General features: G+C 37.3%; 12 protein-coding genes, 2 long non-coding RNA genes and 2 pseudogenes across 20 annotated transcripts; 8 read left to right on the top strand and 8 right to left on the bottom strand.

Moving 5' to 3' along the window:
- Window positions 1-960: 960 nt before the first annotated feature.
- Window positions 961-13,505, bottom strand: LOC125268967 (interleukin-21 receptor-like). Of its 2 annotated transcripts, none has more exons than XM_048191631.1 (7): window positions 13,368-13,505; window positions 3,593-3,735; window positions 3,370-3,493; window positions 3,085-3,278; window positions 2,842-2,999; window positions 2,488-2,674; window positions 961-1,723 (listed from the first exon to the last, which is right to left on the bottom strand). In XM_048191631.1, the coding sequence occupies exons 2-7, from the start codon at window positions 3,660-3,662 to the stop codon at window positions 1,719-1,721; spliced, it is 738 nt and encodes a 245-aa protein (XP_048047588.1). In that variant the 5' UTR covers window positions 3,663-3,735; window positions 13,368-13,505; the 3' UTR covers window positions 961-1,718. The 2 variants fall into 2 exon arrangements, with proteins under 2 accessions (XP_048047588.1, XP_048047580.1); XM_048191623.1 differs by lacking the exon at window positions 13,368-13,505 and adding an exon at window positions 12,414-12,566.
- On the top strand, window positions 12,978-19,007 carry mpg (N-methylpurine DNA glycosylase). The gene is made up of 3 exons (XM_048191612.1): window positions 12,978-13,555; window positions 17,904-18,108; window positions 18,396-19,007. Exons 1-3 carry the CDS (start codon window positions 13,334-13,336, stop codon window positions 18,806-18,808), a joined length of 840 nt encoding a protein of 279 aa, XP_048047569.1. The 5' UTR covers window positions 12,978-13,333; the 3' UTR covers window positions 18,809-19,007.
- A 1,316-nt stretch (window positions 19,008-20,323) lies between these two features.
- nprl3 (NPR3-like, GATOR1 complex subunit) lies at window positions 20,324-36,551 on the bottom strand. 5 transcript variants are annotated; one of them, XM_048191356.1, is made up of 14 exons: window positions 35,877-36,551; window positions 35,597-35,666; window positions 31,243-31,281; window positions 30,255-30,387; window positions 29,220-29,294; window positions 27,278-27,431; window positions 27,094-27,175; window positions 26,407-26,544; window positions 25,842-25,998; window positions 24,365-24,471; window positions 24,068-24,197; window positions 22,602-22,803; window positions 22,314-22,506; window positions 20,324-20,741 (listed from the first exon to the last, which is right to left on the bottom strand). In XM_048191356.1, the coding sequence occupies exons 1-14, from the start codon at window positions 36,070-36,072 to the stop codon at window positions 20,576-20,578; spliced, it is 1,842 nt and encodes a 613-aa protein (XP_048047313.1). In that variant the 5' UTR covers window positions 36,073-36,551; the 3' UTR covers window positions 20,324-20,575. The 5 variants fall into 5 exon arrangements, with proteins under 5 accessions (XP_048047313.1, XP_048047322.1, XP_048047329.1 ...); XM_048191365.1 differs by having other exon boundaries at window positions 27,094-27,172; XM_048191372.1 differs by having other exon boundaries at window positions 22,614-22,803; window positions 35,877-36,550.
- A 6,306-nt stretch (window positions 36,552-42,857) lies between these two features.
- hbba2 (hemoglobin, beta adult 2) lies at window positions 42,858-43,669 on the bottom strand. Of its 2 annotated transcripts, none has more exons than XM_048191720.1 (3): window positions 43,511-43,669; window positions 43,178-43,400; window positions 42,858-43,088 (listed from the first exon to the last, which is right to left on the bottom strand). In XM_048191720.1, exons 1-3 carry the CDS (start codon window positions 43,600-43,602, stop codon window positions 42,960-42,962), a joined length of 444 nt encoding a protein of 147 aa, XP_048047677.1. In that variant the 5' UTR covers window positions 43,603-43,669; the 3' UTR covers window positions 42,858-42,959. The 2 variants fall into 2 exon arrangements, with proteins under 2 accessions (XP_048047677.1, XP_048047686.1); XM_048191729.1 differs by having other exon boundaries at window positions 43,178-43,425; window positions 43,511-43,646.
- Window positions 43,670-44,765: 1,096 nt separating this feature from the next.
- Window positions 44,766-45,691, top strand: hbaa2 (hemoglobin, alpha adult 2). The gene is made up of 3 exons (XM_048191800.1): window positions 44,766-44,926; window positions 45,031-45,238; window positions 45,461-45,691. The coding sequence occupies exons 1-3, from the start codon at window positions 44,832-44,834 to the stop codon at window positions 45,587-45,589; spliced, it is 432 nt and encodes a 143-aa protein (XP_048047757.1). The 5' UTR covers window positions 44,766-44,831; the 3' UTR covers window positions 45,590-45,691.
- Window positions 45,692-59,025: 13,334 nt separating this feature from the next.
- Window positions 59,026-59,844, bottom strand: ba1l (ba1 globin, like). Its single transcript, XM_048191707.1, has 3 exons — window positions 59,681-59,844; window positions 59,346-59,568; window positions 59,026-59,272 (listed from the first exon to the last, which is right to left on the bottom strand). Exons 1-3 carry the CDS (start codon window positions 59,770-59,772, stop codon window positions 59,141-59,143), a joined length of 447 nt encoding a protein of 148 aa, XP_048047664.1. The 5' UTR covers window positions 59,773-59,844; the 3' UTR covers window positions 59,026-59,140.
- A 1,156-nt stretch (window positions 59,845-61,000) lies between these two features.
- Window positions 61,001-61,897, top strand: LOC125269059 (hemoglobin subunit alpha). Its single transcript, XM_048191788.1, has 3 exons — window positions 61,001-61,160; window positions 61,343-61,550; window positions 61,662-61,897. The coding sequence occupies exons 1-3, from the start codon at window positions 61,066-61,068 to the stop codon at window positions 61,788-61,790; spliced, it is 432 nt and encodes a 143-aa protein (XP_048047745.1). The 5' UTR covers window positions 61,001-61,065; the 3' UTR covers window positions 61,791-61,897.
- Window positions 61,898-66,200: 4,303 nt separating this feature from the next.
- On the bottom strand, window positions 66,201-70,880 carry LOC125269117. Its single transcript, XR_007185035.1, has 2 exons — window positions 70,290-70,880; window positions 66,201-66,435 (listed from the first exon to the last, which is right to left on the bottom strand). It is a non-coding gene; the product is annotated as an uncharacterized LOC125269117 (long non-coding RNA).
- Window positions 70,881-73,870: 2,990 nt separating this feature from the next.
- Window positions 73,871-74,681, top strand: LOC125269029 (hemoglobin subunit beta-2). Its single transcript, XM_048191741.1, has 3 exons — window positions 73,871-74,031; window positions 74,127-74,349; window positions 74,459-74,681. The coding sequence occupies exons 1-3, from the start codon at window positions 73,940-73,942 to the stop codon at window positions 74,585-74,587; spliced, it is 444 nt and encodes a 147-aa protein (XP_048047698.1). The 5' UTR covers window positions 73,871-73,939; the 3' UTR covers window positions 74,588-74,681.
- A 4,859-nt stretch (window positions 74,682-79,540) lies between these two features.
- LOC125269097 lies at window positions 79,541-80,271 on the bottom strand (annotated as a pseudogene).
- A 1,715-nt stretch (window positions 80,272-81,986) lies between these two features.
- LOC125269038 (hemoglobin subunit beta-2-like) lies at window positions 81,987-82,796 on the top strand. Its single transcript, XM_048191754.1, has 3 exons — window positions 81,987-82,146; window positions 82,242-82,464; window positions 82,574-82,796. Exons 1-3 carry the CDS (start codon window positions 82,055-82,057, stop codon window positions 82,700-82,702), a joined length of 444 nt encoding a protein of 147 aa, XP_048047711.1. The 5' UTR covers window positions 81,987-82,054; the 3' UTR covers window positions 82,703-82,796.
- A 2,077-nt stretch (window positions 82,797-84,873) lies between these two features.
- On the bottom strand, window positions 84,874-85,680 carry LOC125269082 (hemoglobin embryonic subunit alpha-like). The gene is made up of 3 exons (XM_048191823.1): window positions 85,482-85,680; window positions 85,177-85,384; window positions 84,874-85,092 (listed from the first exon to the last, which is right to left on the bottom strand). Exons 1-3 carry the CDS (start codon window positions 85,574-85,576, stop codon window positions 84,964-84,966), a joined length of 432 nt encoding a protein of 143 aa, XP_048047780.1. The 5' UTR covers window positions 85,577-85,680; the 3' UTR covers window positions 84,874-84,963.
- Window positions 85,681-86,263: 583 nt separating this feature from the next.
- LOC125268996 lies at window positions 86,264-88,222 on the top strand (annotated as a pseudogene).
- A 1,163-nt stretch (window positions 88,223-89,385) lies between these two features.
- LOC125269124 lies at window positions 89,386-91,078 on the top strand. Its single transcript, XR_007185037.1, has 2 exons — window positions 89,386-89,459; window positions 90,573-91,078. It is a non-coding gene; the product is annotated as an uncharacterized LOC125269124 (long non-coding RNA).
- Window positions 91,079-98,005: 6,927 nt separating this feature from the next.
- Window positions 98,006-98,742, bottom strand: LOC125269088 (hemoglobin subunit alpha-2-like). Its single transcript, XM_048191834.1, has 3 exons — window positions 98,597-98,742; window positions 98,292-98,499; window positions 98,006-98,208 (listed from the first exon to the last, which is right to left on the bottom strand). Exons 1-3 carry the CDS (start codon window positions 98,689-98,691, stop codon window positions 98,080-98,082), a joined length of 432 nt encoding a protein of 143 aa, XP_048047791.1. The 5' UTR covers window positions 98,692-98,742; the 3' UTR covers window positions 98,006-98,079.
- A 2,635-nt stretch (window positions 98,743-101,377) lies between these two features.
- On the top strand, window positions 101,378-102,188 carry LOC125269050 (hemoglobin subunit beta-2-like). The gene is made up of 3 exons (XM_048191776.1): window positions 101,378-101,538; window positions 101,634-101,856; window positions 101,966-102,188. Exons 1-3 carry the CDS (start codon window positions 101,447-101,449, stop codon window positions 102,092-102,094), a joined length of 444 nt encoding a protein of 147 aa, XP_048047733.1. The 5' UTR covers window positions 101,378-101,446; the 3' UTR covers window positions 102,095-102,188.
- The last annotated feature ends 1,165 nt before the right edge of the window (window positions 102,189-103,353 follow it).

Here is a 103,353-nt window from a genome sequence, read left to right as displayed (position 1 = left end):
TCTTGTCGATTGTTGAAAAGTCTAATATGAAATATGAAAGTCTTGTAAAGGACTTTTTGCCAAAACTCAACACTGAACAAAACTCAACAAAAAAAGAGGATACATATTAATCTGATATGAATATGCGAATCTTACACAATTATATATATATATATATATATATATATATATATATATATATATATATATATATATAACAATCATTAATGTATATTATATTTCAGAGGTTCTGAATGTTTTTGTATGGGTTTTTTTTCCACTTTTAATTTTACACATTGTTTATGTTAATTTGCGATTTTTTTTTCTTGCAGATGACAACATTGTCAAAATCATCCTCCTTCACATGGACCAACGAAAATGACTAAAAACACTGTATTGTTCTGCCAGTAGTTGGCGTTGTCACTTTGTAAAGAAACACTATGTGTTTAACTTAATTATTAAGTTAAATTATAAATTAGATAGATTTTACAGTATACTTATATAAAGTTTATTTATATTGTAAATATACTGTATATTTATACGGTAAATATATATATATATATATATATATATATATATATATATATATATATATATAGCCTACTGTTTTTATACTGTTATCTATCTATCTATCTATCTATCTATTGATATATTTTAGTGGTTTTCAACATTTTCAACATTTATTTTTTAAAGTAATATTTTTTCAAATGATTTATTTATGGTTATTTTTGCAGTTTTGCTCACAAGACCCTTGTAGTCATTTCATGAACCATGCACAGAAGGGTTCAAAACCCTCTGTTGGGAAACCCTCATCTATTTGAAGTCTGAAATTGCCCTGGTAATTTTGATAAAGGGGCTGGAATTATGTTGCTGTTGTCGGCACCCATGAAATTTTTTTCATCTTTCTTTCAGCCCCCAATTTAAGTTACGACCGTCTAGGGCCAGCCGCAACATAAATTAATGTGTGCTCACTCACAAAGATACATTTTCAACAAAAGGTAAATTTATTAACAAAATATAGTGGAAACCATAAACAAAGGGATTAAATTCAGGAGTGAACCAGGCCAAAATAACAAACAAAAATAACTAATTTTAGTACCCTCTAAATTCCCTAAAAAACCACACACACATTAAAAGAAAAATACAACGCAACTTCCCTAGCTCCCTTAACCCAAAACATAGAATAAACGATATATGCAAAAGAAATGGCGTTGCATTCCCTACTTCCCTTAAACTATTTACAAATAATATTTACACAATAACTGAAGACAAAAGCAAGTTTTACAAAACTGAGAATTGTACATTGAACTGAACAACAGCAAGTTTTACAAATCACACACAATCAAAGAAGAGAGCAAAACAAATGGCACAAAGTCGGGCTCGATAATGCGTTTGGGGCGTTCCTTATCAACAACGGGAATCGCCCAAACAGGATCTCTGCTGGCTTGAGTGCAGGCCACACCTTCTCCTGCACAGACACACTCAAAAACAACATGTAAATACTTCTAAAAAGACATCAGATGTAACAATCTGTAATGCATAAATATCACAATTTATATATATAATATAACAGTTAACTTTGTCACCTGTTGGTGTTGGTGCATCATTTTGCAGTAAAAATATATGGCAATAGCAGGTGTATGATAAACAATTACCTTGCAGCAGGAACAAATATGAGCACAATTAAAAGTCCAACCGTTAAAAACGTTCCAATGACAATCTTGCCAACTTGATTGGGCTCATCCTGTACAAAACAAAAAAATAAAAAAAATAATAATAAATAAATAAAAAATAAATGAATGAATAAATAAAAATACACTGTCCATATTTGAAATCAACTCAAACAAACACACCCCTCCCTTCATTGCTCCACCCTCAAAATGCACTAACATGCAATGCAAGAGTGGATGTCTCTTTATCATAGTTGAAGCTAAATAATAATAAAAACGACACTCAGAACTGTCACATTACATTTATATTTAGTCATTTAGCAGATGCTTTTCTCCAAAGCGACTTACAAATGAGAGTAGTAGAAGAAATTAAATCAACATGAGTACAACAGTATGTAAGTGCCGTGTCAAGTCATATTACTGGGTCAAGTGTTGATGAAAAAGTTATGTCTTTAGCAGTTTTTTGAAAATGGTAGGTCATTCCACCAGCCGGGAACAGACCAGGAGAAGGTCCGTGAGAGTGATTTTGTGCCCCTTTGGGATGGCACCACAAGGTGCTGTTCATTTGCAGAACGCAAGCTTCTGGAGGGCACATAAGTCTGAAGTAGTGAGTTTAGGTGTAATTGGCAGCCAATGCAAACTGATGAAGAGAGGTGTGATATGTGCTCTCTTCTCTCCCTACACTCCCCCTACTGCTGATTGGCTACAAGTGTGTTGTGCTGCTCGGTCTGACCAACTTTTAACAACACTTCTCAGAAATAGCTTACTGCACCTTTAATCTCACAGCAACAGATAGATTCGTAATCAAGTACATGAGAGTGTAAATGTAAATCAGTACCACGGTATTCATCTCTGTATGTCGTTTTCCATTTTACTGCGCTGCTCCACTCGCTCCACGTTCCTCTGTAATTCATATTCGTATTTTCATATATCCCAGACCTCACCACAGCAGTGTATGTAGTGACCGGATCAAGATTCATTTCATCGATCTGAATCATTTTATTGTCTGGATGAACAATGACCTCCTTTAAAAAGTAAAAATGTAAAACCATTATAGAAAACATTAATTTTCAAAGCTAGAACACACATATAGATGGCGTTTTGATGTGGGTGAAACAGAGGATGTGCTCTGAGAACATGCACTATGAATGGTGGACATTTACAGATGAATCATCACTGTAATTACTCTTACGCTCTCTTTATCTCCATCTTTGTAGTAAAGGAAGTTGTACTTGATGGGTAGATTACTTCCATAACTTCCATGTTCATCTTCATATCCATAAGTCCAAGAGAAATTATACATCCCATTTGTATAGTGTAATGTCAGATTAAATGGGGTTTTTGGCTTAACTGGGAAAAGAGAGAAGCTTCATGTACTTTAAATATACTACTACTAATAAAAAGTATTTCTTTGATTACATAAAGATCTACTCACTGTTTTCTGCTGGCACCCAACGATCGTTCAACAGAGACGAATTCTTATTGCCGTTTTCCAAATAATGAAGAATCACAGCAACTATATCAAAATCAGTCATTGTTCCATTTACAGTGAAAGTGCAGGTGTGATCTTCACGTGCTCTCTGGAGTGGGCATCTATACGGCCCGTGTTTGATGCCATATTCATCTGGACTGTTAATGCACACTTACATTGGCATACAAATTCAACTGAAAAATAGTGTATGAATTTCTAAACAGACAATGGTAATGAATAACGGCTTACATTTCATTGTTCCATTGAAATTCCAGCCAGTGCGAAATGTTTCTAGTGGATGTGACTGGTAGCTTTAAAGAGCAGCTGACAGTTTTGCAGTAATCTGTCACACAGATGAGCCCTTCTTTCACAGCTGAAACATGCAACAGGAAAATGGTCACATATTTTTGGAAGTGCTGTACATGTAAAATCCACTGTGACTGAAAGTGCAGATTTGAGAAGCATGTTTTACCCTGTGAACTGGCCTTAAGTTCCACTGAAAAAGCCAAGAAAATGCAGATCATTCCAGTGCGGTTCATCATTCTTGTACAGGACTGTATGTACACACACTTCCAGATTTTAATGCATAATTCAGCTCATGCAACTTAAAAGACCCTGAAAAGATAGCCATAAATGGAACAATTATTTAACTGATAAAGAAATAGGCCTACTTTAAATAAAAGTGAACATGTATTTAATAAAAAATAAACATTAAAAGTCAAAACATGATGCTTAAAAATCACCAAATACACATGTATCACACATTCCTGTATTTACGCTCAAATTTGAAAGAAGACAATAGAACAGACACAATTATCTCAACTCACCAAATTCATTCTGAAGCATTAGAGAAATATTAGTTTAGTCTGTGGCAGTGAAGGGCATCAAGATGGTTTTATATACAGAGAAGTTCCTGTTTATGTAGGAGGTCTTAACCTCAAAGTTATCTGAAATCTCTGATTAGTCGTTTCAGATGGCATCACAAGGTTCTCATTTCATGCGTAACAAAACTAGCCCAATATGGCCAATTAAAAATAGCCCAAAAGTAGCCCAATGACCATATTTCAAATATCAGAACTCAAAATATGCAATTCCTATACCTAATAAATATTTTACAGTCACTGTTATGCAAATTGAAAACCACAAACATCACAAACACAGCTTCTTACCAGTGGTCGTCCTTCACAAAACATCTTGCACAGTTTTATCATTGGTAAAATATAAAATATTTCAATACAATAATTTTACTCAAATATATTTCATGCAATATGTCAAATCTTTAACCCGCGGGGCGAAAAATAAACCCATGGCAACTGTTTAAAACGTAGCCCAATTCCGCGGGATAACCCTGCAGCCAATCAAAATCCATCCTGGTTTAAGTTCGTGCATTTAAAGAGGCAGACGAAAACTGCAGCGCGCACGTGCAACGTTATCGTCCAACGCTAATATAGTTCCCATTCAGTCGGTCACTTCGACGTACGTCGGATGACCGACGAATAGGAATCTCGCTAGAGAGGCCAATCTACTTCGAGTGTAACTAAACGAGCCAATGCACATTGGCATGCAATCATATGCATCAGCTGCTCGCCTCGCAGCGCGGGTATATAATGAGCAGCAGGTGCGTTGCATCTTCAGCTTTTCGCTTCGGAGCCGAACTACACATGGTAGTATCTACGAGCGAGTGTGAAAGGAACGAGCCAGCTCTCTCTACTGCTCTCTCGTCTGGTGCAGGTGGAACAGCACAGCAGCGGGGCCGATTCTCTCCTTTTGTTTATTTTCTTTTTTTGCCCACTGAGCAAAGAAAGCTGTGTGTCAGCTGTGAAAGCCGTTCTTACGGCTGGTACGGTGCGCTTTAAAGAGCGCTGAAAAGCTGTTTTCACGGCTGGTAAGAGCGGCATCTCCAAAGAGAGTGCACACGACAGGCTGCACATTCCCTGTCTGTGCTGCAGCGGCTTTCCCCTGCGTGCTTCGGCACTTGAAAGAGCAGTTCCTGAAAGAGCTTACACGAGTAGTTCGCGTCTTTTTAAAGATGTCGTTCTACTTGTGTGTTTCTGGATGCGGTCGTTACCTGGCGCCTCGGGATGGTCACCAGCGCTGTATCACGTGCTTGGGCTTAAGGCACGCTGAGGCGGCGTTTGTGGACGAGTCATGCACCCATTGTGGGATGATGACCGTCGCGGAGTTGCGGTCGAGACTCCACTTCCTGCAAAGGGGTGGAGTCCCGGTCCCGGCGCCTCGTTCCAATCCTCCTCAGAGGGTTGCTTCGGGCGCTGGGACTGGTGACTTGAGGATCATGGTGAGCGCGCTTCCTTCGGGGAACCAACCCCCTAGGAACCCTCATCCCTCGTGCACTCCGCAGCCAGTAGAGCTGCCGGGGGAACGCGGTGGACCACCCCAGAGGTGTGTACCATCCGTATCCTTCGGAGCTCCCCATGACGACCAGATGTCGATCGCTGCATCGGAGGGTGAGCCTGATACTTTCGGGGATGACGATTCGGCGCAGCTGCCTCCTTCGGGAGTGACATCTGTGCCCGATTCAGACCCGGAAATGATGGCTATGCTTTCCCGGGCCGCCAACAGGGTCGGGCTCGTGTGGAATCCTCCACCGTGTCCCGAGCCCTCGCGGTTGGACGATTGGTTTCTCGGGGTGGCAAGGGCTGGTTCTCAGTCCCCCACCCCAGTGCCTTTCTTCCCGGAGGTGCATGAAGAACTCACTGGCACATGGACGGCACCTTTTACTGCCCGAAACCGTGTCGGTGGGTCCTCCTCCCTCACCACCCTTGATGGCGGAGCGGCGAAGGGTTATGCGCGCATACCCCCTGTGGAACGGGCCGTTGCTATGCAACTGTGCCCTAACTCCACCTGGCGGGGGGAGCCGTCTCTCCCTTCCCGGGCCTGTAAGCACTCGTCGGATCTTACCGGCAAGGCTTATCAGGCCTGTGGGGAAGCCGCTTCTGCCTTACACGCTATGGCGTTGTTGCAGGTCCATCAGGCCAAGGCACTGAAGGACCTACACGAGGGTGGTCATGATCCGCAAGTTCTACAAGAACTTCGTACCGCGACGGACCTCGCGCTTCGTGCGACGAAGGTTACGGCGCGGTCAGTGGGTCGTGCGATGTCCACCATGGTGGTCCAGGAACGCCATCTCTGGCTGTGTCTCGCGGACATGAGGGAAACCGACAAGGTCAGGTTTCTTAATTCCCCCGTGTCCCAGACCGGCCTCTTCGGCGACGCGGTCGAGAACTTTGCCCAACAGTTCTCGGCTGTACAAAAGCAGTCTGAGGCCATTAGTCACATCCTGCCGAGGCGGTCAGCTGCTGCACCCCCACCGCCGGCGGCACCTCAGTCTGCCCGTCGCCGAGGGCGCCCCCCTGCGGCCGCCCCCGCTCCCACGCCGCAGCAGCAGCCTCCATCCAAGCGGCGTCGTGGAGCCGGTCGCGGGCGGGGTGCCCAGCCCGTCCCGCCACCCCCTAAAAAGAAGGGTGGCAAGGCCAAGTCCAAGCGGCCCTAGGACGGGCGACCCGGAGATGGATGGGACTGCTCTTCAGGAGGTGGTGACCGCACCGCTCCTTCCCCCGGAGGAGGGCCGGGTGGAGAATCTTTTGTTTCCCCTTTTTGTTCCGCCGCTGGCCCAACGACCAGCGGTACCCAAATTTTCAATAAAAGAGCAGTTTCCTCTATCTCCGGGTCCGAAGAGGGCTCGGAGGGCAGTGGGAGGGCAAGAACCTCACCACTCTCATCCACCTCTTCTGTCGCCAGCGGACAGCAGCGAGCAGCAGGCAGACAAAACCTCGACTGCTCCCTCTGTCCACCTGTGGAAGCAGGTAAGTGTTGCACAGCACACTGTGACCCCGCTTCGGGCCGCCTCATACAGAGAGCCCCCCGGGCCGCGTCCCTGCGTTCCACCTCGCTGCCCCGCGGCGGGTACGCCGGTGGTCCCCTTGGTGCCGCTTGCTCGGTCTCTGGGAGCCTGGCTAGCGCTCCCCAGTCCGTCTCGCTGGCTCCTTCGGACCATCAGGCTCGGCTATGCGATTCAGTTCGCCCGGCGCCCCCCAAGTTCAGGGGCATCCTCTTCACTACAGTGAAAGCTGCCGATGCCCCTGTCCTGCGTGCGGAGATCGCAGTCCTACTGGCGAAGGACGCGATCGAGCCGGTCCCTCCAGCCGATATGAGGTCAGGGTTCTACAGTCCCTACTTCATTGTACCCAAGAAAAGCGGCGGGTTACGACCGATCTTGGACCTGCGTCTTTTGAATCGGAGCCTCCACAAGCTACCGTTCAAAATGCTCACGCAGAAACGCATTTTCGAATGCATCCGTCCCCGAGATTGGTTTGCAGCGATCGACCTGAAGGACGCGTACTTCCATGTTTCGATTCTTCCGCGACACAGGCCATTCCTGAGGTTCGCGTTCGAAGGTCGAGCATACCAGTACAGGGTCCTACCCTTCGGGCTCGCCCTGTCTCCCCGCGTCTTCACGAAAGTCGTGGAGGGAGCCCTTGTTCCCATGAGAGAACAGGGTGTTCGCATCCTCAACTATCTAGACGACTGGCTTATCCTGGCACAGTCTCGGGATCAGTTGTGCGAACACAGGGACTTGGTGCTCAGTCACCTCAGCCAGTTGGGGCTTCAGGTCAACTGGGAAAAGAGCAAACTCGCCCCAGTGCAGAGGATCTCTTTTCTCGGTATGGAGTTGGATTCGGTCGAACAGATAGCACGCCTCACAGAGGAACGTGCTCGGTCGGTGTTGAACTGCCTGAATACTTTCAACGGCAGGACAGCGGTCCCACTGAAATTTTTTCAGAGGCTCCTGGGGCATATGGCGGCCGCAGCGGCTGTAACACCGCTCGGTCTGCTTCATATGAGACCGCTTCAGCACTGGCTTCACGGCCGAGTCCCGAGATGGGCGTGGCTACACGGCACGTTCCGGGTGCCAATCACTCAGGAGTGCCGCCAAGCCTTCAGCCCGTGGTCGGACCCTTTGTTTCTTCGGGCAGGAGTGCCCCTAGAACAAGTGTCCCGGCATGCTGTGGTATTCACAGATGCTTCGGCCACCGGCTGGGGTGCCACGTACAACGGGCATGCAGTGTCAGGGGTTTGGACGGGACCCCATCTGCATTGGCACATCAATTGCCTCGAGTTGCTGGCAGTACGCCTTGCTCTGAGCCGCCTCAAAGGGCCGTTACGGGGCAAGCATGTACTGGTCCGTACGGACAACACTGCGACCGTTGCGTACATCAACCGTCAAGGTGGTCTACGCTCCCGTCGCATGTCGCAACTCGCCCGCCATCTCCTCCTCTGGAGTCAGAAGCATCTGAGGTCGCTTCGCGCCATTCATGTTCCCGGTGTGCTCAACCGTGTGGCCGACGAGCTGTCACGAGCTGCGCTGCCAGGAGAGTGGCGACTCCACCCCCAGGTGGTTCAGCTGATCTGGAAAGAGTTCGGAGAGGCTCAGGTAGACCTGTATGCCTCTCTAGAGACCTCCCACTGCCAGTTGTTTTACTCTCTGACCGAGGGAACACTCGGGACAGACGCACTGGCACACAGCTGGCCCCGGGGCCTGCGCAAATATGCGTTCCCCCAGTGAGCCTACTTGCACAGACACTGTGCAAAGTCAGGGAGGACGAGGAGCAGGTCTTGCTAGTTGCGCCCTACTGGCCCAACCGGACCTGGTTCCCAGAACTCTCTCTCCTCGCGACAGCCCCTCCCTGGCCCATCCCTCTGAGGAAGGACCTTCTTTCTCAGAGACGGGGCACTCTCTGGCACCCGCGTCCAGACCTCTGGAAACTCCATGTCTGGCCCCTGGACGGGACGCGGAGGTTCTAGGTGACTTACCCCCTGAGGTACTTAACACCATCACTTCGGCACGTGCACCGTCTACAAGACGTGCTTACGCCTCGAAGTGGAACCTGTTCGTCGAGTGGTGCTCTTCTCGCCGAGAAGACCCCCGAAGATGCTCGATCGGAGTCGTGCTTTCCTTCTTGCAGCAAGGGTTGGAGCGTAGGCTGTCCCCCTCCACCCTCAAAGTCCAGACTGCTGCTATCTCCGCTTACCACGACCACATAGATGGCAAATCTGTTGGTCAGCACGACCTGGTCATCAGGTTCCTTAGGGGGGCGAGACGGTTAAATCCTCCTCGACCTCCCTCCATACCCTCTTGGGACCTCGCTCTGGTGCTAAGAGCACTCCAGATTGCTCCCTTTGAGCCTTTGCAATCAGCAGACTTAAAGATTCTGTCTATGAAGACTTTGCTGCTGGTTGCATTGGCCTCCATCAAGAGGGTAGGGGACCTGCAGTCATTTTCGGTCGACGAATCGTGCCTGGAGTTCGGGCCGGGCGACAGCCACGTGGTACTGAGACCCCGGCCTGGCTACGTGCCCAAGGTTCCCACTACTCCCTTCAGGGACCAGGTGGTGAGCCTGCAAGCGCTGCCCTCGGAGGAGGCAGACCCAGCCCTGGCTTTGCTCTGTCCAGTCCGCGCTTTGCGACGGTACATAGACAGAACTCGAAGCTTCAGGACCTCAGACCAGCTCTTTGTCTGTTACGGAGGCCAGCAGAAGGGAAAGGCTGTCTCCAAGCAGAGGATGGCCCACTGGATAGTGGATGCCATCGCCCTGGCTTATCAAGCTCAGGGCGTGCCCTGCCCGCTCAGGTTGCATGCTCACTCCACGAGAGGTGTAGCATCCTCCTGGGCGCTGGCTCGTGGCGCCTCGCTGACAGACATTTGTAGAGCTGCGGGCTGGGCGACACCTAACACGTTCGCTAGGTACTATAGCCTTCGTGTGGAGCCGGTCTCCTCCCGTGTTCTCGCCTCAGGTCAGAGGCACGGAGAGGCCCCGGCTTAGTGTCCGCTTGCTGCGCGACATGCGCTTCTTTTCTCCAGAGAGTCCCTACAAGGCAGACCCTGTCGAGTCCTCCGACATCCCTTCGGCAGCCGACGTGGCGGAGCGTCGGTCGCCAGGCCTTACTCCGTTGAATCCTTGAGAACCGGATTTAGGCTGGGTTCCATATGTGTGACCCTACGGGGATCCCATATGCGGCTTTCCACGGTTGCTCCTAATCGAAGCCCGTGTCTTTCCCTCTGGGAGAACCCACCAAGTTGGAGTCACCCCAGTTCTTCCATATGTTGTACAACCTACAAGGTTAGTCCATATGTACTTATCCATATAACTCCTTCGGGGAAGGATATGGCTTCCGCAGCGTTCCTTATCTGACGTAAGGTTACGCTCCCAGTGGTATCTATAGTCTCACTGAGTGGGTTTTGGGAACAACAGTGATCGACCCTCTCTGTGTGAGCCCGGTCCCACCGTCCTTAGGCAAGGGGGTTCAGGTGGCTCACAACAGAGCACTGGAAGAGGGCACCTCCTGTGGCGCTTTGGTAGGGATTCCTATTCGTCGGTCATCCGACGTACGTCGAAGTGACCGACTGAATGGGAACGTCTCGGTTACAAAGGTAACCCTCGTTCCCTGAAGGAGGGAACGGAGACGTACGTCCCGTCGCCACAGGCGCTGTCCTGCTGATGCTGCCACCTGCTGGGTTCGGCTCCTCAGCGAAAACCTGAAGATGCAACGCACCTGCTGCTCATTATATACCCGCGCTGCGAGGCGAGCAGCTGATGCATATGATTGCATGCCAATGTGCATTGGCTCGTTTAGTTACACTCGAAGTAGATTGGCCTCTCTAGCGAGATTCCTATTCGTCGGTCATCCGACGTACGTCTCCGTTCCCTCCTTCAGGGAACGAGGGTTACCTTTGTAACCGAGACGTTATCTTTATAGTTATAGTTCTTGGTGTGAATGGGCCTTAACCCAACAATATAATCAGGCAATCCTAGTGCATACACTCAAACACATACATTACCCTTAAAATGAGTTGAGTTTGGGTACCATGTCAAAAATAAAAATATAATATATATTATAATATATTACATATTATATTATATATAATATAATTACGTTTTCTAAAGAATCAAAATTGGTGACTATAGGCAATACCACAACGAGTTACATGCAGAAGCTTAGTAGGATAAAGGCTTTGAAAAATCCCTAGGCCCAGTTTTGAACTTTCCTAAGCACAGTAACATATTGCAAGCACTTCAAAGACTTTGGAGGGGCTTCAGAGGAGTCAGATGGGAGGCCTGGGACAGGCTTTTGTCCATCCTGTCGTCTGTTCTTCAGTCTCACTGAACTTAACAGCTAGTGGTTGTGTCCTTTGGGAGCGTCCGCAGGCAATCGGCCAGGTGTTCAGGAGTCAGCCTGCTGCTACTGATGACAGACATGCTGGGACCGTAGAGAGTGGCTCAGTTAAAGCCTGAATCTGTAAGTCCCATTAAAGCCACTGCGCGTCACGCTGTCCCTTTAAAGTCATGCCAACTCTGAACATTTGCTGTGTAATGTTTTAGAAAAATTACTTATAAGTATACATCTGACATCTTAGCCATAAAAAGCCACAGCAATAATGCATTCTGCACTATATGTGACTAAAACGTTCCTCATGGCTGGAACATTCCTATCAAAATTAAAATAAGTCATGGTTTCCCTAAAACCAGAGGGAAAAGATTGGTTGATATAAATAATGTTGTTCAAGCTATGAAGCCTACATCTAACCTTAAACTGAACCCTAAAATGTGTGTGGTGGTTCGTCAGTATTTCCTTACCACAGAAACTCACTCCCTCTGAGCGCTGACAAAACACAAGCATTCTTTAGGAATGGAGAGTATGAAAGGTATGAATATAATATACCACAACTATTTTACACTAAAATTTCAGTTATACAATCAGTTTATTGCTATTTCTTTGTTGAGTCACCATTAATAGACGACTTACAAACCATTATACACTCTACTGACAATATCTCGTATGAGGACTGCTCTTATTTTTCTAGTAGTATCTATTGTGTAATATTGTGATTGTGTAATATCTCTACATGTGGAAATGTTTCAGATTCGTAAAGGGGTATACGGAGTCATCCCATATTTTTCTTTCTAAACAACCGATCCGAGAGCATCATCCTCTGCCGTTCCCACTTCTCTGGAAAATGAGTTTGTTGTTGTCTACATTTAAGACACGGCTGGTTATGTTTATCTCAACATGGCATCCCTGTTAGCCCTATCTGTAAAGAAAATCTTCTTTCATTGATGATCAATCAGAAAATATCTGTGTATTCTGACTATTTATTTATTTATTTTTTGCAAGCAACATTATTTTATTGTATTATAGTAGGTGTTTACCAGTGCCCAATTCTTTTTGATGGTCTCTTAAAGAGATAGTTCAACCAAAAATGAAATTTCACTCACCAATTGTCTCTTCGCAAAGACCCGCCCTTAGTTACTGTTGCTTTGCAGTCAGTGCTGTCCAAACTGGTCAAGGAAAACGTAACTGGTAACTTATGAGGTGGCGATTTCATATGAATTTGTACAATGTGTACAAAAACGTATGGTTACTAGTAAGCATGAAGGTCCACCCATAACCCCACCCCTAAACATACCCGTCACTGGGGCGCAAGCAGATAGTACGAAAACGAACGAATGAGATTGTATTAATTAATAAAAATTACGTAAAATAGTGAATTGCCATGAGATTGTTTTGGTGCTGTCATGACATAATTTTCATGCACATAAACAGATCTCGGTGGCATGTCTCATGTGACTGTACATCATTTGAATCATTACCAAAACTTCTACTCAGTTATTTGGGTGAAAAACTTTTGTGAGAGAAGTGGGAAAAATACTTGCACCTTATTTCATCCGAAGATCAATCAAAACAACTAAAAACCAACAACTCAGTTGTCCTACAATCAAATGTCACACAAACGCCACTGGCCCTTTAAGTATCCCAGAATGCTTTGTCACAGAGTGCTAAAAGTAAACAAACCCGGGCTGCTGAAAATGAACTGAATGAATCTATTAAAGCTGCTGTAACTCCGTATTCAACTTACATCCTCTCAACACAAAAGCGACAGTATGTCTTAAGTATTTGTTTTTCTTCAAGACCGCAGTTATACTTATTAAAAACAATCTGCACAAATAGAAACATGTAGCAGTTATTGAACTATAAAAGCGACATGAAACATACATGAACGTTACACGACGTTAATCTTGCGTGCTTTTTGGTCTCAGTTTATTTAGCATTTTAGAAGAAAAAAAAGATAGAAAGTTCGTAACAAACTTATGGTTTGGGTTAAATATTTATAGCTTAATATGTTGTAATATTTATAATGTCAACACGAAAGAGAAAGAATTCATCATTACCTCAGTCAGAATCAGCCGGCGATCAGGCTGATGGTGAACCTCTCAAGAGACTCACTGAGTGTCAGTCTGACACGAACACCCTGGATCATCATCTCAGCCCCTATTTCTCGAGGAAAGCCCCTGTCAGACTGAGTGACAGCTTCTTCCACCAGCCCTGCGTTGATCTGGCCAAGGCCTTTCTCGGCAAGGTAAGCTGAGGTAACGTTAAGGGTCCAGGAATCTCAGGAATCATCTCATAAGAAAAGATTACTGCTGAACTTTCCTAAAGTGACAGGGTTTTTTTTTTGTTATTGATAACTTAATCTATCAAAATCGTTTTCTCTCATTAAAAGAAAGCTGAATTAGAATAATAAAAAATAAAAAAATATGTAATGACCTGATGGATCATTTTTTTTTATGTCCAAAGGCCTTAATAATAATAAAAAACAAAGATATGACATCCAAAGGATGTATAGCTAAATCTCTTTTATTGAAACCAAAAGGTTTAAATTATATTTTGCTACATATAAAGGTATTTTAAAGATTTTGAAGTGTCAAAAGTTCATTTGATTTAACTGTCCAAAGGCCAAAACAGCCATTTCATTTGTGATTAAAATATCTTAAAATGTAACAAATGTATACATTTTTTTATTATGGCATGATTTTATAACATCATATATTAACATCTGCAAGATGGTATTAAAATTATGCGTATAAGTCGTTGCTTTGTTATGAGAAAGAATGAATTTCATTGATGTCGTTTGGAGTAACCAATATAAAGGGACTATTTTGGATCAAGTTATGCGGTCAATATCATGTGACAGGATGTGACATCATTCAGACACCTGCACAGGATCACATGGTCGTGAAGCAAAGTAACTAACTCTCTCTTAACTATTCAAAAATTCATGTTTTCACTTGCTCATAGGCATGTCCCGAAACATCAGGTCATTCAGTACAACCGTTATAAAACTAAATATACCAAATATAAAATGCCTGATTGTCCTGTTGCTAGCTAGATATGTTAACAGCCTGTTAACATTGTTTGAAAATATCGTCATTCAGTAAAACCTGTTTTTTTACACTTTTAAAAACCTTATTCGTCACTGACCCAAATATAACAATAAAACGCTCTATTAAATGTCATTTGCATTACTAAACAGCCTCCAAAAATGTAGTATTTGGGACTTTTTTTTTAGCGTTAATTATATCAACAGTATATCATGGGGATGCAGATTGTAATATACATAAATGGCACCTTTCCTGGGAATGATTCCTGAGATTCCTGCATTATATGTTTAACTTAAAGGTGCAGTATGTAAGATTTCTGTCCACTAGAGGTCGCCTATTCAAAACAGGCGTAGCTTGATGATGCCAAGTTTTAGAGTGGAATCTTGGGACATGTCGTCTCCAACACAACAGCCTATGTAATAGAATAGGGATTGGAGTCGGGCAGAAATCATGTTCATGGATGCGATTATTAACGTTACTGTAGTTTGAAGCAGAGCAGGACTGAGTGTTGTGGAGCTGAATGAGGCCACTGGAGCGCTTGCACAACACACTCCTCACGAGCAGCAGGACTTTTATTATGACACAGTCGCCGGCGCTGCTTCCTCTTTTCCGGTCATGAGTATGAGGTAACACAGCTCTGTTTATCATATTAGATACATTTGACTGTGTTGAAAATTATGTTATAACGTTACTCTGTGCATTTGCTCAGCGCCTGCTGTGAGACACTTGTTACACAGTAAGATAGATCGATTTTAGAAAATCATATTAAACGCTGGATGGCTTGAGTTGATAAAAGGCATGTAATTAATTTTAAAACGTATTGTATGATGGAGAAAATGCTGTATTACTAAAATAAAGCTGCATCTGATTATGCTATGTTAGCTACTTGACAAAATAGTGTTTTTCTCGGAGGCATGGTAAATTATGGTACTTGCAAAAAATCAAAATTAGATTTAAACAATAAGAATAAATGTTTTGAGCTACATAACAATAATTTGTTTTCTGTCTATAAATATATCAAAACAGTTGTTCCCTTGCCTATTAAAACATGTAATATATTAAAGCGTCTTTGGTGTTTCCATGGTTTCTACAAAATAAAACCGGAAAAGGGTAACGCGGGAATGACGCAATTGACAGGCGACTCCTCACACGTCCCGGAGCCTTCGATAAAATTGCAATTTTCTCGCGATTTGCAAATAGTTGGGATATTGTAAGTACTCAAGTGAACAAAATATATAACACTGGCCTAGTGGTTTTTGGATATTTTACTGCAAAATTCTTACATATTGCACCTTTAATATTGGTTCATTTACATTCAAATGGCATCACCATATTCATCATATATTTTATTACTATCATACAGTATGAAGGAAAGGGTTAAGAGTGTAATCCTGTGCCCTCTCATTTCAGAAGACAGAAAAATTACCCCAAGCCTGTAAAATATTATTCACAGAAGAAACTGTGATGAAATCATGAAGTGACACCCAGAAATGAGCAACACCCCAAACGCACACTCATTCCTTGGCAGGAGATTCAGGGTTCAGAAGCCCAATTCTGACTTTATGGAAGAAAATGTTTTGCAATGCCACAAAATTGTGTTGGAGCTAGTAAATTAATGCTTATAAAATGTGTTAAAATATCTGAGTGAAGCGGCTTCTCAATCAAGAGAAAATAGGGCGGGACTTAATTTTGTCCATTGAGAATTGATTGGATTGTTGTGGTTTGCTATTGGTGAATCTCATGTGAGTGACAGGTTGCTCCGCCCTCACGCCAGTAAACACATCATCAAAGAAGAGAAGAGATGTTGCCGCAAGAGGGAGAAGTTATTTTGATTAAAGATTATGAGGGCACATGAATAATAAAAAAAAAAAAGATAATGATGTACATGGATAAATAATAAACACTGCTATATTCCATTAAGAATTGTCCATTATGTTTTAATGGTGACTTTAATGTGGTGCTTTTTAGATAAAAAGTTAAGAATCACTTTGGCTTCTAGAACTGAGTTTTTTAATGACTCCCTGACTAGAATGTAAACAGCATATCAATTGTGCCACGCTGATTCACTCAGTAGTGTGTGAACACTTGAAGTACAGCTTAACCTCATGGAACCATTTGAGTTAAATACAGGAAGCTTTTGAATCCAGAGCACAGAATAGACTCGAACGGACACAGAGAGGCCTAATTTGCATTTTAATGAGGTTTAAAATGGAAAGAAGGCTGCTGAAATACCAGAAAATTAGCCACGTCGCTGCATGACAGTGCAGAGTTTCAGGTTCAGTTAACCAGCACAAAATATGCCCTTGTTTGTTTTCAGTTTACCAGTGTCTAAATTGAAAGGGTGTAATGAGAAGCATGAAAAGTCATTATCATGTTGAAGGGTATCCGGTCTGACCCATAATGGGTTTCTCAGTGTGACCAAGCACTTGTCCAGCGTGACAGCCTGCAGCCAGTATAGAGAAGGTGACACTTGTGGCTTTCACACTCTGTTGCGCTCACTGCATAAACATCATTCACAGTGGCTTTGTATTTGCTCTACTTCCCTGCATGACTGCCTGCAGCATCTTTTTTAGCACCTTTTAAGCAACCTTTCAAAAGATAAGTGAACCAAATGAACTCATTTTGATTGAACACAGATTTTAGAAGCTACTGCATGTTGTTCAGTTGCTTTTTTAAACATTAAATAAAAGTTAAAAGAAAAAACAACAACAAAAAACAACTTTTTTTTAATGAATATCAAGTCATAAAATGTCTCATGACATTTTATAACCTTAACTAACCTTGTTTTGTCATAAAAAATGTAAAAGAGAAAAGATATATTAATAAATATGTTAAATGTTAATAAACACAAACTATTTTAAGTATATTTTAAGAAATAGTAATTATGCCAAATTATTTAATAATGTACATCGTTTAAAAGTTTGAGATTTTATAATGTTATTTCAAATAAATGCTGTTTTTTAAACATTCCGAATGTTGAAAAAAATGATCGCTTTCACAAAAATGATGAAGCAGCACGACTGTTTTTTACATTGACAATCAGAAATGTTTTTTTCGGCATCAAATCATCCTATGAGAATGATTTCTGAAGGATCATGTGACACTGAAGAATGGAGTAATGATGCTGAAAATTCAGCTTTGATCACAGGAATAAATTACATTGAAATAGGAAACTGTTTTTTAAATTGCAATAATATTTCACAATATTACTATTTTTACTGTATTTTTGATCAAATAAATGGAAGCCTTGGTGAGCAAAAGAAACTTTTAAAAAAACATGCAAAAAACCTTACAGACCCCAAATGTTTTGCCCGTTTTATCAAATATTAAAAAGAATCATAGATCCAGTCGTTTAGAAAAATAATAGCTCACCTTTGCTCAAAAAGCAACAAGATTTTAGGTATCATCAGCCAGCACCAGCTACTAACTTGATCTAGTCTAATGCGTCTCAGTCGAATTTATTGGCACATTTGCACCACCTGCTGGACATAAGATGACTGTGTTTTTGCAGGAAAGAGTGTGATATCTGGTTTCTGTGTGTATAAGGTGTTGGTGAGGAAGCGAACTGATGGCACTGAGCTCAGAGGAAGGGTTGTGGAAACCGAAGCATATTTGGGTGGGGAGGACAAGGCATCCCACTCAGCGGGGGGAAAACGCACAGAGAGGAACACTGCCATGTTCATGAAGCCTGGGACCATCTATGTCTATCCCATCTACGGCATCTACCTCTGCATGAACGTATCCAGCCAAGGTGAGGCTCCAAAATCCACTCTAATTGACCACATGCACATAGGAATAAGGCTTTACAGGAGATGGAGCCGGAAGGCTGTAACCACAGATCCCTAACCGCTAGTTATGCAAGAAACAAGTGTTTTGTTTTGCTGCTGTTTTGCTTCTCTCCAACTGTTTCTCATTATAGGTCAAGTTGGCACATTATATAAACCTAGAGAAAGGTTGGAGCATATGCACACAGACACATGCCAACAGGAAGGAGACAGCAAGGAGCCTTGCTAACTACTCTACTATGTGTGTGTGCAGGGGAGGGGGCGGCCGTGCTTTTGCGTTCTCTGGAGCCTCTGAGCGGTCAGGACGTCATGAGGGGCCTGCGAGCAGCCAAACGCAAAGCTGGAGCCAAAAACCTTAAGGACAAAGAGCTCTGCAATGGCCCGTCCAAGTTGTGCCAAGCGCTAGATATACAGCGCTGCTTCGACCGCAGGGATCTGGCCACTGATACCGAGGTGTGGCTCGAGAGGGACCTGGAGCGAGAGACTGTTCCTGCTGGAGAGGTGGTGTCGGCCCATCGGATCGGAGTTGAGTCTCATGGGGAATGGGCGACCAAACCACTTCGGTTCTACCTGAGAGGACACCCATGTGTGAGCGTGCTGAACAGAGACGCAGAGCGTCAGATGCGCTCACAGTCCTACAATGAGACGGAAAAGACAGTCTCTTGAAAGGTCTTCATGTTGTTCAGTGATTAAATTGCTTTATAAATGGATATTCAATCGAAAATTTTAATTCTGTCATCATTCATGTCATTCCAAACTTGTATAGATTTTTTTTGTTTTGTTTTTCTGTAGAACACAAAAGGAGAAGTTTAGCAGAATGTCCAAGCTGCTCTTTTCCATATAATTAAAGTGAATGGTGAACAAAGCGTGTCAAGCTTGAAAAAAAAAAAAAGAGACAAAAAGCACCATAAAAGCATCATAAAGTGGTTCATGGCTTGAACTTTATATTCTCTATATATTGTCTAGAAGACTTACAGTATATCGATAATGGTATATAAAGCCATATGATAATGTGACCAAAACACTGAAGCTTAAGCCATTCACCAGTAATTCACCAATAATTTTCTTAAAGGGTTAGTTCACCCAAAAATTCTCATAATTTACTCGTCCTTATGTCGTCCCAAATCAGTAAGACCTTCATTCACACATATTAAGATATTTTGATAAAATCCGACAGGTTTCTGACCTACCTATACACAGCAATGTCATTGCAAAAATCAAGGTCCAGAAAGGTAGTAAAGACATTGTTAAAATTGTCGACATGACTGCAGTGGTTCAATTTTAACTTTATGAAGCAATGAGAAAAACACTTTGTGGGCAGAAAACAAAAAAATAATGACTTTATTCAAAAATTTCGTCTCCCATGTCAGTCTCTTATGCTGTTTACATCGTATAGACAGTGCAACCTCGTCGCTTCCGGGTTCTATGTCAGAACGCCGACTCCTGCGCCACTATCACACACATGCGTCGTGCTGCTCACGTCTACAGCTTCAGCCAATACTGAGTCAGCTTTCTGATGTAGAACCCGGAAGTGCTGCATTGTCTATACATGTATCGACAGCATGGGAGAGAATACATTTTTGAATAAAGTTATTTTTGTTTTGTTTTCGCGCACAAAAAGTATTCTTGTCGCTTCATAAACCACTGTAGTCACGTGGACTATTTTAACGATGTCTTGACTACCTTTCTGGAACTTGAAATTTGGAATGACATTTGTGTGTATAGGTTTCTGACAACCTCTTGGATTTCAGCAAAAATATCTTAATTTGTGTTCCGAAGATGAACGAAGGTCTTACAGGTTTGGGACGACATGAGGGCGAGTAATTAATGAGAACTGTCACTTTTGAGTGAACCATTTTTTGGAGTTCTGAACATGTCTGTTTTTGTAACAGCATGTTTCTTTAATAAATAGTCTTGTTATTCCTGGTGCTTATTGATTTTACAGATGTTTGGAAAAACCATGTTGCACTTTTTGTTGTAATTACAATTCTCTGTTTCTCCGCACTGGAGTCTTCAGGGCCTGCAGACTTATGGTCTGGAATTACAATCATGGCATGTGTTTTTGGTCTTGTTTGCTTGAGGAGATGATATATCACATCAGGGAACGATATCAAAATAGGGGATGCTTGGGTGGAATACTTAAACGATCCATTTAATGGCTGCCCAAGGATGAACCGCACATCACGACCCCTGAATCATTTATTAAAATCAACCACATATGAGGTAAAATCATGACAACATAAAAATCTTTGGTCAATGCAGTTATATACAGTAGATTATGTAAGGCTCACTCCATAAGCCTCTTCTGAAACTCAGCAGGTCATTATTTAGTTGCAGCTGAAAGCATTTTCTCCTGATTTAGGTTATTTAAGCCACTGATGATGAGCAAACACGTCACGGCGTTCTCAGACTCACGGCGAGCTGAATGATCCATTACTCTGGTGGCGACTGAAACAGAGAGATGATGGGGTCCTCATGGTTGGTTATCACTAAAACACTGCGAAACTTGTCAAATAAAGTTTTCAGCTGTGAACGACGCATGTTCTCATTGTACATGATCTCTTCCAGGTGATGATGGCCTCGGAAGTAATGCAGCAGCCTAAAGAAAGACAACAAGACAATGTCTACATTTATATGCATGCAAATAATCCATTCATAATGTAATCACCTCATTCAATCCGAATAGAAATCTTGATTGAATTGGAAGGGGTGATGTAAACTTTAAATAATCCACTAAACAGGAAAAATGTAAGTATGTAAACACCTGAATCCGACTATTTTCTCAATTGGATTTAAAAATACCATGTGCATAAATGCAGTGTCGTGATATACATATATTTACATTTTACATCTTATAAATGTGCATATGTTTATTTACGTCTCGCATCTTATGAACTGGGTTTCTCAATCATCAACTGAAGCACAAGCTGTTAAAGCTCCGCCCTCTTCTGGAAAGTGGCCAGGAGTAGCAGCTCATTTGCATTTAAAGGGACACAAAAATTGTGTGTTTTTGCTTAGACCCAAATAGGGGCAAATTTGACAAGCTGTTATGATCTGTGGGGTATTTTGAGCTGAAACTTCACAGACACATTCTGGGGACACCAGAGACTTACATTACATCTTGTAAAAGGGGCATTATAGGTCCCCTTTAATCATAGAGACCAATGACCACTATCTTTTGATGTGTCAGCTTTCACGTTAAAGGGTTAGTTCACCCAAAAATAAAAATTCTGTCATTTATTACTCACCCTCATGCTGTTCCACACCCGTAAGACCTTCGTTCATCTTCAGAACACAAACTAAGATATTTTAGTTGAAATCCGATGGCTCAGTGAGGCCTCCATAGGGAGCAATGACATTTCCTCTCTCAAGATCCATTAATGTACTAAAAACATATTTAAATCAGTTCATGTGAGTACAGTGGTTCAATATTAATATTATAAAGCGATGAGAATATTTTTGGTGTGCCAAAAAAAACCAAAATAATGACTTATTTATTGATGGCCGATTTCAAAACACTGCTTCAGGAAGCATCGGAGCATAATGAATCAGTCACGTGATTTCAGCAGTTTGCTGGTTTGACACGCGATCCGAATCATGATTTGACACCGAAGAATCATGACACTCCGAATCTTCCTGAAGCAGTGTTTTGAAATCGGTCATCACTAAATAAGTCATTATTTTGTTTTTTTGGCGCACCAAAAATATTCTTGTCGCTTTATAATATTAATATTGAACCACTGTACTCACATGAACTGATTTAAATATGTTTTTAGTACCTTTATGGATCTTGAGAGAGGAAATGTCATTGCTCCCTATGGAGGCCTCACTGAGCCATCGGATTTCATCTAAAATATCTTAATTTGTGTTCCGAAGATTAATGAAGGTCTTACGGGTGTGAAACGGCATGAGGGTGAGTAATAAATTACATTATTTTCATTTTGGGGTGAACTAACACTTTAAATATGTCACCAAGGCAAAAACTACATTTATACTGGTGGTACTGTAGCAGTGTTTAGGGTTCATATAAATGCAACATTCAGAATCTGAAATTAGACTGGATTCATTCCAATTAATGAAAATGAGAGCATGAAAACTTACCTACTGTTCAGAACAAAGTCAGGTTTGAGAGTTTAAAAAAAAAAAGCTATTAAAAAAAATGCTCTGTCACCTGGCAAACAAGCGCAGATCCTCTGGGTTCTGTGCTGCTGGGACACGGAGGATGGCCTGCCGCTCATGTTCGGTCAGGCTGGCCAGAAGAGTTTCCGTCATTCTTTTATTGAGAGGAGATTCTCCTCCGGTCTGCAGCTCAGCGCTGGAGTTATCCATACTGGGACTCGTCAGGGTCATGTCATCGCTACTTGCTGCAGAGAGAAAATGAGAGAAACTGCTGAGACTTTATTTGATTATAAGGGCGTCTCTACTCTCAAGTGTGTGTCTGTGTGGTGTTGTAGTTAACTGGGTTGCATACTGGGAGAGCCGAAGCTCAGGGCACTGGGCGTGCTCAGACTTCGTCCTGTAACGCGTGTTACTAGGGATGGCTCCTCCTCCCGCAGACCAGGCTCCTCCTCGATGGGCGGGACCATCAGATAAACATACGTATGGATCTGAAACAGCAGCCGGTGCTGGAGCATCCATACCACCATCTGAATGAGCTGGGCCTGTTCAGATACACACATAATGGTTGCAATAGTTACTGCATCTTCAAGTAGGGGATAACTGCCTTAAAAGGGTACTTCACCACTGGCAAACAGGGCTTCCAATAAAACTTGGCTGTTTATGCAGGAGAAAGGTGAAAAAATTGAAATCGGTGATACTTGACTTCAGAGAAAACTTCCCATAATGCACTGGGCGTTCAAGGCTACTCCCACTAGTCTGTTATGTATACGCTTACCAGAGTCAAATACCATCTTGCTTTAGTAGGAAATACTTCTTAGCAAACTTATAGTCATAATGGTGTCGACTTGTATTGTTCCTGGTTCGAGAATTCAAAAAGTAAATGTTTAGCGCGAGTAAGTTCCTTTCGGTTTCCAGTGAAGGATCCAGCGTGTTGAAGGCAATGGCTAAAGGCTGCAAAGAATGGTAAATACAGAGAGAACGCCATGACGAAGAATCTGAAAAACCTCCGTAACAATACAAAACGAGATAAAAATTGGCAAAGTTACACTTTAACCACCCAAACCTTGACCCTTACTGACCATTGTTGAGACTAAATCAGATGAATAATGAATGAATATGTCCACAAAAAACAATTGGCCACCAACAGTCCTTTGTCAGGGTAGTTCCATATTTAATTTTTGACAGGAATGAAAACGAGGCTGAGGAATAGAAGTACAGTGTGATAATGGACTGTAATTATTCGATAGCCGAGTGTTCAGCTGACGAAACATCTTTCCAAAACACTTTCAGCAGACAAGAACTCTATAAAACAGTTTTGAAAGTTGTGAGATTTGAAAGTTACATGTGATGTAGGTCTTTTATATAGCGCATGCCATTGGAAAGACCTTCACAGCCTCATTAATTCAATGTGACGTCTACCCTGACTAAAGTTTATACATCTGAAACAAAAACATGGCTTTTAAAGGACTAAATCAACCTAAAAAATTAATTACAAAATAATTATTTCTGACATAATAATTCATAACATTTTTACAGAAATTTAAAGTTTAAAGAATAATGTTTAAGTGAATTTATTAACTAATTTAAAATTTTTTATTTGAGTACATCACAATCTGTCAGGCGGACACATGCGGTCTAGCAGCAAAAGTTCAAATTTCAAAGCATTTGAAGCTCAAATTGGATCCGAAAATTCAGCATTTGCCTATGTACGGAACTCCACAATGCTTCTGTACTGCTCTCCATTGAAATTGAATGATTTCCTGTCTGTTGTTTGTCTGAGATAGTGAAAAGACGGCTTACACTAACCTCATGCACAGGGGCATCCAGTGGATTCCTGAACTCAGACAGAGATACAGGAAGTGAGAACTTGGCTAACATGGAGGGCAGGTCATGACCCGGAAATTGGAGGGCGAACTGCTCAGCCAGAGGAGAGTAGCTGGGGGGGGGGGGGGGGGAGGAAGAAATAAATCATGATTAATGTCTGCAGTGGATATTAATCATGAAGGAATTAGATTTTTTTTGTTTAACTTTGTACAGTGTGTACATTAGAACACAGACAATGCAAAAGAGCTTTGAGTGATTTTCTAGAGATCACATACTCACATGCAGATGTTTGCATGGGGGGAGAGCATATACACGTTGTTCTCACAGAGAGGGTAGATAATGATAGCTTTACCCCAGTACACCAAATGCGCAGCTATCTGGAAGACCTGTGAAAGGCAGTGTAACATTTCAGAGCAGGGTTTCTCCAATGCATTAAAAAACTGTATATACCTGTTGCATTCCCGGCTCGTAAGCTTATAAAACAGCCATAATATTTTTCAACTAAAACCATATTGTATCTGATCAGTAACATCTCATTAATGAGTGAATATGCACATTTTTTTTTTTTTTTTTAATGTTTTGAATGTTACCATGTTTTTTTTTTTACAAAAAGTTACAAAAACTACAGCAAAAACCAGCATGATGCAAGAAAAAAAAAGTTTTCAATATTTATGAGAAATCTTATTTGAGTATATCATTATATGAAATCAATAAGTACATATATGGTAATTGCCAATGTGAACTCCATTAAATTAAATGGATTTAATTCAATTCCTTTGAACTTAAAAATGCATGACTGCTCAAAATAGTGAAAATTAATGAAAACTACACATTCTTTTTCTGACAAGTCAAAACAACATCAGTAATAAGGAAAATACGATAAGCAGCCAGAATCTCCTTTTCATGCTGCAGTGGTTCATCAATAGGTAGCAGCAGAGTGAAGTGTGGACTTCTTTTACGATCCATCTTTCGTTTTTCAGATTTTGACTATTTGTTCTAATAAATTTCTGATCTACAAACAGACGTTAATTTAATTTGGGTAAATTGTGTGCGTATGCGCAAGCATCTGGTAAGAAAAAAATGTGTGTTTAGTGTATGAAAGAGGCTGAATGTAGTTTACAGAAGAAGACAAATGTCTATTTGAGACAAATTTCACAACTAATTAAAAAAAAAACTGTAGGGAGGTATCCGGTTTGTAAAAGTGGGATTTCTGGACCTGGACTTCAAGTCATGTAAATAAATCTTAAAAATCACTAAGTAATATATATATATATATATATATATATATATATATATATATATATATATATATATATATATATATATATATATATATATATTTTTTTTTTTTTATCCTTTATCCTTATCCAGTAAACCATGAATTAAGAGTCTAAGGCCTTTGAATATTGTCGTGGACAATATATATTGCAGTGAAAAAGATCAAAAAACAGTTTTAGACTATATACAGTCTATCCAAAACGTTTCTTCCATAATGTTATTACAACAGAATATTTTTCTGTCCACAAGGTGGCAGCATAAGGCTAACTATATCAAAAACAAATGCTGCATAACTTGATGAACATACCTCTTAATTTTATTCCCTTAACCTGCAGGTGTCAGTACACCATCATATTTTTGCCAGAACCTTCAAGACTAAAACCACAGCTTGTCTTTGTCAAACCAATAAACCGTTTCCAAACAAACATGAAAAAAGGACATGGCTGATAAAAGTGCACGGTGGCGTATAGTCTTTGACCTGCAGGAGAGCCAGGTCAGCGTCTTGAGCCAGCTGCTGCAGGTTCTTCACGGCCGAGCAGGTCTTGATGAGCCGCACCAGAGCAGGAGAGCAGTCCAGAGGGAGCTGAGCCAGCAAGGCCTTCTCATTGTCCAGCAGCAGCAGTGCGTGATACGGCCTGCAGGGGGCACACCATGACAACACTACTTGCTGTTCAAATTACACTCTGGTCTAAATAGCAAGTGCACTTGATCATGCATAAAAAGCAGGCAAGACTATGTTTAGATTATCAGATTACCATACTATTGCTAAAGTAAACAGTATACACACTGTGCACAAATAATAGATAGATGAATTACTGTATTTGCCAAAAATTGCACTATATAACAAAGCGCACTGAGGAATACTATATCCCATTATTCAACGTGATAAAGACTCTTAATTGCACATAATTGCATTAAGAAAGCAAATTATGTGATTTTATTTTCAAGAAAATAACTGGAGCAACTTTTTGAATTATATGCAACATGATGAGGGCATGTGACTGAAATGGTGCTAAATATCCTGTATATATGCTGTAACTCACCGAATGGCCTTTAGGCTATGCTCAAGAGCCTCTGGTGGGATGTGTTTCCCTCCAACACGGTGGATTTTGTGTGGCAGGCAGAAACTGACCTCAAGCCAGTTATTAATGTGAAGCCGAACAACTCCAGTTGTGCAGAGACTGAAAACAATACACAGTGTATAAGGTTGTTCACCTTATTTTGCAAAGCAGAAGTAAACTATTTTCTGTGAATATGCGATACTTTTGATTCATTAGATGCTATAGGGAAATAACTAAATAATAACAAAGTGCAGTAAATGCTGTTTACAAACCAGTGTGTTTATGACTACGATAATAAATTAAAATGATACCACTTTGCAATATCAAGCAGCATAACATTTAAGTTACAAATGGATGCACCCATAAGGTGGTTACAACTGTATGCAACATTAATTCATATATGAAAATTATGGATTTCATGTTTTCATGCGTAAGAATTTAAGTTAAAGCATCAATTACAGTTGTGAAACACAACTTGTAGCATTATATGCAGCATGATTTAGCCCAGCAGGACATTTGCTTTTAAACAATTATAGCCCTAACTAACCACTTCCCTACTCCTAACCATAACCTACCCCTAAAATCACAGGTAAATTTGTTGATAAGAATGTTATCAACCCCAGATGACAGAGTGCTTGGGTAAATGATGGTTAACGTAACACCACTCACCTGTCATAGGCCTCTTTTAGGTCTCTAGCTAATTTACACTTGGGAAGGATCTGGCGAAACGGCGACTGTGGGGTGCCGTCTGCTGTAATAACAGGTAAACGGCATTGTGAAAGTCATGTAACACCTTCAGTGATTATATCTGCAGGACAAACATTGCAGATCTCGAGGGAATGAGATGTCTCACTCTCAGTCATGGTGGTGACCTCGTCCTGCACTGCTAGCATGAGCTTGGCCTCTCTGGTGAGGTACTGACATCTGCGCTCCTCGTGCTGCAGGGCTATGGCAATGCGACGAGACAGGTTATGCATACAGTTGATGACTGAGGCGTCGGCATTGGCCTGTAGAAAGCGGAAACAGATGAAAAAGAGTAAAAAATGTTAGTACTTTTTGCTTGGTTACACAAAAAAGTTTCTCTAAACCATATGAAACCAACATGAATACAAATAGTACATTTCTGAAAAAAAAAAAATAATAATTAAAAAATTTTTCCCTGGACTTTTCATTGACAAATATCTCTAATGCAAACTATAAAATTAAGTTACAGTACAGCACAGTCTTTGTTTTGCCTGTCTATTCTATCCTTCTATTCAGATATTTTTCTCCAAGATTTAATGCCCTAATATTTACAATGTACTGTTAGTTACATGATTATTGAGGACAAGAAACATCTCAAAGAACTATTATAATGTGAAGTGTATATAATCTTATCTAAAATGTTTGCACACATTACATTATTTCACAAAAATACATGACGTATATATATGAAAACAGTCATTGTTCATTTGATTCATGCAATAATTCATGCACGCAATGACTTGAATGTTTCAAATGTGCACATATGTTAAATTTGCAGACTAATGGTGGGCAGTGGGACAGAGGGAGGATGCCGAGAAAGGGAGTGGGCATTGCTTGAGAACTGATAGGAGCGTGACTCTGCGTTTTCTGCAGCTGGAGCTTTGACTCAGCACTCTGCTATGTTAAGTCATGGTGGCAGAGGGGAGGGTCTGATCATGTGCAGTCTGATTGTGCAGGGAACAGAGTCCCGCCTCCCCGTCAGTCTGTCTGATAGACAGCACACTGGAGGCTTATCACAATCCGCACCCTTTCTGAGAAACTCTTGACCTCAGATATCCTCACAAACAGCTGATTCACTATACAGGGGCTCCAAAATGATTCAGTATTAAAAAATATATAATTTTTTATACATATTAAACAACGATCAAACCAAATTATGATGCCCTGTCCTTCATCAAGCATACAAAAGTGTCCAGACACTGGACATTTAATATCTTAATTTAGAACAAATGTATGTTTTGCTGGAAAAAAGTGCTTACACTGTCTTTCTTTAAAATAAATGGCACTTGGTTTGATATTTTTTAATCTAATGCCAGGATAGTCACACATATTAAGTGTATCTTAATATTTATGGGGGCCAACATATAAAATAGTGGTGTGCTAAATAAATAAATAAATATATATATATATATATATATATATATATATATATATATATATATATATATATATATATATATATATATATATATATATATATATATATATATATACAGTCAAACCAAAAATTATTCAGACACTAGATTTGTTTTTTTTGTTTGTTTTTTTACTAGTGGGTGCAGGACACTATAGTTCATTTATGTAAGTGAGGATAGCAAAATAAAGTAAACTGTGACATATTATACCCCAAAAATTGTTCATACAGTGGACTACCAGTAAAACTGATGCAAAATTTGGAACCAAAAATTATTCAGACACTTTGACCTGACCATGTTTTGCTTAAGTGTTATCTGACATAATTAAGATTATTTTTTTCTGACACAGTTTAACTGAGTTTTATTACCATTTTTTTTTAAACTATAGTGAATAAACTGTATTAATGAATGAAATGTTCAAGGAGTCTGAATACATTTTGGTTTGACTGTACATAACGTAATGCATATATCAGAAGATAATGCCGAAAGAGCCATTCTGTACTGTAATGTCAATGTGTCATGCAAAGAAGAGGGATTAATTATAATATATATATATATAGTGTGTGTGTGTGTTGTGTTTGTACATATATTACATTGTTTTCATTAAGGGTTTATTTAAATATACTTTTTTCTTACCCTTAATGCAAAAACCACACTGAACAGGATCATGGTGGGCAGCTCTCTTTTGGGGGAGGGGTCAGTTTTGGAGACCTGGGGAAAGGAAAATCATTAATAAGTATATTTAGATTAAGTTCATTTTATTATTAAGTATATATTTCAAGAAGGAGACACATGCTGATACTTTTAGAGCAACGATAAATAATGTTTTGAAGTTACTTATCTTACATTAAATTTATTGAATGTTGCATAAAGCGTATTGCAGTTCAAGTTCTAAAAAAGTACAATCTTGAAAGAAACTATTTCTTATATTTGAGAAATAAATGTGAACTATTAAGTATGTGTATGTAGAATATACTTGTATTGTGCAGGTTAGTATTGTGTTGATAACATATATGCAGCATACATAACAGAAAAAGTGATCATTTATTAATATGATTCAATGCTGAATTTACCTGCAGCTTGACTTTGTTTATTATGAATCTTTGTTCTAAATCAGGTTAAATTCTCATTCAACAAATGCAAAGTATTTCTTGGCATAGTGGTCTTCTAACATATTTTCTCTCTAACAGAAGGTGGAGCTGTTAGCCTGTGATCATGGATGTTGAGGCAATATCACCAGCAGCTCATCATACATACAGATTCCTCAAACATTTCAGATGTTTATGAAAAAAATAAATGGCCAAATTACACAGTTCGAAATCCTTCACTTTCATACTATAACCTATACGATTTTTAAGAAATGAATTCTTTCATTCATCAAGGATGCATTAAATTAATCAAAAGTGACTGTAAAGATATTTATGTTACAAAATATTTCTATTTCAAATAAACATTGATCAGATTAAGTATTTAGCAGCACAACTGTTTTCAACATTGTTAATAATCTTGATCATCAAATCACTATATTAGAATGATTTCTGAAGGATCATGTGACACTGAAGGCTGGAGTGATGGTGCTTTGACATCACAGGAATAAACTACATGTCAAAATATATTAAACACAGAAATTAGATGTTTTAAATTGCAATAAAAGATATTAGCACGTCTCACCTGAATACTATGTGGAGGCTGCAGTAAGGTTGGATGTCCGACGAAGCGCACATTGTCTATTTTTAGTTCAAACTTCTTGCCGCACATATCAGACTTGGTGGCCAAGATGGTGGCGAGAATAATATCAGAAAACCTTTGAAGGTAAAGGAATAAAAAAGGAATAAAGAAAACACATCACAGGAGGGGTAAAACTAAAATTAGTGGATGTAATTACAGTGGAGAGTCTGATTGGGTTTCAAGTGCTAATCTAGTCAGCACTGACAATTATACACTCACATACTGTATATATTTCTAGGGGATTCACAAGGGATGGGTGATTGGGCAAATGATTTGGTGAAGCCTCTGGACTTTGTCCCTCATTTAAACCTTTAAAAGGCACTTATAAGTGAGAATGCGGGTGATTGTATCCCTCTGGCAGAGTGATGAATCTGGTGGTTTATACTGTATTTCACCCACTCAGACAAGGTCCTTTAGAGTGAGGTACAAAAGTTAGTGATCTGATTCAAACATTTAATTATGTGAGGAAAAAAAAAAAAAGGAAATGTGTTGTGCTCATGAGCATTTCATTAATGCAGGCCCCATCACCTGTACCATACTTGATTGAATGGCATTTCTTGAAGTATCTCAGGCGATTCTCCCGCAATATTGTATTTCAATTAATTTAAATTAGCAAAATTACAACTTATTCAAATCCGTGACCCAAGATTTAAGCTGATACTATGATCTTAGACATAAATTACACAACCTATCACAATTACTCACAATTTCTCAGATTACACTTGCCGTTTGAATGCATATATATATATATATATATATATATATATATATATATATATATATATATATATATATATATATATATATATATATATATATATATATACTGTGAACAAAACAGAATTTAAATGTCAGACAAATAATCAGGGAGAAAAGATGGGGTGCTCTGGAAAAAGGAGAGGTGGTTTAGAGAATGGTGGTTTAATCTTACCCTGCTACCAACTGTTCATCAGTTAGTGGAGTTTGTTCTCTGAAATGGGAATAGGGCCATAAAGAAAGAAAAAAAGCAAAAACAAAAACAAAAATATGCAGCAGACAAGTTGGCAGGATGCATGACAAGGGTGACAAAAACAAACCAAATTTTAAGATTGAAGATTGATCAACCAGGACAGTAAGTTTGTTTTCTTTTTATTTTTTTAAATCTGAATTTTTATGTATTAATTGCTTTTTTATTGCCTATGTGTGAACAGCTTGTAACGAAACTTAAAATAAAAAACAAGACCTTCCCCGACTTCCTAGGTTGTCTATGAAAGCTGATTTTTAGGCTGATGAAGGTCTCGGGATGTTTTTGCCGGGAAAATCAACAGGATGTGACATTTATGCGCGCTCATGAAAGCCTTTCTTCCACATTTAAAGGAATGCTTATACAATGTTCTGGATAATGCCGAAAGAGCCATTCTGTACTGTAATGTCAATGTGTCATGCAAAAAAAATCGATTAATTCAACATATAGTCTCACATAACCAGATCTATATAGTCTCAAATATACTTTATAATCAAACTATCATAACAGTGCAATTTTAATGACCTCATCTGTCGACATGATGCCGGTGAATTGCAGAGCTGGTGCGAATATATCCACATCTCTATGATCGGATGCTTTCTTAACTGCTGCTTTCTCACTGCTGTCGTTTTAGTTGTATGTTTATTTGTTATTGAAAGGAAAGCACATTTACAAATTTATTTTATTTATTAAAGCACATTTATTTTCTAATCTTCACTCTCAGCAGCGTGGATGGCATCGGGATGATCATTAACAGTATAAACTCCTTTTTACTACCAAGTGAAGAATGAAAAAGAACTTAGTTGTGAGAATTACCGATCTTGTCTCTTGTATGTTACATGTGCGAGCATGAGTATTAAAGGTGCTAAAGAGGATCTTTTCGTCGACTGAGAAACCAAAGACTGTTAGTGAGTTTTTGAAATGAGCGCATGCGTAAGAACAACCCCCCTCCTTCACAGCTCATTTCGAGGGAACGCCTCCCAAAACTCGTGCACGAGTATTGGAACACGAGTGTTTACCGCCAGCATTCGCTGTGTCGTGTTAGTGGATTCATTATGTCGGACTCACCGCAGGTAACTCATAATCTACAGTTGTTACTCCTGACAAAAACATTGCATGCGGCGCCTGTAGAGTGTGGAAAGTTACTGGAGCGCGCAGCTGCGCACGTCTCGCACAAGGAATGTCACGGCAGTGATTGACAAGCCAGAGGGCCAATGTTTGGCTGATGTTTTTAAGGCCCTACCTCGTGCACAGATGATGTATATTAATATTATTCCTTTCAGTGCACCTAATAAATAGTCTTTTATCAGTTAGTAAAGACAGTTTCAAGTAATATTGCAAAAATGTATAAAACAAAACATCCTCTTTAGCACCTTTAAGTTGCTGGCTGCAGTTCACTTAATGGCCACCGGTGTCGCTAATAACAAGGGTTTCTGAATTCTACATAGCCCCTTTAAATAGCCATAAGCTACGCAATATCGCGTTCATTATCGCAGATGAATCGCCTTCGATAATGAACGCAATATTGCGTAGCTTATCAGTGAACTACGGCTCTGTCTATTAAATGGCGCTCTATTTGAAAGCAGGTGATGGCGATTTAGCGGTAATCAGGGAACCGGCTTTACTGACTAAATGCGCGTGACAATCGCATGCGATATATCGCCCAGCTAGTTGTATGGCATTGTTTTTGTGCATTTATAGAGGTGAAGTTTTAGGCTTATAACTATAATTTTGCCTATGATAATAATAATAATAATAATAATAATAATGTAGCCCACTATATATCATTATATCACGCAATAATGATGTTAAACAGATTTCAGAGTGATACAGTGACACAATCATATTATGTATTATTATTTACATAATATATGTAAATATTAGGGGTGTGACGAGATTAAAATGTGATGAGATTTCTTGTTGAGGCGAAAAGCAGTCTTGCAATATTGCCATGAGGAGTGTGAGGGTGAAATTAGGATAGAGTATGTCACTGTTACGTTCACATTACGCCTCCACAGCTGTTTTTGCTTTTTATAGAAATAAAATCCATTTAATTCAGTTGAATAACGGTCGCCGCCGCTCTCTATTCACAGAGTACGCATGTGAAAGTGAAAGTAAAACGCAAGCGTGAATTCAAATGCGATTTCAATACCCAGCATTTTGAAAGCGGCTCCCTGATGCATGCAAATATCAGGCTGGGCAGTGTAGTTGTTGTAAGCATCTCTCAGCTCTGTATCATGATTGAAGAAAAATTTGGTCTCTATTTGCACTTTGAGTATTGAGAGAGGACTTTGATTATGGTTGCACTTATTGTTTGCACTTGATAAGACTAAGAGAAAACTGTGTTTATTCATTTAATGGCAACACTTTATAATATGGTTTAATTAGTTTAACTACTTTAGTTACATGAACAAAGAAAATAATACTTTGGCATCATTGTTTAACATTTACACATTATTAAAATCAAAAGTTGTATTTGTTAACATTAGTTAATGCACTGTAAACTAACATGAACAAACAATGAACGACTGTATTTTTATTCACTAACATTAAAGAATAATAAATAAACACTATAGCAAATATATTCCTCATTGTTAGTTCATGATAGTTAACACATTAACTAATGTTAACAAATGAAACCTTAATGTAAAGTTTTACCATTTTTAATTATACTTTTTATTTCTATGATCAATTAGTGGAAAGGAGTTCAGTTAGGAGGTCTAAAGTTGTAGAAGCTCATAAATCATGTACAGTAAGGTCTGAAGAGACTCATATGAAATCAAACAGGAAAGAAGTCAGTCAGTTGAGTTTGTGTCAAAACCTTTTACAGTGCTTGATTATTGTTGTCTTTTACTGCATATGATAATTCATACTCAGAAAGTAGAACTGAAATGACATTCATTACAAGATGATTAGTTAAAGGGTTAGTTCACCCAAAAATGAAAATTCTGTCATTAATTACTCACCCTCATGCCGTTCCACACCCGTAAGACCTTCATTAATCTTCGGAACACAAATTAAGATATTTCTGATGAAATCCAATGGCTCAGTGAGGCCTTCATAGCCAGCAATGACATTTCCTCTCTCAAGATCCATTAATGTACTAAAAACATATTTAAATCAGTTCATGTGAGTACAGTGGTTCAATATTAATATTATAAAGCGACGAGAATATTTTGGTGCGGCAAAAAAAACATAATGACTTATTTAGTGATGGCCGATTTCAAAACACTGCTTCAGGAAGCTTAGGAGCATTATGAATCAGCGTGTCGAATCATGATTCAGATCGCGTGTTAAACCGCCAAACTGCTGAAATCACGTGACTTTGGTGCTCCGAACAGCAGATTTGACACAAAAGATTCATAACACTCCGAAGCTTCCTGAAGCAGTGTTTTGAAATCGGTCATCACTGAATAAGTCGTTATTTAGTTTTTTTTTGGCGCACCAAAAATATTCTCGCCACTTTATAATATTAATATTGAACCACTGTACTCACATGAACTGATTTAAATATGTTTTTAGTACCTTTATGGATCTTGAGAGAGAAAATGTCATTGCTCCCTATGCAGGCCTCACGGAGCCATCGGATTTCAACTAAAATATCTTAATTTGTGTTCTGAAGCTCTGAAGAAGGTCTTGCGGGTGTGGAATGACATGAGGGTGAGTAATAAATGACAGAATTTTCATTTTTGGGTGAACTAACCCTTTAAAACATTTCTAATGCATCTGCAGACTATTTTTCCAGTCATGTACTGGATTTCTTTGAGGATTTCTTAAAAATACTGTAAAAAAATCTCGCCCTGTCTCTGTGAACTCAATTTCGTGTCTCATCACACCCCTTGTAAATATATTATGCATTATTATCTCAATGATATTATGTTTCTGCTACTTAAAACTTATATATATATATATATATATATATATATAATCATGTTCCCAAAACTATTACATATAACATTAATATTAATTTGTAATCAAGTTTCAATTAAGTTTCTGGTTCAGTCAGTATATTGTGGTTTTTAAGCACTCAATAATGACCCTTCATAATATCCAAATAACAACCTAATCATCCAATATAAAAACATACAGCACAATAGACATAATGAACTCTCGTGACGATGGTGATCTCTTAACATGCCACTAGAGTTTATCCCATGCAGAAAAAAGCTGACAAGCACAGAATAATTTAGGTCATATGTTTGGTGTATTAGCAGAAAGCACATTTACATCCACAACATGAACAGTTCTAGTCAAAAAGGAATTAATAAACCCTTGATAGTACCTTGAATCACCATCCTGGTCCTCCGTAGAGTCACCTGATGTATTCAACACATATGGACTCCGCTGTTTTGCTTTAATGACATAAAAATACACACCATGAAAAGCACAATTCTTGCATGTCTAAAGTAATGTGATTGACAGTGGAAATATGTCAAAATGTATCAGTATCAATCACAGGTGTGGCAGTGTCAGGTTGATACTCATCACATGCAGACATAAATATTACAGTCTCCAGCAGAAACGCCAGGATGACATACAGAAGAGGAGGCAGGAGCACTTACACGCTGCTGATGAGGTGTTTTCAGATATCTTCTGGAACGGGTATCGGAAGAGCAGTTTATTTCCTCTGCTGCCAGAGCTAACTAGTATAACGCTTATAGGACTTGTTTTTTCTCCATTTGGCTGCAGGCTGGATTCTGACTGTTTCCACATCAGCTTCGCATCTGAATTTAAATCTGCAGACCACTGCTTGTACATCCTGACGCGTTTTCTAAAGTATATTTAATCTCAAGGGAATTAAGGTTGCAGCTGAAGCTGAAAACGTGCAATGTATCGTTTACAATACAGGTTTGGACGGCTAAAGGGTTGCACTGCGTGAGAATTTAACTGAATGAGTGCAAGAAATCCAGTGTTTTTGATGAGCTGCATCTCTGATAACCTGAAAAAAGAACTGACCTAAACGAATATGGGAGATAATGGCAGTATAACACGTTCTGTTAGCCTGCTAGTTAGCCAAAAGATAATGCTAAAAACACTGATGCAAACCAGTTAATGGTATCATTAAGTAGAGAGTAAACCAAACTGTTTTGTCCATCAGTCACCAGCTGGCGTCATTGAATGTCACCTAATCTGACAGTGAAGTTTAGGACTGAGAGCTGCATAAATAAACGTCATTCCTTACTGAAACATACAACATTGTTTGGTGTTACACTACGTGCGCCGAAGAAATACAAATGACAGGATGCAATGGTTCCGCATGCATAAGACTTCAGATCGCTTCAGATGCAAAAGCCTCTAAGTGCCATCTGAAATTTTCTTCTGAAATGAGTTTTTTTTTATCAAGCTTGTATGTTTATGTTCAGTTATGTCACTTTAATGGTAATGAAAATGACCTATTAATTGCCATTAAATTACTGAACCCAAACGTACGAGCTTGATAAAAATGCTCATTTACGAAGAAAATTTCAGATGGCGCTTAGACGCTTTTGCATCTGTGTGTGTGTGTGTGTGTGTGTGTGTGTGTGTGTGTGTGTGTGTGTGTGTAAAACACATAAGGCAATAAGTTTAAGTTTATATTTATTGTTTTATATTTTAAATTATGAAAACCCATAATGAAATATTAATTATTAAAATTTTAAAATTATGATAATCCATATGCATGTGTCCATATGACATAATAGGCCTACTTCATTGTTTGAGCGATTCATATCGATTACTTAAAGGGTTAATTCACCCAAAAATGTAAATTCTGTCATTTATTACTCATCCTCATGCCGTTCCACACCCGTAAGACCTTCATTAATCTTCAGAACTCAAATTAAGATATTTTAGTTGAAATCCGATGGCTCCGTGAGGCCTGCATAGCCAGCAATGACATTTCCTCTCTCAAGATCCATTAATGTACTAAAAACATATTTAAATCGGTTCATGTGCGTACAGTGGTTCAATATAAATATTATAAAGTGACATATTTTTGGTGCGCCAAAAAAACCAAAATAACGACTTATTTAGTGATGGTCGATTTCAAAACACTGCTTCAGGAAGATTCGGAGCACAAATGAATCAGCGTATGGAATCATGATTCAGATCGCGTGTCAAACTGCCAACGGCTGAAATCACGTGACTTTGGCGCTCTGAACAGCAGATTCGATACACTGATTCATTATGCTCCGATGCTTCCTGAAGCAGTGTTTTGAAATCGGCCATCACTAAATAAGTCGTTTTTTTTTTTTTTTTTTTTTTTTTGGCGCTCCAAAAATATTCTCGTCGCTTTATAATATTAATATTGAACCAATGTACTCACGTGAACTCATTTAAATATGTTTTTAGTAGCTTTATGGATCTTGACAGAGGAAATGTCATTGCTCCCTATGGAGGCCTCACTGAGCCATCGGATTTCAACAAAAATATCTTAATTTGTGTTACGAAGATTAACCAAGGTCTTACGGGTGTGGAACGGCATGAGGGTGAGTAATTAATGACATTATTTTCATTTTTGGGTGAACTAACCCTTTAAAATGTAGTCTCAATAGCTAACTTTTGTTTACTGAAGTTGACTGCGTCCCATTCACATGGTCCACACTGGACCACAAAAAAAAATATATATATTTTTTTTTTAAATGTCCCACTTGTGCTTGTCTTTATAATGGCAGTGAATACCGACCAGCATCAAGCTTTTAAAAAAAAAAAAAAAAACGAAATGGTATCACAGAATGGTGCATTTGACACGTCGTATATTCCAAGTGTTCTGGGTGTATATGATAAAGTGTGGTAAAAAAAAAAAAGTATTCTTTCACGAAAATCCGTTGGTCTTCTGTGCATGCCTACACTGAATAGAATGATGACAATATTCCAGTGGTCCTTAACCCTGTTCCTGGAGCCCAATTCAACAGCAGATATCACAGTTATGTTTTGTTTCTCTGTCTTGTTTTACGGTACATTTACACAGTACAAGGATCTGTGAAAATGACTAAAAACGCTGTATTGTTCATGCCAGGCCAGTAGTTGGTGATGATGTCACTTTGTAAAGAAACCCTATGCTCCTATAGATGCATGCGCATGACGTCACAGTTTTCACAAATTCGTGTTTTTGTTTACATGGAGACAATAATGGTATAGTTTTCAAAAACTTGCACTTTGAAACCCGTTTTTAAAGGTTTGTGGATAACACATAAAGTTTTTTGCTGAAAAACTAATAAACAAAAATTTATTTACTACAGTAGTAATTTCTTGCTGGAAATGACATCAGAAGTGGAAAACATTGGTCAAAAAAGTACATTTACACACAAACTGACCAGAAACAACAACTTTCAGACAGCATTTTTTTCTAGCTCAACTGTGGGAACGCACAGGATTCTGGGATATCAAAGGCAGTGAAGGATACATCTATGCTGACTTCAGAAATCGATCAGGTGAAGGTATCTCAGGAGACAGGAAGTGAAGCTAACATGGGATTCGGACGTGCCTTGATGCCTTCCTATTTTGGAATGCTTCCTCCGAAAGCAGCATTTTAAAATTTTCGGATTTAGCCACTGTCTCTGTTTTGCCTTAGTTTTAGTCATTCATCAATTGTCATGGTTTCTCATTAGTTATCACCTGTCTCCTATTTCATTGATTACCTTCCTTGTGTATTTAAGCCCTCAGTTCTCCTTTGTTCATTCTCTGTTCTTAAAGTTTTGTTATTATTTGTTCATTCTGTGTCACGCATTATCCTTTGTATTCATATACAAACTTACTTTCATGTACTTAAGGAGAATTGGATGAATTTGCGTGTTGTAAATCCAACAGATCTGATTCTCTGAACTGCGGCGCAAACTAACATGGCGGTGCCCATCGTGCGTATAGCTCAACTAACGTGAACGTTATAAAGGTGTTTAAACAGAAAAACACATTCACTTGCACATATTTGACAAACAGAATATCAGATATTTCATGCTATATATATAGTATATATATATATATATATATATATATATATATATATATATATATATATATATATATATATACTATATATATAGCATGAAATATCTGATATTCTGTCAATATTTTGAATAAAAAATGAAATAAAAGCAGATCATCAGTCATACAGCGCTGTTGTGGCTGTGGTGTGTCACGTGACAAGCAATGATGCGTCACCATGGAAACAATAAAGTGATACATTCTAAATAATGGTCACCTTGAAAAATATTTTAAACTTTCATGAGAAAGGGTTAAACGGTGAACATTATAAATGGATATTCCTGCACTCCATCTCCTCCTGCTGAAGTAGGAGGATCACTCCCTCAAAGATCACACTAGGGACTTTCTCGACCTGGCATACCAAACTCACTACCCCGACCACACCTACCTTTAGATGTTCCTCAAGGGAGCTTTGCAGAGTTTGTGGAGTCAGTGCTGGTACAAAATGACTCTCCATTTACTGTTTACATCGTGGATGAGGATATCGCCAGCCCTACTCCAGACCCAGAGCCCAGCCATGCCAGTCATTTGTCGCTACCTACATGCGTTACATTGTTATGGATATAATCTTTATTTGAAGCATCAAGTTACTTTCAAAAGGTGATTTACTCTATTTTGATAACAGATATGTAGATGTAGATATCAGTGTTTATATCCAAACTAAAACCTTTCATCCCAGTACTTCTGTGATTATTTGAGTGTTTGTAACAGATATAACGATATTGAGTGGATGAAAAGACTGTGAAGCTGTTTCATACCTAAACATTAGCAGCTCTCTCTAGTCAGTGGCAGCATGAAAGCAGATTTGAATGTTACAGTGTGATTGTACTTGTTAAAGGTTTTATAGACATAGCTGAATCATTGTCATTTAGAAATAAGATAGTGTGGGTGATTAATCGAGATTGCGATCTAGCTATTCAAATATCTGAAATATAAAACGAGGGCTTCGAAGTTGCGTTTTGTCCAAAGCAAGCAGTAAGCAATAGTCTATCACAGCCAGCAGTACAGAGTGCTTTTCATCCTGGACAGATGGATTTCTAGTACTTGGACTTGGGCTTTTGACAATACTTCAGGGGCTTACTCCCCAAATAACCCAAAATAACCCTAGTTCCAAGTCATCCCTGGTTAAGCCCAGCACAAAGTCTTTGTTGCCCAGCTCCAGTCTCCTTCATGGTGATCCCAGACAGCCTCCATATCTGTCCTCCACTGTCAAAGCTATCCAGCTCATTGGCCTTGTCTCCACTGTCTCTCTTCAGCCCCTTGGATCCTCCAGTGGTTCCCAGTCATCAGCTTTGCCTTGGCTTGCGGATCATTCAACTCTACCAAAAGCCTCCAAGTCCCGGACTCCACCTTGGCCCTCTGACCCATTGGCTCCACCTTGGCTCAGTGCTCCCTCGGCTCCATCCTGGACTGCCATCCCTTAGGCTCCGCCGGGCTCCCTCATCCCTTTTCATCCTGTTATTGCTCTGGGTCATCCTCCTACTCCTCCCATCTCTGCTCTGGTCCCTCCTGTCTCTGCCATGGCTCCTCCCACCTTCATCTCCTCCCTGGTTGTCATCTCCTCCGTGTCTTCCTCAGTCTGCTCCTTGTCCTCCTCCAGACCCACCTCCCTCCCTCCTCAGTTTGAACTGTAAATTGCAGTGTGAAGGCACACTTTCTAGGGGAGAGGAAGTTAGGTCACATAGAAACAGGTGATTATTATTTGTTCATTCTGCATCAAGCAACCCCTGACAGCAGAATGGTGGTCATGTGACCATGGTATGGTTTGTTTATACATTTAACTTTTTACTTTTGCCGATTGTATTTAGGCTTCAAAATTCATAAAAGTTACGTTCATTTGTGAATACTTTTTGTAATAAACTAAAAGCCCTTTTTTTGTCAAGGGAGCTAGGGAGATGCTAACTTCTGGGTTGGCCTACAAAACTATGTCATCCCTGCAGCGCTCTAGCAGCAGCATCTAGCAGGGGCTTTACAACCCATTCTGATAAACCCAAACCCCTGGGAGAGGCTGAATGTGCAAGCTGAACTATGGGGAGGAGCAACACATGTTGCTGTGATCAAATCAAATTTTGACCAGTTTGTGCAGAAATCCACACTGGTTCAAATGTCTGGTTTAAAAACAACCCAACTCAGCACTGGGTAAACATTGGACAAAACACTTAAAGTAACAACTACTGGGTTACAAATTTTAACCCAACTGGTTACACACTTTAACCCAATGTTAGCTCATATTGACTGAAAGCTGGCCTAATTTTTCCCCTCAAAAATGGTTATTTCAGTTTGTCTTGCAGCAAATGTTATTTCTATATTTATTTTATATAAATTATTTACTTATATATTGATAGGCAATCCATATATTATTATATTACATTATATTATATTACAATACATTGATATAGTAAACTACATAAACTGTATGCTTGTAAATAGCATATCTGTACATTCATTAAAACAATTGTATATTTTTTCTCTAGTTTTCTACTACTATATTTTATTGCATTATTTACATTTTGTTGTCTTATATTATTGCTATATTTAATCTCTACTATGTGTAATTCCTATATGTCTGCACTATCATAACCTATTGTGTGTGTACACTTTTGTATCTTCAGCTCAATCTTACTTAATTTAACCTATCTTCAGTTGAACACACTGATAAAGGCTTAGTGACAACTTGGTGTCCCTCTTGTCTCAAATTATGTAAGTTCTTTAATGCAAAAAGAAAGGGAAAATTGGACCCACTTTATTTTAAGTGGCCTTAACTACTATGTACTTACATTTAAATTAATTATTTGATACAATGCACTTATTGTGTACATACATGTTTTTACATTGTAGTTATATTTTAAAAACACCTGCATGTAATTACATCTGTAATTAATTTCTGTAATTACATTTATAATTACACTGTTGAACCATCTCTTAACACTTACCCCTACCCTTAAACCTACCCATACCACCAAAGCTTTCCCTAACCTTACCCATACCCCACCTCAATAGCTGCAAATGTGTTTTGCAATTCAATATGAACCCAATAAGTACATTGTACTTATTTTTTGAAGTACATAGTAGTTAAGGCCACTTAATATAAAGTGGGACCGGAAAACTCATATAACAAATAGATATATTTACTGTACCTGAATTATTACTAACAAGAACTTATATTAGTGGCAGAATTATATAAGGAGAATGACATATTCTTGCCAAACATCTCCTTAACCTGAGGTATAAGGCTACAAGAACTCTGAACCTAATGCAGGCCAATAGTGTATAATGCACAAATATGTTCATATGGCCAAGCTTGTATTAGAGCTGGAGCAGGTGGCATCTCACTGACACAAAACCAGTCAGGATCATCTGTCTGTCAAAGGGTACTGTCCTTAAGTCTGCAAATTAAGAGCATTTTGAGTGAGAAGATCTTTACTCCTTAACCACTGCAAGGTGAAGCTTTTCACTGATAATGCTGATTATGATGACAACAGTTTGTTCATTTTGGAGAGAAATGTCGAAGCTTATTAATCAATGAGAAATGCCTATATCATTTTTCACTTGATGAATAAAAAAGACTCACGATCCACCCCTTGTTTGATAGCCTGTATTTATTGTATTTATAGCCTGTACTTTTTCAATGCTTTAATGCATTGAATCATCACTGGATAGAGGCAGAGATCTCGAGCAGGACTTCAGAAATAACGGCTGGTGAGAGCGGACACAACTACAGACAGGAGCTTCTGCCAAGTGGCCTGAACTTCAGGGTTGAAAGCGGGTCCGAATTTGGTCGCAATGACAATGGTGAGGCAATCGGCCAACAGCTGCGTGAGTCAAGAAAATTTTGTTAGAAAACAACTGTGATATCTTTCTTAATACGCTCATATTTTGAAAAAAAAAAAAAAACATTTACCCTGAAGTTGTCTGGATCGACGTTGAGTTTCTCGCAGTGCAGCTGGCTGAGTTGGGCGTAAGTGCCTTTGATGTCATCCATGTTCTTCACGGCTTTTTCCAACGCATTTAGCACAGTTTTACCATGTTTTGCCACCTTGGGATTGCCCTGGATTGCAGCTGCACTGGAAAGGTTTCCAAAGGTACCGAAATACCTCTGAGTCCAGGGATATACAATCAGCACCCTGTCATATGAAACAATGAAAATAGCTATACAAATCAAAACAAAAAATGCATAATTGAATTAACGACGTGTTATGTATAGGTTATAACATTTGCCACGCTATCACATTACCTTGCCAGAGCCTGGGGTCCGATTTCATCGACGTTGATTTTGCCCCAGACATTAACAATAGTACTGCGCTCGGAAGCTGACCACTCCACCATTGTGATTATCTCTTTCTTTATTCAACAAGTGTGAATGCTGAATCAGATGCGCGAGGGGTTTTTATTCATACATGCACTCTCCGCCCCACACCAATCGCAGAGACTGATTGGCTATGTGTGGTACCTATTCGTACTTGGATCCGAACCTAGTTAATTACATTTTGAATAGAAATAGAAAACAGATTTGGGGAACACATTTCGTACATCACAAAATAAATATGGATTTAATAATCAAAATCATGAATGTGGACCCGTGAGTTGTGTGTATTGTGCTTGCTCCAAGAATCCAAAATCTAAGGCTTTATATTGTGATTTGTTTAATTGTAAATTCAGAAAATGTTCAAACCCTATAGCTATCGACCTAATTATGCTAAAATAATAAATAATGAAAAACACTAGGCATATGAGTCGTATGGCACATAGTCAAAGCTGTACAATAGGCCTATTCTGTTATAATATTTAGACAAATGAATCCGTATAGGTGAAAAGCTCAGTCATGTATATTCTTAATATAAAACTAACATGAAATTAAAATGAACGCATTTAACATCTAATTAAAGTTTTTAATTTGAACGATTGCCCGCTCATTTTGCTTTATCTGGACACTCAGACCCGTTCCTCCCCTTTCAAAATGTTATTAATTTGTTTAATCTTAGCTGGATGTCCTGTTCTTTTTTTTTATTTGCCCCACCCTTTAGGTGCCATTTGGTGTCCCAAAACGACCCCGAAGCATCTCTCATGCAAAAACAGCAGACTGAAGCCTAATATAAATAAAAATTGTTCCAATAAATCTACTGTTAATTTAATACAAAACAAGGAAAATATCGTTTATGATTTCAGACAAAACAGCCAAGACATTCAATACATTACATTACTTTTTCTTAAATTTAGTGATAAAACTGTTAGAGTTGTCGCAATCCTTTAGTATTATGTTCGATAGGATTCTGTATTTCTGGTAGCCTAATTATAGATGTTTTTAAAAAGAGATGATGCAAAATGGATTCGTAGACATTTTCTGTTTTGTTTTCCTCATTTAAAATAAATAAATAAAACTATTTTGATAAAATAATGAATGATGAAATGAATTGACAAACCTCGTCTGTAATTGTTGGCTGAAGCCTGAGAGGTGGAGCTGATGCTCTGTTGGGTGTGGCAGCACATTATAAAAAGACCCTTATCCTTCAACTAAAACTTTGCGCCTCTAATATCGAATTGGAAAGGATCGAGAAATGAGTCTGACAGCTAAGGATAAAGCCTTGGTCAAGGCCTTCTGGGGTAAAATCTCTAGTAAGGCCGATGCCATAGGCCAAGAAGCTCTGGCAAGGTAAGACCTCAACATTTAAATTAATTTTGGACACCTACTAGCCTAAATCAATGTCGAAGAGTTTTGCCAAACCTAATACAAACGAATTCATGTCCTTTCCTCAGAATGCTCATCGTCTACCCTCAGACTAAAATATATTTTCCTGATTGGACTGATTATTCTCTCGACTCTCCCCAAGTGAAGAAACACGGCAAAACTGTGATGACAGCCATCACTGATGCTGTGGGAAAAATGGATGATCTTATTAGTGGAATGAGCGCTTTGAGTGATATCCATGCCACTAAGTTTCGCATTGACCCTGGAAACTTCAAGGTGAGAAGACAATTATGTGCTTTTTGTGCATTTTTTCAATCCTTTGAGTGTAGCCTATATTTAAGTGTGAAGATAATCTGACATACCCAAATCATGGTGTTGAGCACTGAGTTCAATCAAAAGGAGACATCCAAGAAGTTAAATAAAAATGCGGATTATTAATTCATAGTGTATTAATTGTTCATTTAATACTTTTGTGTTATTTTTTCTTTTTCTTTTCAGTTTCTGAACCATAACATCCTCGTGACTCTTGCAGTTTATTTCCCCGCTGACTTCACCGCAGAAGTGCACGTGGCCGTGGACAAGTTTCTCGCGGCTCTGTCTGCTGCCCTCGCTGATAAATACAGATAAGATCATCATTCAGGGGCTTCTCGTTTATCTGCAAACAGAGCTACTTGAAATAATGAAAAGTAAAATATCAGACGCAATAAATAAAATCAACAACAATCAAAACATCTCTTGTACGTGTTTTTTTTCCCGGACGATATGAACCAAATCAATGGGGGGACACAGGCTGAGTTGCATGATTGATTGTTCTTTAACCCTTTCAGACACGTCACTGAGATGACCCTCATTGTGCATCGGAGCATTTAAAGCAGGATCTTTCTATTTGATGAAATTTATTATTGCTGCTGAAGGCAATCCGTTACTCTAATTTTATAGCACCATATAGAAAATATCAATAGCATTTTATTGATGACAAGAATAAAGAAATATCTTTTCTGTAAAGCGTTCTGTAACCTGTTTTCTGAATTCTGTTTATTCGATGTCAATGTCTTTAAAGAAACATGGTTTAGATCCAGGTAGTAGCAGCCAAAATATTTATAGAACTTTAAATTATATAAAAATATTTAAAAATGAATTAACCAACACAAATAAAAACAAGAGAGAAGATTCTTGTTTAATCATTTTGAATAATCTCCTCAATGCAAAGTAAATGAAATGGTATAAAATGCAATTTTACACAAAGGTTTGGTTAAAGTGGAGGAACAAAACAAAGCCCAATAGCGCAGAGGTCAAAAACATCCATCTAATCATGCATATGTTCTAGTCTAGTGCAATGAATCAGTGCACAGCACACTGGAACACAAAATGGCCCTTAAACAGCGAGATGTGGTAGAGAGGCCATAAACATATTCAAGACAGCGGTGTTGAGTTAACAACTCCTAAATCTATACTGTAAAAAATCCCTGTAAAATTTACGGTAAAAAAACGGTTGCCAGAACTTTACCATAAAAATACGGAAGTAACGTTTTAGGTTTTACGGGACAGCTAGCACTTATTTTACTATTTACTATTTTACAGTTCAAAACCGTATAAATCAAAAGTTTATATTGTAATAATTACGTTTCATAACATAATTATAATATAGCCTAATATTCACATAGAACATCACTAAACATGATTTTCACATTTTAACATATTTAATGTTCACTCTGGAGATTTATAACATCAACTCTCTGTGAGTAAAACACTGATTTTATTTTCATTGACAATGTTGTGGGCAGTTACCAATGACCAGTGTATTTCAATTTTAAAAATATATTGACTTCTACAAAAGCATAGGCTAACCAGCAAAAATGTGGACGTTTAATGACCGTTGAAAAGACATCCCTCTGACATGTCCCGGACGTCTTTGACATTATATCTTATTAATTAATTAATTAATTAATTAATTAATTATGAACTACACGTAGCCTAGCTAAAACTCAAAGTAACAATTATACATACAACCCCAGAGAATTGTAGACATGTACAAACGAAAATGAATGCATTTTAGGAAACGTTCTGTGTTACATATTTTTACCGATTTATGCCGTCCTACCGCGACTATTTTTGGCCAGGGACACAATTTTGCCGTCGTACCAATGTTTGCTGGGTACAAAGCTCAGAAATAAAAGTCTTAAAGGGTTTATATGCTGTAGGCCTTTGGAGATTTTGAATTGTATGGCTATCTAACTTTTGAAACCCAAGATGCAAATTACAAGGAAATTATTATTTGGATTGGTAAAGCTTCACAAAGTTGTTTACATTCGTTTTGCATGTAGGGTTAAATCGGGTAATCTGGGACATTGGGTAACGTGGGACACCTAAGCTCCAGTGTGTTTCTTTCCTGTTCTAACAAAATTTAGTCAACATGACTTTTACTATAGGTTTAGCATGGATGTAATGTAACTGAAATTACATGACTTCATGGGGGTGATGCCACAGAAAGGGGCAGGGCACCTGTCAATCAAGAAGCTCCCCTGGCAATTGCATGACAAGGTCAATGACATAGGATTCTGATTATGTTAAGGACATAAATCTGTCATAAATAAGACAATGTTGCTAATTGTTGTTAAATTATGTTTGTGATCTATTAAAGCAACAAAATATGTATTAAAGTGTTGAAAATGTGTTTTAGTTTTTTTCTTTCTAACATTTTTTTGTTGTCCCACTTTATCAAATATGATTGAGAATGTGGGACAGCATGCTTTGGGTAATCTGGGACAGTCTTCAAATGGGGGAAATATGCATTTAGGGACTTTATAAGTCTAATGACAAGGGCGTAGATCTCATTACAACTTAGGAGTAGACCACTGATATACTTTAAAAGTAACTTTAATATAATGTTAATATATGCCATAATGAGAAATGGGTGTTAATGTGGGCTACTGGAGGTTATAACGTTAGCATAAGTTCACCGTAGCTAGCAGCTAGCCAAACCAACTAGCTACAGAGATGGAATCTGGGAAACTTTTTCCATTAGCAAGCATCAGGATGAAGTAACCCGTTAACTTCATTTCCCAAATTCCCAGTTAGTTTAGTATAGCACTGAGCAGGAGGGGGGACCTCCCCGGGATCTGCGCCCAGGCCAGTTGACAATGTTCTGTACCAACACACACACACACACACACACAATATTTTGTAGTTGCTCATCACAAATGAGAGTCATTAGTCTGAAAATAAAATATGAACATTTATATTAATTGTTAATGATGCCATCACTTTTTTTTTTTTTTTTTTTTGCAATTGAAGATGAATAGAAGTCTTAGGCCCGGAGAGTTTGTGGAGTGGATGCTGGTACAAAATGACTCTCCATTTATTTAACAATGTTTACATCGTGGATGAGGATATCGCCAGCCCAACTCCAGACCCAGAGCCTAGCCATGCCAGTCACTTGTCACTACCTATACTGGCGTTATGTTGTAATGAATACAATCTTTATTTGAAGCATCAAATCACTTTCAAAAGGTGATTTACTCTATTTTGATCGCTAATGTAGATTATATCTGGACTATAAACTTTTATCCCAGTACTTCTGTGATTATTTGAGTGTTTGTAACACAGAAATAAAGATACTGTGTGGTTGAAAAGACTGTGAAGCTGTTTCATACCTAAACATTAGCAGCTCTCTCTAGTCAGCGGCAGCATGAAAGCAGATTCGAATGTTAGTGTGATTGTACTTATTAAAGGTTTAATAGACATAGCTGAATCATTGTCATTTACAATGTTAAATCTCCTCTGTGTCTTCCTCAGTCTGCTCCTCGTCCACCTTCAGAGCCTCCTCCCTCCCTCCTCAGTTTGAACAGTAAATTGCAGTGTGAGGGCACACTTTCTAGGGGAGAGAAAGTTATTTCACATAGAAACAGGTGATTATTATTTGTTCATTCTGTGTCACGAATCATCCTTTGGATTCATATTACAAGCAACCCCTGACAGCAGAATGGTGGTCATGCAACCATAGTGGTTTGTTTATATGTTTAGCTTTTTACTTATGCCAAAAGTATTTATGCTTCAAAATTCATAAAAGTTATGTTCATTTGTGAAGATTGTCATGATGAACAAAGCATGTATTAAAAGAATATAAAACTTTTGTTGGTCACAGATCTCACTTTTTGTAATAATCCAAAAGCCAGTGGAAAAATACCATTGTTTTTTTCTTTTACCAAGGAATCTAGGGAGATGCGAACTTCTGGGTTGGCCTTAAAAATACATAATCCCTGAAGCACTCAGCAGCAGCATCTAGCAGGGACTTTACAGCCCATTCTGATAAACCAAACTCCTGGGAGAGGCTCAGCGTGCAAGCTGAACTATGGGGAGGAGCAACACATAAAACATGACTTAGCTGAAGATCAGATCAAATTTTGACCAATTTGTACATAATCCACACTCCAGAAATAGCTGGGTTAAAAACAACCCAATTGGCAACTCAGCACTGGGTACACATTGCACTGAACACATGGGTTAAAGTAACAACTACTGGGTTACACACTTTAACCCAACAGGTTACACACTTTAACCCAATGTTAGCTCATATTGACTGAAAGCTGCACTAATTGTTTCCTCAAAAATGGTTATTTCCATTTTTCTTGCAGCAAATGTCATTTATCTATTTAATTTATATAAATTATTTACTTATATTGATAAGCAATCAATAATATATTATTATATTATATTATATTATATTACAATACATTGATATTGTAAATTACATGAACTTTACGCTTGTAAATAACATCTGTACATTCATTAAGACAATTATATATTTTTTCTCTATTTTTCTACTACTGTATTATATTATTTAAAAAAAAATTCTTCTTTTATTGTTATATTTCATCTCTACTGTGTAATTCCTACACTGTAAGAAGAACACTGTAAAATGTACGGTAACTTCCTGGCAGCAATTAGAAAGTGAGTTGCTGTGTTCTATTCCACAGTATGCTTACTGTAAATGTAATCACAGTAACTATTTTTGCTGTTTATTATTACAATAAAATTACTGTACAATAATAAACACAGTAACAAAATAGTTACTGTGATTAAATTTACAGTAAGCATACTGTGGAATAGAACACAGCAACTTGCTTGCTAATTGCTGCCAGCAAGTTACCATACATTTCACAGTGTTCTATTATTATCACAGCAAATATAAGATTACTGTAAACTGCTTTCATTGTGTACAGTAAAATGAAGACATGATTTTTGTCACAAGAAAAATGACATTTATTTAAAACATTTTAAATTTGAAAATACATTATATACATTTATATTCTATACATTTTTATTATTATGTATACAACACTCCTAAACATACAAATCGATCATCTTTGTTGAAGTTGAATTAAAATGTCTAGATACAATTGGAAATGATTAAAACAGAAAGTAAATATAATTCAAAAACGGTAGAATTTTAAGCTTCAAAATCCTTAATACCGACTTTATTCCGGAATTCGAAACTTCCTTCTGGGCTGGATTCATTTCCTGCAGTGGAAGAAATTACTCATTAAAGTAGACAACTAAGAGGGCAAGACTGATGGCTTGATGACAATGTATACAAGTTGGACTGGCTAAATTAAATGATCCAGTCAACATTAGTAATTACAGTGGTGACCATATTAACTAGTGTGACTGTGAACATGTTAATGGGTAGGCCTCAATCAGCTCCCAAGTTCAGTAGTCAGGGCACTGATCAGGGAGTCAGCCACTTTAAAGGTGCCCTAGAATCAAAAACTGAATTTACCTTTGCATAGTTGAATAACAAGAGAACAGTACATGGAAATGACATACAGTGAGTCTCACACACCATTGTTTCCTCCTTCTTGTGTAAATCTCATTTGTTTAAAAGACCTCAGAAAAACAGGCGAATCTCAACATAACACCAACTGTTACGTAACAGTCGGGATCATTAATATGTACGCCCCCAATATTTGCATATGCCAGCCCATGTTCAAGGCATTACACAAGGGCAGGCAGTATTAACGTCTGGATCTGTGCACAGCTATAAAATAAATACTATACTCACATGATCCGACACATGCATGCAGTATGCATGACGAACATCTTGTAAAGATCCATTTGAGGGTTATATTAGCTGTGTGAACATTGTAAATGCACTGTATTGTAGTCGAGAGCTGGGGGGGAGGTTGGGAGACAGGGAGCGCGCAATTTAAAGGGGCCGCAGCCTGAATTGGTGCATGGTTAATGATGCCCCAAAATATGCCGTTAAAAAAATTTATTAAAAAAACATCTATGGGGTATTTTGAGCTGAAACTTCACAGACACATTCAGGGGACACCTTAGACTTATATTACATCTTGTAAAAACTGGTTCTAGGGCACCTTTAAGGTCTGTTTCGATCACAGAATCCTTCCAGTGCACTGAAATATTTAGCTTTCTACGCATCAATAAAGTCTGTATTTAAATGTTTCATCATCTTTGTGACTTTTCTAACCACGTATTGTAACAATTATATTATATTTTATTTTATTTTATTATATTATAGTCACACAATGGGTGTGTGTTTAGGCAGACACAAGAAGACTCAGATGAATATAAATCCAATACGAAGTTTAATAAATTCCCAACAGGCAAGATAATACACAAAACAGGTAGAATAACACACTTTAACATAATCGCGAGTAACTCTGAACAGAAAATGAAGGCAAAGGCACAATTTAAGTAGTAAATACAAACAAGACTAATTAATCACAGCTGAAACCATATGAACTAATGACAGTTACTATAGAAACAAATGAGAAGCGGGAAATTTAAGAAAATAAAACAGGAACTAATGACATACATTCTAAAAGTCTGTGCATGACAAAACCAACAAAACATAATTGTGACAACAATATTCCCCACAATGTAGGTAGGCTACTTTGTGTCTGTGGCAGCATTCGAAAAATTGTTGAAGAAATACAAAAAATACTAAATGCGTGTACAATGGCATGTACGAATTATGCTTCCACTATAGACCTTATGTAGCCCCGCCCCTTTTCAGCGTTGCGCTCGTTGTCTTTTGACTTCCGGTTTGTATTTCCACAGCGATATTACATTTATGAATGAACTGCTCGTTTTAAAATCTTCCCGATCTACTGACATTTGTTAAGACATCTGCTTTAAACATAACAATGCTCATGATAACTTTCATTAACTCTACAACAAGTAAATCCACTTAACCAACTAATTATTCCTTGACAGCGATGCCATAGAAATGTACAGAGCTACCGCAAAACGGAAGTTCAAAGACAATTTTATAAAGATGGTGGCGCGCTTGTTTCTCTGGTAAATAAGGTCTATAGGTGGGAATTCACTTAAAAAGGCTAGCATTCTAGCTACTAGTTTGCCCGGCAAAGAAGCTCAGAAAAACACGATGCTGTGAAAAATTTTGTGCTGTTTAAAATTATTACCGGTTGCTGCATTTTCTTTCACTTCAGCCCGCTTCGATATTTGATTCATCATGCCATAGCTAGAAAAACAACGAGAAACGGCTAGCGCACTTTGCTAACACACATGCTTGTGCATGTGCATGGAGTTCCAGTTTACTTTTATCCAACAATGTTACTCCACCAAAGTAATGTCGTTATCAAATATTGACAGATAAAAAAAATCTATCAAATTTATGTGAGTAAACAGTTATCTGATATGGCTTATAGTGCTGCTCTCTGCATCTCTTTCCTGGAACACTCCTAAACACAGGTAAATGTACATGAGGAAGCCTTGGTAACGTAACATTGCAAAATATGAGCAAAGTTACCTTGCTGAAGTCAAATCCTAGAGAATGTTTGGAATCTCCTCTGCTGCTGAAATGTCCTGCTCAAAATCTCTTCATTGTGATTCACAGTAAAACATATTTACTGTCAAATTTACCCGCCATTGAAATTTAAAGGTACTCTAAGCGATCCTGGGTGGTTGTAACTTCCTGTTGACGTTTGAAGTGTTGTCAAACAAAACAGAGGCTAGCTAGACCCTCCCTCCTCCTCCTCCTCCTCCTCCTCCTCCTCCCCCTCCGTGCTTCCTGAAACAGTCATGAACGCGCATTTAAAATCATTCTTGTCGGTTATTGGCTGGAGCATGTTTATTATGTTTTGTGGTCCAGGCTGCACCAGTTTGTTTTTATTGCCGTTTTCGGAGCTTGTGGGACTACAGAGACCGAGTTTTTAACAGTATGTTCAGGGGACAGGCAGCTAGCGGATAGTGAAGAGATGTTTGCTGTATGTGACAAAAAATGTTTTGGCCTAAAAACGTGTGACATCACTTAGAGCACCTTTAACCATGATGCTTTACAGATTTACAGCAACATGCTGTATACAGGTTCTACAGTAAGGATTTGTTCATTTTACAGTAATAATGCTGTGAAAACTACAGAAATTTGTTACAGTGTATGTACTGTATGTCTGCACAATGCTATCTCACGACCAAATACGTATTTTACGAGGTGGCTAATTCGTATGAATTCATACGACCTCACTCATACGAATTCGTATACGATTTGTTTAAACCCCATTGACGGGTAGGTTTAGGGGCGGGGTTTGGGGAAGGTCATTCGTATGAATTCATACGAATTTGTCAACTCATGAAATATGTACGATTTAGCAAACAATGTATGAATTCGTAGTGAGGTAAAATACGTAGCCTACTGCACTATCATGATGTATGTCTGCACTTTCTTCTGCACTGGAAGCTCCTGTTGCCAAGACAAATTCCTTGTAAACATTCTTGGCAATAAAGCTCTTTCTGATCCTGATTTGCACATTTAGGAAATGCAACACACAGATCCATACTCTGACACAGACAAACATGTGCTGCAGCTGCAGTTCTTGCGATTAAAATATAACCTATTGTGTGTGTACACTTTTGAATCTTCAGCTCAGTCCTGTTTTAGTTCATCTTATCTTCACACGGTTGAACACACCAATAAAGGCTTAGTGACAACTTGGTGTCCTTCTTATCTCATTGTAAATAAGTTCTTTAATGCAAAAAGACAGGACAACTCATATAAGAAAGATGTATCCTGTACCTGAATCATTACTAACAAGAATTTATATTAGGATAGTGGCAGGATTACGAGGAACAAACATCATAACCTGAAATGACAAGAACTCTGAACAATCCTAATATAGGCCAATAATGTATATATATAATGCACAAATATAAGGCACAGCTTGCATCAGAGCTGGAGCAGGTGGCATCCACTGACACAAAACCATCCGTATGTCAAAAGGCACTGTCTGTAAGGCTGCTTATAAAATAGAGATCAATTTAAGAGAATTTTGAGTGTTTTAAGAATATTTACTCCATGACCACTGCAAGGTGAACAGCTTTTCACTGATAATGCTGATCATAATGGCAAGTTTTGTTCATTTTGGAAAGAAATGTTGATGCTCATTAATCAACGAGAAATGCCTAAAATTTTTCACTTGATGAATAAAAAGTCTCACAATCCACCCCTGGTTTGATTGCTTTATTCATAGCCTGCATTTTTCAACGCTTTAATACATTGAATCATCACTGAATAGAGGCAGAGATCTTGAGCAGGACTTCAGAAATAACGAGCTTCTGCCAGGTGGCCTGAACTGCACTTACTCCCAAAAGTTAAAGTTAAATAACTAATTTAACTTTAGTTATTGTGTAATGTTGAGCATAAACAACATCTGCAAAGCTTCGATGCTCAGAATTCAGTGCAAATGGAGATGTTTTCTTTTATTATTAAATTATTTTTTTAAGGCCTACAAATGACTGGTACAACGAGTTTCTTCCTGGGCTGCATGGTGGCATCACAAACCTCAAAATTTAGACATAAACCCTGCCCACGGGAACATGCAACAAATGAGGTGAGGCCATGTTGGGCTGCTTTAGAAAAGAGGAAGAGTTGTTGTAGTAGAGTGTTGTTGTCATGCTGTCATTTTTCACCGGACTGCTTCACAAACAAGGGTCAATTCAACACTGGATTTGCACAAAAGGTTTAGCCTAAAGGCACAAAGTCGATGAGTTGAATCAACTCCACAGCAACTACATAAATTTATCCACTAACCATTCAGAAACGTCCAGATGCATTCTATAAGTTGTAATTTCTTCCTGAGTCTCTCCATCAGTGTCTGACTCCGGTTTGAATCAATCAATCAATCAATCAATCAATCAATCAAATAATCAATCAATCTTTTATTACAGACTCAAGGTCCAAATTTAAAAAGGAAAAAGGAAGAGGAGAAAAAAAACAATGTAACAATGAACAATGTAAGGCTGAACACTGTTACTGACAATCGTCATTTTGGCTGGGTGAGATTCTCCAGCTTTGTTGTTGTTGAGCAACTGAAGCTTGAGCTGTTAAAGCTCCGCCCTCTTCTGGAAAGCGGCAGGGAGCAGAAGCTCTTTTACATTTAAAGGGACACAGACGTGTTTTTGCTCACACCCAAATAGGGGCAATATAATAAATGATCTGCAGGGTATTTTGAGCTGAAACTTAACAGACACATTCTGGGGACACCAGAGACTTATATTACATCTTGTACAAAGGGCATTATAGGTTCCCTTTAACCCTTTCAAACACATTACTGGCATGACCTTCACACCTCTCATTGTGCATTGGAATTTAAAGCAGGATCTTTCTATTTTATGAATTTTATTATAGCTTCTCGAAGGTCATTTTCTACTTTAATTTTATAGCACCTTGACAATATCAGTAGCCATTTATTTTATTGATGACAAGAATAATGTAATCACCAAGAGAAATATCAATTTCTGTAAAGCTCTCTGTAACCTGTTTTCTGATTTCTATTTAATCGATGTCATATAATGTCTTTAAACAAACATTGTTTAGATCCAGGTGTAAAAAGAAGTAGCCATACTCAACAACAACAATTATAATAATAATAATAAATAAAAGTGCAGATGAGTGAAATTATACAAATTAAACAGCAAATAAAATCAAGAGAGAAGATTCATGTTTAATCATTTTAATAATAGTTTAATCATTTAATCATCTCCACAATGCAAAGTAAATTAAATGGCATAAAATGTAATTTTACACAAAAATTTGGTTAAAGTGGAAGAACAAAACAAAGCCCATTAGCGCAGAGGTCAAAAAACATCCATCTAATCATGCATATATTCAAGTCTAGTGCAATGAATCAGTGCACAGCACACTGGAACACAAAAGCATGGCCCTTAAACAGCGCGATGTGGTACAGAGGCCATTTTAAAACAATTAAAACACGGACTTCTAAAGCCACTTTCCGTCTATTCAGCCTCTGTCTGCATAACAAAGAAATTAGGTTTTTTTTCCTCATAAAATATTAATATGTGGAGTAATTGTGATTTAATTAGTTTAATTAATGAGCATATCATGTCATTGTAATAATTACATGATTTATAATATAATAATATAATATTCACATAAAGCAAACCTATTTAATGTTCACTCTTTGGAGATTTACAACATTTAATAAAAACAAAACAACCATGGCCATCGAAATATTTATTTTAAATCAACTCTCTGTGAGTAAAACACTGGTTTTATTGTCATTGACAATGTTGGGCATTTACTAATGACCAGTGAATTTCAATGTTATATATATAGTGACTTCTACAGAAGCAAAAGGTCTGTCTTGAAAGGTTTATAGGCCTATTTAAAAATAAATATCTTCTGGACATTTTGAATTGTATGCAGAAGGAGTCGTCCTCAAATCATATAGGTATTCAACTATGATTTACAAATAAGGTGAATGAATGATTAAACGAACGAACAATTAAATAATTCATTAATTACTTTATTCATTCATTCAAATAAGTTGTCACTCAAACTGGAGTAGCCTAATAAAAATATACCTTATGTTATAAGTTGGCCTATCAAAATGCTAAACCCCTTTACCATTAAATTTCTTTTATTTTATATATTATATCCCTATATTTACAAAGAAATCTGCTATGCTTATGTGTTAAATATAATTGAAGACAAGGTTCAGGCATCCTGTCTTGTATTTGTTTATTTGTTTCATTATTAGGAGTAAGCACCGAAGGTAAGTTAATTAAGCAATATTCAAAAACAGGTGCATTTATTTTCTATAATTTTTTATTTTTAACTTTTATTAGACTTCAGATTTTATTTTATTTATTTATTTATTTTAATGGGTGGCTCTTTTCCACCTGCAAACTGTGTTTTGACATCAGAAGGCTTTAGATTGTCTCCAGACTAATGACGGATTGATATTAAAATATAAAAAATAAGCAAACGTTAAGATTACTGTAACGAATCATCACTCCGACAGGGATCCATTTGCATGCTTTATTTACAATAATCGTAGTGGTACAGGCAGGGTCAGACAGGAGCAAACTGGTATGTAAGGGATAGGCAGAATCGTGGTCAGACAGGCAGAAAGTCAGGGCTTGCAGATATCACTCACAGAATCAGGAACACAGGCACAGGTCAAAGGTAGGCAGCAACGGGTCGTAAGTGGATAAACAGGCAGAACAGCAACAAGTAATCAGACAGGAATAAACGCTCGGAATTGTTCACCTCGGCAAAACAAGACTTCGCGTCTGATGGATGAGGATGGCAGTCTTTTATAGTCCAGGTAATGCGGTTCAGCTGCAGGCGCAATCAGTCCAAGGTACGGGCTTGTGGGAAATGTAGTGTGTGTGTGTGTCAGTATTCTGGTGAGGGTTCCCTCCGATGGCCAGAGGAGGGAATCACGGAGTTCGTCTCCGTGACAATTACATTTCAATAAATTATCAAATATCGTCATTGGGGCAGTGTTTGTCTTGTAGCTTAATGTCATATACAGAGCTAATTTTAATAGCTCTATAGTTGCAGCAAACAAAACTTGCAACAAAAACCATAAATGGGGTCCCGCGTTATCCATCCTTTATGCTTTAGTTTTAAATAAATATACCTTTCTGAAGTTTCTGAATACAGGAGATTGATTTTTTTTTTCTTTTTTTTTTTTTTTCTCTTTTTTTCGGAAACTTTATTTTTAAGAGTAGGCTATATAACTTTCGACATTGCAAGTATTTGTCAGATCTACACGGTTTACTGTCGCCTCATTTTAATAGATATCCGTTAATAGTAAAAGTAGTTGAAAGAATTGAGAAATTCGACAGAGCAGAGATGTCCACATTTCAGTCAGACGAGTTACCTTTAGAGTTAAACGAGTTAACACGAAGAGGTGCAAAGTTCAACTTGCCGCTTCTGCTTGCTATTTGGCATATTGTAATTTTGAACCTTATGGCAAAATGCCTCATCCTGCTGGAACTTGTTTTAATTATTTCATAATAATCAGAAGTCGCACTCTTCCTCTCACTCCCTGCAAAAAAAATCTTGTTTAAATAGCATACAGTTCGCTGTTCTCTCTTATTAAAATAAATTGCAAACAAATTTGCAAACAGAGAAACTAAATGATTAATAAATAATTATATTTATAAAAACAGATAAGAGTGTCAGCTTATTTTGAAAATATGCTATACAGCCACTGGAGGCTGCGATAAATTTTATTTCTTTTATCAATGAATTCAAGCGGTTAACACCCACAGTCTGCAAATCTATCATAACTGTCTTTCAAAGGGTTATTTTGTAGGCCTAATAAGTTGCTGACGTATTAGGTCTCGTCGATAAACTCACTAAAAATTCTTAAGAACCCCATATAGGCCTAGAAAATAATATTGTTGAAGAACAGGATTCTGTTCTTAAGTTGCCATCAAGAGCCTTTTTGGTAACACTTCTGTATGGGGAACAATTCTCACTTTTAACTAGCTGCTTATTAGCCTGCATATTGGCTGTTTATTAGTACTTATAAAGCACATATTAATGCCTTATTGTCCATGACCTTATCCTACATATCTAAATCCTACCCAATACCTGAACTTAACCACTACAACAACTACTAACTATTAAAAAGAAGTAAATTATGAGATTATTGAGGGAAAAGTCATAGTTAAAAGTGAATATGTGTTACCGAAAAGCTTTTAATTCTGGTCACAGATTATAGTCAGTGTGATTTGTGAAAAAATGGCAGCAAACAACATTAAAGTGCTTTTAGCATTAATATTTATTGATCTTATTGTATAAGAATGAGATCTTTGTGTGAACAGCTCTGCGCGGTGCGATCTTCTGCAATACAGCTGGTGTTCATTGGTGATGAGACTCTAATGGTACTGTCTGCACAGAGCGGACACGACGACACTAAGGAACTTCTGCCAAGCCTCCTGGACGTCAGCATTGAAACCAGAGGGGCCGAACTTCATGGCAGCGCATACGGTGATGCAATCAGCGAGAAGCTGTAGAGAAAGAGATCTATTAAGGTGCTGTTTTTCGGTGATGAATATTCAACATAATATGAGCACAACCTACCCTGAAGTTGTCTGGATCCACATGCAGTTTCTCAGAGTGCATCACACTGAGCGCGGAATAGGTGGCCTTGATGTTGTCCATGTTCTTGATGGCTCTCTCCAGACCTCCCATCACAGTCCTCCCGTGAGCTGCCACCTTGGGGTTACCCATGATCGCAGCGGGGCTTGACAGGTTGCCAAAGGTCGCGAAATATCTCTGAGTCCAGGGATACACGATCAGACACCTTGAAAGATCAGAAGCATTAAGAAAGGCATTAAATAAACTGAGTAGCTTACATCATGTAACAGATAGAGTCCTTAAAGGATGAGTCTATAAAGAATCTGATGCAGTTGTACCTAGATAGGGCCAGAGGTCCGATTTCATCGATATTGAGCTTTCCCCACAGGCCAAGGATGGCAGTTCGTTCAGCGTCTGTCCACTCAACCATGTTTACGCTTTAGGATGTCCTTAGGTGCTTGCTGAAGTCCAACAGGAATCACTATAGAAATTCTGAAACCGGAGTGCAATTTATTGATGTCTGATGTCTCCGCCCATTAAAATATGCAAAGTCTAATTGGATAATTTCTCTCAGCATAAGTGTCTGGACCTCACTGATCGGACCCCGTCCAAAAAAGTTATTTTGTAAGAGTCTTAAACATGAACAAGCGTTTTTTTTGTTGTTGTTGTTTTGTTTTAGTTTTTTTAAATATATGGATAACGAACTTTGGTCATGCCAATAATGATCATGCCATATGCCCCACTGTTAGACATTTTTTTTAAAGAATTTCAATTGCATAGTAAAATTCCATCAAATTGAATAATCCTTATATATTAGTCATATTATGGATTAAGAATTTTAAATGAGTAAAAAAACAACTATAGAGCTTAATAAAACATTTTGTATAAATCTTAATGGAACAAGGGAATGGAGGCATATTTTCATTTGTTTAAATTTATGAATATGAATCTCATAAAATGAAAACTGTCCATTCCCTAGTTCCATTAAGATTTAAGCTTGTTTTTTGTTTTTTACTCATTTAAAATTCTTAATCCATGATATAAATATTATGTAAGGATTATTCAGTTCAGTTTCATGGAATTTTACTATACAATTGCAATTCACAAATCTTAAAAAAAAAAAAAAAAAAGTTTGTTTTTTTGAGTGTAGAGCACATCACCTTTCCAACTTTTGATTACAATGTATGAATATTTTACGAGCGCATTTAGTTGATGATGTCTGTGAAATTAACTTTATTATTTAGAATGAATTTTATTAGAAATACAGCCATTTTTCAACGTTTAGAAAAAAATGTCACAAATAAGTATTCTGGGTTCAGTTTATTTAAACAGTGTGTTAATTATGATTCATAAGTTTAAACATGAAAAAAAAATTTAGTATGATCAGTTGACAATAAAAATAATTAAATTTTTGTCATTGGATTGTCATTTAAATTTCACACATAGGCTATCTTTGCAAAAATGCTTATAGAATATTTTAAGCGCATCAAGGATGAAGAGAGAAAATCGTTATCTTCATTAAACAAGAAGCACAAAATTGGCACGTTTTTGATTGGACATCACAGGTTAGAGATCAGCAGAAAAGCGTTGAAGAGGTGTGGTTTGGATCGATTGCATGGGTGTGCCCATCTTTAGTTTTATATAAAAAGTGGGACAAAATCCCGTTGTCGCCAACATCTTTTTTTCTGAAGACGATCTAACTTGAGAAAAAGAAGACGCAGCAATGAGTCTCTCTGATAAGGACAAGGCTACTGTGAGGGCCATCTGGGGTAAGATCAGCCCTAAGGCCGATGAAATCGGCGCTGAAGCCCTCGGCAGGTAATACTGAACTATTGTTTTCCTATTTAAGTTGCGATTAGGCTATTAACGGTGTTATATAGAAACGTGTTAAATAATTTTGCAAATTACATGAAAAGCTAATGTTTTTACTTCTTCTAGTAGCCTGCCTTCGAGCATAAAGTTTAGATTACCCAAATCATTACTGTTATTATTTTCTTCAGAATGCTGACCGTCTACCCTCAGACCAAGACCTACTTCTCTCACTGGGCTGACCTGAGCCCCGGGTCTGGTCCTGTGAAGAAGCACGGCAAGACTATCATGGCTGCAGTCGGCGATGCCGTTTCAAAAATAGACGACCTTGTGGGAGGTCTGGCCGCCCTGAGCGAACTTCATGCTTTCAAGCTGCGTGTTGACCCGGCCAACTTCAAGGTACACCAAAACAATAGCACTACCTACATCAAAAAATAATTAAGTGTTGGCTGCTCATCATGGACGTGGTAGTAGGCTAATTGTATGTGTTTCGCTTTATTCCTTTTCTAGATCCTCTCACACAACATCATAGTGGTCATTGGCATGCTCTTCCCTGCTGACTTCACCCCAGAGGTTCACGTGTCAGTTGACAAGTTTTTTCAGTGCCTGGCCCTGGCTCTTGCTGAGAAGTACCGCTAAACCTCCAGTGGGCATCCACAGGCAACACTGTGCGGCACGGCACCTCTAACCAACTCATGCATGATGTCTGAATAATATTTCTCAATAAAAGGCACATAACTAACACAGAAAGGAGTCATGTTTTAATGCTATCTATTAACCTGTATTCGATCATGTGTTCTCAAGCCCTTTGTGCAGGGTAAAAGCATACTCAATACGATATTAGTCAATCAATCGATGATTTTTTTTCTATTTAAAATGACTTAAATCTGGGGGTATTCCAGAAAGCATGGTTACTCCACATATGGGTTAGGCTACAAGTAAATTAAGTCAATATGATAATGTTCATGGTTCACATTCTCAACTGAGCGATAATCCAGAATACTAGGAGTTTGAAATTACAAAGATGTTCTAATTCACTCTAAAAAATGCTGGGTTAAAAATTGACAAACATAGCGATTGGGTTAAATGTTTGACCCAATCTGCCTGATCGTTTTATTTAACCCAACATTACTATATTGCTCACTTAAAATGAACCCAAAATAGTTTGGAAATGAACATTTATTAATATGTTTAATAATTAACATTTATTACTAAGTTTATAATAAAAGTTCACATGATTGTCTGTCTGATGTTTAATTTACAACCAATTTTGGGTTAATTTTAAGACAGCCATATAGTAATTTTTAATCAGTTGTTGAGTTAAATAAAACTACCCAGCAGGTTGGTCAAACATTTAACCAAACTGCTGGGTTTGTCCATTTTCAACCCAACCTGGTTTGTTTTTAACCCAGCATTTTTTAGAGTATAAAGAGGAAAAACGTGCAAATCACTTAAACAAATGTGTAGCCTTCTTGAGTAACAGTACTTCGCTCACTATAATAAATAATAAGGTATTTTAGTATTATTTTGGGTGATCTGTACTTTACTTGAGTTAAAACATAAAATTTTGATTACATTTACAAAGAAAAATTAAAAATAGGCTACATATATCAAATAATCGTGGCTTATATTTTTCCTTAGTGGTAAAAAAATATAAACAGCATTTTTTATTATCTTGATGTGACTAATAAGACAATAAATCATGCCCACAAAAGTTGAACTTTGTTTTTATTTAAATAGCCAAATAGATGTATTTTAGTTTAAGGCAGCTTTTATTTAAAAACGTATTGATGGCTCTTTATTCAAAGTGACTTTCTTCAGTGCATAACAAAGTTGTTCTAAAGAATATTCATGTTTTTCCCCGACCACCATGAATGTGGATGTGGACCAGTTCCAGAAGTGACAAAAAAAAAAAAAAAAAAAAAAAAAATCAGCATGAACTTGCAGCATCATAATAAAAGTATAGTAGTCAATATGTCATGTAGTTTATTCCATGTCATCCGAAGCCAAATTACCCTTTCAAACACAGGCTTTAAACTAGTAATTGTTTTTATAGGCTAATAACCATTGCTGTGGATGAACTTGAGTCATGGTGTGAACAAGATTCATGAGAATTTATGATTATTATTATTCTTAAAATCACTATTCAAATGTCATCTGCTGTTAATTTTAGCAGAAGGTATTCATAACAGGTTTCGTGGTATTGGTTTCAGTATAACATCTATATGAGCCCGAGAGTCTTGCATAGACAGAACAATGAGAAATAGTGATTTTTGACAGCTTTCTTTAAAAAGGTCTTGCATCAAATATACTAAAATGACAAAACTCTGGCTCTTGTTTTTAAAAGTCAGTTTAATAAGCTAAGAAAAGTATCTAGTAATCTGTGTTTTATAGTTATAGTTTTAGGTATTATTTTGTGTATACTGTGTATGGCACAATTTTTGTTTTGAACAAGTTAATTTGATAACCACAATAAATAAATAAATAAAAAATTAAAATGTTTTTCTCTAATCGAGTTCTAAGACGACAAAGGTGACAACAAATTAGACTTTCCATACAAAATGGCCGAATTCCTGTTTTCAAATAAAATATGCCCACTGGGGATCGTGAGATCGATCGTGGATCGATTTATCACAGAATTCAGACAGTGAACACCCATTTCTCTCTACGAACGTAGCAGTATATCTACCACAAAAACTGTTTTTGAACCTGCAAACGTGAGAAAATATGTATCAAACTGCTCATTGTTACTTTAAAAATACATCTGAAAGATTTTCTGCATGGTCCATGTGATTTAATAAGAAATTAGAAGTTGATTAGAAGTTTAATAAGAATTTTTTAATTATTTGGTTCGCACAATTTTACACTTTAAGCACTTTATACATCATTATAACACAGGCTGCCCGACGTTCGGAATTGTTCAGAAACTCAAAATAGTGCATTCATATCTTTAAAGAAGCCTTGCATTTGCAGAATCATTGCTTCAAATACCTACTTTATCATGAAATATCATAGGAACATTACTTTAGATCATCCACACACATACACTCTAAAAAATGCTGGGTTAAAAACAACCCAAGTTGGGTTAAATATGGACAAACCCAGCAGGTTGGGTTAAAGGGCACCTATTATGCCCTCTTTAACAAGATGTAATATAAGTCTCTGGTCTGGTCAAGTTTCAGCTTAAAATACCCCACAAGGGGGTGAGCAAAAACATGCCTTTTACTATATTACTATATTGCTGGCTAAAAAAATAAATCCAAAATTGGTTGAAAAAAATGGCTGGGTGAAAACAACCCAATCCCTGGGTTTGTCCATATTTAACCCAGCATTTTTTAGAGTGTACCATTAGTTTCAATGTGGAGTTGTAAGTACAATCATTAACTAAATATTGTTGTACAAAATATATGATGCAGGTTGCATTATGGTTCTACATAAACATGCATCACTGTAATAGAGAGAATAGTACAGACACAGTGGAATCACTGAACAAATTCTGAAATTTATTAATGAAATAATCAAAGCAATCAAAGGAAAAAATTTGCTACAAGATATAGCTCCGTGCAGCAATTACATGGAGTTCAAGCACTTTAAGCAACTTTAAGCACATAAACATAAATAGGTATTGTGTTTCATTTAGCAAGCCTGTAACCACCTAGATCATAGATGGAAAAGACCATTTACAGGTCTTAAAAGAAATATGTTTTACAGCTTTTTAACAGTTATTGAGGTTGAGCAAAAACCCTGGTGGTCCTCCAGTTGAAGGAACGTAGAAGAAAAACTGTAGTATTGGCAATCTCAATGTGTGTGTGTGTGTGTGTGCCAGTTCACATTATTTGCGTGTGGACCATATGGCACTAAATGCATTTTTCCAGTAAAGCATAATGACTAAGGGGGGCCTCACACAAAGAGCAGCCTAGGGGCCCCTGACCACCTTAATCCGCCCCTGCCTAAGACTAGCTCACGAAAGTAGTTTTTTAATAAGGTCCAATATTTAATGAATGATTAGGTTGACAGCGGTGGTCTTGGAGGCAAGTTGCTCAGAATAAGTTCTACCATATGAATGTTGTGGGCATGTGCAAAAAATCGCCTGATATAGGCTATAATCCAACAAAAAAGATGTTGGCGAAAATGGGATTTTGTCCCATTTTTTATATAAAACTAAAGATGGGCACACCCGTTCAGTCGATCAACCACACTTCTACAATCCTAAGCATGTGAAAAACGTGAACAGCCCGGTGGCCTTTTTCTTTCGACTCTCTCCCAGGCTGTGAGTCAAACAGGCCCTAGGTAAATTACCTCATTCTGTTCAAGAGGGATAGCCGTTTAAGTTCGGACATTTCGTCCAGTTGTGGACGTGAATTGAAATTTCGACATTTTTCTCATAATTATACAGTCAGACTCCAGAGAATCTTTCTGCATTGGTTTGGTTCCGATGCGGTGAAAAACCTAGGACTAGTTTGCAAAAGTAGTGTTTTTTTCCCCAAAAAAATCCAAAATACCCGAAAATTTTGCCTGGATTCCCATGATATAAGACACTTGAGCCTGCGACAAACGGTTTAGGAGCCCCAGGTGAAAAAAAAGTACACTTCCATAAGGTACTTACAGTGCTTTATTTTCGCGCACTTATTTTGTACAAAATATACAAAAAATTTTCTTTAGTGTATACTTCTTAAGATAATCTTAAGAACATCTAAGTGTACTCAACTGTGCCATGAATATTAACTGTAAAACCTTTCGCTGTAAATTTACAGTAAAATACTGGCAGCTGGGTTGCCAGCCACTTACTGTATTTTTACAGTACTACTTCTGTAAACAACATTTACAGTATAGTACTGTAATTATCAAATACAGTACCCTGCTGTAATATTATGTACTTTTACAACATTATAATGTTTATCTACAGCTATTAACTGCATTTATACAGCTTTTCATACTGCACTTATATTTGTCATTACATAATAAAAAAATATACTTTTGTTATGTTATGGCAAAGGAAATGGAAAGCAACATACTCATACATTAAAACTTTTATTATTTTTTTATGGAAAAAAGCAGAAAATTGCAATGTTGAAAGGTCAACATTTTAAATGCACTCAACAGTTATCAATGAACAATACAGCAATCTTATTTACTTTTAACATTTTTCCAAATGTGGAGTAAAAACAAATAGTAGGCCTACAAGTTTTTCAGTACTGCTCCTTTTTTGCACAGTGTTGCCAGTCTTGGAAGTCATTTTCCCTTCTTGTTTCTTGAGCCATGTTCATGGTTGATGTCAAAGTGCCTAAAAACAGAAAAGAAAGAGAAAAAAGGAGAGAGAGAAAACAGTAATGAATATTGTGAATATGCACCATAGCATTTTTGTGAACACGAGGACTAACAGCCTAAGCATTTAATTGCAGTAAGTTAAAATGTCCAATTAACACTTCAGAAAAGATGCAACTAAAAAATTATGCTTATAATTGTATTCAATGAAATCATTTATTCATTGAATGGACTATATGCGCAACTGCTTCCGCGTTGTACGTCGTACTACATCTTGGGAGTTTCTGGTAAAAGCATTCAGCTCAACTACATAAAGCAACCTGCTGCAGTGCTCGTCTTCTCATTAACTGTTTCTCTCTTACTGTTTTTCTCATATTTTATACCTGTTGAATTTAGCTTGTGTGTGTTGGTACTCTCATCCCAGTCTTTTAAAATAGTTAAATAAATAAGTGGTACCTGCCTCGAGACATTTAGCAATGTTAAATATTTAAATTTAAAAACATTTAAATAAAAAAAAATAAATTAAATTTCTGTTGTTAATTACTTGCCCTCATGTCGTTCCACACCCATAAGACATTTGTTCATCTTTGGAACACAAATGGAGATATTTTTTGATGAAATCTGAGAGCTTTCTGTTCCTCCATAGGCAGCAGCACAACTTACACATTCAAGGTCAAGAATGGTAGGAAACACATTGTTAACGTAATCCATGTGTCTCTGTGACATGTGACAGAAAGCTCTCGCATCAAAAATATCTTAATTTGTGTTCTGAGGATGAGCAAAGGTCTTACGGGTGTGGAACGACACGAGAGTGAGTAATTAATCACAGAAATTTCTTTTTTTTTTGGTGAACTAACCCTTTAAACAGTAACGCACTGACAGCGGACTGACAAATATACTTTGAATATTAAGAATTTGAATACTAAGAATTGTTAGAATTACATACAGTGAAATGATTGTCAATGAAAAATAGGGATTGAAATATTAAAAATAAATGAAGGTTCACGAGTTTGTGTTTGTGTTTATTCAATTTTTACTAGTAACAATTATGATTGTAGAGCTCTCTAATTGAATTATAGAGCTCTGCAATTATATTCTTACTAGTAACAACTGAATTGTAGAGCTCTATAATTCAGTTTTTACTAGTAACAATTCCAATTAGAGAGCTCTACAATTCATTTATTACTAGTAGGAATTCAATTGCAGAGCTCTGTAATTCAATTGTTACTAGTAATAATCCAATTGCAGAGCTCTACAATTCCACTAGAGAGCTCTCTAATTCAATTGTTACTAGTAAAAACTGAATTAGAGAGCTCTCTAATTGTAATTGTTACTAGTAAAAACTGAATTAGAGAGCTCTTTAATTCAATTCTTACTAGTAACAATTCTAATTACAGAGCTCTATAATTGTATTATTACTAGTAAAAACTCCTATTCATGAGATGCAGAACAGATTGCAGATTTCCCGCCTACAAAAGTGCGTTTCAAAATAAAAGCCCTGTAGCGTGGTTCTAAAGTATCCTGAAATATTTTACAGACTTAGGTAACATATTAATCATGTTCACATTAAAGCAAAATTAAGATGATGCCTGAGATGAAAGCCTATATTTAGTCGTTATATTCATTCACCTTTGTATATTGGTAAAGCTAAGAGCCAAGAACACTCCATGTCACTGGACATAATATAGGGTGAAATGCCCTAAGCCACCCAAAGTGTTTTGACAAACTTGATATTAAGGAGTATAAATTCATTTTAAATATTTACAGTGTTTAGTATTGTTATGCAATAATAGAATGATTATCGCGGATATCTAATACAAAATAAACACCTCTAGTTGATTATCAATTTGTGTTAATAATAGGCGATTTGGCGCTGGGATGTGTTGTTTTTGAAATTATGTTGTTGAGTGCTCGTTGTCACTGTTATCAGAGGCGCGTGCAACAGGGTTCACAGCGCTTGTGCACACGGACTAGCACTTCAATCTATCGCTGTTGCGGAGACTCTCTATTCGATACGTTGAAATCACAAAAAACAAAATACATATAAACGTGTCCCTGCTCTTGATATACAATCACTGATGAAAATCTTTGGTTTTAATGAGAAAAAAAAATTACACATGGTTGGATTAGAACCGGGAACCTCTTGCACCCTAAACGGAGAAACTGCCACTAATCCATCAGGACATTCGATTATCAAAGGCGGATCGTCGTATTTATTAACTAATGTACATACTCTCGAGACTAACGACATTGTATTATAGCAGATGTAGGAAAACTATCATATTTGAACACATTTATAATTTTAATATCATATTATTATTATTATTGTAATAATAATACAACATACCCCCCCCCCCCCCATACACATTCTTGTCCCACCCACATTGTAAAACAAAGTTACGCCAACCCAGTTGAATATGCATAAGGCACGATTAGCATAATGATATGTCGCCGAATACAGAGCTCTGTAATGCAATTGTTACTAGTAAGAATTGCTATTGTAGAGCTCTGTAATTCAATTTGTACTAGTAAGATTGCAATTACAGAGCTCTCTAATTCTAATTGTTACTAGTAAGAACTGAATTATGGAGCTCTGTAACTTAATTCTTACTGGTAACAATTCAATTAGAGAGCTCTGTAATTCAATTATAGAGCTCTATAATCAAATTGTTACTAGTAACAATTGAATTAGAGAGCTCTATAATTTAATTATTACTAGTAAGAATTGCAATTAGAGAGCTCTACAATTGAATTCTTACTAGTAACAATTTGATTATAGAGCTCTATAATTGAATTACAGAGCTCTCTAATTGAATTGTTACTAGTAACAATTGAATTAGAGAGCTCTGTAATTCAATTATAGAGCTCTGCAATTACACATATCTTTAATGTGTATTTTTACTAGTAATAAATCAATTGAAGAGCTCTGTAATTCAATTGTTACTAGTAAGAATTCAATTAGAGAGCTCTATAATTGTAATTGTTACTAGTAAGAATTCAATTAGAGAGCTCTATAATTGTAATTGTTACTAGTAACAATTGAATTACAGAGCTCTATAATTGTAATTGTTACTAGTAAAAATTGAATTAGAGAGCTCTATAATTGTAATTGTTACTAGTAAGAATTCAATTAGAGAGCTCTATAATTGTAATTGTTACTAGTAAGAATTCAATTAGAGAGCTCTATAATTGTAATTGTTACTAGTAACAATTGAATTACAGAGCTCTATAATTGTAATTGTTACTAGTAAAAATTGAATTAGAGAGCTCTATAATCCCAATTGTTACTAGTAACAATTGAATTACAGAGCTCTATAATTAAAAATGAATGGAAGTCAATGGAGACATATGACTAGTAATAAATGAATTGTAGAGCTCTCTAATTGGAATTGTTACTAGTAACAATTGAATTAGAGAGCTCTATAATCATAATTGTTACTAGTAAAAATTTAATTATAGAGCTCTGTAATTGTAATTGTTACTAGTGAAAATTTAATTGTAGAGCTCTATAATTGTTATTGTTACTAGTAAAAATATAATTACGACGAGTAAGGCTGGAACGTTTTTATGCTGAAACGGCCTTCTATAGGAGAAGGGATGCCAAAAGAACTAACAACAGGAAGAGGTAAGATGCTGGTTTTATACCTCGGTATTAATTGGAAGATTAGATAGGCGTACTCCTCCCGAAATTACGTTTATTAACTTCACTTTGTTCTGATCTTATAAGGTCTCACACACACTGCAGCATCGATCACTAAGCGGAGGCCAGTTGTATTCTTTCAAAACGTAAGTGTGTTACAAGCCTTAGTGCAAGTAGTCCATTCTTTCCATAAACCTGATTACATTACATGCGAAATTAGGTGCAATACTTACGTTAACAAAACCATATTTCACAGAAGGTCATTTTCCCCCCTTCCTGGTTCTTGAGCCATGTTTAGGGTAAATGTCAAAGAGCCTAAAAGCAGAAAAGCAAAGAGAGAGCGAAAGAGAGAGAAGTGAAGTTACTTATTTGGCTGGAAAGTAGATTTAGAAAATTCCGTTTGTTGCATTGACTGTAGGCCTACTTGTAGTCGTCATTATGAAATATGTGAACGTCAGTCTTCTGCAGCAGATGTGAACTTAAAATCGATTATTAAGAATGAAATTTACATTAGCTTAGGGTGACCATATTTTGATTACCAAAAACCAGGACACTCGGCCCGGCAATGAGATACTCAAATGATACTCGAAGTTTACTCAAAGATGCCTTATAATTTCAATACATTTAAAGTATGCCTCTGTATGTATAGAAAATTGTTATATTACAAAATACTATCTATAACCAAAGACACAAATTCAGATTCTCAAATTCTCTCAAATTCAGAACGATCTAATGCTGTACAAATCGAGTGATTGACTGTCTCTTTCATGTTCCCCACTTAGAAAATCCGATGCATGTAACTGCACTCTGATGTGCTTAATGCTTCTTGAAATTTTTGTTTTGTTTTGTTTTGTTTTTTACATTGTCTCTGAGCAGCTTTGTCCCGAAATGTCGGTACTGTTTTCAGAGAAACGATCCTCACATTTTTCTAGTCAAGTGAAACTTCACTTTGCGTGTCAGAATGTTTGAACCCACCCAGACCACTACTATATGGAAGTTCAAGTCCATTTACTAAACATTTTAAACATATAAGCCTGTATGCTGAGCCCGATCACACGAAAATGCGTATCAATAGTACGAGTTTGTAATCTCGTAGAATATGTACGCCAAAACGAGTTTTGGCGTGCTTATGGTACGCAGTTTTTCGCGTGCATATGATACGCACTTTATGGCGTACTATACGTACGAAACCCCCACTCCCCCACCCCCATCCTACCCAAGAGCGCATCATATACACGCCATAAAGTGCGTATCATATGCACGCGAAAAAAACGCGTACCATAAGTATTCTACGAGATTACAAACTCGTACTATTGATACGCATTCTCATGTGATCGTGTTGGAGCTACTACATCATCATATGTTCTGTCATATAAACAGTATTTACAATAAAATAACAGCACAATTTACTTGCCTCAAACAATTCAGTATGCATTAGTATTATTATTATTATTATTATTAGAGGCCTAATTATTGTTTTTGTTGATCCATTTCATCTATTGCCAAACTTTAATATGTGAATTATATTATTGAAATAAACACATTTAGAGTCGTCAGGCTTTTGTTTGTGCTTAATGGATAAAACAACGGAATTGCGCACTCAAGTTTATGGGTGCCGTACATTTTACCTGCCACAAGATGATGCTGTTTTCGGCACTCTTGATGCTTAGAAACCATAAACCTTTCCCGAAACATCCATCGGAAAATCTCGTAACACTCAATTTAATGGCCCAATGAAAAACAATGAAAACCAGGACATTTTCATCACTTTATAAAAAACAACCAGGACAGCCAGGACACGACGTGAAAACAGGACATGTCCTGGGAAAACAGGACGTTTGGTCACCCTACATTAGCTACTGCTGAACTATGCCTCGATAAAGTTATAGGCTAGGCCTACTTGAGAACGGATGTGCACAGACTGCCTAACATTTTTAATGCAATTGCAATGATCCCTATTTAGTCCCTTTGTCTCTGCGATCTGCGGATTAAAATACGGATTTCTTTCCTGTGTAGCCTATATCCGTCGTTCCATGGCTTTACCATATCGCATTTTCGTCGTTGAGCATGATAACTTTCAGATCATGTCGTTCTCCGCTCACAGTATTCTGGAATTGGCTCGTGGGACACGTGCACTGGCTCGATGTAAGCGAAGCTGTGAGAATGTCTCCAAATTATTCCTGCGCAGTTGTAGGATTGACAGCTATTTCTGGTCAGTTTAGTGACACATCGTTACATATTACTTTATTCTACTAAGATTTCAAAAGCCGTTTGGACGACATTGTGGCCAGATTGTGGGCCGGGTAAACAAAAAAAGTAGTTTATTAATTTGAGAACAAGCCTAGACTTTCGGCATTAGGCAATAATGTTCTTGAAAGGAATCGCGTCAGTGGACACGTAACTGTCCATAGTGGACTAAATAGCAAAGGTTTCAAGTATGATAATATTACCATAGGCCTACTTGTATTAACATAAAAGTTACATGTACAAAGCCTATATGATAATAGAAATGTATGGGGTATATTTATATTATAAAATGTATTTTATTTTATATATTCCAGACTAAATCCATATCAAAGCAAATATGTTAATCAAATAAAAGTGTATTTGAGAGAGAGAGAGAAAGAAAGAAAGAAATAGAGAGAGAGAGAGAGAGAGAGAGAGAGAGAGAGAGAGGCGCCCCCTGCTGGTTAAAATTATGAACTAGTTCTGTTTAATTTATTTTTGGGTAACACGTTAAAATAAGGTTAATTTGTTAACTTTAGTTAATGTATTAACTAGCTAACATGAACTAACAACCAGCAATGCATTTATTACTGTATTTGTTAATCTTTGTTAACGTAAGTTAATAAAAATACAGTTGTTCAAAGTTTGTTCGTGTTAGTTCACAGTGCATTAACTTATGTTAACAAATACAACTCTTGATTTTAATAATGTATTAGTAAATGTTGAAATTAACATTAACAAAGATTAATGCTGTAGAAGTGCAGTTCATTATTAGTTCATGTTAACTAATTCAGTTAACTAATGTTAACTAATAATTCTTATTGTAAAGCGTTACCTATTCTTGATATGTTAGCAAAATTAATAGACGTGGACAGCAGAGGTCGCTAAAAGACTTCGTTCTGTGATGCAAGACATTTCTAGGCGTGTACAATATAGAGTAACTGCGAGATTATGAGAATATGAGCAAAAGTATCCTATGGTTAAATTTACTACTGAAGATTTTTTTTTTTTTTTTTTTTTACGAACTTTGCAAATAATGTTCAACGTAAATGAATGGCATTCCGTCTCTTTTCATTGCATTACGAAATTTTTGATGAACAATTATTCAAAATAATTTTTTATTTAGGAAACTGTAGTCAAATACACAAGTCATTATATGGCTATTCGATTAGTAAATATTCTGTAGCTTGCAACTCTCGTCTAAAAATAATTTGCCTAATAAACTGAGAGGCGGAGATGAGAAAATACACCATCTTCTCAGATACTAAATTATGTTCAGAATTCCCCATGCACAAAATAATAATAATAATAAAAATATATGAATGTATTAAAATGTGTTTTAATAAACATAATCCAGTAGTTTCATTTGGCCTATTGATGTTTCCATTTTCTTTCGAGGCAAAATATAGAATTTTTTTTTTTTTTAGAATTTTTAGAATTGTTTGAGTTTAGTCTTTGTAGATATTAGAAAAGAAAAGTAGGCTATGATATGAATCTCTTGGACATGATTGAACCAACCCACAAACTTGTCACCCAATAGCCTTCCAAGGGGTGTGGTGACGAAACGCATTTAAAAGTACCTCTCTGAAACTCTCTCTTCACAGGATTCTTCAGCTTCTGTTTAAGGCGTTTAGTCTGAACATCAAAAGTCGGAAACATGGTTGAGTGGACAGAATTTGAGAGGGCCACCATCCAGGACATCTTTTCCAAGATGAACTACGAAGTCGTTGGTCCTCAAGCCCTGGCAAGGTACTGAGTCTTAGCATTTTCTTTAACTATAAGGCGGGCGACTAGTTTTGAAACTGTGCTCTGATAAAATGCTTTCTTCTCATTGTGTCTCGTAGATGTCTTATCGTGTACCCCTGGACCCAGCGGTACTTCGGCAATTTTGGAAACCTCTACAACGCCGCTGCTATCATGGGAAACCCCATGGTTGCTGCTCACGGTAAAGTTGTGCTCCATGGCCTGGACAGAGCTGTGAAGAACATGGACAACATCAAAGCCACCTATGCTGAACTAAGTGTGCTGCACTCTGAGAAGCTCCACGTAGATCCTGACAACTTCAGGGTACGTTGACACTCAGCCCACAAATAACGTTCATTAATATGTCTTGTTCTGACTTCAATGTTCACGCATCTCGTCTGTGTTTATATCACTTCTCTTGTGTCCCCCACAGCTTTTGGCTGACTGCTTAACCGTCGTTGTTGCTGGACAACTGGGTGCTTCATTCACACCCGAAGTCCAGGCCGCTTTTCAGAAATTCATCGCCGTCGTGATCTCCGCCCTTGGAAGACAGTATCACTAGATACTAAACCTGCTCGTACACAGAGGGTCATCTGATGTTTCCACAAAAGAATATGTTCTTCTGAGTTGAAACAAATAAATATTTCAATATTCAATATTCATTGTATCGTGTAGTCATTTATATTCGCATGTCTCTGGGATTGCTTCTATAGCAGACAACTTTTGATTTTTCAAAACAAAACCTTGATATAAACAGTTTCAAATTATCTTATATTAAAATAGACAGCAAGTTCGTGAATAAACTAATCAGAATATCTCTCATAATAATAGGTTACTGTCAAAATAACTTTAATAAATGTAGATTTGACCTATTTAAAGTTACTTGGGTAAAGTTGGTTTTATATTCGCACATTCGGACTTCTGATAAATTCAGACTTTCCAATAAATGTGCAATAAATTAATGTTTGCGAATTTTAAGCAGCGACATGATATTGACAACCAACGATTGTCAACTTACAACATTTTTCACAGTCAATCAAAATAGGCATTGTTTTAATGGCATATTTACTTGTGAATGTCCACTGAACGTCCAATATAGTGTGATTAACAAAGCTATTGAATACGGATGTCCGAATGTGCGAATATAAAACCAACTTTTCCCAAGTTTTAAAGTTCTATTAAAAAAAGAAAGAAACAGACGAAAGAAAATGAATAATTATGCATAGGATATAGGCTATAGCTATACATTGTCAGAATGTCCTCAACATTGCGCTGTGCCATATCTCAAACTAAAATCAATGTATCTTTAGGCCTATATACAGGGTGTTGAAATCTAAGTACACATTTTTAGAGAGGTAACAGATTTTGAGAGTTTTACAGTTCATTTAGCCTTTACTAGCCGTCCAATGAGCTTGTTAGAAATAGATACAAATATGATATAAATAGGCCTACAGAAGAAAAAATATCAACTTTTCAATGTTTATTGAAAAATAATAGACCATTAGATGTTTTAATCGTCTACGCTTTTGACAAACATAACCAAATACAATTTACGAGTTCACTGGTGATATGACGTACTTTGATATAATAATATAATATAATATAATATAATATAATATAATATAATATAATATAATATAATATAACGTGTGTGTGTTCGTGTGTGTAGTCTGTGAATCATTGCATTCGGTTAGTCAACCTGCCTGTCCAACCCGATCTCACGACAATTCGTACTTATTTTATGAAGTGGCTAATTCGTACAAATTCATACGACCTCACTCGTACGATTTCATACGTTTTTTGCTAAATCGTACGTATTTTACGAGTTGACAAATTCGTGTGAATTCATATGAATGACCTACCCCAAACCCCGCCCCTAAACCTACCAGTCACTGGGGTTTAGACAAATCGTACCAGTTCGTATGAGTGAGGTCGTATGAATTCATACGAATTAGCCACTTCATAAAATACGTACGAATTGGTCGTGGCCTGTCTGCTTGCGCAGACGTACCAGACTTCAGTCACCGAGCACCGAAACTGCAGCCTCCTGAACCTTCCTCCTGAACCAAAACAACAAGCCATATGCTGCCTTTACAGCTAGGCCTACTGTAAATTGTATTTACATTTATCAATTAAATTTAGTCAATTTAATTTAAGTAGGCTATCTTAAACTATTACATGACTGGAAGTAAAAGTTTATTACCATTTGTACTTAAAGTGGACTAGTTTATTTGTTCTTAAAGTTAAAAAAGAAAACAAATGACTATTATTTTATTATAATTATTTATTATTCTACTTTGATCAGAGTTCTCTCAATGTTAGATTCAGGACAGACCAGACATAAAACTGAAGCCCATATGAAATTTGAGTGAGCTTTTTTATACGTATTATATTAAGCAACAGCTGATTTTGTTTGATATTCGAATAAAGTTAAATATAATCGTTCGACCGTGTTAAAATTAAACTAATTTTCAATGGTTGGAAGACATTATTATAATGAACTGCATGAGACCTGCATATTTGTGACCATATTTTACAATGAAATTGATTTAATAGTTTATTTTTAATAAAAGGTTAAAGACAGGAGCTCAGAACGACATGCAGGCAAAGGTAACTGCTTTCAACAGATCAACAGATCAATCAAAGTTGAAGAACATTCAATGTGAACACAAAAAAGCTGCATCTATTTTATAATCTCTTGAATATGAAAACACAAGCCCGATCACACTAAAATGCGTATCAATAGTACGAGTTTGTAATCTCGTAGAATATATACGCCAAAATGAGTTTTGGCGTGCTTATGGTACGCAGTTTTTCGCGTGCATATGATACGCACTTTATGGCGTATTATATGTACGAACCCCCCACCCCCACCCCCATCCTAACCAAAAGCGTATCATATACACGCCATAAAGTGTGTATCATATGCACGCGAAAAACTGCGTACCATAAGCACGCCAAAACTCATTTTGGCGTATATATTCTACAAGATTACAAACTCATACTATCGATACGCATTCTCATGTGATCGTGTTGAAAACACAACAAACAACAAATCCATTAGTCTTAAAGTGGTGGAACATAGTGCAGAACAAAGTGCAGCTTTTTAGTTGCTCCAACAGAGCATTGCGAATTAAAATGTTAAATTACATTGTTCATTAGAAAAAATGACATCTATATGTGACCCTGGACCACAAACCCAGTCATAAGCTGCACGGGTATATTTGTAGCAATAGCAAACAATACATTGTATGGGTCAAAATTATTGATTTTTATTTTCTTTAATGCCAAAAATCATTAGGATATTAAGTAAAGATCATGTTCAATTAAGATATTTTGTAAATTTTCTACTGTAAATATATAAACAATTCTTTTTGTAAATGGATATACATTGTTAAGGACTTCATTTGGTCAACTTTAAGGCAATTATCTCAATATTTCAATTTTTTTGCAACTTCACATTACAGATTTTCAAATAGTTGAGTCTCGGCCAAATGTCATATCATAACAAACCATTATATATTCACCTTTCAGATGATGTATAAATCTTAATTTCAAAAAATTGACCGTTATGGATGGTTTTGTAGTCCAGGGTCACATATAACAAACAAACATAAAATAAATACATTAAAAAATAAATTAATTAACAAATAACAATATATAATATTTAACAGTATACAATTTTATGAAAGCAAAAAGCACTAAACAAGACCAAAAACCTTGATTTATTAACTCATTAAACACAGTATACCCAATTTCCCCATGATATATGTACTTACAAGTAATTTGCCCACCGGCAACTATAGTTGCCGGTGAGCTAAAATGGGTTAACAAGAGGATCGATTGGGTAACACTTTACGATAAGGTTACCTACTTTAGTTAACATGAACTTTAATAATTAACAATACCACTACAGCATTTATTAAGCTTAGTTAATGTTAATTTCAACATTTAATACATTATTAAAATCAAGAGTTGTATTTGTTAACATTAGTTAATGCACTGTGAACTAACACGAACTAACAATGAACAGCAGGATTTTTATTAAAAAGTTTATAAATAATATTAAAAAAGATTAACAAATACTGTAATAAATGTAGCCTAGTATTGCTCATAGTTAGTTCATTAGTTAATACATTAACTACTAATGCTAACAAATGAGACCTTTTGTAAAGTGTTACCGATGTAGGCCTATGTTATAATGATCAGTGAAATACGCACTTTGTACGTTAAAGGACTAAATTAAATTGTAATATAACAGTATTATAACGCTGAATTAAACCATGCTTTTAAAATGTATGCTTTACTTAGAAACATCTAAGATAATAACACAATAGGTATCTTCATATAAGACGTAATGCGGCATTTGAACACAGAAACCTGACTACTTGGTACACAATACACAATGACAGTAACACTCGATGGATCGTTTTGAGTGTGAATTTGGCATTTTGAGTAGAAAATGAACTCCAAATATCAAAAAATGGCAAGTTACTAAACATAACCACAAAAGCAATGATAAAACAACGAAAAATCGACCTCATTAACTATTCAAGGCCCAGTGCATGATGGGAACACCAGTATCAGAAAAGTTGAGTAGTTTTACTTAATTTTATAATGTTGATATTTACACTTTAATTTCTACAAGTTTAAATTGAGTACTAATATAGAATTTACTTAGTTTTTTTTTTTTAATTCGTGCCTGAAATGAAGCTCTAGCGCAAGTTCTGCCGGGAAGACTCAAATGTTACGTCACTTATTAATTCAGATCTAACCAATCATTATCTAACACTTGGAGTATAAAAGATTGGTACTTACACTTGTCTGAGTTCGCAGATGCTGACGCGAACTTTCACCTCCATCCTCCCCACCACCACCAGGATGGTCCCTGTCCATACTCCCCGGGGGTTGGCTACGCCCCTGCCTTCAGCTTCAGGCAGGAAATGCAAAGTCTCCAACCCTCAGGACGTGAGCTACGGACGGGGTCTACGCCAAAGATCATTAACCTTATATATTCTGCTTGCTGTTTGGTAATAAATATCAGTGTTCCGTTATCTTGTCTCCCGAGTCTTTCTGGTAGAACTAACTTTTTCATGTAAAAATAACATTTGTTTTTTTCTGTAATATTTTCTTCACCATAAAATCATTTTTACAGTGTAGTGGTTGCTTATTTAAAGGTTTTATAGTTTAAAGTTGTTTAAATTTGGGCTATTTGCTTGTTTATTTGTATGTACTTTCATGTTCATTAGTTCTGTAGAAAGTATTAAACAGTTATAAATAATATTTGTGTTCTGATGTGAGACTGTGCCATATCTCCTCTCTCTCCATTCGCTAGCTGTCTTCACGTTATGACAGTAAAGCGATCTTTTAAAACCTATTTTACTGACAAGTGGTTAATGACTTGAAGACATATGCAGCAAAGACGTTTAGTTAAAGTTTTTCAGACTCATTTATTGCATCATAACAAGACAGAATGTTTATACAGGCATCCGTCTGGTCTCGAACAACAACAATGCGCGCTCATCTGTACTTCTCGGACAGAGCCAGAGACAAAGCAGAGAGGAACTTGTCCATAGCAACATGGGCCTCAGGAGTGAAATCGGTGGGGAACAAGGTGGCCAGAACCACGAGTATGTTGTGGGACAGAATCTATGGGAAACAGAGGAAACGAATTCAGGTTATACCGTGACTACGAGAGTATTACAGCATCACATTAATTTCATTGCGTTCACCTTAAAATTGGCAGGGTCAACTCTCAGCCGGAAAGCATGAAGCTCGCTGAGGCTCAGAAGACCATTAGTAAGGTCGTCGATTTTGCTGACAGCCTCACCAACGCCAGTCATCACAGTTTTCCCGTGCTTCCTCACTGGGGCAGAGCCGGAGCTCAGGTCTTTCCAGTGAGAGAAATAGGTTTTGGTCTGTGGGTAGACCGCCAACATCCTGTAGGCAAACACATTGAAATGAACTCGAGATACACGTCCGAAGAAAACATTAGATTACGACTTAGCATATTAAAACACACCATCATGATCCTTACCTAGAAAGAGCATCATGACCAATGTCGTCAGATTTGCGATCTTGGCCCAAAGAGCTTTGACGGTAGCTTTGTCTTTGGTGGTGAGACTCATCGTGGAAGGATGAATTTGCAGCAAACTTCTGTAGACTGCTGGCAAGAGAACTGGCTGTTTTATACTGCCACCAGGAAGAAACACCCAAGACCATCCTCACACCCCCAAAGATGACTTAGCAAACTTTGGAAGACTGCCAAAATGCCCGACTTTATTTCATGATATACTTCATAAAGTTGTATTTTTTATCCACTTTTACTGAATTAGTTGATTAAATTAAAATGAAATAATTTAAGATTTTACCATTTATAATTTCAATGAATTACAATATTGCTGCAAGCTGCTATGAAGTGCACAACCACCAGTGTCACATGGTGATTTTATGAAATCAATACACAATGGGCACATGCAGCAACTGAAAAAAAAAGAAAAAAAAAAAGAAAAAAATAGAACATTTTTAGGTGTGCAATCTACAAATGAAATGAAAAAAAATGTTCATTGTCAACTGAGCATATGCACGGTTACTTCCTGGTTTTCATTAAGGCATTTCCAGCTGTTGCTGATCATTCTGTACTTGCTCTATATCGACACAAAACAAATCAATGGTTGACTTTTTAATGTTGTATATATTTTAATGCAGGTATCACACTTGCCTAATTTGCCAATTAACTAGTTTTATTGATTGCAATAAAGACGAAGCTAATGGGAACGGTTGAATAAGAAAAGCGGTTACTGTAATTAGAAACACACATGCAACATTTCACTTCAAATGTTATTTTTAATGTGATTACTTAAAACATTATTTGTCCATCCTTCTGAGAATGTCCCCATTTGTAAAACCAAACATTTCAAGATGTATGAAAATCAATATTTTATAGAAAACACTTTTATTTAAAAATAAAAAGGCATTAATTACCACTATAATCAGCAGGTGGATGGCGATAACGCTGGAAAGTTTAGACTTTAAGACATAGGCCTAATATAACGTTTAAAGGATTCTTATGAAGTCTCAGCTTAGGCTATTATAGGTAATCGCAACTAGCCTAAGTCTTGCGTGCAATGCAGTAGGCTAAGCCAGAGGACTTTGACAGGACAGGTCAGGCTGTCAGAATTAGAGATAGAGCTCATCTCCAAAGAATAGGTGATTTTCGTGGCTGTCATATAGCCTGGCTATATTGTAGGCCTACTATTATACTGTAATACACTTAATAGTATATTGTAGTCATACTATTTTGAATACTTTTCAAGGTCTAACTACCGAGATTTTAAGCAGGCTATTGGAGAAAACGTTTTTTTGTACTCCATGGAGAGCATAAACCTCTGAAATCGGTTGAAACCGCAGCTCCCAGTTTACTTGTATTTGCTTAATAGGCCAGTCTTGTCCGGTCCAATATGGTGGACTCGTTGACGACGGGACAAAATAGCGAACAGTTAAGCGTCTTATGTATTTATATCTATGAGAGAGACAAGAAATTATTCATCTAATAAACACGTCAGCGGAAAATGCAGAGAAAATAGGCCGAGCCTCTTGTCAGATTAAACCATGTTCATAATTCCCCATGTAGAATAAATAAAAACTTTCATAGCCTATGCATTTATGTACATCCTATATGGAATTTATTTAGGCTAATCCGATTACAATAATCGTTCTTTAAAACAAATTGACAAATTAAATTAAGATGTTGACAGTCTCATTTGGCCTATTATTTTAGTTTTTTTCTCGGCAAAACAGTTAGAATTAACTGTTTGAGATTAGTCTTTGTAGATATTAGAAAATAAACGTAGGATATGATATGAATCTCTTGGACATGATTGAACCAACCCACAAACTTGTCACCCAATAGCCTTCCAAGGGGTGTGGTGACGAAACGCATTTAAAAGTACCTCTCTGAAACTCTCTCTTCACAGGATTCTTCAGCTTCTGTTTAAGGCGTTTAGTCTGAACATCAAAAGTCGGAAACATGGTTGTGTGGACAGAATTTGAGAGGGCCACCATCCAGGACATCTTTTCCAAGATGAACTACGAAGTCGTTGGTCCTCAAGCCCTGGCAAGGTACTGAGTCTTAGCATTTTCTTTAACTATAAGGCGGGCGACTAATTTTGAAATTGTGCTCTGATAAAATGCTTTCTTCTCATTGTGTCTCGTAGATGTCTTATCGTGTACCCCTGGACCCAGCGGTACTTCGGCAATTTTGGAAACCTCTACAACGCCGCTGCTATCATGGGAAACCCCATGGTTGCTGCTCACGGTAAAGTTGTGCTCCGTGGCCTGGACAGAGCTGTGAAGAACATGGACAACATCAAAGCCACCTATGCTGAACTAAGTGTGCTGCACTCTGAGAAGCTCCACGTAGATCCTGACAACTTCAGGGTACGTTGACACTCAGCCCACAAATAACGTTCATTAATATGTCTTGTTCTGACTTCAATGTTCACGCATCTCCTCTGTGTTTATATCACTTCTCTTGTGTCCCCCACAGCTTTTGGCTGACTGCTTAACCGTCGTTGTTGCTGGACAAATGGGTGCTTCATTCACACCCGAAGTCCAGGCCGCTTTTCAGAAATTCATCGCCGTCGTGATCTCCGCCCTTGGAAAACAGTATCACTAGATACTAAACCTGCTGGTACACAGAGAATCATCTGATGTTTCCACAAAAGAATATGTTCTTCTGAGTTGAAACAAATAAATATTTCAATATTCAATATCCATTGTATCGTGTATTCATTTATATTCGCATGTCTCTGGGATTGCTTCTATAGCAGACAACTTTTGATTTTTCAAAACAAAACCTTGATATAAACAGTTTCAGATTATTTTATATTAAAATAGACAGCAAGTTCGTGAATAACCTAATCAGAATATCTCTCATAATAATAGGTTACTGTCAAAATAACTTTAATAAATGTAGATTTGACCTATTTAAAGTTCTATTAAAAAAAGAAAGAAACAGACGAAAGAAAATGAATAATTAGGATATAGACTATAGCTATACATTGTCAGAATGTCCTCAACATTGCGCTGTGCCATATCTCAAACTAAAATCAATGTATCTTTAGGCCTATATACAGGGTGTTGAAATCTAAGTACACATTTTCAGAGAGGTAACAGATTTTGAGAGTTTTACAGTTCATTTAGCCTTTACTAGCCGTCCAATGAGCTTATTAGCAATAGATACAAATATGATATAAATAGGCCTACAGAAGAAAAAATATCAACTTTTCAATGTTTATTGAAAAATAATAGACTATTAAATGTTTTAATCGTCTACGCTTTTGACAAACATAACCAAATACAATTTACGAGTTCACTGATGATATGACGTACTTTGATAAAATATAACATAATATAATATAACGTGTGTGTGTGTGTGTGTGTGTGTGTGTGTGTGTGTGTGTGTGTGTGTGTGTGTGTGGGTGTGTGTGTGTGTGTGTGTGTGTGTGTGTGTGTGTGTGTGTAGTCTGTAAATCATTGCTAGCGCAGACATCACCAGACTTCAGTCACCGAGCACCGAAACTGCAGCCACCTTTTACAGTTCCTCCTGAACCAAAACAACAAGCCATATGCTGCCTTTACAGCTAGGCCTACTGTAAATTGTATTTACATTTATCAATTAAATTTAGTCCATTTAATTTAAGTAGGCTATCTTAAACTATTACATGACTGGAAGTAAAAGTTTATTACCATTTGTACTTAAAGTGGAGTTTGTTTGTTCTTAAAGTTAAAAAAGAAAACAAATGACTATTATTTTATTATAATTATTTATTATTCTACTTTGATCAGAGTTCTCTCAATGTTAGATTCAGGACAGACCAGACATAAAACTGAAGCCCATATGAAATTTGAGTGAGCTTTTTTATACGTATTATATTAAGCAACAGCTGATTTTGTTTGATATTCGAATAAAGTTAAATATAATCGTTCGACCGTGTTAAAATTAAACTAATTTTCAATGGTTGGAAGACATTATTATAATGAACTGCATGAGACCTGCATATTTGTTACCATATTTTACAATGACATTGATTTAATAGTTTATTTTTAATAAAAGGTTAAAGACAGGAGCTCAGAACGACATGCAAAGTTTTTTGACAAGAGGATCGATTGGGTAACACTTTACAATAAGGTTACCTACTTTAGTTAACATGAACTTTAATAATTAACAATACCACTACAGCATTTATTAAGCTTAGTTGATGTTAATTTCAACATTTAATACATTATTAAAATCAAGAGTTGTATTTGTTAACATTAGTTAATGCACTGTGAACATGAACTAACAATGAACAGCTGGATTTTTAACTAATATTAAAAAGTTTATAAATAATATTAAAAAAGATTAACAAATACTGTAATAAATGTAGCCTAGTATTGCTCATAGTTAGTTCATTAGTTAATACATTAACTACTAATGCTAATGTTTTTTTTTAATTCGTGCCTGAAGTAACCTTTTCATGTAAAAATTACATTTGTTTTTTCTGTAATATTTTCTTCACCATAAAATCATTTTTACAGTGTAGTGGTTGCTTATTTAAAGGTTTTATAGTTTAAAGTTGTTTAAATTTGGGCTATTTGCTTGTTTATTTGTGTTTACTTTCATGTTCATTAGAAAGTATTAAACAGTTATAAATAATATTTGTGTTCTGATGTGAGACTGTGCCATATCTCCTCTCTCTCCATTCGCTAGCTGTCTTCACGTTATGACAGTAAAGCGAACTTTTAAAACCTATTTTACTGACAAGTGGTTAATGACTTGAAGACATATGCAGCAAAGACGTTTAGTTAAAGTTTTTCAGACTCATTTATTGCATCATAATAAGACAGAATGTTTATACAGGCATCCGTCTGGTCTCGAACAACAACAATGCGCGCTCATCTGTACTTCTCGGACAGAGCCAGAGACAAAGCAGAGAGGAACTTGTCCATAGCAACATGGGCCTCAGGAGTGAAATCGGTGGGGAACAAGGTGGCCAGAACCACGAGTATGTTGTGGGACAGAATCTATGGGAAAACACAGAAAACGAATTCAGGTTATACCGTGACTACGAGAGTATGACAGCATCACATTAATTTCATTGCGTTCACCTTAAAATTGGCGGGGTCAACTCTCAGCTGGAAAGCATGAAGCTCGCTGAGGCTCAGAAGGCCATTAGTAAGGTCGTCGATTTTGCTGACAGCCTCACCAACGCCAGTCATCACAGTCTTCCCGTGCTTCCTCACTGGGGCAGAGCCGGAGCTCAGGTCTTTCCAGTGAGAGAAATAGGTTTTGGTCTGTGGGTAGACCGCCAACATCCTATAGGCAAACACATTGAAATGAACTCGAGATACACGTCCGAAGAAAACATTAGATTACGACTTAGCATATTAAAACACACCATCATGATCCTTACCTAGAAAGAGCATCATGACCAATGTCGTCAGCTTTTCCTGCGATCTTGGCCCAAAGGGCTTTGACGGTAGCTTTGTCTTTGGCACTGAGACTCATCGTGGAAGGATGAATTTGCAGCAAACTTCTGTAGACTGCTGGCAAGAGAACTGGCTGTTTTATACTGCCACCAGGAAGAAACACCCAAGACCATCCTCACACCCCCAAAGATGACTTAGCAAACTTTGGAAGACTGCCAAAATGCCCGATTTTATTTCATGATATACTTCATAAAGTTGTATTTTTTATCCACTTTTACTGAATTAGTTGATTAAATTAAAATGAATTAATTTAAGATTTTACCATTTATAATTTCAATGAATTACAATATTGCTGCAAGCTGCTATGAAGTGCACAACCACCAGTGTCACATGGTGATTTTATGAAAACAATACACAATGGGCACATGCAACAAATGAAAAAAAAAGGGAAAAAAATAAAAAAAATAGAACATTTTTAGGTGTGCAATCTACAAATGAAATGAAAAAAAAAATTGTTCATTGTCAGCTGAGCATATGCACGGTTACTTCCTGGTTTTCATTAAGGCATTTCCAGCTGTTGCTGATCATTCTGTACTTGCTCTATATCGACACAAAACAAATCAATGGTTGCCTTTTTAATGTTGTATATATTTTAATGCAGGTATCACACTTGCCTAATTTGCCAATTAACTAGTTTTATTGATTGCAATAAAGACGAAGCCAATGGGAACGGTTGAATAAGAAAATCGGTTACTGTAATTAGAAACACACATGCAACATTTCACTTCAAATGTTATTTTTAATGTGATTACTTAAAACATTATTTGTCCATCCTTCTGAGAATGTCCCCATTTGTAAAACCAAACATTTCAAGATGTATGAAAATCAATATTTTATAGAAAACACTTTTATTTAAAAATAAAAAGGCATTAATTACCACTATAATCAGCAGGTGGATGGCGATAACGCTGGAAAGTTTAGACTTTAAGACATAGGCCTAATATAACGTTTAAAGGATTCTTATGAAGTCTCAGCTTAGGCTATTATAGGTAATCGCAACTAGCCTAAGTCTTGCGTGCAATGCAGTAGGCTAAGCCAGAGGACTTTGACAGGACAGGTCAGGCTGTCAGAATTAGAGATAGAGCTCATCTCCAAAGAATAGGTGATTTTCGTGGCTGTCATATAGCCTGGCTATACTGTAGGTCTACTATTATACTGTAATACATTTAATAGTATATTGTAGTCATACTATTTTGAATACTTTTCAAGGTCTAACTACCGAGATTTTAAGTAGGCTAATTGGAGAAAACGTTTTTTGTACTCCATGGAGAGCATAAACCTCTGAAATCGGTTGAAACCGCAGCTCCCAGTTTACTTGTATTTGCTTATAGGCCAGTCTTGTCCGGTCCAATATGGTGGACTCGTTGACGACGGGACAAAATAGCGAACAGTTAAGCGTCTTATGTATTTATATCTATTTATATCTATTATATCTATTATATCTATGAAGAGAAAATAGGCCTACCGTCTTGTCAGAATAAACTATGTTTATAATTCCCCATGTAGAATAAATAAAAACTTTCATAGCCTATGCATTTATGTACATGGAATTTATTTAGGCTAATCCGATTACAATAACAGTTCTTTAAAACAAGTTGACAAATTAAATTAAGTTGTTGACAGTCTCATTTGGCCTATTATTTTAGTTTTTTCTCGGCAAAACGGTTAGAATTAACTGTTTAAGATTAGTCTTTGTAGATATTAGAAAATAAACGTAGGATATGATATGAATCTCTTGGACATGATTGAACCAACCCACAAACTTGTCACCCAATAGCCTTCCAAGGGGTGTGGTGACGAAACGCATTTAAAAGTACCTCTCTGAAACTCTCTCTTCACAGGATTCTTCAGCTTCTGTTTAAGGCGTTTAGTCTGAACATCAAAAGTCGGAAACATGGTTGTGTGGACAGAATTTGAGAGGGCCACCATCCAGGGTAGTGTTTTTTGGGAAAAGCAGCCCAGGACATCTTCTCCAAGATGAACTACGACGTCGTTGGTCCTCAAGCCCTGGCAAGGTACTGAGTCTTAGCATTTTCTTTAACTGTAAGGCGGGCGACTAGTTTTGAAACTGTGCTCTGATAAAATGCTTTCTTCTCATTGTGTCTCGTAGATGTCTTATCGTGTACCCCTGGACCCAGCGGTACTTCGGCAATTTTGGAAACCTCTACAACGCTGCTGCTATCATGGGAAACCCCATGGTTGCTGCTCACGGTAAAGTTGTGCTCCGTGGCCTGGACAGAGCTGTGGAGAACATGGACAACATCAAAGCCACCTATGCTGAACTAAGTGTCCTGCACTCTGAGAAGCTCCACGTAGATCCTGACAACTTCAGGGTACGTTGACACTCAACCCACAAATAACGTTCATTAATATGTCTTGTTCTGACTTCAATGTTCACGCATCTCGTCTGTGTTTATATCACTTCTCTTGTGTCCCCTACAACTTTTGGCTGACTGCTTAACCGTCGTTGTTGCTGGACAAATGGGTGCTTCATTCACACCCGAAGTCCAGGCCGCTTTTCAGAAATTCATCGCCGTCGTGATCTCCGCCCTTGGAAGACAGTATCACTAGATACTGAACCAGCTTGTACACAGAGGATCATCTGATGTTTCCACAAAAGAATATGTTCTTCTGAGTTGAAACAAATAAATATTTCAATATTCAATATTCATTGTATCGTGTATTCATTTATACTCGCATGTCTCTGGGATCGCTTCTATAGCAGACAACTTTTGATTTTTCAAAACAAAACCTTGATATAAACAGTTTCAAATTATCTTATATCAAAATAGACAGCAAGTTCGTGAATAACCTAATCAGAATATCTCTCATAATAATAGGTTACTGTGAAAATAACTTTAATAAATGTAGATTTGACCTATTTAAAGTTCTATTAAAAAAAGAAAGAAACAGACGAAAGAAAATGAATAATTATGCATAGGATATAGGCTAGCTATACATTGTCAGAATGTCCTCAACATTGCGCTGTGCCATATCTAAAACTAAAATCAATGTATCTTTTAGGGCTGGGCGATATATCGCATGCGATTCTCACGCGCATTTCGTCAGTAAAGCCGGTTCCCTGATTACCCACATAGCAAACAGACTTGGCCCAAATGTGGCCTCATAATGGCACTGCTGGCGTGTTGCCGGCACTGGCATGCATCATGTCAGCCAACCGTGGGCCATGTGTGGCAATGATGGCACTGCATGCATGACCTTAGACAACATTTGGGCCGATTGTGGATGTGAGGTGTGTGGCCCAGATCAGTGTAACGATTATGGGCCATACTCTGTGTACTGCATGCATGACGGCAGACAACATTTGGGCCGATTGTGGATGTGAGGTGTGTGGCCCAGATCAGTGTAGCGATTATGTGCCATACTCTGTGTACTGGACAATTTAGGCCTGCTATATTCAAGGCAAGATTTACCCCCCCCCCCTCCCCTCTCTCCCCCTCTCCTCTCTCCTCTCTCCTCTCTCTGAAACAGATGTAATGATTTTAATAATTAATAATATTAATTGACTTATATATATATATATGAGTCATTTGAAAAAAAAAATGTCCAGATTTAAAAATGATACAAACAAAATATGATAACAAAAAAATATATTTTCCTAACAAGATAGTTATTATATATATATATATATATATATATATATATATATATATATATATATATATATATATATATATATATATATTTCCTCTACATAACAGTTTATTTAAAAATATATGTAAAGTTATAGTTACAACTGGGCGGTCAACTATTGTTTATTTTGGCGCGATCTCCACGGTAACACCAGCTTTTCTGGTTGGTGGATGAGGTTCACATGATGCGTCGGTTGAAATTTCTCCCACTGAAGGGTGTAGACGTCTGTCGGACAACCGCTGTTCTAGGTAAGTGAAGTTATGTTGTGTACGACCTAACATTAGATGTTATGTTATGTTAGATGTTTTGAATCAATATTTGGCCTTTTGGAAAGAATTGAACTTAAACAATTTTACAAAAAAGCCGCCAAATGCGGTTAAAACTCGCAGATTATTTTGGTTATTATGATTAATGAATTCCATCACTCGTAACAGCTATCTTTAAAAATAGAATAACAACCCATTTTTGGCGCTTTTTGAAATACATGAAACTCGGATGCCACTTAGTTCTTTATTGATGTGAATTTTGCCTATAAGGTAGCTGATTCACTGCCCCTTGAACTTGAGAACCCAGATATGAGGATTGACGCGACCGGGGTGAGATAGACCGGCCTGCGGGATGTCCGAGGCGCGGTGCTTCCTGTCCAGTGTGCGGAACAATGTAGCCCACTGTTGTTAAAAAAATCACAGCAAAATCAGCAACAGTAATTTTTTAACTGAAAGTGATTCAAAGGTTGTACAATCAGATTTAATTATATCTAAATCTAATCTCTGACTTTGATAATCAGGATAGGTCTATGTCTGATATTTTTGTTTTAGCCAGTAGACATTCTTAAAACAATAAGAAAGCAATTTGTTATTTCGTAAGCATTTTGCATCAGTCATGCAGAATCAAATCTGGAATAATCATTGTGTCACATAAACAAAGACATGTTTTTGGTATTTGTAGGAGGTCATTGTTAGTTTACATTAACCTATGCAATAAGTAACTGTTTAAGACAGACCAGTACATTTTGAAATTAAATGCACTTTTTTTGAGGTGGAAGTAAGATGTTATGCTTTGAATGCGTTACATTATCAGTACTTCAACAGTGCATTGGTTACTCTGTTTACACCACAGTTTCCATATCTCAACATTTTTAAGGTTTTTGTTTGCTAAAATGGTCTTATTTGTCATAATACTGTTGTCAAACTCTGACAAGCCAGTTAGTCATTCAATAGTGCCATATTATTGGCAATCATTTCCTGTAAAAAACACCAAAGCAACCTTATTTTTCATTTGTTACCTACATTTATTTACAGTAGATGGATGAATGTTTGTATATGTATTTATTAATTTTGTAATATTATTTTGTCTTTTAGCTGCTGTGAGGAAAAAATTGTCTGACACCACCCCAGACAGCAACATAGTGTGGCCCAGATCCGGCCCACATCTGGTACATGTGGTTTACACGCGGACCACTATGTTGCTGTCAGGGACAAGACTAATAGTCTGTTGGAATAAGGAGAGAGCACTTGTGGAGAAATGAGGGGCTGCAGAGCTGTACTTCACTTCCTGAGGACAGTCCTAAATAGGATCACGTTCTCCCTCACACATACAAACATTCTGATGTGTAAATTTGTTTTAAGTATTTTTTTTTTTAATTTGCTCTATATTTGTTGAGAGTAAAATTACATTATAATATCTTTACATTTCAGTGCTAGATTCATTCATATATTCATGAGGTGGTAATAAGATATGCTTTGATTGTACTAAATAAAATAGCCTTCACACAGTTACACAATTCTGAATGTGTTTATTATTATTATTATTATTATTATTATTGGCTTGTGCAATATTGTTAAATAAACTAATTTTGAGAATTGAATTTTCTTGTGACTGATTTGTTCACATGGTTTGGGTAAGATTAGGCTGGGTTATGGCTCATTTTTGGGGTTTCTGGTTAAAGGGTGGTGGTGATATGGTTAACATATGGCTGAGAATTGGTACCAATAATAAAACCTGTATTGGCCCACTTCAGGGCCAGTTAAGGGTGATTAACTGGCTGAGATTCGGGCCGGTTATGGCCCATGTGCGACCCCTGTCTTTAATCCAGTTCTGGGCCACTTCAGGGCCGTCATTCTTTGCGGTACTTGGGCCGAGGGAAACGTGATCGTGTGGCCCGGAGCTGGGCCAGAAAACATTTGCTATGTGGGTACCGCTAAATCGCCATCACCTGCTTTCAAATGGAGCGCCTTTTAATAGACAGAGCCGACTTCGATAGACAGATGAATCGACTTCGATACTGAACGCGATATTGCGTGGCTTGTCCGTGAACTACGGCTCTGTCTATTACAGTTTTTCTCAGTCACTTTGGTGCATTTCTCACATCACTCTTTACATTTGCACAACAGTTAGTTCAATCTCCACAACATTTAGTCATTTGTGCACATCATAGTAGCAGTTTCTCATTCCTTCGAACAAATTGCAAATGCTTTTGGACATGCATCAATTGCTTTCATACAACTCTCTGCTATTTACAACATTATCATTTGCTTATGTCATGTCAGTCAAAATTAACTATACTTGTGAATGCTGAATAGTCATTCCATATAAAACTAATAGTCCTCATTTCATTGCTTGAGTCATTACATACAAAAATGTTGAACTAGTTGTCAAAATCTGTCAAGCAAATTTTACACATTTTTTTTAAATCTTTTTTTTCCTGAAAATGTCTCCTAAATTGAACAATTTCTCTCAAGTGAATCTCAACTTTCACTGATGAGAAGGGGTGTGTGAAGCATTAGTTGCAACCAATGATAAGCCACTTCTCCACAATCACTGTCAGAGCTGAATCCCATAAACCCCCATTTTACAAGCATATACGAACCAAGCAGGACATAGTGTGTACCATTTCTACAATACTGTGACACAGAAATGGAAGGTCAGCCTCGTGGAAGAGGGGTAAGGGTGCGGGGAGGAAGGGGAAGGGGACAGAACAGGGGAAGAGGAAGAAGAGGCCAATAGGCAGATCCCTGATGAAATCAGGGCTACAATTGTGGATCATGTTGTCAATCACGGCCTCACAATGGCTGAGGCTGGTCGAAGGGTGCAGCCAAATGTTGGGAGAACCACTGTAAATTCAATTATTCAAACATTTCGTCAGGAGAACAGGTGTGTATAAATGGACAGTAATTCAGCACTAAACAATCTGCACTGCACTGCTGTCATTGTATCATACATGAAGCTTGCAGTGGGACAAGAACTTGTCACTGTACATTTTACATTTAGACGTACAGCTTTACTGCATCACACATTTAGTGTATTGTAGTGTACAGTAGTGTTACAGTAAAGATTTGCCATATGTACTGCAATATTGTTTACAGTTGTGCACAGCTCTACCCAAAGGGAGTTTGTTTGTTGCAAATAAGGGTGTATTTTTTCTATTGCACAATGAACAAATTAGAATTGCAAAGAGCATATGCAGTAAAAATGTGAAACATACATATTCAGTGTCTTGTACTCAGTTACCTCACTAAATACAGTAATGTGTAACTTTACTGTATTTTTCAAATGGCTGTGCAAATAGTATATAGTGCTGTCTTGAGCATTTTCAGGTAGTGTCACCAAGATCTGACTTTTTTGCATTGGAAAACATTGACATTGAGTAAACTGTCATAATGAAAACATGACAAAGCCATTTGACTATCTTGTTCATAAACAATGGCGTCAGGACTTTTCATCTTGATGACACTGACACTTTCATTGACACGAATACTTGCTTTTGAGGAATGACCTATCCATTTTGAGCAAGTGACACGCTTTTGCAGGTTATCAACTAGGTTTTGCAGTTTGTACTAATTGTTTTGAGAACTGCATTAACTGTTGTGCAAATGTAAATATTGATGTGAGAAATGCACCAAAGCAACTGAGAAAAACTGTAAAAGGCGCTCCATTTGAAAGCAGGTGATGGCGATTTAGCAGTAATCAGGGAACCGGCTTTTCTGACGAAATGCGCGTGAGAATCGCATGCGATATATCGCCCAGCCCGAGTATCTTTAGGCCTATGTACAGGGTGTTGAAATCTAAGTACACATTTTCAGAGAGGTAACAGATTTTGAGAGTTTTACAGTTCATTTAGCTTTTACTAGCCGTCCAATGAGCTTATTAGAAATAGATACAAATATGATTTAAATAGGCCTACAGAAGAAAAAAGATCGACTTTTCAATGTTTATTGAAAAATAATAGACTAGATGTTTTAATCGTCTACGCTTTTGACAAACATAACCAAATACAATTTACGAGTTCACTGGTGATATGACGTACTTTGATAAAATATAATATAATATAATATAACGTGTGTGTGTGTGTGTAGTCTGTGAATAATTGCATTCGGTCAGTCAACCTGCCTGTCCAACCCGATCTCACGGCAATTCGTACGTATTTTATGAAGTGGCTAATTCGTGTGAATTCATACGAATGACCTACCCCAAACCCCGCCCCTAAACCTACCCGTCACTGGGGTTTAGACAAATCGTACCAGTTCGTATGAGTGAGGTCGTATGAATTCATACGAATTAGCCACTTCATAAAATATGTACGAATTGGTCGTGGCCTGTCTGCTTGCGCAGACATCACCAGACTTCAGTCACCGAGCATCGAAACTGCAGCCACCTTTTACAGTTCCTCCTGAACCAAAACAACAAGCCATATGCTGCCTTTACAGCTAGGCCTACTGTAAATTGTATTTAAATTTATCAATTAAATTTAGTCAATTTAATTTAAGTAGGCTATCTTAAACTATTACATGACTGGAAGTAAAAGTTTATTACCATTTGTACTTAAAGTGGAGTTTATTTGTTCTTAAATTTAAAAAAGAAAACAAATGACTATTATTTTATTATAATTATTTATTATTCTACTTTGAGTTCTCTCAATGTTAGATTCAGGACAGACCAGACATAAAACTGAAGCCCATATGAAATTTGATTGAGCTTTTTTATACGTATTATATTAAGCAACAGCTGATTTTGTTTGATATTCGAATAAAGTTAAATATAATCGTTCGACCGTGTTAAAATTAAACTAATTTTCAATGGTTGGAAGACATTATTATAATGAACTGCATGAGACGTGCATATTTGTGACCTTATTTTACACTGAAATTGATTTACAGTTTTTCTCAGTCGCTTTGGTGCATTTCTCACATCACTATTTACATTTGCACAACAGTTAATGCAGTTCTCAAAACAATTAGTACAAACTGCAAAACCTAGTTGATAACCTGCAAAAGCGTGTCACTTGCTCAAAATGGATAGGTCATTCCTCAAAAGCAAGTATTCGTGTCAATGAAAGTGTCAGTGTCATCAAGATGAAAAGTCCTGACACCATTGTTTATGAACAAGATAGTTACAGTTTTTCTCAGTCGCTTTGGTGCATTTCTCACATCACTATTTACATTTGCACAACAGTTAGTTCAACCTCCACAACATTTAGTCATTTGTGCACATCATAGTAGCAGTTTCTCATTCCTTCGAAACAAATTGCAAATGCTTTTGGACATGCATCAATTGCTTTCAACTCTCTGCTGTTTTATAACATTATCATTTGCTTATGTCATGTCAGTCAAAATTAACTATACTTGTGAATGCTGAATAGTCATTACATATAAAACTAATAGTCCTCATTTCATTGCTTGAGTCATTACATACAAAAAATGTTGAACTAGTTGTCAAAATCTGTCAAGCAAATTTTACACATTTTTTTAAAATCTTTTTTTCCTGAAAATGTCTCCTAAATTGAACAATTTCTCTCAAGTGAATCTCAACTTTCACTGATGAGAAAGGGTGTGTGAAGCATTAGTTGCAACCAATGATAAGCCACTTCTCTACAATCACTGTCAGAGGTGAATCCCATAAACCCCCACTTTACAAGCATATACGAACCAAGCATGTGTGCCATTTCTACAATACTGAGACACAGAAATGGAAGGTCAGCCTTGTGGAAGAGGGGTAAGGGTGCGGGGAAGAAGGAGAAGGGGACAAAACAGGGGAAGAAGAAGAAGAGGCCAAGTACATAGGCAGATCCCTGATGAAATCAGGGCTACAATTGTGGATCATGTTGTCAATCACAGCCTCACAATGGCTGAGGCTGGTCGAAGGGTGCAGCCAAATGTTGGGAGAACCACTGTAAATTCAATTATTCAAACATTTCGTTGGGAGAACAGGTGTGTATAAATGGACAATAATTCAGCACTAAACAATCTGCACTGCACTGCTGTCATTGTGTCATACATGAAGCTTGCAGTGGGACAAGAACTTGTCACTGTACATTTTACATTTAGACGTACAGCTTTACTGCATCACACATTTAGTGTATTGTAGTGTACAGTAGTGTTACAGTAAAGATTTGACATATGTACTGCAATATTGTTTACAGTTATGCACAGCTCTACCCAAAGGGAGTTTATGTTTGTTGCAAATAAGGGTGTCATTTTTCTTTTGCACAATGCTGTGAACAAATTAGAATTGCAAAGAGCATATGCAGTAAAAATGTGAAACATACATATTCAATACAGTAATGTGTAACTTTACTGTATTTTTCAAATGGCTGTGCAAATAGTATATAGTGCTGTCTTGAGCATTTTCAGGTAGTGTCACCAAGATCTGACTTTTTTGCATTGGAAAACATTGACAGAGTAAACTGTCATAATGAAAACATGACAAAGCCATTTGACTATCTTGTTCATAAACAATGGTGTCAGGACTTTTCATCTTGATGACATTGACACTTTCATTGACACAAATACTTGCTTTTGAGGAATGACCTCTCCATTTTGAGCAAGTGACACGCTTTTGCAGGTTATCAACTAGGTTTTGCAGTTTGTACTAATTGTTTTGAGAACTGCATTAACTGTTGTGCAAATGTAAATAGTGATGTGAGAAATGCACCAAAGCGACTGAGAAAAACTGTAAATGGCTTTGTCATGTTTTCATTATGACAGTTTACTCTGTCAATGTTTTCCAATGCAAAAAAGTCAGATCTTGGTGACACTACCTGAAAATGCTCAAGACAGCACTATATACTATTTGCACAGCCATTTGAAAAATACAGTAAAGTTACACATTACTGTATTTAGTGAGGTAACTGAGTACAAGACACTGAATATGTATGTTTCACATTTTTACTGCATATGCTCTTTGCAATTCTAATTTGTTCACAGCATTGTGCAAAAGAAAAAATACACCCTTATTTGCAACAAACATAAACTCCCTTTGGGTAGAGCTGTGCACAACTGTAAACAATATTGCAGTACATATGGCAAATCTTTACTGTAACACTACTGTACACTACAATACACTAAATGTGTGATGCAGTAAAGCTGTACGTCTAAATGTAAAATGTACAGTGACAAGTTCTTGTCCCACTGCAAGCTTCATGTATGATACAATGACAGCAGTGCAGTGCAGATTGTTTAGTGCTGAATTATTGTCCATTTATACACACCTGTTCTCCTGACGAAATGTTTGAATAATTGAATTTACAGTGGTTCTCCCAACATTTGGCTGCACCCTTCGACCAGCCTCAGCCATTGTGAGGCCGTGATTGACAACATGATCCACAATTGTAGACCTGATTTCATCAGGGATCTGCCTATGTACTTGGCCTCTTCTTCCCCTTCTTCCCCGCACCCTTACCCCTCTTCCATGAGGCTGACCTTCCATTTCTGTGTCACAGTATTGTAGAAATGGTACACACGTCCTGCTTGGTTCGTATATGCTTGTAAAGTGGGGGTTTATGGGATTCAGCTCTGACAGTGATTGTGGAGAAATGGCTTATCATTGGTTGCAACTAATGCTTCACACACCCCTTCTCATCAGTGAAAGTTGAGATTCACTTGAGAGAAATTGTTCAATTTAGGAGACATTTTCAGGAAAAAAAGATTTTAAAAAATGTGTAAAATTTGCTTGACAGATTTTGACAACTAGTTCAACATTTTTTGTATGTAATGACTCAAGCAATGAAATGAGGACTATTAGTTTTATATGTAATGACTATTCAGCATTCACAAGTATAGTTAATTTTGACTGACATGACATAAGCAAATGATAATGTTATAAAACAGCAGAGAGTTGTATGAAAGCAATTGATGCATGTCCAAAAGCATTTGCAATTTGTTCGAAGGAATGAGAAACTGCTACTATGATGTGCACAAATGACTAAATGTTGTGGAGGTTGAACTAACTGTTGTGCAAATGTAAATAGTGATGTGAGAAATGCACCAAAGCGACTGAGAAAAACTGTAACTATTCAAGGCCCAGTGCATGATGGGAACACCAGTATCAGAAAAGTTGGGTAGTTTTACTTAATTTTATAATGTTGATATTTACGCTTTAATTTCTACAAGCTTAAATTGAGTACTAATATATAATTTACTTAGTTTTTTTAATTCTTGCCTGAACTAACTTTTTCATGTAAAAATTACATTTGTTTTTTCTGTAGTATTTACTTCACCATAAAATCATTTTTACAGTGTAGCAGTGGTTGCTTATTAAAGGTTTTATAGTTTAAAGTTGTTTAAATTTGGGCTTTTTGCTTGTTTATTCATGTTCATTAGTTCTGTAGAAAGTATTAAACAGTTATAAATAATATTTGTGTTCTGATGTGAGACTGTGCCATATCTCCTCTCTCTCCATTCGCTAATTGTCTTCACGTTATGGCAGTAAAGCGATCTTTTAAAACCTATTTTACTGACAAGTGGTTAATGACTTGAAGACATATGCAGCAAAGACGTTTAGTTAAAGTTTTTCAGACTTATTTATTGCATCATAATAAGACAGAATGTTTATACAGGCATCCGTCTGGTCTCGAACAACAACAATGCGCGCTCATCTGTACTTCTCGGACAGAGCCAGAGACAAAGCAGAGAGGAACTTGTCCATAGCAACATGGGCCTCAGGAGTGAAATCGGTGGGGAACAGAATGGCCAGAACCACGAGTATGTTATGGGACAGAATCTATGGGAAACAGAGGAAACGAATTCAGGTTATACCGCGACTACGAGAGTATTACAGCATCACATTAATTTCATTGCGTTCACCTTAAAATTGGCAGGGTCAACTCTCAGCTGGAAAGCATGAAGCTCGCTGAGGCTCAGAAGGCCATTAGTAAGGTCGTCGATTTTGCTGACAGCCTCACCAACGCCAGTCATCACAGTCTTCCCGTGCTTCCTCACTGGGGCAGAGCCGGAGCTCAGGTCTTTCCAGTGAGAGAAATAGGTTTTGGTCTGTGGGTAGACCGCCAACATCCTGTAGACAAACACATTGAATTGAGCTCCAGATACACGTCCGAAGAAAACATTAGACTACGACTTAGCATATTAAAACACACCATCATGAACCTTACCTAGAAAGAGCATCATGACCAATGTCGTCAGCTTTTCCTGCGATCTTGGCCCAAAGGGCTTTGACGGTAGCTTTGTCTTTGGTGGTGAGACTCATCGTGGAAGGATGAATTTGCAGAAAACTTCTGTAGACTGCTGGCAAGAGAACTGGCTGTTTTATACTGCCACCAGGAAGAAACACCCAAGACCATCCTCACACCCCCAAAGATGACTTAGCAAACTTTGGAAGACTGCCAAAATGCCCGACTTTATTTCATGTTATACTACGTAAAGTTGTATTTTTTATCCACTTTTATTAAAGTAGTTGATTAAATTGAAATTAATTAATTTAAGATTTTATCATTTATAATTTCAATGAATTACAATATAGCTGCAAGCTGCTATGAAGGGCCCAACCTCCAGTGTCGCATTTTGATTTTATGAAAACAATACACAATGGGCACATGCAACAAATGAAAGGTGAGAAGTATGGCTGCAGGTGGCTGCAGTTTCGATGCTCGGTGACTGAAGTCTGGTGATGTCTGCGCAAGCAGACAGGCCACGACCAATTGTACATATTTTATGAAGTGGCTAATTCGTATGAATTCATACGACCTCACTCATACGAACTGTTACCTGATCATTCTGTACTTGCTATATAGCGACACAAAACCATCAATGGTTGACTTGGTTTAATGTTGTATATATTTTAAGCAGTTATCACACTTGCTTAATTTGCCAATTAACTATTATTGATTGCAATAAAGAAGAAGCTAATGGGAACAGTTGAATAAGAAAAGCGGTTTCTGTAGCCTAATTAGAAACACACAATCAACATTTCACTTCAAATGTTTTTTATTTTTTATTTTAAAGTAGCATTTTTTGCGTGTGTATTAGCTAGTTCCTGTAATAGTTTCGTTTTTTAATAAACATTATACAATGTTTGTTAAACAGTATAAAATCATTAGGTTTACAAATACATTTTGTCAAGGTGAAGTATGAAGTACTCACAAAATCTCATGAAAAACAATAACTTTTCTTGTGAATGAATTACACAGAAAGCTGGGTTCAGCATATCCTTCAGATACAAAGCGATTTGCGCTATGCTGGCCAGAGCAAAATTGGCGAAGTTTTCAAAACTTTTAGCTGGAGTTCTATATGTCTCGAATAACTAAAGTGCACAATAAATCTTTAATTTACAGTCTGTTGACGCTTTTTTTCCCCACACGAAAGTCACTGTGAAAACTGATGGTCGAATTGAGTTTAACTAAATTAATGCTAGGCCTGACTATTTAAGTGACTATATTCTGATATAAACTAAGTATTACAATAAAGATGCTCAACACACCAACAAGTGACATTTCACTGCAAGTTTTCCAGCTGGCTTATATTATTGCAGAAGTTCTAAAGAATGCTCCATGCATATGAGTAGCCAACTAACTGGTCAATTGAATTCACATAAGAAATTGTTAAAAATAGATTGAGTAAGGTCCTCCTGCGTGACCTAAACGTTTGTTGTTTTTTAAATGCACTGAGCAATTATTTTTTTGCATTTGTAATAAAAAGAAGATTGATATCTCGGCATGTAATCTTTTTTTTTTTTTTTTTTTTTTTTTTTGGATGCGCAGCAAATTAATTTCAACTACTGAGTTTTTTTTGTTTTTGTTTTTTGTTTTTTTACTCTTTTTGGAAGGATCTTAAAATAGACATGTACACTAAAACACATAATTGTTACATGGACACATAACACAGAGAAGGAGTTTGAAAATGAGTTAAACCAAGAAACCAAGACTTCAGCACAATTCAAGAAAACAAAAAAACACTGGATTGAAGAAAATATGCCCTGGGGGTTGTACAAACCGTCGCACAATCCAAAACATATTTCGGGGAATTACCTCACAGGTAAGAGGTTTCTGGTTGTATTTGGTTAATAGCTAGTTTGTCACCAGAGTCAGACTATTAATAGCCAGCAATAACGGTGGATATAAATTTTAATTGATTCTTATGAAGTCTCAGCTTAGGCTATTATAGTTAATATAGAAACTAAACTAAATCGCAAGTAGCCTAAGTCTTGCGTGCAATGCAGTAAGCCAGAGGACTTTGACAGGAGAGGTCAGGCTGTCAGAATTAGAGATATAGGTCATTTTCGTGGCTGTCATATAGCCTGCTGTAGGCTTTATTGTAGGCTAACTGTTATACTGTATTACACTTAATACTGTACTGTAGTCCTACTATTTTGAATACTTCTCAAGATCTAACTACCGAGATTTTAAGTAGGCTAATTGGAGAAAACTTTTTTTGTACTCCATGGAGAGCATAAACCTCTGAAATCGGTTGAAACCGCAGCTCCCAGTTTATTTGTATTTGCTTAATAGGCCAGTCTTGTCTGGTCCAGTATGGTGGACTCGTTGACTACGGGAAAAAAATAGCAGCCAATTAAGCGTCCCATTTATATCTATGAGAGAAACAAGTAATTATTTATCTAATAAACACGTCAGTGGAAAATGAAGAGAAAATAGGCCTACCTTCTTGTCAGATTAAATTATGTTTATAATTTCCATGTTGAATAAATAAAAGCTTTCATAGCCTATGCATTTATGTACGTCCTGTGCAATTTATATAGGCTAATTCAAAACATAGTTAGAATTAACTGCATAAGTTTAGTTTTTGTAGATATTAGAAAAGAAAAGTAGGCTATGATATGCATCTCTTTGGTGGACGTGATTGAACCAACCCACAAACTTGTCACCCAATAGCCTTCCAAGGGGTGTGGTGACGAAACGCATTTAAAAGTACCTCTCTGAAACTCTCTCTTCACAGGATTCTTCAGCTTCTGTTTAAGGCGTTTAGTCTGAACATCAAAAGTCGGAAATATGGTTGTGTGGACAGAATTTGAGAGGACCACCATCCAGGACATCTTCTCCAAGATGAAATACGAAGTCGTTGGTCCTCAAGCCCTGGCAAGGTACTGAGTCTTAGCATTTTCTTTAACTGTAAGGCGGGCGACTAGTTTTGAAACTGTGCTCTGATAAAATGCTTTCTTCTCATTGTGTCTCGTAGATGTCTTATCGTGTACCCCTGGACCCAGCGGTACTTCGGCAAATTTGGAAACCTCTACAACGCCGCTGCTATCATGGGAAACCCCATGGTTGCTGCTCACGGTACAGTTGTGCTCCATGGCCTGGACAGAGCTGTGAAGAACATGGACAACATCAAAGCCACCTATGCTGAACTAAGTGTGCTGCACTCTGAGAAGCTCCACGTAGATCCTGACAACTTCAGGGTACGTTGACACTCAGCCCACAAATAACGTTCATTAATATGTCTTGTTCTGACTTCAATGTTCACGCATCTCGTCTGTGTTTATATCATTGCTCTTGTGTCCCCCACAGCTTTTGGCTGACTGCTTAACCGTCGTTGTTGCTGGACAAATGGGTGCTTCATTCACACCCGAAGTACAGGCCGCTTTTCAGAAATTCATCGCCGTCGTGATCTCCGCCCTTGGAAGACAGTATCACTAGATACTAAACCTGCTCGTACACAGAGGATCATCTGATGTTTCCACAAAAGAATATGTTCTTCTGAGTTGAAGCAAATAAATATTTCAATATTCAATATTCGGTCTGTCATGTTTTCTTTTATATTCGCATGAATTCACTCCTTGTGTCTTTGGGATTGCTTCTGCTGCAGACAACTTTTGATTTGAAAGCAAAACAAACCCTGAGCTGTTTCTAACAGATCATCTTATATTAAAACAAGCAGCAAGTTAGTGCATAATCTAATCCGAATAGCCTACCTCTCCTAATAATAGGATACTAACAAAATAACCAATAAATGCAGATTAGGCCTCAATTGTATTTAAACAATCAGACGAGAGAAAATGAACCATTTAATGCATATAGGATATTCATATACATTCTGTCAAAGAATATCAAATAGATACAAATATTAACACAAATGCAGAAGACAAACACCAGCATGTCAATTGAAAAATTATGATCGGCTATTTGATGTTTTAATTGTCTACGCTGCTGACAAGCGTTGGACAAACATAACCGAATACAATTATTAGTCGTTGCAGAGTTAACTGATGATATGATGTTATTTTGTTCAAATAGAATAATGAGAATTATAATAAAAAATTGTTTTAATGAATGTTCCGTTATTGTAATAACGAGGGTTATGATGGTAAAAGTGATGATTCACAATCTAAAGGCCACTTAAAGTTTTGAATTGTCTGAAATAATAATAATAACAACAGACATTTTAATGTATTTTAATGTAAATGGAAAAAAAAAAAATAGAATGCAACAAATGAAAACTTTCGAGAGGTTTAACTCCATTAGTAATATCAAGATTTACATGTTATTTTTTTTATTATAAAAAGCTTTTTAAATATCATTACCGCCAGAGATACCTCATTTGTTAAATATACAAAATGGATAGACGCAAAACAGAGCCAATGTGTTTCATGTTTGAAATCATATTAAATATGGATTCAGATTTGCAGCCGTCCTCTTTTAAAAGAGTTCCGAGAAGCTATTTTTACGCTTATCGCTTAAATTTGGTCAATAGCCTATAACTTACTTCATTAAAAGTCAAAGTATCTCAAACAAATATGACTGGAATAAAAGAATATTACCATTTAAAGTTGAGATTATTTTTTCTTAAAGCATTCAAAAGAAAAATCATAGACTTGTGTTTTTCTTTTCTTTTTTTATTATTCTACTTTGATCAGAGTTCTCTCAATGTTGAATATGTATAGATCAGAAAACACAAG

Source organism: Megalobrama amblycephala, linkage group LG1 (genome assembly GCF_018812025.1).
Source record: "Megalobrama amblycephala isolate DHTTF-2021 linkage group LG1, ASM1881202v1, whole genome shotgun sequence".
NCBI classification, from domain to species: Eukaryota; Metazoa; Chordata; class Actinopteri; order Cypriniformes; family Xenocyprididae; genus Megalobrama; species Megalobrama amblycephala.
Note: the sequence above shows the minus strand (reverse complement) of the source record. Positions and strands in the feature narration are given on the sequence as shown.

Coding starts and splice junctions, on each gene's coding strand:
- LOC125268967 (XM_048191631.1), bottom strand. CDS start 3,662: ATGATGAACCGCACTGGAATGATCTGCATTTTCTTGGCTTTTTCAGTG. Junction 3,000..3,084: donor TTGGGTGCCAGCAGAAAACA/GTGAGTAGATCT, acceptor CTCTTTTCCCAG/TTAAGCCAAAAACCCCATTT. Junction 2,675..2,841: donor AAGATGGAGATAAAGAGAGC/GTAAGAGTAATT, acceptor TACTTTTTAAAG/GAGGTCATTGTTCATCCAGA.
- mpg (XM_048191612.1), top strand. CDS start 13,334: ATGTCAACACGAAAGAGAAAGAATTCATCATTACCTCAGTCAGAATCA. Junction 13,556..17,903: donor CCAAGGCCTTTCTCGGCAAG/GTAAGCTGAGGT, acceptor TGTGTGTATAAG/GTGTTGGTGAGGAAGCGAAC. Junction 18,109..18,395: donor CATGAACGTATCCAGCCAAG/GTGAGGCTCCAA, acceptor GTGTGTGTGCAG/GGGAGGGGGCGGCCGTGCTT.
- nprl3 (XM_048191356.1), bottom strand. CDS start 36,072: ATGTACAAGCAGTGGTCTGCAGATTTAAATTCAGATGCGAAGCTGATG. Junction 25,999..26,406: donor CATAGCCTAAAGGCCATTCG/GTGAGTTACAGC, acceptor TGCCCCCTGCAG/GCCGTATCACGCACTGCTGC. Junction 22,804..24,067: donor TGGATGCCCCTGTGCATGAG/GTTAGTGTAAGC, acceptor GTATCTGAACAG/GCCCAGCTCATTCAGATGGT.
- hbba2 (XM_048191720.1), bottom strand. CDS start 43,602: ATGGTGGAGTGGTCAGCTTCCGAGCGCAGTACTATTGTTAATGTCTGG. Junction 43,401..43,510: donor GGACCCCAGGCTCTGGCAAG/GTAATGTGATAG, acceptor TTCATATGACAG/GGTGCTGATTGTATATCCCT. Junction 43,089..43,177: donor TCGATCCAGACAACTTCAGG/GTAAATGTTTTT, acceptor TGACTCACGCAG/CTGTTGGCCGATTGCCTCAC.
- hbaa2 (XM_048191800.1), top strand. CDS start 44,832: ATGAGTCTGACAGCTAAGGATAAAGCCTTGGTCAAGGCCTTCTGGGGT. Junction 44,927..45,030: donor GGCCAAGAAGCTCTGGCAAG/GTAAGACCTCAA, acceptor TCCTTTCCTCAG/AATGCTCATCGTCTACCCTC. Junction 45,239..45,460: donor TTGACCCTGGAAACTTCAAG/GTGAGAAGACAA, acceptor TTTTCTTTTCAG/TTTCTGAACCATAACATCCT.
- ba1l (XM_048191707.1), bottom strand. CDS start 59,772: ATGGTTGAGTGGACAGACGCTGAACGAACTGCCATCCTTGGCCTGTGG. Junction 59,569..59,680: donor GGACCTCTGGCCCTATCTAG/GTACAACTGCAT, acceptor TGATCTTTCAAG/GTGTCTGATCGTGTATCCCT. Junction 59,273..59,345: donor TGGATCCAGACAACTTCAGG/GTAGGTTGTGCT, acceptor CTTTCTCTACAG/CTTCTCGCTGATTGCATCAC.
- LOC125269059 (XM_048191788.1), top strand. CDS start 61,066: ATGAGTCTCTCTGATAAGGACAAGGCTACTGTGAGGGCCATCTGGGGT. Junction 61,161..61,342: donor GGCGCTGAAGCCCTCGGCAG/GTAATACTGAAC, acceptor TATTTTCTTCAG/AATGCTGACCGTCTACCCTC. Junction 61,551..61,661: donor TTGACCCGGCCAACTTCAAG/GTACACCAAAAC, acceptor TTCCTTTTCTAG/ATCCTCTCACACAACATCAT.
- LOC125269029 (XM_048191741.1), top strand. CDS start 73,940: ATGGTTGAGTGGACAGAATTTGAGAGGGCCACCATCCAGGACATCTTT. Junction 74,032..74,126: donor GGTCCTCAAGCCCTGGCAAG/GTACTGAGTCTT, acceptor TGTGTCTCGTAG/ATGTCTTATCGTGTACCCCT. Junction 74,350..74,458: donor TAGATCCTGACAACTTCAGG/GTACGTTGACAC, acceptor TGTCCCCCACAG/CTTTTGGCTGACTGCTTAAC.
- LOC125269038 (XM_048191754.1), top strand. CDS start 82,055: ATGGTTGTGTGGACAGAATTTGAGAGGGCCACCATCCAGGACATCTTT. Junction 82,147..82,241: donor GGTCCTCAAGCCCTGGCAAG/GTACTGAGTCTT, acceptor TGTGTCTCGTAG/ATGTCTTATCGTGTACCCCT. Junction 82,465..82,573: donor TAGATCCTGACAACTTCAGG/GTACGTTGACAC, acceptor TGTCCCCCACAG/CTTTTGGCTGACTGCTTAAC.
- LOC125269082 (XM_048191823.1), bottom strand. CDS start 85,576: ATGAGTCTCAGTGCCAAAGACAAAGCTACCGTCAAAGCCCTTTGGGCC. Junction 85,385..85,481: donor GGTCATGATGCTCTTTCTAG/GTAAGGATCATG, acceptor GTTTGCCTATAG/GATGTTGGCGGTCTACCCAC. Junction 85,093..85,176: donor TTGACCCCGCCAATTTTAAG/GTGAACGCAATG, acceptor GTTTTCCCATAG/ATTCTGTCCCACAACATACT.
- LOC125269088 (XM_048191834.1), bottom strand. CDS start 98,691: ATGAGTCTCACCACCAAAGACAAAGCTACCGTCAAAGCCCTTTGGGCC. Junction 98,500..98,596: donor GGTCATGATGCTCTTTCTAG/GTAAGGTTCATG, acceptor GTTTGTCTACAG/GATGTTGGCGGTCTACCCAC. Junction 98,209..98,291: donor TTGACCCTGCCAATTTTAAG/GTGAACGCAATG, acceptor TGTTTCCCATAG/ATTCTGTCCCATAACATACT.
- LOC125269050 (XM_048191776.1), top strand. CDS start 101,447: ATGGTTGTGTGGACAGAATTTGAGAGGACCACCATCCAGGACATCTTC. Junction 101,539..101,633: donor GGTCCTCAAGCCCTGGCAAG/GTACTGAGTCTT, acceptor TGTGTCTCGTAG/ATGTCTTATCGTGTACCCCT. Junction 101,857..101,965: donor TAGATCCTGACAACTTCAGG/GTACGTTGACAC, acceptor TGTCCCCCACAG/CTTTTGGCTGACTGCTTAAC.